Source organism: Dendrobates tinctorius, unplaced genomic scaffold, assembly GCF_039654945.1.
Source record: "Dendrobates tinctorius isolate UK_male_01 unplaced genomic scaffold, ASM3965494v1 ptg000121l, whole genome shotgun sequence".
In the NCBI taxonomy this organism is placed as follows: domain Eukaryota; kingdom Metazoa; phylum Chordata; class Amphibia; order Anura; family Dendrobatidae; genus Dendrobates; species Dendrobates tinctorius.
The window spans coordinates 3,353,846-3,498,024 of NW_027361789.1; the positions used below are offsets into that span (position 1 = coordinate 3,353,846).

Consider the following 144,179-nt stretch of genomic DNA (forward strand, 5'->3'; position numbering starts at 1 on the left):
GTTGGTGGTCAGACACCTTCTCCTTTCTCAATCCATCCAATTGGTTTAAGGGAATTGGGGGCTGGATAGCTGGGATCTTACAGAGCATGTTACATATTGCTGCCTGTATCCTTGTTGTATATGTGATACTAAAACTTGTTCTTTGGTGTATTTCTGTATGTATTAGGAAAGTCTGCACTAAGACAGCTAATGATGATACCAAAGGTGTCGTTGCCCCTGCTCTTCTCTGCACCGATCTCAAAAGGCTACTTGATGAAGATGTTGAAGCCAAGCACATGCCTACCTACAAAAGATCCCCACCACCATCATCAAAAATTGTTATTCGTGAACTGCAGTTTACAGGGGGACGGGTGCGCCGCGACAGCCATGACTGGCAACACGGCATCAGTCATGTGAAGACCAGTACCCCTCAAGCTGTTAGCTTGGGATAGCAGCTCTGATGCTGCATATGTGTTGAAAAATTTACCTAGGGGGATTGTGAAGGGTTAAAACTAAAATCAGAGCTGAAGTTTCACTTCACCATTTCTCTGAAGGTTTCGTTTCCTCATTTTTGCTGCTGTAAGATAAATTTTTGTAATTGGCATGGGCTGTCATGAAACCAGACTGTTCTCATCAGGTGCAAAGATAAGGGGCTCGGGGGGGTGTATTGCTCTGAATATGCCATTATACTACTTTCTACGCTATCTAGGTACGGACATATATGCAGTTCCGGTTTCCTTGCAATATTATTGGCTTATAAAGTGAAATGATTTTATTGGTAGTTGAGAACTTTGCATAATTAAGCAAATTATTATAAAAGAAGTGACTACAATAAACGGGTTACCGATCTCTTTGGATCGTCCCATACAGAGACACGTCTCTGTTCGGTCATTTGAGTTGCTAGCAACACTCTGTGGAATAATTTGGACATCACTGGCTCAACCGTGAAGGGTTAATTTAACTCTCTCCCTAACATTAGAATTGTACAATGAACTATAATAATCATAAAAGCATTTCAGTATTTCCTCAGTTGTAGAGGCCAAAGTACCATCGGAACTGCGAATCTGTAAGATTGTGTTAGTTGTATTATTCTGACGCACTAGGTAAGCCAAAAATTTGCTTGCCTGATTGTCGGGCAAAAAATAATTTACGCTTGGTTTTAGTGTCAATATGTTGAGTATATAACCTTTGAGCCGTCAACCACTCCACCCTACTATTACTTTTAGTTTGGTCAGATATGTAGGCGGCCTTCGAATCTTTCAAATGTCGCTCCATCTCGCCATCCTCCTCCGATGTCACTCGTTTAATGTAAGAGATCGTGGAGGATAAACAACCCCTCAGATAAGCTTTAAGAGTGTCCCAAAATAAATTAATATTTCGGGGTTCAGGGTGGGACAAGACAAAGCATCGTAACTGATCTATCGTTCTATCAGGCAGTTTTATCAATTTCAGCCAAAAAGGGTTCAGTTTCCATGTTATCCTATTGTTCAATGGTCCGTATTTAAGTTTAAGAACAACCGGACTGTGGTCTGAAATCCCCCTACTTCCATGTCCAATATCATCCACCCATGTCACTAGGCAGCTGGATCCAAAGATGTAATCTATGCGAGATAGGGAGCGTTTAGTGGAGGAATGGCAAGTGTATTCCCTTGTCTCAAGATGGCGTATTCTCCATAGATCCAGCCACCCACTACCCGCCATAAATTGTGACAGCTGGGATGTGCCCGGGGGGCACTCTGTACTCCATCACCCAATCTCAATTTATCCAGATGATTATTAATGACCAAATTAAAGTCTCCCATACAAATGACATGTGCATCTGGATAATTCAGGGCGAAACTCAGTGCCTTCTGGATAATTGACATAGTGGCCGGGGGGGTTATAAATACACCGAATAACATATTTCTGAGAGTTGATCAGTGCATGCACAAACACAAACCGTCGCTCAGGATCTTTCCGGGCCTCCCTGGTTTCCCACTGAACATCTTTATGTATTAACAGTGAAACCCCCCTTGAATAGCTGGTGTGAAAAGCGTGTATAAACCATTGTACCCACAGTTTTTGCACACACCGAACTGTATCTCTGGTCAGGTGTGTCTCAACCAGAGCCACAATATGAGGGCGATATTGTCTAATTTGTGAGAACACCTTAATTTTCTTCCGGGGGGTTTTTATGCCTCTTACATTCCAGGTCATACATATCAATTCAGAACCCATACCCGCCCATCCAAATATGTTGCATAATGGTGCCCTAACAAAATGCAGAGATATCACCTAGATAACAAAGTTGGCATCGGCTGCGGCATCTACCTAAATACGTATAAAAGCTAAAACTTTTGAAAAAGAAAAAACAGAACAAGAACCTAACAATATAGGAGCACAGTCTCACGCCCCCATCAAAAAATAAGCAAGGGGATACCATCACTGAGCACAGTGTCCGGTATTGTTGGTAACTGGATACCCGCAGACAAAGCTCCAATTAGACCTTTGATTGAAAGGATCCGAATTAACAGCCGTCACATTAGGATTCTTTCACAGGGGATCCCCTATGGGACCGCAGCCATTCAGTCGCCTCCACCGGATCCGTGAAGAACACGGAGGCATCTCCGTGGACAACCCGAAGACGGGCCAGATATATCATTGAGTACACAATGTTTCTTTCCCTGAGTCGTTTCTTGACTTCAATGAATTGTGCCCGCTGCTTCTGCAGTTCCATGGAAAAGTCCGGGATAATGGAGATCACAGCATTTTTTAACTTGATGGGACTTTTTAGTCTTGCAAGATGTAGAATGGTATCTCTGTCCTTCCAATTGAGGATGCGTGCCAGGAGAGGTCGAGGCGGGACCCCCGGAGGCAGGGGTTTTGTAGGGACCCTATGAGCCCTTTCAACAGCGAACACTGAAGAGAATTCATCTCCCAGGGAGGTCTTAAGCCAATCTTCCAGAAACTACTCAGGATGCTGACCTTCCGAGCGCTCAGGCAGACCAATGATGCGAATATTATTCTGACACATCCTGTTCTCCAAGTCATCCGCCTTCTGCTTCCAAGCATTCATGGAACCCGCCACTTTCGTTAATTTGGCTTCCATAGGTGAAATGGTGTCCTCTACCTAGGACACCCTCGTCTCCACCTCCGTAATGAGTCCCTTCATAGTCTGCATATCTTGACGAAGTCTCCCCACCTCCGTGTAAACATCCTCTATTTTCTCCATCAGAGATGTTCTGGTGAGGGAGATAGCCTGCATCAATTGCTCAGACACCTGTTTAAGGGTCAATTCCTCTTGCTCAGCCTCCTCCTCACCCCCCGAAGGACGATTTTTATGTTGAACTTGAGAGGAAGTATTCCTAAGAGGTCGTGCACTTTCAGAGGGATGGGGTCTTGCATACTCCTTTAGTTTTTCTGCCGCTCCTGACCCCTTAAATCTACTCATGGTTAGCTGCAGCATGATCTAGTGGGATAGCTGGAGGTATATGCTCCGGAAATGTCCACCGCAGGCAGTGAGCACAGCAGGACTAGTAATAAATAATTATAACTCAGGCCACAGAGATGGGGGGGCCACATGAAATTGTGAGGACAGTAACTCTCACTGTATAAATAAAGTTCCTTGCGGCCAGGGGAGGGAAAGTGTCCCCACTGAGACAGCAGCAGTGGGGGGAGGGTGTGAAGAGCCTCCCACAGTGATAGCGCTGGCTGGTGCAGTGGTTAAATGACGGAGGGGAAAGAGCACGCAGGGCCCAATCTTTCAGGGCACTCACCGCGTGTCTCCCCTGTTCTGCCAGCTGATGTCTTCACTGCCCGAGCAGCGGTGCAGCAGTATGAGCGACGCCGCGGCTCTCAGTAGCAGAGCCGCACATCCAAGATGGCCGCCGCCTCTTGGAGATGCAACCACCCTCTCCAGTCTCCCCGGTCTCCCGGTTGTAAAAAGCCGCTCACGTCCTCCTGTGGGGGTCCAGGGGGGGTCCTGCTGTCCAAAGGGGTCCAGGCAGCACCAAATAATCCAAGAAGAAAGGGTCCAGAGTCCAGGATAATTCAGAATATTGAGGAGCTCTCCCATCAAGCGACCCCTCACGCTCACTACATAGCCACGCCCCCTATCACTTTTTATGACAGAAGCAATGTACACTTTAAGACAGCACATACTGCATGTGTTGGGGGACACTCGCTTGGCAATGGGATGAAGTCACAAAGGCACGTTTTTCTCACAAAATAGTCTATTTGATTTATTTAGGTATCATAACCCGCACCGTAGGCCATATTACACTTCACAGACCTAACAGATAAGCCGTGAACTGTGATATGATATGGACTATCTCGCATTCACTAAACACGCCGGACTTCTCACTTTGTCCCATTACCGTGGGTGACCGCACGTCGAACAGTTTATTAATATCCACAGAACATAACAAGCACACTAACAATCTGTTCCAATGGTAGACACTTCTCTTCCGTTATTATAGCCCCCTTGTCTGGAGTTACCTTCCTGGAGCTCATGCTCCACAGGCTAACTCCTTGGCAGACCTCTCTCCTGGGGAAGCTGCCTTATAGGGATCATTGTCCTTGCGACCAGGGCACTCCTGACAGTCCAGACCCTCAGAAGGATGGTAGCTTCCCCCACTAAGTGCCATCCCAGACTCTGCATATATAGGAAGGAGAGAAGTCCGGCTTTCAGGATTGCGCTGTTCCAGTCCAAAGTTCACAAGGAGTTAATCCAAGGACCAAGCAGTAGAGTTGAGCGATACCGTCCGATACTTCAAAGTATCGTATCGGATGGTATCGGCCGATCTTTAAAAAAAAGTATCGGTATCGCCGATTCCGATACCGGAAGTCCCATTCAAGTCTATGGGACTTCCGGTATCGGAATAAGAAAAACCCTTTCCTGCCCTTGTACAGCCTCTCTGGGGTCTGTACGGGCCTTTCGGGGGGCTGTGCCGGCCTGCCAGGGGGTCTGTGCAGGCTCCGGTGGTCTGTGCCGGCCTGCCGGTGGTCTGTGCAGGCTCCGGGGGGCTGTGCCGGCCTGCCGGGGGGCTGTGCCGGCCTGCCGGGGGGCTGTGCAGGCTCCGGGGGTCTGTGCAGGCATCGTCCGATGGGACTACAAGTCCCATCGGGCGATGCCTGCTACCATGACAGTGATTGACACATTAGCCAATGATGGGACAGTAGTAGTCCCATCATCCGGCTAATGTGTTAAATGTAAAAAAAAAAAAAAAAATTACATGCTACATACATACAACATGCATACTACATACATGCTACATTCATACTACATACTACATACATGCTACATTCATACTACATATATACTACATGCTACATACTACATATATACTACATGCATGCTACATACATACTACATGCTACATACTACATACATACTACATGCTACATACTACATATATACTACATGCATGCTACATACATACTACATGCTACATACTTACTACATATATACTACATGCATGCTACATACATACTACATGCTACATACATACTACATATATACTACATACATACTACATACATACTACATGCATGCTACATGCATGCTACATACATACCACATACATAACACATATATACTACATGCATGCTACATACATACTACATGCTACATACATACCATATACATACTACATGCATGCTACATACATACTACATGCATGCTACATACATACTACATGCTACATACATACTACATATATACTACATGCATGCTACATACTACATGCTACATACATACTACATGCATGCTACATACATACTACATGCATGCTACATACATACTACATGCTACATACATACCACATACATACTACATATATACTACATGCTACATACATACTACATGCATGCTACATACATACTACATGCTACATACATACCACATACATACTACATATATACTACATGCATGCTACATACATACTGCATGCTACATGCATGCTACATACATACTACATACATACTACATGCTACATACATACCACATATATACTACATACATACAATACATTCATACAATACATACATAGACATACAGTACATATAACATAGAGTAACATACTTACCAATACTTGTCACATTGTTCCCCGAAGCCATTGTCTTTTCCGGAATAAATATTAACATAACAAACCACAAAAATACTCACCCACGATCCGAAGCAGTCCACGAGTGTGTCCCACGACGATCTTGGGTAGAGAACTGCAGCATCAGCTGTTGCTGCCGTTCTCTACGGGCTGCAGGAATCCAATGACGGAAGGTAGGTATCCTTCCGCACTGTATTCCTCCGCCACTTAAAAAAAAAAAAAGTCCCTAGTCTCACTTTATGCCATTGCTGTGTGGGAATTTCCCACGCAGCAATGGCATAAAGTGAGACTAGGGACTTTTTTTTTTTTAAGTGGCGGAGGAATACAGTGCGGAAGGATACCTACCTTCCGTCATTGGATTCCTGCAGCCCGTAGAGAACGGCAGCATCATCTGATGCTGCCGTTCTCTACCCAAGATCGTTGTGGGACACACTCGTGGACTGCTTCGGATCGTGGGTGAGTATTTTTGTGGTTTGTTATGTTAATATTTATTCCGGAAAAGACAATGGCTTCGGGGAACAATGTGACAAGTATTGGTAAGTATGTTACTCTATGTTATATGTACTGTATGTCTATGTATGTATTGTATGAATGTATTGTATGTATGTAGTATATATGTGGTATGTATGTAGCATGTAGTATGTATGTAGTATGTATGTAGCATGCATGTAGCATGTAGTATGCATGTAGTATATATGTAGTATGTATGTAGCATGCATGTAGTATATATGTAGTATGTATGTAGCATGCATGTAGTATATATGTAGTATGTATGTAGCATGTATGTAGTATGTATGTGGTATGTATGTAGCATGTAGTATGTATGTAGCATGCATGTAGTATATATGTAGTATGTATGTAGCATGTAGTATGTATGTAGTATGTATGTGGTATGTATGTGGCATGTAGTATGTATGTAGCATGCATGTAGTATGTATGTAGCATGCATGTAGTATGTATGTAGTATGTAGCATGTATGTAGTATGTATGTGGTATGTATGTAGCATGTAGTATGTATGTAGCATGCATGTAGTATATATGTAGTATGTATGTAGCATGTAGTATGTATGTAGTATGTATGTGATATGTATGTGGCATGTAGTATGTATGTAGCATGCATGTAGTATGTATGTAGCATGCATGTAGTATGTATGTAGTATGTATGTAGTATGTAGCATGTATGTAGTATGTATGTAGCATGCATGTAGTATGTATGTAGTATGTATGTAGTATGTAGCATGTATGTAGTATGTATGTGGTATGTATGTAGCATGTAGTATGTATGTAGCATGCATGTAGCATGCATGTAGTATGTATGTAGCATGCATGTAGTATGTATGTAGCATGCATGTAGTATGTATGTAGTATGTATGTAGTATGTATGTAGCATGTAGCATGTATGTAGTATGTATGAAGCATATATGTAGTATGTATGTAGTATATATGTAGTATGTATGTAGCATGTAGTATGTATGTAGCATGCATGTAGTATGTAGCATGTAGTATGTATGTAGCATGCATGTAGTATGTATGTAGCATGTATGTAGTATGTATGTAGTATATATGTAGTATGTATGTAGCATGTAGTATGTATGTAGCATGCATGTAGTATGTATGTAGTATTTTTTTTTTTTTAACATTTAACACATTAGCCGGATGATGGGACTACTACTGTCCCATCATTGGCTAATGTGTCAATCACTGTCATGGTAGCAGGCATCGCCCGATGGGACTTGTAGTCCCATCGGACGATGCTTGCACAGACCCCCGGACATCAGCACAGCCCCCCGGCAGGCCGGCACAGCCCCCCGGCAGGCCGGTACAGACCCCCACAGGGTGCACAGACCACCGGCAGGCCGGCACAGCCCCCCGGCAGGCCGGTACAGACCCCCACAGGGTGCACAGACCACCGGCAGGCCAGCACAGCCCCCCGGCAGGCCGGTACAGACCCCGGGCAGTCCACACAGCCCCCCGGCAGGCCGGCACAGCCCCCCGGCAGGCCGGCAGAGACCCCCGGAAGGCCCGAAATGACGGCGCATCATGATGCGCACACACCGCGCATCATGATGACGTCAGTCTGTCAATCAACTTTGAACTTCCGATTCCGATGCCGAATTCCGATATTGAAAAAATATCGGAAGTCGGTATCGGAATTCCGATACAGCAAGTATCGGCCGATACCCGATACTTGCGGTATCGGAATGCTCAACACTACCAAGCAGTGATTATAACTTTCTTTTTATTCCATAAACTCTACGCGTTTCGTGTACACACTGTACACTTCCTCAGGAGCACTTCTCTCCTTCCTATATATGCAATTCTAGTGACCGGCTGATTGCTGCAGTTCATCGGATTCTACCCATGTGTGCTTATGGTTGTTGTGTTCCACACAACTGAACCAGGTGAGTGGATCCATATCTGTGAAACGTTTATATCATTGGATAAGACCCTATTGTGCGCTTCTGTCTCCCCCTTTTTTTATCCCAGACTCTGCACATACACATGGCCTCTCCATGTGCTCTTCACGAAGTCCACTCCATGGACCTTCCAACACACAGGCCTGTCCTGTCTTGCAGAACCTTAGAACACAGACCATGTGTTAGGCGTCAGATTTCTGCGTTTACTCCGCAGGGATCCAGACTCTAACATTCTGCAGTCTCCTGCTGTTTATCTACTGCAGAGGAGATTGTAGAGGAGATTGCCTTGCAGCAAATCTCTCCTGAGGCTAAGTCCTTCTGTCCTCCTAGTGAACATGCTCATGGGACGATCTCCCATTGGAGATCGGGAGTCATGTGCTCAGGTCCTGCTCCAGATCTCATTGGTCCATCTCAGAGATCTGGAAGCGTGCGGAAGGTCCCGGCTGCTATAAAAGTCGCGCATGGCTATTCCGCCATGTGCTAGTATAGACTTACTTGCTGCTGTGTATATGAGGACGGATGTATGATTCTGGTGAATGACTCATTATAAAACCCCTTCCCTTTGATATTACGTATATGGTTAGGGACTGAGTTTAGAATCAGCGCCAGCGCTCCTCTGCTGCAACATCCACAGCTGCTAGCATCCGACATTGCGCTTTTAGCCTTGTCATTTAGCAGCAGTGTCCACGCTGCGCTGTAGTAGCAGCTCCTTTGCGTCCGCAGTTGCGACGCTGCGCACATGGTAGATCTAGACGGATGTAGTGTCGCCGTCTCGGGCTACTCCTGTGACCTGATACCGTGTGTGCGTTTTTACGGAGTACTGTGACTTCAACAGGCTCAGTCTTTTGTATTTGTACTTGTTTGGCATCTCTGTGAATTAACTGAGATTGCTCTGCGCACCTGGGTGAAGTTTAACCCTGTGCGCATTTCCACCATATTGCTCCTGCCACCACTTAGCAGCGGTTATATCACCTACTGCACAGTGGACCCCGAGCGGCAAACGCACTTTATTATTTTTTTATTTAGTGCGTTCCGCCGTCCCTAACATTATACTAGCGCAAGGGTCTGGCTAGTGATGGCAGAACAGCAGCAACTGTTACAGTGTATTCAGCAGCTTGAGGGCTGGTTGGCCTCTCTTGAGAGGGCTCTCTCAGCTGCACAATCCACCAAAGCTGCTGTAAAGGCAATCACAGACACGGTTTCCCGTATGTCCATGTCCTCCCTCGCGCTGACAGTTACCTGCCTTCCGTTGCCCGATAAATTTTCTGGCGATGGCACCTCCTGTAGGGATTTCATCAGTCAGTGCTCTATTCAGCTGGAGCTACTGGCTGCGCGATTCCCTACAGAATGGGCCAAGGTGAAGTTTATTGTTTCCCTTCTGTCGGGCAAGGCGTTGGAGTGGGCTACGCCATTATGGGAGCGTGGTGACCCAGAGGTTCGGATTGCTGCTCACTTTCTAACAGCTATTAAGCTGGTCTTCCTCGGCCCACGGGTCACGCACGACACCTCTCTTCAGCTTCTTGCTTTGACTCAGGGTTCTCTCTCGGTTAGTCAGTATGCCGTCCGTTTTCGGACACTGGCTTCCGAGCTGGCGTGGTCCGATAAAGCCCTCATCCCTGTGATTAGGAGAGGTTTGGCGGAGGATGTTAAAGTTGCTCTCTCTACCAGAGAGGTTCCTGCAAGTTTGGAAGAGCTGATTGCCATTTCCACCCGCATTGACCTCTGTTTTTCGGAGCGCGGTATGGAGCGTGCTCAATCCAAACGTAAAGTTACCTCGGCTCCCAATTTTTTTGAGCCTCTGGAACTACCCGAGCCAGAGTTTCCACCCCAGAGCCAATGGAGGTGTCTCGTGCCGTTCTCCAGGCGCATCCAGCACAAGATTCCAGTTGCGGTTATACTTGTCAACACGCTGTGTATCAGAACAACAGTGCCCCGCAATGGCCAAATTCTGTGCCACCGGGCAAGACCCTTGTTCCTCCCCGCCTTTGGCTGAAGGTGCTCACATGGGCACACACGTCCAGGAGGGGTGGTCACTGTGGCTATATGCAGACCACAAAACTCCTGGCAGGGTCTTACTGGTTACCGCACAGGGCTCGGGATGTTAAAAAATATATTCGAGCCTGCGCCTTTTGTGCTCGGAATAGCCTCTTTAAATGAAGGGTGGAGACACCTGCCGACACACGGTGGCGTTCCACTTTAACTTCTGCTCCCGTTGTCTCCCACGGGTCCCTTCTCAAACCTGGCGATCTTGCCGCCCCTGATGCCTTCCACTTGTCCCGGGTCTCTCTGTCACCTACCGGGACATCAGACTTGCCTTCGGACGAGTCTGAGGCCTATATCTCTGATGGGCACAAGTTGGTGGATCAGAAGGCTCAGGGAGGAGGGGGCCCTAGGAGGGGGGTAATGTTAGGCATCGGATTGCAGTCTCCTGCTGTTTATCTACTGCAGAGGAGATTGCCTTGCAGCAAATCTCTCCTGAGGCAAAGTCCTTCTGTCCTCCTACTGAGCATGCTCATGGGACGATCTCCCAATGGAGGTCGGGAGTCATGTGCTCAGGTCCCGCTCCAGATCTCATTGGTCCATCTCAGAGATTTGGAAGCGTGCGGAAGGTCCCAGCTGCTATAAAAGTCGCGCATGGCTGTTCCACCATGCGCTAGTATAGACTTACTGTTACGGCTGGAGGAACGCTCCAACTTATAAAATAGTAGTAGGTGAGTTCGCAGCCCGGGGTCCACCATGCAGAGGTGGTACGCTGCTGCTAGATAATGGCGGGAGACTTAAGCGGTGTGAAAACAGTCACACGTGGGTTACGTCACCCAATGTGAACAGTAGCGAACTCTGTTAACTCACAGAGCCGCACCACCGCTGAAAGTAAATGCCAGAGCCTGTTTAGCTCACAGAGCCTGGTCAAAAGAGCGCACCGTGAATGGCCACAGAGTTCTACCCCAAGGACACGGGGTTAGAGTCCCTCTAGGCACACTGAGCACGCGGCGTCGCTGCCACGAGCGCCACTAAAGACACTGGCTAGGGAATGTGGAGCACTCGCACTGAGGCATGCCGAGTCACTGGTGTGTACTAAAGCCTGATTCCAACTCTGACCTACCTACACTTAAGCCTGGGCGCTAGCAGGCTAGGCTGCACAACACATGAGGACCTAGTCCCTGGAGAATCTCGCTGCTGAGCAGCATGCATCCGACGCCTAACACTTGCTGCTGTGTGTATGAGGACGGATGTATGATTCTGGTGAATGACTCATTATAAAACCCCTTCCCTCTGCTATTACGTATGTGGTTAGGGACTGAGTTTAGAATCAGCGCCAGTGCTCCTCTGCTGCAACATTCACAGCTGCTAGCGTTTGCGTCTTAGCCTTGTCGTTTAGCGGCAGTGTCCACGCCGCACTGCAGTAGCAGCCCCGTTTGCGTCTGCAGCTGTGACGCCACACACACGGTAGGTCTAGACGGATGTAGTGCTGCCGTCTCGGGCTACTCCTGATACATGTGTGCGTTTTTACTGAGTACTGTGACTTCAACAGGCTCAGTCTTTTGTATTCGTACTTGTTTGGCATCTCTGTGAATTAACTGAGATTGCTCTGCGCACCTGGGTGAAGTTTAACCCTGTGTGCATTTCCGCCATATTGCTCCTGCCATCTCTAAGCAGCGGTTATATCACCTACTGCGCGGTGGCCCCCAAGCGGCGAACGCACTTTATTATTATTTTTATTTAGTGCGTTCCGCCTTCCCTAGCACCATGTGACCCAAACCCTGGCCATATTATGTAGCTGTAACCACCCCCATAAGTGAGCGGTGTATGTGTGGTTAGCCATTCCCACCCTCTAACCCCCCTTATAAGTAAACAAACACTTGACAGGCAATGAGGAACTGCCGTGCGTCAGGGTGTGATAAAAAGAATGTATCCTTTTTATCACACCTTGATTCATAACAGTTCCACATTGCCTTCTTCATGTCATTTCTTCATGTCATTTTGTATACTTAACAATATGCTTATCTTCCCATAACGAACAGCACAGCATGAATAAATTTTCATTGAATATCTCGTTCACACTGAGCACCTCTGGATAGTACACCTACTAGCCACCATTCATGTCTTCAAAACTCGTTGACAAGTTGTAATATATCATTTGTCATAATTTTTTGTATTTTCTGTCAATGTAGACATCAATTCATTTCCCATTTTCTATTGTTATGTATATTCTAGTAACAAGAATATTCTCATGAGGGTCCTGTATTGGGACTGAAAACGTTCATATACTTGTGTCTGGATGTACAAAGAATAAAAAGGAATTGATTTTTTTCACATATTGAGTGCCAAGATCATTATTTTCTTGATTGGATACCCGACTTGAGCACCAACATTCATATTAGCCTTGAGTGCCGTGTTACCTAAATCCAATCATGGAAGGTGCCATAAGAGATAAAAAAGTGAGGTGACACTGAGTAAATTAAAAAGCATTTTTTATTCATTGCCAAGTTAAAACAATGAATACAAATATTAAATAGACAGGGCAAAGGGGCCTCCAAATGAAAAGGGGAAGGAATGACCAGCAATGAACCAATGATTGTACCAAGATCCAAACAACAAATAAGGCCTTAGATTGATGGCACTTCCTACCAAATATCCAATTCAAAGGAGAAAACATGGAAGCTTATAGCCATGTAACAATAATATCAAAAAAGCTTTATTAAATCTGATACAAAACACACCAATATAAAAAGAGAGGAATATCCCATAAAACAAATACCACACCTGGCATATGCAATATGATGCTAGAAGAAAATTTGCATACATAAAATTTGCTGGAAAAAATACCATACATAATGATGCAACACATATCATGACAAAGTGTCCAAAAATGTATATATATGTATCATACCCATATTAATTCATTCATGTCAGGGTCCGTGTTGAAAAACATGGATCTGCAAACCATGAGTCCTCAGACAGCTATGAATAATGCAGAAATCTGCTGAGCCAAACAAGAAAGTTCAAGTGGCTATCTAACACTGAAATTTCAGAGGGACCTTGAGGACTTCAAAAATGGACAAATCTATAGGTGGCAATCAACAGCACGTGAAGGCATGGATACACCTAGATCATCTTCCATATCTTCTGCATCCTCTAGAGAGGATGTGGGTAGATCTAATAATCATATTATCAAATTTATAATTTTAAATAAATTCTTTTTTGTTTTTCTCTTTTGACCTTGTTGCAAGCCTTCAACAGGGGTTTTTGTTTATATTCTCTACCCTATCCAGCGGTTCAGGGTCCTGGATGAAGCACTGAATAGGGCTAGCAAATTGGATAGAGCTATTTGCTCAGCCATAATTAAAAACTGGCATGTTTTGAAAGCAGACAAGGATCTAAGTGAGATAATTATGCATAAACCGTTAGTCACATACAGATGTTGCCCTAATTTAAATTAATTTCTCTTTAAAGGGAATCTGTCACCCCTTTTTTGAGATATCATATAATGATAGCATTCAATTGTGTGTCACATAAGGATTCTCTTAGTACTTTTGCTTCCCCCTGACCCCGCACCTTTCATGCATAAATAACTTTTTTATATCGATTCAGATGTATGTAAACTGCCGCGGTCCGGTCCAATGGGTGGGGCTTATTCGCCTGTTCCCCCCCTCCCTGTCTTGCTCTACACAAGGAGAAATGCGTAGAGCAAGACAGGGAGGGGGAAAGCAGGTGAATAAGCCCCGCCCATCGGACAGTACTGCGGCAGTTTACATACATCTGAACCGATATAAAAAAGGTATTTATGCATGAAAGGTGTGGGGTCAGGGGGAAGCAAAAGTACTAACAGAATCCTTATGTGACACACAATTGAAAGATATCATTATATGATATCTCAAAAAAGGGGTGTTTCCCTTTAAATGCTTCCAATTCTTCCTTATTTTTGGGATTGTTACTGAGTGTGTGGTGAAAATTTCATTTAGCAAATCTTCCATGCTTCTTGGACATTTTTGCCCTTTAGAACATATAGCCATTGGACCTTCCCCACTCTCTTTCTAAGTGGATTAAAATCTTCCTTTCTGAAGTCCAGCCTTAAAGTCTGAGTCTTCTCTGTTCTTCTTCCTCTTGTAATCCAAAACTCAAGTATAGCTTGATACCTGTCTCATAAATTCCCAGTCACCTTTATTTCCTCAACCATTTCCTCCCTCTTGGTAAGAATGAGGTCCAAATAATATTATATTAATAAAGGTCCCATAAGGAAATGTATCACAAAATGTTTAACGGTAAGGGCTAGGTGGAAAATGGCTCAGAAAACTGCCCTAATATCCACAGAAAATATAGCTCAAATATAACAGTGAGCAAGGAAAAGTCTATACAGCAAGCCTAGATGTAGTATTACAAATCAAGGTGACCAAAATGTAAAAAAATGTATAAAGAAGGTATCCCTACATTACTTTGAGTGGAGGCGGTTCTGAACCATTTTGCACCTAGCCCTTACCGTTAAACATTTTGTTATACATTTCATTATGGGACCTTTATTAATATAGTATTATTTCGGAGGTGTTTTTTCCTTGTGCCTAGGATTCAACATTGCATCTATTTCAGACTAATTTAAGCCTACTATATTTATTTAGTGAGTTTTTTCCCACAAACTACTCTTTTATCTTTTATAGGCGTTTTTAACATTTATATGTAATTGGTCTGCTTTACCTTGAATGAGTGACTTTTTTGCATATTTTGCCCCTACTTTGCACATTTTGTAATGTAATTTTTATTATCGTTTCAATAAAATGCACTGTGCGAACATGATCATGTCTGACATGCACTCTGAGCTGTGAGGTCTTATATAGACAGGGGTGTGCCTTTCCAAATCATGTCCTATCAGTTTAATTAAACACAGCTGGACTCCAATGAAGGAGTAGAACCATCTCAAGGAGGATCACAGGTAATTGAAAAGCATATGACTTAAATATGAGTTTCTAAGAAAAGGGTCTCAATACCTATGACCATGTGATATTTCATTTTTTCATTTTTAATACATTTGCAAAAATTTCTACATTTCTGCTTTTTTCAGCCAAGATGGGGTGCATTAATGAGAAAAAAATGAACTTTTTTTGAATTTGCCAAATGGCTGCAATGAAACAAAGAATGAAAAATGTAAAGTTGGTCTGAATACTTAATGTACCCACTGTATATACATATTTTCAGAGTGATTGAAAGATTTGTTTTGCAGTATTGAAATTCATTGCAAAGTGATTCACTGCAAATCATATTTTGGGTAAATTCATTGGAACTGCTGAACTCGAATATCAAAATATTTGATCATCTCTTTAAGACAGATATTATGCTTTTATCCCAAAAATATAATGTTCAAAATGGTGTGCATCAAAAAATATGACTCGGGTAATATTCAATTTAAACACAGCCTAAATAAAGTAAGTGTCATGATCCAAGGTGGATCTGACAAGTAAATGGACAAAGTGAACTTTTTTTCTATGGCTTGGTGCCAAAGTGGGTTGATTGGGGCAATTAGAATTATTACACGTGGTGTCGTTTGTTCTAAGTTGCCCCGGTGGTGGTGAGTGGTATTACACTTTAGTTTTAATGTGCACGTATTACAAATCAGGTGTGAGGCTCTATAAAAGAGTTTCAGGTATGTTTGATGATCGTTGGTGATATTGATAGTTCGTCATTTGGCAATGAATGGAGCTGAATGAGAGCCCTGGGCAGCCCAGCCAGAGGGGTTGAGTCAGCTATGGAGTCTGCAAGGAGTGCTGGCATTTATTGGTGGAGTTCAGCGTTGGTGTCTGCAAGAAGGGCTGGCATGGTGTGGTGGAGTCGCAGTTTATGGTGTCAGCAGGAAGTGCTTGCATGGCTTGGTGGAGTGGCGACTATGGTGAGAGTTGCACTCAGCATGCTGGACTTGGTTGCTGAAAGCTGGACTCAAGCATGCTTGACTTCTTGGCAGAAAAGTTGGACTCGAGCATGCTGGACTTTTCAGCAGAAGCTGGACTCATCTTTGGGACTCTGTTTACTGGGCAGCTGCAACTGGTGGTGGACTCTGCTCCAAGGCTGCACTAGGGTGATGGATCCGGTTATGGTGATGGATCCGGTTGGAGGAGAAGATGCACGCAGGTGGTGGGCTCTGTTGCTAGGAGCATGCACAACAGAGCAAAGCTAAGTGGTGTTCCTCCTGTATTTTCATTTTCCCTTATGTGTGTTTAGTGCAGTGGTGGGATAAGTTTTCACACCGACCAATTCCCTACTGAGGGTTTGGGTGCAGGGCGAGTCAGGGTTTGAGGTATGCGTGTGTCGCCCAGTGCGGAACAGGCATAGGGAACGTTAGGAGTGCAGGGACACTGGCTCAGGGGAGTACAGGAGGTCTCCACATCCCTATTCCCTATCGCAGGGCCCACCATTGTTATTGTTACCCAGGTTTCCCCTTCATTATTTAAATTCGCCTTACTGGAGGCGGGGTTTCCAGACTACTGTATATATAACATGTATTACCTAAATTCGCCAGTTGGAGGCGGTGTATCCAGCTGCACGTTTTATTATTTAAATTCACCCTACTGGAGGCGGTGTATCCAGGGTCACGCCTGTCATGGGTTCGCCTTGCGGTACTCGCTGCGTCCAGACACACATGACCGTGACAGTAAGAGAATTTTGCTTGCGTGTAAATTAGTGTGTTAAAGGGTAGCCAGGATTTGTAACTAATACAGAGGTGAGCTAAGAAAGTGATACAATGACTGTACACAGAGCTCTGGAGAAATACATGATTAACATGGAATGTGTCGAAATGAGTGGTTAAACACTTGGACAATGGTCACAAAGCCTATTATCTGGAGATATATCTTGAAGAATCTGGTCTTTAATTAAAAATCTATGCCTGTACTCCATAATCTTTAATCTGCGATACAGCACTACTCTTCCTTATGTGGTAAAAAAATCTTTGCTCCGTTTCAGAACTCTAAAAGGAAATGTCATTGGTCAGCCATTGGTATGCTATAAAGTATTTCCTAATTGGGAAATAGAACATTCACCATCCACTGTTCATCATTATCTGTAAAACCATAAACCATTAAGCAGCTGATTTCTTGTTAGGGATTGTTAGAAGTAGGAATTGAGCCTAACTTGTCAAAGTTACAATAAATGGCCCAGGGGTAGGGCCAGTCAACAAATTCTACAAATACAGCATGGTCATCAGTTTGGTCACTTTTACTATGCTTCCGAATTTTCTAAAAGTGACATAATCATTGTAAGCATTTGTGTTTCAATGTCTGCATTATGAAAAATCAAAAACCATAGAATTTCTTATACAATAATTTATTTGTATCTTATTTATTTTATGTTAGGGACCTTTAATGATTGATTACAAAGTATATTGATTTTGTTTTAATCACAATCTAAGCTTGCTTTTAAATGTTAACTATTATGTTGCCTAAAATTTGACTAAATCTTATCTGACAATACTGAAATTATAAACTAAACAGTGCAGTAGATAGATTGTTAAACTTTTTCATGTCTCTGCTGCAAATGTAAAGGTCACTGGCACTGTTAAACTGTCAGAATTACAAGAATAAGTCCTGTAGACTAGCGCTTGAAAAGTAGCAATTAAAGAGTGATGTAGGGAAAAGGTTAAGAGTTCTCAAAATCATAATAATTTTTTCAACTCAGTAATATTAATGACAATATTTAACTCTGCTCTTAGAAAAATCCATTTTATTCAAGCAAATGACACCAATAAAAGATTTTTATCCTCCAAATATATAAAATATGCACTTACAAGGGCCTAAAATGAAAAGCAACATTTTGGCACTAGTTGAACATACGCTCTGCATTTCATTTTCTGAAATCATCCTGATTAGAAATGATTGGTTTGATCCATTGCAAATCAACTTTCAGTCAAATTTTATGACGTTCACTGGTTCTGGCCAATTTGAACAATTTGTGATTTGGTTGACTAGAGAAAAATGCTCGTCACCATTTCAGACATTGCCGAAGATCACATCTGTCAGGAAACATGCTCACTTTTCATCAGTCATGGCCACATGGGCTTCCCTGCAATGTTTACCAGCTATTACATCACATGGTCTAGCACAGCCATTCAGGGGGTTTATCATATCAATTATAAAAGATAATTCAGAGAATACACTGGCCATGTTAGGGTTTTACATTCCAGACATAGGAGGAGATAAGATCGCACAGCTCATTAAGAGGCCATGTTCACACATTCAGTATTTGGTCTGTATTTTACATCAGTAATATGTAAGCCAAAATCAGGAATGGAACAATCTAGGGAATAGTATAATAGAAACACCAGTGAGAGAGAGATTTTCTGGCTCCAGAACCCAAACTTCCACGGGTCTGTTCATCGCTATTTACAATTATTGATATCAAATAGTGAACAAATATGGAATGTGTGAGCATGGCCTTCCTTAGAGATAGGTTAAGAGAGGCCTAAAACAGAGTGTGGTTCCTACTGCATTGCTGAAGAGCATAAAATGGGAGTGGTAAGCTCAGTTAGTACATTATAAAACATATATTCAAGTGGTATGGAGTTTCAGCACATACAGAGTCATTGTGACTGTGAATTGATTGATCCATAATATACAGCAATTTATTAAATTGTTTTTTCTCTCTTGACACACTACAAACAAGGAGGGCAGTTAATTCCCTTCAGTCCTAACTTTCCTATTGAAGAAAAACATTACAGAAATTTAAATGCAATTATCCCTCTCACAAAATGTGCATGTTTTCAAAAAGTGTTGCATGTTTTTGAATACTTGTTTTAATAGTCAAATATTACATCTTTGCTTGCCACAGAAATACAGTAGTATGTTGTGGGTGCAAGCTTTTTTGACATGTATCTACCTAGCTTTTTTGTCTCGTCCTTTAAGGAAAAGTGGGGTGTTATCTTTTAAAAAAATCTTTAAAAATAAAAAATAAAATGCACATTTCACTTTTTTGCATGCATGTTTTACTAGTCCAATTTAGCAAGCATATATCCCACAACAAAGTTAGAGTAAGTTCAACTAGATTATTACACAGGATGGAAGGTTCCTCCTTTATTGAGAAGTTGGAACAGTTGTGCTTGTTTAGCTCAAGAAAAAATATGCCTTAGAAGAGACTTCATTTATATGTATAAATACTTGTGTGGATTGGCAAATTATTTATTATTTTCAAAACCTTACAATAGGGAATCCATTGAAAAAGCTATTAACCTGCAGGTATGTGGTTAATCTTCAGGTCAATAGCAGTATTAATATGCCAAACTCCCACACATAGCCGAATGCTGCTTGGAGAAAGTGAACTTTATTCCCTCCGGTAGCATTCTGATTTCAGTCTCGGGACAGTGCCAGCACGGGATCAGTCAATGCTCTGAGTTTACAGAGTGGTAGCTGTAACTGCACCCCATGTCTGACTGACAGTCGGCCTCAGTGCAGAGCCAGTGTCAGTCAGGCTACTCTGTATAATCGGGGCAGTGTCTGAACCTGCACCGGTGCCGCCCCAGTGACTGAAACGGGTAATAAATGTCATTTTCTCCCTGCTGTGTTCAGCTAAGTACTGGCTCTGGGCAGGTTAATGACATTATTAACCTACATTATTATTATTATTAACATATAAATTAACCTCATATCTGCAGGTTATTAATGTTTTTTCTGGTCTCAGGTTCCCTTTAATATTTTCTTGTGCCTGAAGCACTGCACTGAAGGTTCATCACTTCTTGAAGCAATTGATAATGTATATTACTGTCTAAGCTCTTTGAGATTGAGACAACTATATCTACAGAATAGAGGTCCTAGAAAATAATTTGTTGGAATGAAACCGGATGATTCAGGATGATAGATTGGGAGAATGCAAAAATTATACGCATGTGCAGAACAGTGAACTTTTCATGCCCTTCAATCACAGAAATACGTCACACAAAATAGTTAATAAGTAATATTTCCCACATGTCTACTTTACATTAGCACAATTATGGAATCAATTTTTTTTGTTAGGAAGCTATAAGGGTTAACAGTTGACCAGCGATCTTTCATTTTTACAACAAAATGTACAAATCCATTTTTTTAAGAACCACATCACATTTGAAGTCACTTTGAGGGGTCTATATGATCAAAGATACTCAAAAATGACAACCATTCTAAAAACTGCAACCTCAAGGTGTCCAAAAGCACATTCAAGAAGATTATTAACCCTGCATGTGCTTCTCAGTAATTTTTGGAATGTGGGTAAAAAAAAGAACATTTAACTTTTCCACCAAAAATTTACTTCAGATTCAATTTTTTTTATTTTGACATGGTTAGCAGGAAATAATGAAGCTCAAAATTTGTTTGGTAATTTCTCCTGAGTATGGCGATACCCCATATGAGGGAGAAAACCACTTTTTGGTCACATGTCAGGGCTTGGAAAGAGAGGCATGTCATTTGACTTTCTGAATGTAAAATTTCCTGGAATTATTAGTGGACATTATGTCCATTTGGAGATCCCCTGATGTGCCTAAACAGTGTAAATCCCCACAAGTGACCCAATTTTTGAAACTAGACCCCTCAAGGAATGAATTTAGATTTTTGATGAGCACCTTGAACCCCAGGTGTTTCACAAAAGTTTATAATATTGAGCCGTGAAAATAATAAAATCACATTTTCCTCACAAAAATGTTATTTTAGCCCCTAATTTGGCATTTTTGTTAGGAGTAACAGGAGAAATTGCACCATATAATTTGTTGTAAAATTTCTCCTCAGTACGCTGATACCCAATATGAGGACAAAAACTACTGTTTGGGTGTACAACAGGGCTCGAAAGGGTAGGAGCGTCATTTGACTTTTTTTTGACCGTAAAATTTTCTGTAATCATTAGTGGACGTCATGTCCCATTTGGAGAGCCTCTGATGTGCCTAAACAGTGGAAACCCCCAACAAGTGACCCCATTTTGAAAACTAGACCATTCAAGGAATGTATTTTGATGTGTGGTGAGCACCTTGAACCCCTATGTGTTTCAGAGAAGTTTATAACTTTGAGCCGTGAAAATAATAAAATCACATTTTCCCCACAAAAATGTTATTTTAGCCTCAAATTTTGAATTTTCATAAGGGTAACAGGAGAAATTGCACCATACAATTTGTTGTTCATTTTCTCCTGGGTATGCTGATTCCCCATATGTGGGAGAATGCTACTTTTCAGACACAATGCAAAGCTCAGAAGGGAAGAAGCTCCATATTGGAGTTCAGATTTTGCTGGAATGGTTTGAGGGTGCCATGTCACACTGGCAGAGCCCCTGAGGTGCAATAACAACATGAACCACTTATATGTGAACTCATTTTATAAACTACACTCCCCAATGAATTAATCTAGGGTGCAGTGAACATATTGACACCACATGTGCCTCACATAATTTTTTACCATTGAGCAGTGAAGAAAGAATAAATTACATTTTTACCACTAAAATGTTGTTTTAGCCCCAAGTTTAATTTTTCTAAGGGCTAATAGGAATTTGCAACAAACTGATGTTCATTTTCTCCTGAGGGTGCCAATGCACTACATGTAATGGGGAAATATTTTTCAGATGCAGTGCAAAGCTCAGAAGGCAGAGCGCCAGATTTTACTGTTATGGCTTGCAGGTGCTAGACCCACTAGGAGAGTCCATGAGGTGCCAGAATGGCAGAACCCCCCATAAGTGACCACAATTTACAAACTACATCTCTCAATGAATTCATCTAGGGATGCAGTGATCATATTGACACCACAGGTGTGTCACATAATTTTAAACTATGTTTTTATCACTCAAATTTTGTTTTAGCCTGACTTTACATTTTCACACAAGAAGTGGGTAAAAATGACACCATAATTTGTTCCAAAATTTCTACTGAATGTGGTAATACCCCATATGTGGCTGTACAGTACTACTTAGCCATACTGAAAGACTTGGGAGGAATGGAGCACTATTTGGCTCATGGAGCGCAGATTTTCCTAGAACAGTTTGCAGACTCAATATACAGAACCCCTAATTGCTAGAAAAGCAGAATCCCCCCTCAAGTGACCCCAGTTTGGAAACTGTACCCTTTGTGGAATTTATCTACAGGTGTAGTGACAATTTTGACTCCTTGGGTATTTTCCAGAAACAAGAAGCAATGAATGTTGCCGAGTGAAAATTGAAAACTGCTGTTGTAGTGACCAGTATGCTGTAATCACCAATGCGTTGCAGTAACCAGTATGTTATGCCCAGCCCGTACATCTGGTATCATGCACCCATAAGTTAGACGGGCTCTCATCACTTCAGAAATTCCAAGTGTGGATGCAATTTGTAGTTTAGGTACACTGTGGGGCTCAGAAGGGAGGGGGGCATTTGGATTTGAGCGCAGAGAATTTGCTCAATTTCTTTTGGCAGGTGAGGAGATATTTTGCTTTTCCAGAGCCTTTGTGCTACCAGTAACATGGAAGCCTCTTATATTTCCTTTAACAGATTACAGACCTGAGTGAGGGCTTACTTTTTTCTGGATTGAGTTGAAGCCTTTTATTGGGAACATTTTATATATCGTTAGGGATCACAGTTATTCAGCGTTCTTTGCTGACCACTTACTTTGGGGTGTCCATCGAAATCTTTGAGTGACGTGATTCAGATGAAACCCCCAAGGGATCCATTCACCATAATGATGTAGCAGAGTTACTCTGGAATTCGTCTTGCCTCTGTTCAGCGGTGTCCTTCATTGTTTTTTGCCTTGTTTTTTATTTATTTTTTATGTTGTTGGCTAAAGGGGTTAACTAGTGGGATAGTTTTATAGGTTGGGTAGTTGTGGACGCAGGGATACCAAATATGTGCAATTTTATTGTTTATATATTTTTTACACAAGTATTAATTTATAGATACAATATAGTTTCTTTTTTATTCTTATTTTTTATTTTTTTTTTAAATACTTTTACAACTATTTAAATTTTTTTTTTAACTTTTTTATAACTTTTTTACTTTGTCCTGCTATGGGACTATCAATTTTTCCAGGCTGATCGCTTGCACAGCTTGGCGATACAGCAGCATCCCCTTGCTGTATAAACTGTCAGTTCTGCATTGATGATCATGCACTGCGCTTGATCAGTAAGTTTAATAGTTCTGGTGACCGTTATGTTGTCATGATGACTTCTGGTCACCATGGCATCGATTGGAACTCCATGTCACACCATGGCATCGTCGATCCAAAGGCAGAAGGGCTGTTAGCCCTCTGCCAGCTCCAGGAACTCTGCAATTGTGTTCAATTGCAGCATTTCAGGAGTTAAAGTGCCAGGAGTGGTGTGTAATCGCTCCTGGTGTTTAGTGCCGGGTGTCAGCTGTCATAATCAGCTGACACACGGTGGCAATCTCCCGCACACCGTCCTTGGTCAAACACCTAAACCTTGGCTTGGCAACTTCACCCATGTTGGTGCTCTGGAAAAAATTTGCCTACTTGTGGCTCTGGCCACCCCTTTGCCTCTTGCTGCCTGTTGTTGTGCGCCCCCTGTGGGTTGATGTTCTTGCTCTGCATGTCACCTTCCCAGGATGGGTTAGTGATATCATCGTCCACCACCTTGTCTTTCACTTATGCACGTTGGTCCTCCTAACATAACAACACCACTTGCTGGCAATTGTGTTTCCTCATCATCCAGCTCTTGTGACAATAATTGCATTTTCCCACTGTCGCCTTTTTGTGAACATTGCTGTTCAAATATTTGTGCATTGCTACATGCGATCTACTCATGTCCTAGTTGGGAACGGCAGGGCAAGAGGCCATAATCTATAAATGTAAATGTGAACAGCTCTTCATAGTGTCCAAGTGTGGGATCACTTGACTTCAGGCAGTCAGCATGGTGGGAGGAAGGAGGATCAGGTTGCGGATTATGTGGTCCAAAACCACAGCGACTAAGACTGGACCATATGGTAGACAAAGTGGTGCTGTCAAAGTGACTAGAAGCATTATCTTACCTTGCCCACAACCTCGGCCTCTGTGCTCACTATCAGCATCACGTCCACTTTACCATCCCTTACGACGCACCTTGCCCATTTTAAATTACATATGATATATCCCTTTTGAGAAAACGTTGCAGTATTAGAATGACAGGAAAATTTTTGACTTCAGATGGACTTCTTAGATTGCAGTATCAATAAAGTGGTGCTATTTTGAACCAAACTATTTTTTTGTGTGTTTTGGGGTGGAATAATAGTATGATAAATGTGGTATAAAATTTCACAACTAAAAAAAATTACAGTATTACAATGCCAGCAAAATGTTTTTCACTTCAGATGGTCATCTTAGACTGCATTATCAATATAGCAATGCTATTTCTAACCAAAAAAAGTTTTTTGGGAATTTGAGACCCAACTGTAGCACGATAAATGCCATATAAAAATTAACTGCTCAAAAATATTGCAGAATTACAATGCTAGAAAAAATTGCCCAATTCAGATGCACCTTTAAGACTGAAGTCTCAATATAGCAATGCGATTTTTTTATAGCAAACAATTTTTTGGGGGGTTTGAACCCAATGGTAGCACGATAAATGCTGTATAAAATTTAAATGCTCAAAAAAATTGCAGTATTACAATGCCAGGCAAATCTGTACATGGACATATAAGACTGCAGTATCAATATAGCAATCCAATTGAGATTTAAAAAGTCTGGCTGTATGCCTTTTATGCACAACTACAAAACAGCAAAAATGGTGTATTATATTTCCCTGCTATTAACCCAGAGAAAGGGTTTTGGTATGAGCTGCCTGCTGCAGCATAAAGTATGTGCAATTCACTCTATACTGTTCTACACGATCACTTCAGCACAATCTCCCCCTAAGTACAGCTAACAACAGTGTTTCTATTTATTATTATTAGCCCTAAGAAGAGCTGATGTTGTACTTTAAAGAAATATAATTGTGGTTGAATCACAGGCTAATATACAACTACAATTCTGTCCCTCTATCACCAGCACCTCTATCTACTCTCTCTGTTTACGGGGTACAGTGTGACAAGCATAGCGTCATGGGGCTTATACACACGTGGTCAAAATTGGTGGTACCCCTTATGTAATAACAGAAAAACCCACAATAGTCACAGAAATAACTTGAATCTGACAAAAGTAATAATAAATCAAAAATCTATGAAACTGAACAAATGAAAGTCAGACATGGCTTTTAAGCCATGCTTCCACACAATTTAAAAAAAAATAAAACTCATGAAGTAGGCCTGGACAGAAATGATGGTACCACTGAAAATAATGTGACAAAATGGACATGTTAAATCAAGGTGTGTCCACTAATTAGCATCACATGTGTATGCAATCTTGGAATCAGTAAGTGGGACTGTATAGAGGGCTACAGATACTTACTGTGCTGTTTAGTGACATGGTGTGTATCACACTCAACATGGACTAGAGGAAGGGAAAGTAAGAGTTGTCTCAGGAGATTAGAAAGAAAATTATAGACAAACATGTTAAAGGTAAAAGTTACAAGACCACCTCCAAGCAGCTTGATGTTCCTGAGACAACAATTGCACATATTATTCTGAAATTAAGCTCCATGGGACTGTAGTCAACCACCCGCAGAAGAAAAATTGACAACAAATCAGAGAGACTGAAAATACGAATGGTAAAAAAAGAGCTGAGAAAAACTTCTAAACAGATTAAAGGTGAATTCAAGCTCAAGGAACATCATTGTCAGATCGCACCATCCGTCGTTTGATGAACCAAAGTGGACTTCATGGAAGACAACCAAGAAGGGACACCATTGTTGAAAAAAAAATCATAAAAAAGCCAGACTGGAATTTGCCAAACTACATGTTTACAAGTCCCAAAGCTTCTGGGAGAATGTCCTATAGACAGATGAGACAAAAATGGAACTTTTTGGCAAGACACATCAGCTCTATGTTCACGATGGAAAAATAAAGCATATCAAGAAAAGAACACTGTTCCCTACTGTGAAACATGGAGGAGGCTCTGCTATGTTTGGAGGCTGCTTTGCTGAATCTGACAGAGGGTGTCTAGAATCTGTGCAGGGTACAATGAAATCTCAAGATTATCAAGGGATTCTATAGAGAAATGTGCTGCCCAGTGTCAGAAAGCTTGGTCTCAGTCGCTGATCATGGGTCTTGCAACAGGATAATGACCCAAAACACACAACTAAAAACACCCAAGAATGGCTAAGAGGAAAACATTGGACTATTCTGAACTGGCCTTCTATGAACCCTTACCTAAATGTTATTGAGTATATTTGGAAAGAGCTGCCATCTGGTAAGGCAACCTTCAAACATGAGACAACTGGAGCAGTTTGCTCTTGAGGAGTGGGCCAAAATACCTGTCGAGAGGTGCAGAAGTCTCAGTGATAGTTACAGGAATTGTTTGATTGCAGTGATTGGCTCAAAAGGTTATGCAACAAAATTTTAAGTTAAGGGTACCATTATTTCTGTCCAGGCCTATTTCATGAGTTTTACTTTTTTAAAAAATCTGTGCAAGTATGGTTGAAAAGCAATGTCTGACTTTCATTTTTTTTCATAATTCACTAATGCTTCAGCGAGTGACGCTAGCTCATCACTAGTCTTCATGAATAACTTGTGAACAAAAATGATACAAATATAAGTCTAAGTCCAGGAAATGCTATATCAGAGTGTTGGGCAATCACATAAACAGTTTATGGGAGCAAAAATGATATATGGAAACAAGGCCAAATTACGAATCTATGCATTTAAATACAGGAACTGGGGAAAAGAAAAATGTCAGCAGGTGCTCTGGACTGATTACGATATTTTTCAGATTATAAGACACACTGTTTTTGCCAAAAAAATTGTGGAAAGATAGTTGTGTGTCTTATAATCTGAGTGGAGCTTACTGGCTGTGGTGGAGCTAGGTCCCAGGGTCTCTGTTGCATTAATTTGGTGGTGGCGACAGGAGTGGGGCGATGCTGTGAGTCCCAGGCTGGTAGGACTGGGTTTTCAGTGGTGCGGGGGCTTTTCACCACATTTAAAACAATGGGAAGTGCGGGGACTCCAGGATTTCACAAAGTGACAGAGGAGACCTTGCACCGCCAATCATCCCTACCAGCCTGGGCCCCACAGCTTCGCCTCGCTGCTGCTTCTGCCGAACACCCCTTTTACCAGCTTGGGGTATGCAGCATCACCACACTCCTACCTCCGCCGCCGCAGCTAGCTTCCTGCATCGGTAAACCTGGCTTCCTGTTGCCCCTCAGGTAAGGTACCATAAAAGCGGAATATAAGACGCACCACCATTTTAGAAAAAAAATGTTTTCCAATTTTCCTCCCCAAAATTTGGGGTGCATCTGAAAATCCGGTTGGTTTTATAATCCACAAAAATATGGTATTTAAAATTTGACTGTCTGTCTTTCAGTACATGAAGAGAAAGAAGGATTTTTTCAAGTCTATATCCACAAAAGATGCTTGTCCCAACTTACTGAGCTCCTTAAACCCCTTTTTGACATCAAGATAATATGCCGATGTCAGACACTCTCCCTTTGATTTGGACTCCGGCACTGAGCCCACATCTTTTCTGGCACATGTCAGCTGTTTTGAACAGCTAACATGTGCCTCTAACAACCACAGGTGGAAACGAGATCCACCCATGCCTGTTAACTAGCTAAATGCCACTGTCAATGTCTGACATTTAACATACGCTTCCGGCATGCACACCGGAAATCCCGCCCATCGGTGACCCCTGTCACATGATCATGGGTCACCGATAGGTTGGAACAACAACCAGAGGTCTCCAGCAGACTTCTATGGTTGTCACTGCTTGATTGCTTTGAGTGCCACCCGGTGGTTGGTGCTCATAGCAAGTCAACCATTCTGTTACATACAGGTGATCTGATCATCGCCTTTTTGTAGCAGAGGTGATCGGGTTATGGCAGTTTCTCCCATGGAGACTACTGAAGCATGCCAAAAGTAAAAAAAAATTAAAAATGTTTTTAAAAATAAAAAAAATTTAAAAGTTCAACTCACCTCTACTTTGAACAATTCAAAATGAAACAATACAGTAAAAAATCAAATATACACATATTTGGTATCGCCGCATTCAGAATCGCCCGATCAATATAAAGAATTAACCCGATCACTAAATGGTGTAACGAGAGAAAAGTTAAAATGACTTTTTAAGGCAAAGGGTGGTCACACAAAATATTGATTGTATCTAGATTTATCTTATGTTCATTCACATTGCAATTTGTTGATTGATAACTGACTTAAGCAAATCATTTTTTGTCATTCTTCTGATAACATTATTTGTTTTGGAGAAAATCAACATAAGTAGGACTTGGAAAAACATCCCAAAGTTAATTTACCTAAAGAAATGAAGAATGCCACAATTTTCATACCGTAATCCTGATGAATATATATCAGGCTATTAAAGAGGCACTTTGTAAACTCTGGACATGGTGTGCTGCCTTAACTCTTTTTGAAATTATATATATATAAACACACAGCTCTGGCAAAATTTAAGAGACCACTGCACAGTTTTATAGAAATTAGCTTCTCTACATGTCTGACAGACTTTCCATTCCAGTGTCAGTTGAATTCCAACCAGAGAACACCTCATTCTGCTTAATGTGCTTCTGATTAGGTGATAACCTGAACCAAATCTTATTTAATGAAGGAAAGTATAAAAAAAACCATGCTGTGGTGTTCACAATCCTCTTGCAATATGACAAGCTGGATGGCAAAACAAGTGCTAGTAATATCCCAAAAGTAATAGGAATGAAAAAATAACTTTTTACCATGCCAAAGGACTTGAAAAGAAAAGTCGTGAGTGAGAAAAAGAAGGGCTCAATTCTAGCTTTATTAGCAGAGGGATACAGTGAGCGTCATGTTGCCTCCATCCTTAAAATTTCTAAGATGGCAGTCCATTACAACAAGGTCAAACAGCAGACATTGGGGACAGCAAAGCTTCAGACTGGCAGAGAGCAAAAACGACTCTCCACTGACCGGGATGACCATCATTTCCTTCAAATGTCACTCAGCAACCGCAGGATGACATCAAGTGACCTACAAAAGGAATGGAAAATCACAGCTGGGGTGAAGTGCACGGCAAAAAACAGTTCGTAACAGGCTCCTAGAGGTAGGGCTCAAGTCATGTAAAGGTAGGAAAAAGCCTTCCATCAATGAGAAGCAAAGGAGAGCCAGGCTGAAATTTGTCAAAGACTGTAAGGATTGTACCATAGAGGACTGGAGTAAGGTAATCTTCTCTGATGAGTCTAATTTTCAGCTTTGCCCAACACCTGGTCATCTAATGGTTAGACGGAGACAAAGAGAAGCGTACAAGCCACAATGTCTTGCACCCATTGTGAAATTTGGTGGAGGATCGGTGATGATCTGGGGATGCTTCAGCGAGGCTGGAATTGGGCAGGTTAATCTTTTCGAGGATGTATGAATCAAGCCGTATACAAGATTATCCTGGAAAAACAGTTGATTCAATCTGATTGACTGACCATCACAGTGCCCTGAGTGTGGGTCCCCGTACCTCTTCCTGTGCCACTCAGCTGTCAATGACAATTGTCGGCATGAAATTGTCACTGCATGTTTACAGTCAGAGACAGTTTAAAGTCATGATGGACTTAACATTTTGCTCACAATGTGCTATGTCCAAATTCAGTGCTAAGGTCAAACATCTGATGCCTGAAATGTCCTTCAAGATAAATAATATGTATTTATATTTTAAACATACAACTTCATTTTACTCACTTTTGTATTGCCTGTGCAATCATAAATTTTTCAATAATCCTGCAACAAAACATAAGAACTATTCAATTTGGAGAATAATCACAAGACAAATGACACTATGAATCACGAAAGCATGACCACAGCAGGTATTCAAAAAAATCAACTGTGAGATGATATGTGATTAACACGCAGCGAAGCACGCCATACAAGTAACAGAGAACATGTTCAAAGATAGTGAGGTAAATACAAATAAAATTTCTATTAAGTATTCAAAATAAATCAGCCTAGTAAGCAAACAGCTTCAATGAAGAATCATCCAAAAAGAAAAAGAAGCCAAGCTTAAAAGTAACAAATTTTATTGGAGCATAATTAAAACCATGAATGTAAAAATCACAATAATGGTAAAGGTGGGGACACTACAAAAGACCACATTGAGGATAATAGGCACAAAAAGGATGTGGATGAAAGGACCCCGACGCGCGTTTCGCGACAGCTTTTTCGAGGGGTCCTTTCATCCACACCCTGAGGTAATATGCACTAATCATCTTTATCTCTTGCTTATTTGCACATGTTACACTTGTCTTTCTGGGTTTGCTGCTGCCTTACTTAGCATTTGCATATATTGGCTATGCAGCTTCCTATTTATTCACACCTGCCCATGCTAAGTAATTTGTTCATACTAACACATCTTCTTGCAATATTTAAGGGGATTTTATCTTTGATATGATTATTGCACTATGCTTCTAATACTTCATATGCATATTTACAAAGCTTTATATTGAGTAAGTAATGCACTGGCATTTATTTGAATACCTATTTCCTCTTTTATGCATTTATATTTGCCTCTTAGCATTGGTTTCAGCATTTGTTATACATATACTTAGCATCTTTTTGTGCCTATTATCCTCAATGTGGTCTTTTGTAGTGTCCCCACCTTTACCATTATTGTGATTTTTACATTCATGGTTTTAATTATGCTCCAATAAAATTTGTTACTTTTAAGCTTGGCTTCTTTTTCTTTTTGGAAAATTTCTATTAAGTCTGCACTAAAATGCATCTACAGTATAGTGTGATTATTAAAATGTTCTATATAGAAGTGGGAAATAAAGAGATACATGCCTGTTTCCCATCGTTGTTGGAAATATCTGATTTTAACAAGGATTGTGTGGTGTATACTGATTCCTTTATTACACAATTAGCAGAGATTTGGTCACAACGCCATAATATCGTGTGCTTTATTTAACCTCTACCAATCTTACGACTTACATGTACAGTGCTCTCATTAGCAGAGAGTGCGCTATTAGCATGTCACTTGTAACATACAGGTGAAACTCTGCTGCAATGGCCGGAATCAAAGATCTTGGCTGAGGTTGTTATCAAAAACAATTTTGTCATCCAAGTGGTTGACAGATAAAAAGATAAAATGGTCCACCTTGAACCGCTTAATAGTTGCACCCACCAAGCAAGCAAATTAAGCTCTAATGAGTATTCCTGCCAGCTGGAGCGCTTGGTCCTGGACAGCAGATTGGGAAAGGTGTAACACAGGGGAAGGGCCAGTGGTTTCACCCTCAGGCACATAATTTGTACCCAGTCTTTCTGCTCACCTACTGAGGTGTTGTGTATATTAGCACCATATGGTGTATGCTAACAGAGGTATTATGTCGAATTTCCCAATAAAAATGGATATGTGGCTTAGATTTTTGAACTAGCAGCATATATATAGAGCATGTTTCATTACTCATATTATTATTCTGTGTAAGGCTGACACCTGAAGAATTGTGTGAAGCATATTAATGCCTTGATGTTCCAATGTCCAAGTATAGACCCAAAAATTAACATCAGGCTCTCAGATACATGCTTAAAGAGAACATGAGAAGGGCAACACAATTAAAAAATATAGTATAATTCATAGAGATTGAGAGTAGAACTTTCACCATTGAACAATGTACAAAGGTTTTCAAAAATTACCCCAAGTGGTCTGTATCATACATGCTGAAAGAGACCGTGATGAGGACCTCACAATACATTTTGCAGTTATTACAATAGGTAGAGACAGGGAGTACAAGTTTCAACATTGTACACCTTTGCACAATGTGCAAAGTTTTCCAAAAATTACCCAAGGGGTCTATATCATACACGATGAAAGAGACCATGATAAGTACCTTACAATACATTTTGCAGTTACTGCAATAGGTCGAGATAGGGAGTACAGGTCTCACCACTGCACAATGTACAAAGTACTTAGTGGTCATCTATGTATACCCCATGTGGGTTCTGTTTTTTAATCTTTGGAAAACTTTGTACATTGTGCAGTGGTGAGACCTGTACTCCCTATCTCGACCTATTGCAGTAACTGTAAAATGTATTGTAAGGTACTTATCACGGTCTCTTTCATCGTGTATGAAGCAGTAGGAGTATGACATGATTTCCAAACAAAATGGGTTTGGACGGTAAGGCAAGGACGTTAAGACAACTTCCAAAAAAAAACATTTGGGCTACATTTACTTTACGTTGCTGTCATTCATAGGGCTTCTAAAGTTGGAGGAAATCCAGCCCTTGTTCAATTTTAGAAGAGTCAGCCTGTCTGCCTTTCCCGCTGACAGGGGTGTGCGCCTATCCTTTATGATTGCACCGGCCAAAGTAAAATCTTGCTTAGACAACACACTTGCATCAGGGCATGGCATCACCTCCAAGACGTACAAGTAGAGATAGGGTCAAGTGTGCAGGTTGGACAACCAATAGTTAAAGGGCACTGAAGTATCAGGAAGGACGCTGGTATCGTCACTTAAGTAGTCCTTCACCATCTTGGTCAACTTCCCCCTTCTCTTTATAGTTACACCCACAGATAGCTGACCACTAAAGTTGCACAATTTCTCCTGAGTACGCTGATAACCCATATGCGGGGGAAAACCACTGTTTGAGTGCATGCCAGGGCTCAGAGTGGAAAAAGCACCATTTTACTTTTTCACCGCAAAATTGAGAGTGGACACCATGTGACATTTGGAGAGACCCTGATGCACCTACACAGTGGAAACCCCCCACAAGTATCCCCATTTTGGAAATTAGAGTCCCCCAAGGAATTTATCTAAACATGTGGTGAGCACCTTGAACCCCAAGGTACTTCACAAAAAATTATAACAGTGATTTGTGAAAATTAGAAAAAAAATCCCACAAAAATTATGCTTTAGCCCAAATTTTTTTTAATTTTCACATGGGTAACAGAAGAAAATGGACCTGCAGATCTGTTGTGCAATTTCTCCTGAGTATGCTAATACTCCATATGCGGGGAAAATCCATCGTTTAGGCGCACGGCAGGGCTCAGAAGATAAGGAGTGACGTTTTGGAATGCAGACTTTGATGGACTGATCTTCAGTGTCATGTTGAACTCCTAATGTGCCTAAACAATGGAAACACTCCAATATAGACCCTATATTGAAATTGATCTAGTGTTTTCCTGGTGTGCATAGCCTTCATTGGTGTCTTTTCTTGTTTTGGTTCACTGCTTTTTCCCACTGCCATTTGCACCCGCTTTGTGTTCATTGTCATGTCAGCCATGTCTGTCATGTACGCCATGTCTGTTTTGCCTCATGACCCTGGGAGCGGTGTGCACGCGCATCTCATGTCTGCTTTCCTGCATGTTCCCTAGAGCAGTGTGCACACTTACCTCATGACTGTTGAGCTGCGGGATGTCTGCATTTCTGCTCTGCTTTCTGTGATCGTCTCCTCATGTCTAGAACCCCTGATCATTAGAGTTGAGCGACTTTTGGTTTTTTAGGGTCGCGTTTCGTTTCGTGAAACCCGACTTTTCCAAAAGTCGGGTCGAGCAAGATCGTCCGATTATAGGGAAAAGTCGGGGTCGTCCCGAAACACGAAACCCAATGTAAGTCAATGGGGAATAAAAGTCGGCAGTGAGAGGAGGACAGGAAACACACCTACAGTGCCCATTTGAATGCCAAAAGCATCAATTCTTCTTACTTAAGCTTGTCAACCTTAATTAACTTCATAATACAAGTTACGCACTGAAAAATGGGGGTTATTTGGCTAAAGTTGTGGGGGGGGAGGGCTGGCTGCAGGTTTTCATGTGCCCTGGGCGAAAGAGTGCCCCTTTAACACATACCACAACTCATCATGCTCCGATACGGCAGAGAAATAGCGGTATAGTACAATGAAAAATACCTCACTTTTTACATCTCATGACGAGGCCCATCTATTTCTCCATACAGAATCATTGGTCCCATATAATGTTTGAAACAGTATATGATGAGCTCCACAAAATGCTACAGTATATGTTGGTCCCCATGGATGAAGCTCCACTGTCTTATGGGCCCAAATAATGCTCCAAACATAATGGGCCCCATTTCTAATGCTCTAGTGTACAATGGGCCCTGTAAATGCTGCTCCAGTGTCTGATGTCCACCTTTGGAATGTTCCAGTGTATGGTGGGCCCCATCTATCTTTCTCCAGAGTATAGTGCTCCCCAAAAATTGCTGTCCCAACATTGAAAACAATCAAATAAGTCTCCTCGCTAGGGAATCCCTGTACTTGTCTGGATTCCTCGTCGTCCCCATCTTCCATCTCACTGCACAGTATTTCAACTTTGCAAGTGCTGTGATCCTGAGCAAGCAGGGGGGGCCCACTCGTTGGCGACGGCACTGGCACAGGGCCACTGATAGTACGGTGGTGTGTCTGATGGCGGGTGGGCCGAACTTGCACTTTCATCTGCAGCTTCCTCTTTGTCACCGTGTAAGATGGAACTGTATATGGGAAGGGTAACCTGAGTTTCATCAGGGTCAGATTCAGGTCCTGTAGCATGCGAGGGGAATGTAGTGGTCTGGGTCAATGTACCAGCAGATTCATCGAGCAGTGGCTGGGCATCAGTGCACTTGTGTCGCCCCCAGGAGTACGGTCGCCACAGTGGCATTACCTTCTTCCTAGGGAGTGTGATGTCATGCTTGGGAGCAACGAAGGATCTCTCTAGCAGGTTAACTGATTGGGCGGCGTTATTCCCACGAGTCATGACCCTCCAAACAGCGTTCATGAAGGCAAAGTGTTTGTTTTACGTGGGCAGTATGGTTGCAAAGCTGAACCTTAAAGGAATGTCCAGAAGGGCACCACCAGGAGTGGAGCCTACGGTTAAATTCGACTCCACCTGGGAAACCTCAACCATGCCAGCTACAGAACAGATGCACACATTGCAAGCTTAGTTCCGTTAATGAATGAGACTCCGTCATGCCCCGCGGTCCGAGTCCGGCTTACTAGAGGGACACGTGAGGCTCTGGCACATGAGATTGGCCAATAACTGGTGTGTCATGCCCTTACATGTCCGTGGCTGCATGTGCGCTACACTGAAAAGGCCAGCGTTTGTCGCTTACAGGTGCAGATAACCCGCTGAACAACGTTAGTGATGGGGATCACTGATTACAATTATTACCCGCGAACAATGATTTCCCAGTAAGTGCAGGTCAACCGCAGTTCCGGAATTAGGCCTAACCGTCATTCCTGAAAAAATGAAAAACTTACGTGTGCAAACCACAGGTGCTGTAGCTTGCTTAACAGCTCGCCAGCCGTTCTCACGCCCAGTATGGATTACACGTGATTGCACAAAGGTGAGAAAGGGTACCGTATCCCCAGATAACATGTATGGATAGCGTACACATTCAAAATATATGTCTCAGGAGGCAGGCTCAGACGGTGTTAGGCCCAGTATTGATTGCACGTGATTGCACAAAGGTTAGAAAGGGTACCGTATCCCCGGATAACATGTATGGATAGCGTACACATTCAAAATATATGTCTCAGGAGGCCGGCTCAGACGGTGTTAGGCCCAGTATGGATTGCACGTGATTGCACAAAGGTTAGAAAGGGTACCGTATCCCCGGATAACATGTATGGATAGCGTACACATTCAAAATATATGTCTCAGGAGGCAGGCTCAGACGGTGTTAGGCCCAGTATGGATTGCACGTGATTGCACAAAGGTTAGAAAGGGTACCGTATCCCCGGATAACATGTATGGATAGCGTACACATTCAAAATATATGTCTCAGGAGGCAGGCTCAGACGGTGTTAGGCCCAGTATGGATTGCACGTGATTGCACAAAGGTTAGAAAGGGTACCGTATCCCCGGATAACATGTATGGATAGCGTACACATTCAAAATATATGTCTCAGGAGGCAGGCTCAGACAGTGTTAGGCCCAGTATGGATTGCACGTGATTGCACAAAGGTTAGAAAGGGTACCGTTTCCCCGGATAACATGTATGGATAGCGTACACATTCAAAATATATGTCTCAGGAGGCAGGCTCAGACGGTGTCAGGCACAGTATGGATTTGACGGCCCAGACTACACAGCGGAGGAGCAGGGAGAGGTAAAGATTGCAAATGTTGGGACCCTGCCCAAGCAAGGGGGGCCCACTCGTGGGCGTCGGTACTGGCACTGGGCCCCTCATAGTACGGCGGTGTGTCTGACGGTGGGTGTGCACCACCACCGTTAGAGACACTTGATTGCACTATGAAGGACCCTGTACCAGTGCCCGCGCCCAAGAGTCGGCCTACCCACCTGTCCAGGGCAACGGCACTCGCACGGTGTCGTGCGCTAGGTGGTGACCCCGGCCATCGGGGGGGGAGGCAGCACAGTTAGGGAGTTTTAGAAAGTGGCATATGTTGATGTTGGACATTCAGCTGATGCAAAAGGTGAAATAGGTCAAGTCCCAGGAAGAGGTGGACCAAAGCAAGCCATTTTTCTGTCACCCTATGTGTCATCAGAGGAAGGTGGGACAAAATCCTTGGAAACCCATGCGTGGTTCATTTTAATGAAGGTTAGATCATCCACATTTTGGGTTGACAGACGGGTCCTTTTTTCTGTCAGGATTGATCCAGCTGCACTGAAGACTCTTTCCGATAGCACACTTGCAGCTGGGCAAGCGAGCTCCTGTAAGGCATATTGTGCCAATTCAGGCCAGGTATCCAGTTTAGCGGCCCAATAGTCAAAGGGGAATGACCTGTGTGGGAGAACATCGATATGGGAGGAAAAGTAGTTTGTAACCATAGTTGACAACTGCTGTCTCCTGTCACTTTCCATCGATGCAGTATTACCAGTTGTGTGAGCGGTACTTGAAAAATCAGTCCATAATCTGACATGTGGGCCAATGTTCCCGGTGTCAATGATGCACTGCGAGTGCTGGTTGGAGGAGCACTTTCTGGCAAATCCACATCCCTCCAGTCACGCACAAACCCTGTACCAGACCTTGCCACGCCAACATTTTCACTTGCCCCACGAGATGCATCCTCCTCCCCTAAGTAATCATCCCCATCATCCTCCTCCTCCTCCTTTTCTTCCTCCACCTCGTCCAGGAGAGGTCCCTGAGCAGACAATGGCTGAATGTCATCAAGGATTCCCTCCTCCTCTTCCTCCTCATCAACATTGGCTGCAGACGCCTGCTCCTTAAGGTGCGTCAAAGTTTGCATGAGCAGACGCATAAGTGGGATGCTCATGCTTAGGATGGCGTCGTCTGCGCTTACCAGCAGTGTGCATTCCTCAAAACACTGAAGGACTTTACAGAGGTCTTTCTGCTTCGACCACTGCACACCTGTCAACTCCATGTCTGCTCTCAAAGTGCCTGGCCGTGTATCCTCCCACAAATGCATTATGGCCTGCCTCTGCTCGCACAGCCGCTCCACCATGTGCAGGGTGGAGTTCCACCTTGTTGCAATGTCGATAATGAGGCGGTGGTTGGGAAGGTGGAGCAATCGCTGCAGCTTCTGCATACGAACGGAGTGTACAGGCGACCGGCGGATGTGCGCGCACAGTCTTCGCACCTTCTGGAGCAGGGCTGTTAACTCCGGATAGCACTGCACCACCAGGTTCAAGGTGTGAGCCAAGCAAGGTATATGGCTGAGTTTTGAAAGGGCTATGGCTGCCACAAAATTACGGCCGTTATCACTAACTACCTTGCCTGCCTCAAGATGTACACTGCCCAGCCATGACTCAGTTTGTCGCTTCAAGTACTCGGCCAGCACCTCGGCGGTGTGTCTGTTGCCCAAACACATCATCTGCAACACAGCCTGCTGACGCTTTCCACTAGCTGCTCGATAGGGGGACACATCGTGAACAACAGTGGCAGCTGCAGATGGAGTGCTCGTACGACTGCGCTCTGTGGACGAGCTTTCGCTTCTGGAGGAGGAGGAGGAGGAGGGTCGAACGCCTACAGCCAACTGTTTCCTATACCGTGGGCTAGGCAGCACTGTCCCACCACCGCTGTCCCCTGTGGACCCTGCATCCACCACATTAACCCAGTGCGCAGTGATGGACACGTAACGGCCCTGGCCATGCCGACTGGACCATGCATCAGTTGTGAGGTGCACCTTTCCGCTCACTGACTGCTGTCTTTCACATGATGGTGGAGGGCTGGGATGGCTTTGCGAGAGAAGAAGTGGCGACTGGGTAGGTCATAGCGTGGTACTGCATAGGCCATGAGTTCGCGGAGAGCTGTGCTTTCCACCAACCGAAAGGGCATCATCTCAAACGAGATTAGTTTGGCAATGTGGGCGTTCAAACCCAGTGTACGCGGATGAGAGACTGAGTACTTTCTTGACCTACTCATAGTGTCTGGGAGGGTGAGCTGGACTTGAGAGCTGCATATGGTGGAAGTAGCGGTGGACAGGGCGGACTGAGAGAGGATTGATGATGGTGATGGAGTTGGTGTTCTTTCTGATGGCCTAGAATCAGTCTTTCGTTGATATAACAGTGGGATTCCCTGACTGCTGTGGCCTTGCAACGACACCTCAACATTTGCTGCTGTGCTAACCGGTGGGCTTACAGTGGGGGAAACAATGTAGCGTTGCTGACTACCTTCGTTGTGATCAGTTGCACATGTGGCACTTGAGGTTTGGTGTTGTGTCCACGCTTGCAAGTGCATGCTGGTTAAATGTCTAAGCATGCAACTGGTATTCAAATTTTTCAGATTTTTCCCTCGGCTAAAGGTCTTTGCGCACTTCTTACAGATAACCTTGGCCTGATCATGAGGATTTTGTTCAAAAAAGTGCCACACTGCACTCTTCCTACTTTGGCAGACATTTTGCGGCCTAGCACGCTGTGATCTTTTGACCCTCTGGACAAGCTGTCCAGCAACTCTTTTGAAGTTTGGAACCTGTCTTTGGAGTGCTCCGGGCCTGCCAGATAACAGCTGTTGCGATGTTGATGTCTGCTGTGGATGCTCCTCATCTGAGCTATTGGAAGCAGCACCCTCTTCCACCAATGGATGCCAATCTGGGTCAACAACTGGGTCATCCATCACCTCCTCTTCTATGTCATGTGCACCTTCCTCTGTGTCACCGTGTATGGTGGTATAGTGTGCGGGAAGGGGCACCTGAGTCCCATCAGGGTCACAATCTGGCTCTGTACACTGCGAGGACAATGTAGTGCTCTGAGTGAATGTACCAGCAGAATCATCCATCAGCGGCTGTGCATCAGTGCACTCCATGTCAGATTCATCTTGGCCTGGGTAATTCACTATTTCACTTGATAATCCAGGCATGGTATGTGAAAACAGCTCCATGGAGTAATCAGTAGTATGGCCTGCGTCATCCTTCAATCTTGGTTGGGGTGAAGTACACAAGGAAAGGTGTGGTTCATGAACATGAGCCTCCAATGACGACTCAGTGCTTTTACTTTTTACAACTGAAGAAGAGGAGGCGATAGAGCTGGAGGCTGAGTCAGCAATGTAAGACAAAACTTTTTCCTGATGCTCTGGCTTTAAAAGCGGTTTGCCAACTCCTAGAAAACTAAGCGTTCGAGGCCTTATGTAGCCAGACGATGACGCAGGCTCAACACCTCTTGCATTCGGTCCTATTTTGCTCTTGCCACTACCATCAGATCCACCACCAACACCATCATTACCAGCTGCCAACCCCCGCCCAATTCCACGGCCTCTTCCACCAGCCTTCCTCATTTTTGGTAGAAATGTAGCCAAAATCCAACAAAATATATAGTAATGTAAAACAAGGTACAAGGTGTCTATAGGACAGGGGAGATTTTTAATTTCTGCACACACTTGTGGACACTGGACACTTTTGGTTGTGTGAGGCCCACTGATATCTGAGCGCTATGTGACAGGCTCGATGGCACAGCTGTGACCAAAGTGACTAGAGGATAAGGGAGATTTTGAATCTCTGCACACACTTTTGGACACTGGACACTTTTGGATTGTGTGAGGCCCAATGAATATCTGAGCCCTATGTGACAGGCTCGATGGCACAGCTGTGACAAAAGTGACTAGAGGATAAGGGAGATTTTGAATATCTGCACACACTTTTGGACACTGAACACTTTTGGATTGTGTGAGGCCCAATGAATATCTGAGCGCTATGTGACAGGCTCGATGGCACAGCTGTGACCAAAGTGACTAGAGGATAAGGGAGATTTTGAATCTCTGCACACACTTTTGGACACTGGACACTTTTGGATTGTGTGAGGCCCAATGAATATCTGAGCGCTATGTGACAGGTTCGATGGCATAGCTGTGACAAAAGTGACTAGAGGATAAGGGAGATTTTGAATCTCTGCACACACTTTTGGACACTGGACACTTTTGGATTGTGTGAGGCCCAATGAATATCTGAGCGCTATGTGACAGGCTCGATGGCACAGCTGTGACAAAAGTGACTAGAGGATAAGGGAGATTTTGAATCTCTGCACACACTTTTGGACACTGGACACTTTTGGATTGTGTGAGGCCCAATGAATATCTGAGCGCTATGTGACAGGCTCGATGGCACAGCTGTGACAAAAGTGACTAGAGGATAAGGGAGATTTTGAATCTCTGCACACACTTTTGGACAGTGGACACTTTTGGATTGTGTGAGGCCCAATGAATATCTGAGCGCTATGTGACAGGCTCGATGGCACAGCTGTGACAAAAGTGACTAGAGGATAAGGGAGATTTTTAATCTCTGCACACACTTTTGGACACTGGACACTTTTGGATTGTGTGAGGCCCAATGAATATCTGAGCGCTATGTGACAGGCTCGATGGCACAGCTGTGACAAAAGTGACTAGAGGATAAGGGAGATTTTGAATCTCTGCACACACTTTTGGACACTGGACACTTTTGGATTGTGTGAGGCCCAATGAATATCTGAGCGCTATGTGACAGGCTCGTTGGCACAGCTGTGACAAAAGTGACTAGAGGATAAGGGAGATTTTGAATCTCTGCACACACTTTTGGACACTGGACACTTTTGGATTGTGTGAGGCCCAATGAATATCTGAGCGCTATGTGACAGGCTCGATGGCACAGCTGTGACAAAAGTGACTAGAGGATAAGGGAGATTTTGAATCTCTGCACACACTTTTGGACACTGGACACTTTTGGATTGTGTGAGGCCCAATGAATATCTGAGCGCTATGTGACAGGCTCGATGGCACAGCTGTGACAAAAGTGACTAGAGGATAAGGGAGATTTTGAATCTCTGCACACACTTTTGGACACTGGACACTTTTGGATTGTGTGAGGCCCAATGAATATCTGAGCGCTATGTGACAGGCTCGATGGCACAGCTGTGACAAAAGTGACTAGAGGATAAGGGAGATTTTGAATCTCTGCACACACTTTTGGACAGTGGACACTTTTGGATTGTGTGAGGCCCAATGAATATCTGAGCGCTATGTGACAGGCTCGATGGCACAGCTGTGACAAAAGTGACTAGAGGATAAGGGAGATTTTGAATCTCTGCACACACTTTTGGACACTGGACACTTTTGGATTGTGTGAGGCCCAATGAATATCTGAGCGCTATGTGACAGGCTCGATGGCACAGCTGTGACAAAAGTGACTAGAGGATAAGGGAGATTTTGTGTCTCTGCACACACTTTTGGACACTGGACACTTTTGGATTGTGTGAGGCCCAATGAATATCTGAGCGCTATGTGACAGGCTCGATGGCACAGCTGTGACCAAAGTGACTAGAGGATAAGGGAGATTTTGAATCTCTGCACACACTTTTGGACACTGGACACTTTTGGATTGTGTGAGGCCCAATGAATATCTGAGCGCTATGTGACAGGCTCGATGGCACAGCTGTGACAAAAGTGACTAGAGGATAAGGGAGATTTTGAATCTCTGCACACACTTTTGGACACTGGACACTTTTGGATTGTGTGAGGCCCAATGAATATCTGAGCGCTATGTGACAGGCTCGATGGCACAGCTGTGACCAAAGTGACTAGAGGATAAGGGAGATTTTGAATCTCTGCACACACTTTTGGACACTGGACACTTTTGGATTGTGTGAGGCCCAATGAATAGCTGAGCGCTATGTGACAGGCTCGATGGCACAGCTGTGACAAAAGTGACTAGAGGATAAGGGAGATTTTGAATCTCTGCACACACTTTTGGACACTGGACACTTTTGGATTGTGTGAGGCCCAATGAATATCTGAGCGCTATGTGACAGGCTCGATGGCACAGCTGTGACAAAAGTGACTAGAGGATAAGGGAGATTTTGAATCTCTGCACACACTTTTGGACACCGGACACTTTTGGATTGTGTGAGGCCCAATGAATATCTGAGCGCTATGTCACAGGCTCGATGGCACAGCTGTGACAAAAGTGACTAGAGGATAAGGGAGATTTTGAATCTCTGCACACACTTTTGGACACTGGACACTTTTGGATTGTGTGAGGTCCAATGAATATCTGAGCGCTATGTGACAGGCTCGATGGCACAGCTGTGACAAAAGTGACTAGAGGATAAGGGAGATTTTGAATCTCTGCACACACTTTTGGACACTGGACACTTTTGGATTGTGTGAGGCCCAATGAATATCTGAGCGCTATGTGACAGGCTCGATGGCACAGCTGTGACAAAAGTGACTAGAGGATAAGGGAGATTGGATTGCTTTTAAAAAAGCAGTTTGCAGAGCAGTGGGTAAACAGCAATGCCAGCCTGTCAGGAAGCCTTAAAAGGCAGCCCAACAACCAACACCACTGATACACCACAATATAGCCTCCCCTTGCACTGCACACACAGTGACTGGTGTGTTGTGCAGGCCAAATTGCTAGCAGCAGAAGCAGTTTTTTTTTCTTCTTAGCAGGACAAAAAAAAAAAATTGGGATTGCTTTTAAAAAAGCAGTTTGCGGAGCAGTGGGTAAAGAGCAATGCAGGAATGTCAGGAAGCCTTAGAAGGCAGCCCAACAACCAACACCACTGATACACCACTATATAGCCTCCCCTTGCACTGCACACACAGTGACTGGTGTGTTGTGCAGGCCAAATCGCTAGCAGCAGAAGCAGTTTTTTTGTCTTCTTCCCTGCCTAATGCTCTCCCTACAGAATCAGCAGCAACCTCTCCCTATACTGAGATCGGCAGAAGTAAGATGGCGGTCGGCGTGCACGCCCTTTTATACCCCCTGTGACGCCCACCAAAGCAAGCCAATCACTTGCATGCCCTTCTGAAAGATGGTGGTGACCCCTGCCTATGTCATCACGTTGCCCACAGTGTCCGTGGATCCTGATTGGCTGAAAAAGAGCGCAAAACAAACTTTTGAAACGCGACTTTGGCGCGTAAGTCGCCGACCTCGTGGCCGACCTCATCCTAGGGTCGGGTTTCGTTTCATGAAACCCGACTTTGCCCAAAGTCGGCGACTTTTGAAATTTTTCGACCCGTTTCGCTCAACTCTACTGATCATGTGTCCTTCCTATGTTCCAGCAGAGGCTGGTTCTGCATTCATCTCTGCATGTCTGGAATCCTGATCATGTGACTGCTCCCTGTGATCCTGGAGGAACTGAACTGGAAGTTCTCCCCTGGTCCTGACCCGGAAGTGGAGGTGCTATGCCCTATATCAGACCTCCCCTTCCTATGCTCAGGGCCTGAGTATTGTGTTGCTTCCCTGCATGGCTGCTTGGTCTGCTGGGTCGCTTCCTCTATTCTGTGCTCTTGCACTTTGCTCTGTCGTGTGTCTCTGCACACGCTCCGTGCTCGTACTCCATCTCTTGTCTCGTGCTTTGTCTCGTGTTGTCCTTCGTGCTTTGTTTGTCCTCGTTATGCTTCCTTGTTATGTTTTGCTCTGCACCCTGTCCCTGATGTGTCTCTCTACACGTGCAAGCCTCCGTTCTGTACCCTGTCCCTGACGTGTCTCTCTACACGTGCAGGCCTCCGTTTTGTACTCTGTCCCTGGCGTGCCTCTCGGTACGCGCAGGTCTCGCCTTGTACTTCCCTGGCGTGTCCTCTACACGTGCAGGCCTCCGTCCCTGTACCTCTCCCTGGTGTGTCCGCTACACACGCAGTCCTCCGTCCTTGTACCTGTCCCTGGCGTGTCTCTTTGCACGCGCAGGCCACCGTCCCTGTACATGTCCCTGGCGTGTCCCCTACACGCGCAGGCCCTCATCCTGGAATCTGACCCTGGCGTGTCCGTTGACACGCATCATGTCGCTAACCTTGTCTTGTCTCCTTGCATGGAACCCTGGTTTACTTTCGGATGTCCGGATCCTGCCGATCGCCTTCAGAGCTACAGAGTCTGATGTCCCGGATGATCGTTGCCTGCTGTCTGGAGTCCGATGTCATCGTGCCCCTGCCTACCATCTGCACGTACCATGCCTTGGACCTCGGTGTGCCCTTGCACGCACCTTGCTACAGTATATGTACTCTGTGTGTTTACGTTGTGCACCTGTTGAACCCTGAAGTGTTCCTTAATGGTGAAGTTTCCTTGAACTAATGTCTTGTCTTGCCTTGTCTTGTTTTTCTGAGCCGGTCATCTGGTCCAGCTGCCGTGGTGGCTCACCCCCTTGGTCTTGCCCCTGACACTCCCTGTATAGGGGGTGGTTCCTCATTAGGTCAGCTCGCCCTAGGTGGGTGAGTGCCACGGCCCAGAGTGTCCACTCATTCAAGAAAAATGACTCAGCGTAAGCTGACGCTCGTCACATTCATATTGCATGTAATGTGTGGTGCGCCTGGTACCAATTATATAATTACTGTATATTCAGTATTTTCCTGGTATTTGTTTTTTTATTGTGATGGCATATCTGAGTTATGTAGTCTACGTCAGTTTGGCATACGTGAGTAGCGTAGAGTGCATCAGACTGGCGTATGAGTTGTGTTGTGTACATAAGGTTGGTATGTGTGAGTTGTGTAAGTTAGAAGTACATTTATTAGTCCATGGATAAGTGGTAGACTCTGAAACAGCCTTTTATTCACAGACCAGGTTTGTCAGGGCAGGTGTCACACTGATAAATGGTGTCCTTTCGTATCCCCCTTCTGTAACACATTTTGCACCTTTTTTATAATCTTCCTCTCTTTACAGTTTGAGGGACCTCAATATGGAAATGTTATCCTGGTACAACACAGGCACTTTCAGTTCCAGAAGTACTGGTGACCACTCCTTCCTGACTGTGAAATATTAGGGCCTTGATCACTACTTCCTGGAACTGAAGCAAGGTCTGGCCTGTAAATTGTGATAACACAAAAGCGTTGTACATTGCCACCTGTACAATGTACACGGTCAGATTTTTGTAGCACACCTTAAATTTTCTTATGGCACTGTACGGCTGGAGGACTTTATCGGAGAGATCAGAGTTCAATGACATCCCTCTTGTTCTTGTACTTGACCACCAGCATGTAAATATATTGGGTTCTGCTGTCAGCGTTTCTGAGCAGCTGCTCAATTAGTGTCTTAGAGAGGCCTCTCTGATTTTTACGGACAGTACCACAGGTTGCAGTAGGTCTTTCAGAGAGGGAGTTGAATAGTGGGATGCTTGCATAAAAGTTATCTACATAGAGATGATATCCTAGATCCAGGAGTGGGTGCACCAAATCCCACACAATTTTCCCTCTCACTCCCAGGACAGGGGGGCATTCAGGGGGTTGAGTCTGGGTGTCCTTCGCTTCATAAACTCTAAACCTCTGGGTGTACCCTGAGGTACTCTCACACAGCTTATAGCATTTAATTCTGTACCTGGCCCCATTGCTTGGCAGATATTACTGGAAATTCAGCCTCCCCTTGAAATGTATTAGGTACAGTATTCATCTATACAGATTTTCCTTTGAGGGTTTTACACCTCAGCAAACTTGTTGCTGAAGTGCTCAATGACCAGTCAAACTTTGAAAAGCCGGTCAAAGTTGGGATCATCTTGGGGAGGACATTGTGCATTATCACTTTATTTCAAGAATTTGTGTATGGCCACAAAGTGTGTCTAGGGTAATGCCATGTGGAACAGTAAAGTGTTAAACAAAACGTCAACACTCCAATATGGTCAAATTTGTGGCTTCTTTTGTGAAGAACCAGGCCCCAAAACGTTGTCATTTCCATTGCGTCTACAGGGGTCCAGTTGGCAAATAATGAAGTCGGACTTTGGGATAAAAATTGCTGTGCATACAAATTGGTCTGCGACACCATGAGATTTACAAAATCTTTATTGAAGAACACTTTGAAAAAGTCAATTTCTGTGAGGCTCGTGATATCAAATTGGATTCCTGATTGTGCCACAAAGTCAAGATTCTGTGGCTTATAGTCTTCAGGAGGTGAGGTCCATATGGGGTCAGTAACTGTGGGTGCTGGTTCATTTTCAGTACTGGAGCGTCTACGTGGCAGTTTGGTATCACTAGAAGAAGAGAAGGAGTCGGAAAAATAAAGGAATGTGGAATCCTCTCCCTCACTGTCAGTGTCGGAGGCAAGGAAAACATATGCCTCCTCGGCTGAATACTGAGTTTGGGACGAGATTTATGAAAATTTTTTGTGGTGTTTATGTGTGTGTACCAAATTTTATTCATGTGTTATTGTAAGTGAATAATGGAATATCACACTGGCGCTAATCCACGTGAACAGAGAGGGAAGGGCCAATATTCCCAGATGCAGCTGGTGAACAACAGGCTCTGTGCTGGTGCCTGTTTAAAAAAGCAAAAAGCAAAAGCTGATAGAAAAGAGAATACACCGTGCTATACTGGGAATTATAAAGCAAAAATAACAAATTACTCACTTGTAGATAAATGGAAAAATCACGTGGTAATAGGTATATAGCAGTGTCCTGAAGCTATCCACTTTGGCTTTGCCTTTTTAGAACTGCTGGTAGAAATAAGTAACAGAATTTAATGACAGGTACACCCCTTAATGGGTTAAAGAAGCAATCAGCTGAACTGAACTTACTCACACTGATGTATCAGAACCAAATGAGCAGCATACTGTGAATAAACCGTTGCTTAGATGTTGTTAGTGGAATGATGTATCCTGATTAGCATATGGATAGTAAGATACTGATTGAAACACAAATAATAAAAATTAATAAATAATAAAAAAATAAAAAATATATATATACCACAGAGGACGGTCAATAGGTAAGTCAAAAATGGGGACCAGGTGCTAACTGTCAGGAACACCACACTGCACTTGCTCACTGAGCCAGTGCACGTGTCCTGAGTACAAAGACTGTGCACAAAGATACGTGCGGAGCAGGGTCTCAGTGGTGACAATGCATGCTCCAAGCTCATAGTACCTGAAGCATGTGACTGCTGGGGGCGTGGCCTCAGCGCTACAGAGCCAGGAGCTGCAGGGAAACTCCTAGAAAGATAACTACTGGACAGTGTAACCAAGGGGCATAGACAGAGACAGAAACCAGATCAAGCCGGGTCAAAGCACAAGATAACAATACAGTACCAAAGGGTTAGACAGAATGGATAGTCAGGACGTAACAAAAGATCAGAAAACCAGAGCGGGCAATAGATGGTACAATAAGGAAAAACTGTAACGGAGTAACGATAGCCAAGCCAGAAGGTCAGAACCGGAAAAGACAATAGTGCCGAAATGAGAACCAGAGTACAGAGTGAGGGAGCGGACCGGGTCATACACGGGAAGCAAACAAGCAATGCAGAATACACGCAGACCAGGGGTCAGACACACCAGAACAACAGTATAGCTGACAGAGAACCCTGGTAAAGAGTGAGTATAAATACCCCTCCCAGATCCAGAAAGAGGCCACGAACACTTAACCCTGTGAATGCAGGGCAAGAACCCTGTTCAAACCATGACAGTACTCCCTCTCTTAATGGGGGGCCACTGGACCCCCAGACTTGTCTGGGTGTCTGGCGTGGAAAGCCCGCACCAGACGATCTGCATGCACCGAACTGGCCGGAACCCATGACCGATCCTCCAAAGAGAACCCCTCCTAGTGTATCAGATACTGGAGTCTCCGGCGCACCCACCGGGAGTCGACAATGCGCCCTACTTCATACTCCAGCTGCCCCTCTACCAGCACTGGTGGAGCATTTGATGAGGGATCCTCTCTCACCATCCCCACAGGCTTTAACAGGGACCTGTGGAAGACATCAGAAATTTTAAAGGAGGTGGGCAGCTGCAGTCGGTAGGCTACTGGGTTAACAACCTCCACAACTTTGTATGGGCCAATAAACTTGGGGCCCAGCTTTATAGATGGTATCTTAAGCTTGATATTGTGGGTGGATAGCCACACCTTCCCCCTACTGCAAATGCTGGACCTGACCCCCTCTTCCTGTCAGCAAACTGCTTATAGTTTTCCTGGGCCTTGGAAATATTCCTCAAACTCCCTCCAAAGAATTCTAAGACGTTGTGTTGCACCCTCAGCTCCAGGACAACCTGAATCCATGTGGGAAAACTCTCCAAAATGTGGGTTAAACCCATAGTTGAACTGAAAGGGAGACTTCCCAGTAGATTGACTCACACGACCGTTGAATGCAAACTCTACCATGGGCAATACCTTACACCAGTCCTCCTGCCTGGAAGAGGCCAAGCATCTCAGAATCTGCTCCAACGATTGGTTCATTCGCTCCGTCTGTCCATTAGACTCTGGGTGGTAGGCAGAGGAGAAGGACAACGAAATCCTCAGCTTTTTGCAAAAAGCCCTCCAGAACCTGGCTACAAACTGTACCCCCTGTCTGACACCACATTCATAGGCACTCCATGCAACTGAATTATATGCTGCATAAATAAGCGGGCCAGGGTTTCAGCAGATGGTAACGCGGGGAAAGGTACAAAGTGGGCTTGTTTTGAAAACCTATCCACCACCACCCATATCACCGAGTTGCCCCTGGAAGGAGGAAGATTTGTGATAAAATCTATGGACAAATGTGTCCATGGTCTATCCGGAATTGGCAAAGGCACCAACTCCCCGGCCGGCCGGACCTGAGAACTTTTAGAACGAGCACACACCCCACATGCAGTCACAAACTTTTTAATATCTGTTTCCATAGAGGGCCACCAGAAACCCCTCGCAATTGCCCCCCAGGTAGCTGCAGTCCCAGGGTGAGCACTCAACATAGAATCGTGAAATTCCTGCATAAGTCTGAGATGGAAACGTTCCGGTACAAACAATTTTTCCGGGGGTTTACCACCCGGAGCCCAAGCCCGCGCCTCCAAAATCTCTCTCTGTAACTCAGATGAGATTTTGGCCACCACTACTCCTGGCTGAAGAATGGAGGAGGGAGGTTCTGGAGGGGACACCGAATCAAAGCTTTGGGATAAGGCATCAGCCTTGATATTTTTAGATCCCGGGCGGAATGTGATGGTAAACTGAAATCGAGAAAAAAAAAGCGTCCACCGAGCCTGTCTGGGGGTCAATCTCTTGGCAGACTCGATATAGGCCAAATTTTTGTGATCAGTGATGACTGTAATGGGATGAATGGCCCCCTCCAGAAAATGCCTCCATTCTTCAAAAGTCAACTTTACCGCTAACAACTCTCTATTGCCGACATCGTAATTTCTCTCGGCAGAGGAAAATTATTTAGAGAAGAAGACGCAAGGCCTCAGATTAGTAAGGGTAGGAGGGCCCTGAGACAAAACTGCCCCCACCCCTACTTCCGAGGCGTCAACCTCCACGATAAAAGGTCTTGACGGGTCAGGTTGCACCAATACAGGGGCTGAAGAAAAGCACTTTTTTAATGTCATGAATGAATTTTTTGCAGCTACAGACCAATTTTTCAGCTCCCTTGAGAATGAGGTCCGTTAGAGGCTTTACCACCTGCTAGAAGCCCTTAATAAATTTCCTATAAAAGTTAGCAAAGCCTAAAAATCGCTGTAACCCTTTCAAGTCATGAGGCTGCACCCAATCTGTAACAGCCTGGATCTTCTTAGGATCCATGCGGAACCCCTCCCCTGACACAATCAACCCCAGAAAGGATACTTCTTGCATGAAAAATGAGCATTTTTCCAACTTGGCATTCAAATGATTCTCCCTCAGTCTCAGGAGAACCATCCGCAAATGGTGCAAGTGAGATTGACTGTCCACCGAGTACACCAGAATGTCATCCAAATAGATGACCACAAAACGACCAATTAAATCAGAGAAAATTACATTAATAAAATTCTGAAAAACAGCAGGAGCATTGGTGAGACCAAAGGGCATAACCAAGTTTTCGAACAGCCCTTCAGTCGTCAGGAATGCTGTTTTCCATTTGTCCCCTTCCCGGACTCTTATAAGGTTGTATGCCCCACGTAAATCCAGTTTAGAGAACCACTTGGCCCTGGTGAGTTGGTCACATAGATCAGGAATTAGGGAGAGAGGGTATGTATTTTTCACAGTAATTTTGTTTAATTCCCAAAATTCCCAACCTCCTTGGGCTCAGGACTAGATGCAGGGTCTCTCAGACTGGAGAATAAAGGGGTCTCCTGCAGCATAACCCCTCTTGCCCCCAGCCTACGGTCCATGCGGACAGCCTGGATCATAGTGCCCTCCAAAGAATCCGGTGGAGGATGAAGGGCTAGGGCATAATTCAAACGTTCGGACAGGCCTCTACAGAACAAACCCCAGAGGGCAGCATCATCCCAGGAGACCTCCGCTGCCCAGCGTCTGAACTCAGAGCAGAACCATTCAGCAGAGTGCCTCTCCTGTGTCACACTCATCAACATATCCTCTGCCAGATGCACTCTATCAGGCTCATCATAAATGTGCCCCAGAGCCTCAAATAACAAATTCACAGACATATGTTCAGGAGCAGAGGAAGAGAGAGAGAAAGCCCATGCCTGTGGAGCCCCCCGAAGTAGGGAAATGATGACCCCCACCCTCTGGAATTCATCCCCGGAGGAGCAGGGCCTCAGAGAAAAAAAAAGCTTGCATCCTTCTCTGAACGACCTGAACTCCCTTTTATCCCCTGAGAAAGGGTCTGGCAATTTGACCAGAGATTCAGGGGATGCCAATGACACATCTCTATCCCCAGCACTAGTAGCCCCTGCAGCGACAGCCCCCTGCACAGTATCCACCAACTGTTGCTGGGTATGGGCCATCGTGCGCTGTTCCACATTAAGTTTGTGGAACATTTGGGTCAGGTGCTTGACCTGATGAGCCAAAGCTTGTATGGGATCCTTGAGGATAACACACTTTTTTTCCTTCAGAGGAAAAAAACCTGAAATAGTCAGATATAATGTCAGGAACACCGCACTGCACTTTCTCACTGAGCAAGTGCGCGTGTCCTGAGTACAAAGACTGTGCACAAAGATACCTGTGGAGCGGGGTCTCAGTGGTGACAATGCATGCTCCAAGCTCACAGGACCTGAAGCATGTGACTGCTGGGGGCATGGCCTCAGTACTACAGAGCCAGGAGCTGCAGGGAAACTCCTAGAAAGGTAACTACTGGACAGAGTAACCAAGGGGCATAGACAGAGACAGAAACCAGATCAAGCCGGGTCAAAGCACGAGATAGCAATACAGTACCAAAGGGTTAGACAGAATGGATAGTCAGGACGTAGCAATAGATCAGAAAACCAGAACGGGCAATAGACAGTACAATAGGGACAAACTGTAATGGAGTAACGATAGCCAAGCTAGAAGGTCAGAACCGGAAAAGACAATAGTGCCGAAACGAGAAACGGAGTACAGAGTGAGGGAACAGACCGGGTCATACACGGGAAGCAAACAAGCAACGCAGAATACACGCACACCAGGGGTCAGACACACCAGAACAACAGCATAGCTGACAGAGAACCCTTGCAAAGAGTGAGTATAAATACCCCTCCCAGATCCAGAAAGAGGCCACAAACACTTTACCCTGTGAGTGCAGGGCAAGAACCCTGTTCAAACCATGACACTAACCTTGCTGGATACTAAATGCCCTCAGTATGGTTAAAAAACCTAGTCCTATGTAGATACACATGGAGGCACAGATCCTGCAAAGTAGGTAAACATCAGTGACAGCCTGTGCCCGCTATCAAGGTGCTGGAGTGTGAGGTACTTACTTTGACAGGCTGATGAAGAGAGCAGTTGTCTCTTGAAACGCGTCGGTTTTGTGCCACTTGCGAGCCACCGTCCTTCCCCTAGTGTGATGTCACGCTTACCCCGCCCCCACCACATGCCAATCTCAGCATTGCTCACGGCCGGAGCGCACGAGGTAGCGGTAGCTTTCACTGCTCCACGGATCAGCAGTTTCAGCTGTAACCCCCACACTAAGCACACGGGCCTGCTTCACCGGTCACTGGCCTGTCAAAGTAAGTGCCTCACACTCCAGCACCTTGATAGCGGGCACAAGCTGTCACTGATGTTTATCTACTTTGCAGGATCTGTGCCTCCATGTGTATCTACACAGGACTAGGTTTGTTAACCATACTGAGGGCATTTAGTATCCAGCAAGGTTAGCACCTGGTCCCCATTTTTGACTTACCTATTGACCATCCTCTGTGATATATATGTATTTTTTATATTTTTATTATTTATTAATTTTTATTATTTGTGTTTCAATCAGTATCTTACTATCCATATGCTAATCAGGATACATCAGTCCACTAACAACATCTAAGCAATGGTTTATTCACAGTATGCTACTCATTTGGTTCTGATACATCAGTGTGAGTAGGTTCAGTTCAGCTGATTGCTTCTTTAACCCATTAAGGGGTGTACCTGTCATTAAATTTTGTTACTTATTTCCACCAGCAGTTCTAAAAAGGCAAAGCCAAAGTGGATAGCCTCAGGACACTGCTATATACCTATTACCACGTGATTTTTCCATTTATCTACAAGTGAGTAATTTGTTATTTTTGCTTTATAATTCCCAGTATAGCGCGGTGTATTCTCTTTTCTGCTATTGTAAGTGCTTGATGTAAACTTCTTTTTTTATTTAGAGGCAAAAAAAGAATAGACTGTAGAAAGAAAGATATAAACATTTGGCATAATAAAAAGCAAACTTACTAAACGGACGTCAGCAAAAAACAAATGACTAAATACCCACAACATACACTAAACCTGGGAAACCTATAAATGTCCTCCAAACAAAACCTATAGTTTAAATACTCAATTTTATTTACACAGAAATTGATTAAATCAATTATAACTACAGAGATGCTAGACATACAGTAGTGTTCAAAAACATGAGTTAATCACAAACTCTTAATATTAGTTTTTATTTCAATGCATTGGGAACATTATGCACTGTTTTCTAATTCAAAGCATGAATAGAAATGTATACGATTTTTAATTACTTTACAGAACATAACAAAAAGTGAACATTGGGCTGTTCTAAAAAATAGTAGCATCTGCATTTGTCTTTACAAACTCACAATTTGTACTTTTTAAATTTAGCATTCTTGTGAATCATTAACATTAGATTTAGTTGCATACCCAGAGTTTTTAGAACTGCTTCACATCTATGTTGAGTCAAATAACTTTTGACACCTGTCAACTGTTATTCCAGTCCAGGATGCTTGAAATACAGCCCAACACTTTTTGGCATTTGTTGTCTTTGCCTTAGAAATAGCATTTTTAATTGGGCTGGTAACTCCATAACCTCAATTTTTCTTGGACTGTAACAAAGATTTTGCTCTTTTACTGGTGTGCTTAGGGTCATTGTTTTGTTGAAACACCCATTTCAAGGGCATACTCTCTTCAGCATAAGGCAATATGACCTCTTCAAGTATCTTAATATATGCAAACTGGTTCATGATCCCTAGTGTGCGGTAAGTAGGTCTGGCACCATAGTAAGAGAAACATACAAATATCATGATGCTTGTACAACCATGCTTCACTGTCTTCAAAGTGTACTGTGGCTTGAGTGTAAAGTTTGGGGGTCATCTGATGAACTGTCTGCAGCCCTGGGACCCAAAAATATCAATTTTACTTTCATCAGTGCACAAAATGTTTCTCCATTTCTCTTTAGGCCAGTTGATGTGTTCTTTTTGACAAATTATATCCACTTCAGTACATGTCTTTTTATAACAGTGTGACTTTGAGGGGACTTGTTGCAGTACTCACAGGTAACTTGAGATTGTCTTTGATCATCCTGGTGCTGATCATTGTCTGAGCCTTTGCCATTCTTTCTATTCTTCCATCGATTCGAATGATAGTCTTCAGTTTTCTTCCACGTCTCTCTGGTTTAGCTTTCCATTTTAAAGCATTGGAGATCATTTAAGCTGAATATCCTATCATTTTCTACACTTCTTTAGAATTTTTACCCTCTCAAATAAACTTTTGAATCAAAGTACGCTGTTTCTCTCAACAATGTCTCAAATGACCCATATTTCTCAGGCTTTCAAGGACAAATGCATGTACAACATGAAGAGGGTTAACCCTGTTCTCCCACAGAGACCAGAATAGGGGCAATTATCTTCCCCACAACGTCCAATATGGAAGGGTCTTCACCACTGCCACATTTTTAATGTCCCCACACAGTGTTGAAATCTTAACCTCCGCTGTCACGTACTCTCAGAGTTTCCCTTCTATGCACATCACCCCTACTTTAGTCCTGTGTCCCCGGCATCCAAAGACCCATGTGCCAGAGTCACTAAGCTCACCGAGTCCAAGAGAGCCTCTGTCTGGTACCCATTGATAAGAACCTGGCACAATTGGGGCTCTCTGCTGCCAATACCGGTAGTGGCAGTGCAGACTGGCTGGGCATACATAGATGTACGGAGAATATACCCACAGTCCATGGGTTCAGCTGTCAGGGGGCAGCAGGCAGCCACATGTCCGGGCCCTTGGTACCACCAACACTTTATAGCTGCTGTATGAGGGAACCTTGGGGCCAATTTAGGGAACACAGGTTAGATGTCACTCTCCTTTTGGGATACCCCTACAGTGCGGGCTCGGTCCGGATTGGCCCCAGGGGAGGGTCATTGATTTTTCCCACACTCCTGAGCTGTCGGAGCCTTATGTGACAGCCGAAGTGGAGCAGTGTCCCGTATAAAGTCCTAAGTGGCTGTATACCGCTCGATCAGTCCTACCACCTGGTCCAGAGTGCCCGGATTCCCTTGTCCCACCCAACGCTGTATGGCTGCTGGCAGAGCCCTCACCAGCTGGTTGACCACCACCCTCTCTACTATCTGGAGTGGGGTTTAAGTCTCAGGTTGGAGTCATTTTTTTACCAGCAGCAGTAAATCATATGCCTGAGACCTGGTGTGATGAGACTCCACAAAGGACCACTGGTACACCCACTGAGCTCAGACATAGGTATTAAATCCCAGTCTGGCAAGGATCTCACCTCTCAAATTCTCATAGTCCAAAGCATCATCCCGACTAAGGTCCAGTTAAGCCATCTGGACATCTCCTGTCAGGAAGAGGGCCACCACTTCCGCCCACTGGGACATCGGAAAACTCTTCCATTCCACAGTGCATTTGAAGACGGTGAGGAAGGCCTCAATATCATCCTCCGCACTCATGTTCCTCAGTGCTGACTGGACATTGTACTGGGTTTCCGAGCAGAACGTGGTAGCTGGTGGGGCCGCCTCTCGCAGAACCGCAATCTGCTGCATCAACAAGTTATTTGTCTGCTGCTGATGATGTTGCTGCTCCTGCTGCTACTGCTGACACTGCAGCTGCTGCTGGTGCTGCTTATATGGCCGCTGCTGAGTGAGGACCAACTGTTTCCACAACTCTTCCATCTTGTCAGTCAGCAGACTTGAGCTGTATTGTTGCCGGCTTAATTATTGACATGCAGCATGCTTTGGAGTATGCCTCAGTTCACACTGCTCCGCATTATCCAAATCATATGTAGTGCAGTCGTGTCCTCACTGCGCAATGATGAGGCAGTGAACCAGTAAAAGTTCAAAACAAAACTTGTTTAATGTCCAACTCACATAAGCTCAGCACATGATATCCTCCGGATCACAGCCGGGAAAAAGAAAAAAAACAGTCCGTGTCCAGTTGCCGTGGGCTACGGTACCACCGTGTACACTGAGGGTGCCAGGCCTCTTGGCTCTGCTCTGTCCTGTTGCCTCACAAAGACCATGCTCTGCAGAGATGTCTGCTCTGCTTGCTTACAAGACCAAGCTGACACACCCTTTACTGCAGGGCTTTTACAGAACCAACCTGTGGCCTTAGGTCACATGGAAAACCTGGGGCCATGAACGGAAGTGGACCACCCCACTATCATCCTGTAGTCCAGGGGTGGGGAACCTCAGGCCCCAGGGCCATTTACAGCCCTCGATGACCTTTAATCCGGCCCCCGGGCAGATTCTCAGGCACCACAGTGCCTTGGCAGGGAGTTATATTTTGATTGCCACCAGCTCATTAATTTCTTCTTCCTCAGTGTGCACACACACGCAGTGTTCACTACTGAACACTGAAGGGCATGCAATGAAAGATTACATCCTTACGCCAGAGTCAGGATGTACTTTGTGGGCGGAGTTTGTATGGCCCCCAAAGGATGGTATAAATATCCAAATGGCCCTTGGCAGAAAAAAGATTCCCCACCCCTGCTGTAGTCCATTTCAAAAATAAAAGCCCAGGACAGGTTCTCTTATACCTGCCCTGGACACATAGCATGCCCAAGACCAATACTCCCTTTTATTTTGCATTGCAATCACAGCTATGTTTGTGACTGCAATGCACTCCCACAGCCTCCATATGCTTTCTTGCACATCCTGGGGGACACATAGCGACCCTCGCATATCACTACTGTCACTGCCTCACAAAAGACACTGCTCCACTCCTCCACTTCCACTTCCACCTCCTGATTCAAGATTATGTTTTATTTTTTATCACATTATTTTAAGTCATTTTCCTATCTACATTTGATTGCAGGGAAATTGTCCTGCACTTACCACAATTTTGCTTCCTTTTGTAGTCCCCTAGCCCTTTCTACGACCATTTTACAGCACGAAAGTTTGGGTCCGGGGTCAAGTTCGGGTATACTTCTGGTACCCAAACCAAACTTTAGACTCAAGGTTGGCCGAACCCGAGGAACACGAACTTGCACGGGTTTGCTCATTTCTAAATATCATGTTTTAGAGCCTAACAGGGGTGATGAAAGAATAAGCAAATAAGAAACTGCTAGCGCTGTTTAGCGCTAACAACGATATTAGTCAAGATATAAAAAACATTCTTTGCAGAAAAATTTTGTAAAAAAAGGTGCATAAAATAGTAACATCAACCCATATGCAAAAAAGAATATAAAGAAGCAAATTTAGCTATTCAAATCTGGAGACAAGGAGGAGGTGGACAGAGAGGGCCAGAGATGCCAAATTTGGTATCTTCATAGTCATACTAGCAAGGAAAATAATATTACGTATAAATTAAAACATGTGACAACTCTTTACTTCAATTACAAATATTATTTGAAGGTGGATCAAACATACAATCCAGAAAAGAGATATACATGCAAAGTAATTTCACATACTGAAGGGGCACACTGCGTTGCGGGCAATGCGCTGACGGCATCCTTTACATACGCTATGTAACGGTTGCATTAACGCTGTCATTGCCCGCAATGACAGTAGCGCATCCTAACGCATGCCAAAATCGGCATGCATTAGCGATGATGCATTACTTCATGACGCACTCTCGAAAGCGGTCTGCAGCATTCGGGGGTGCGTCGGGTCTAGAACACAGCGAACGGACGTGTTCGCTGTGCATTGACCTGTATGGGCTAACTCATGGTAGCGCATGGTAACGAACTGCTACCAAGCATTAGCGCATACATTAGCACTATGGTCACAAATGATGTAAAAAAATGACATCTGATTTAGAGCATCCGTTTAATGGATCCGTTAAACAGATGCCCCTAACGCAATATGAACCTAGCCTACCTTGAAGAAGTGGGAGGCTGCCATAAAAACTTTACACTGGTTTTGCTGCAGTATTTCTGCATGCAAGATTTACTCTTATCGAACTACAGCAATGTTGAAATAAGGTAGCAGTGTACACCTATGTCAAATAACTTTTGTATATACAGTATATCTCTTAACTAAATTGTATTGAAGACAAGAAATAGAGCAGCACAAAAATACAAAAGAGAGTCCAGGTGCAAAGCTCCCAAAGGCATGTACCAAACCTTTATGATGCAAAAAATCCAAAAATCAGGAACAGCACACGGGTTTTTCAGGGTTAAATGAGATATGTTTATTTAGCCCATAAGTGCAACATTTCGGTTCAAGTGGTGAACCTTTTTCCAGCAGGTTTCTTGATTCATACATAACAAAAGAGAGCACAAGGCAGCTCTGACACACTGAATTGGACTTGCTGTTGTAGTTGCCTTTATCTGAAATTTAAGGAAAATCATATTGTGAGGTCATTTTAACCACACAATGTACGCTGTATAAACAATTTCCCAAAAACTATTTCAGAGTTGGGGTTTGGTTGGCAATTTCACCGCAGTTTAATTTTTTTCCCATTGTCCAGTACACTATGTGGTATGAAGAAATAGTGCAACTGAAAAATAAAACTGGTCCTCAAACAGTACATCTGTGTGGATAGGAAAAAAAAAGTTATGGCTCTTTAAAAAGGGGATGAAGAAAACTAAAATGCATAAACGGAAATTGGTCATTTCAGCAAGGTGTTAAATAAATGGTGGTACAATTGCCTGTTTTGTTTTTAAATTTCCTTAACTAAAAAAAGGTACCACATGACCTCATTATGTGTGTCTCTGTGACCAAACACTCTCAGAATGAAAAATCAGCAAACTGCTCACCTACACGACGCCATACACACAGTGTGCCGCCGTCCACCCTGTACAGTGAAAATGGGATTCATCCGTGAAGAGAATACTTTTCCAATGTGCCAGACACTAAAATATTTGCTATATGATATACATGTATGAATGCATATTTAATTTCAAGTTTTACTGTTAGATAATGCTACTACTTAATGTACAAAACAGATAAATTGTCCAAACATGCTGTCTTCAGCAACAGCAATAGCCATTCTAACTATTGCTACATGTGGACTTTTAATGCAGTGGTAAAGATGACAACGTTCAGGCTTAACACTTAATTTGGGGAAAAAGAATGGTTTGATGTAGAGAACCATTTTGGCAGTGATAAATATTACAGCAAGATGATTAATGTGCGCAATTATGTATCTGCCACTCATCCCATATATCACCTTAGTAAACCTGTGTAAAATGTGTCAGTATATTGAACAGATGCATGGTATGATAAAATAACTTTGTGTAACAATTATAATTAAAGGAGAGAAGGTAAAAAAAGCCAAAATGAAGTTAATTAATGAAAAAAGTTAAATAATATTAACCTTGCATAAGGTGTAGTAGGACTGACAGGCACAGCTCATACATTTTTGTTTCCTCCTCCTCTTCAAGGCGGCAGGGAATCTCGCCCCTCCCAGTAACTTCCTATCTTTAGGTCCTGCTTGAAAACCCACACAGTTTTATTACCATCCTTACAGAGAGCATGTGTGACCTCTGTGGCCTTTCAGGCTCATTGTACCTGAAGGTTCACACTTTTGAAGGTTCCTACTTTTTGGGTTTTTTTTTCATCACAATTGTTTATTTTGCTTGTTTTATGAATGAATATTGCAAAGTTTGTGGACATTTCGTAGAGATAATTAGGGTTGTTCCTACAAATAAGAGGGTTTCCCAAAAACATAATAATAATCTTCGCATCACACTTTGTCATGTTTCAGCAGTCACATAAATTGACTACATGCATGCCTTCTTAGAACGTTCAACCATTTGTAAGTGTTAAGTTAGTTATCTGCATCTGGATATCTTAGTACATCATGTTATAGGTGGCCAGTTAAAACTGCCATATTGGTATGTAAATAAATCACGCAATAGGTGGCAATTTGAGTAATTTGGGGCATCTTGAAATGTTGTATTCTACATTCACACTGTCAAGGCTTTCATACCTCTTCATCAGGACCAAACCACAATGATCATCTTTGAACCTTGGGTAGCACGGACTCTGAACCACCGTATTCCTCATTTATTGCAACATTCACTCAGTGCCTATTTTTGAGCAGCGTAAATTTTGTGTTTTACCCAATAACGTATCTATAATAATAAATGCCCTAAGCAGCTTCCGGTTGTAACAACTTCCGTCCAGTTGTAACCGGTGACGTCATCGCACACCTCTTTCCATGTTAACCCTCAACACACACACTCCACTCACCTTTCACCATCTCAACTCACGTCCACTCACTCTTTCACTCCACATACGACCCTTTCTCTCACTCCGTCTCACATACTCACGCCGTCATCGCCGCTGATCCACGATCCCCGACATCTTCTTCCGCCGGCGCCATCCTGGATCCAGACGTCCTCCATGCCGGCGACATGTTCTTGCGGCGACGCCATTTTGGATCGGTGAAATCCCGCGATAGTCAAGATGGCGTCGCCGCAAGAACATGTCGCCGGCGTGGAGGACATCGGGATCCAAAATGGCGTCGGCGAAATCTCGCGAGATTTCGCCGACGCCATTTTGGATCCCGACGGCATCCACGCCAGCGACATGTTCCTGCGGCGACGCTATTTTGGATCGGCGAAATCAGGCGATACTCAAGATGGCGTCGCCGCAAGAACATGTCGCCGGCGAGGACGACGTCGGGATCCAAAATGGCGTCGGCGAAAACTCGCGAGATTTCGCCGACGCCATTTTGGATCCAGACGTCGTCCACGCCGGCGACATGTTCTTCCAGCGACGCCATCTTGAGTATCGCGGGATTTCATGATACTCAAGATGGCGTCGCCGCAAGAACATGTCGTCGGCGTGGACAACGTCTGGATCCAGGATGGCGCCGGCGGAAGAAGATGTCGGGGATCGAGGAGCAGCGGCGATGACGGCGTGAGTATGAGAGACGGAGTGAGAGAAGGGGTCGTATGTGGAGTGAAAGAGTGAGTGGAGATGGTGAAAGGTGAGAGGAGTGTGTGTGTTGAGGGTTAACATGGCAAGAGGTGTGATGCTATCGCATCCTCCCGATGCGATAGCATCGGGCCATAATCTAGTTATAAATAAAAGGTCTGGCATTTTAATGGAAGTTGTACATTCACAATAGAACAAAATAGTCCATTGTAAAGTAATATTAACACCAGAACTTTAAAATCCTTGTTTGTTCAGCTGCTATGAATAATTTAAGAAAATGATATCTTTAAGTTGAATTTTCAGTATGGCTTTAAAGTTGGAAAGAATGTAATGAATATTGAAAGGAAGTGAATTCTAAAGTAATGGGCAATGTGAAAAAAAAAATAAATGAGAAGGTGACAGAAATAGGAAAAGGTATTAATGTGAAATACTGAATCTTTGGATTTAATTTGACTGTAATGCATACATTTGTACTTGGAGATGACATTGAATGTGGTGATAAAGTTGACATCTTAGTAGAAAAGTAATATAAAATGTTACAGTGGGAAAAATTAGTTACAGACTATTGTATATACAGGAACAAGAAAACCCTTACTACTAGAGTTGAGTGACTTTGGTCGGATCGGGTTTCATGAAACAAAATTTGTTTCAGATGAAACTGGTTCGACTAGGGCAAAAAAAGTCGGAGTTTCGTCCGAAACCCGACCCCAATGCAAGTCAATGGGAAATAAAAGTCGGCATTGAGTGGATGAATGTCATCCGCTCAATGCCGACTTTTATTTCCTATTGACTTGCATTGGGGTCTGGTTTCGGGCGAAACTCCGACTTTTTTTGCCCTAGTCGGACCAGTTTCATCTGAAACAAATTTTGTTTCATGAAACCCGATCCGACCAAAGTCGCTCAACTCTACTTACTACTTAGAAATAAAATGTAAAGCCAACCTGCATGGCAGTGCATGACTGCAGTACTTTTGTTTAGGAATTACGGACCCCTAGCCACTTCTTGTTCCTCTGGGAGGCAATATTTCCCTTGGGAAGCAAGGATTATAGAGGAGAATACCTAAGTCATAATTTATCTTCATAAAATCAGAAAACCACAATGAATAATATTGATCCATAGCATGACATGCTTTCTCTATTGCAGTTTTTGTGATACCTAAACCATGAGATAGTCATCCCCTTGACTAAGGACGTGTTTACACATTACAGAAATTCATGACAGAACTCTGGCCATGCAATTAACATGAAGCAATGCTATTTCATTTATGGAACACTTTGACTAAAAAATTCTGGTTCGAATTTACCACAACTAATCATGTTAAAATCGCTCAGACAGTGCTGCGAAAAAAAGTCAGAGCTGCTTTAACCAAGAGCAAACTTTTAACCTGAATCAGAACCCGGATAGCCAGGCCATTAATTTCAACTATTTGAGTGTCTCTATTGTTTGGCTACAATCAAAACTATAGTTATCAAGAAATCATTGTCTTTTTGTCCTGTCATTCTCTGTAATATTTCATAGGTATTTGGACCCAGGGAACACATTGCTATGCAGTGATGACATTGTGCCACCTACTGCAGGCCCTTGTTAACCCAGGACAGCTATACAATATCTATCCTGCTTACTCAGCCACACACCGACTTGTATCTAAATCTGTAAAAAGGATATATATATATATATATATATATATATATATATATATATATATATATATATACACATTCTAGCCATGCAGTCAAAAGGAAAAAAAGATTTTGGTACCATGTATATAATGTGTATGTATTTGGGTTTCTTCAGATACTTTGCTATAACATGCCTGATGAGTAGACCTAAGTAGTCTTGAAAGATTGATTTGTAACATGACGGAGAAGAGTGAGCGAAACAGCCCTGGGGTTTGGGAGGCATGGCATTTTATTCTTCTCCCCTCTGGTATTTTATTCTACTTTTGAGGTAATGTACCTGTTATTAAAAATAATATATATTCAGTATGCTGTTATTATGATTTTATTGCCGTACATACTACTCTTTAGGTACCCTTATGTACCTGTTACCAATGTATACATTCAGTAAGTTATTATGATAATATTGGAATATATAGAGAGTAATTACCTGTATAATACTGACTATTGCACTGCGCACTCTGTTGAGGCAACATATATGCAATTCGCTCTGATTTAGGCATATATGCAATTGGGTATTATTGATCACTATTGGAGTTGCCGATATTGGCTCCTAAATTTACGGTTAAAGGGCTTTCTCTATTTATTTATATTTTGCATATGCACTTTATTACTGATGTCCCTTATGAATATAGGATTACCTTAAGTAATTATTTTGTTATTTCTATATATTACCTTTAATTATACTGCTTTCAGCATAGCGATCAATAATGATTCCAATGCTTTATCTGACCAGATGTGATTTAGCCTTAATATATGCCTCCCTCTTTTTGGAGGTTGTTTCCTGCCCTGTTTTTCTATTTCTCTTTTATGTATAATTTTATTGGTTTTGAATTACTATTACATTTTAAATTTGGCTAGAATCTTTTTGATCCTGTGGTAACATATTCGAGCTGCTAGGGATTGTATGTATACGCTAATTACAAAGTGTCTAGTACTGAATTATTCTACTTGGCACATATGTGATTAACTTTGCTATACCATGCCTGATGATGAGACCTAAGTAGTCCTGAAAGCTTGTTTAGTAACATGATTTATGTATGTCACTCTGACTGCTTATGTCACTGTTAAAGATGATTGAATTGATAAGTGGAGGATTAACTTCAAGATGAATTTTCACCTGTTCTAATTTTTCTACTAAACTAAAATCCTAAAACCAAGGCTTGTATATCACAAAACGTGTACTTCCAGTATTATTTCACTATGCGGCACACATTGTTTTTTTCATAAAAATACAACTTAAAAATATTTAGAATCCAGAAATGTAAACCCAACTGTCTACCTCAAAGTTTCTTTGTTGTAAAATAGGTATAGTTTTTGCTCCCTTCATTGCAGCAGACCAATATTAGACCCATACTGTATTGTACTGGGTCTCATATTGTATTTGCTGCTTGCATTTGGGATGTGAACCTTAACCAGCTATTCTTTTACAGTCTTTTTTGTAAAGGGATGGAGTTTTATTATTCTTTTAATCTTTAATAGAAAGGCACATTGAATGAACTACAACAATGCTGCTGGCTGTTGGACCATCCATATAAACACAAAAATTGCATGTAATGTAATGTATACCCAAATGCTAACAAGTGTATCTTGTGCCATAAAAAATCTTATTGCTCAAGGTGCATAGTACGCTTCAAAGTAAAGAGAAGGAGGAAGGATGCATCCAAATTAAATGATAAATAATGGGTTGTCTACCTGGAGATCCAAAGACAAGGCGGCTCCCCACCCTTACCTAGCAATGTAGTTTTAAAATTACAGAAATTTTTGAGGAGGGGGAATATTTATAAAATGATGTTTAAAAAGTTACATTTTCGCACAACACCTTTGCTAGTCCAATTTAACAAGTATAAGCACCACAAAATTACTGTTGACTGTTGCTTCAAATTACTTTCCATGTGTGTACATATGCACCTAAGTGTGACCCAGTCTCGACATTTCAGCTTATGTGTCTTGCTTAGTGATCTTTGGGTATTTTCCTTCCTTACTTTGGAGATGTCTCTGAGCACTGTACACATACTTCTGGACACTCTAAGGAGGTTGCCATTCTGGAATATGACAGCACAAGAGAATTATGGGGTCCTGGTTTTCATTGATTCTCCCTTAATGTTTTGACAGATAAAATGTGTATTTTTTTCTCAATGTTTTTGCGACCCTGATGATTTTTTTAAACAAATTATTCAATGGTTTTGTGAAAAGCCACAATATCTTAGTTATTTTAAGAGTTCTGCATCCCTCTAAGATGTATAAATTGCCAAATATATAAATTTTATTGAATGCAATAGCATAATATACATTACTTAATGAAGAACACTAATAAAATAAGGACACTGCTATCCAAATAGGGAGCCTATATTGCACAATTGCCCAAAATAGCATATACTAATTGAATAAGTGCATAAAGAACATTATACATATGCTATATTAATAACACATATTGGGGTTACATCCAAAAAAATGCATCTGAACTGAAAAGAACTTTCCACAGTGGAAACAGGCATAACCAATCAACAAGTTCATATGGATCCTAGGTATACATATTGTACTACTCAGCTATTACTAAGTACCTCGACCATAGTGCATTAAAGTATGTACCCAAAAGAAGTATGTGAATAAAAGGATGTTTCCAAGAAGGCACCTACATGATTAAAGTGTATGGCGCTGGCTTCCCCGTCTCCCCAAATCACATCGGGGTCAAGCAAATCTTACACCTTAACTGACCTTGTGGCGCAACAGTAGCGCGTCTGACTCCAGATCAAAAGGTTGTGTGTTCAAAATATAGCATATGTATAATGTTCTTTATGCACTTATTCAATTAGTATATGCTATTTTGGGCAATTGTGCAATATAGGCTCCCTATTTGGATAGCAGTGTCCTTATTTTATTAGTGTTCTTCATTAAGTAATGTATATTATGCTATTGCATTCAATAAAATTTGTATATTTGGCAATTTATACTTATTTCTTGTGGTGTGTGAATTGAATTTTGAGCTTTTGCATTAATAATATTTATTGGGTTGTGTTGGTTATCCCTCTAAGATGTGTAGGAATTTGTGATTTTTTAAAATTAGATAAATCTTTTTTTAGGCCTATTTTGAGAATTTGGTCAATTATAAATCCGAATGCTACACCTTAGCATTGGGATATTTTAACATTGTATTAATAGGCTCATTTCTCTGTTTATAAAAAAATCACACTCTAAGAAAACTCTGATCAGAGCTTAAATGGACTGTGAGCATAGTGTGATACACCAAACTTTTTGAAATTCGAATTCGCCAACATCACTGAATTTCCCCCTACATTTTTATTTGTGGAGAATAAATTTGAATAGATTTCAATACTGTAAAGATTATAAAATACAAGTTGGTAAGAAGAGAGAGAGAGATCCTCACTGTGGAGACACAAGGGTCAGTGGGTGCTCTTGTCCACTGGCCTGGCTGTCTTTAGAAAGACCGCAAGGACCAGGACTCATCCCACTGAACACACATACTCCTTTCCTGTGGGCAGATCACTACTCAGACAACACAGGGTGAGGGTAACACAGTGTGGCAATACTTTATTGAACCACCGACAGATAATAACATATAGTACATTCCAAGCAATTACACAAGATGGCACAAATAACAAAGTGTTACCCTTCTGTTGGCTTTCCAGGAGCAAGAACATATGTGACTTTGGGGCTTCCCGGGCCAACTACCCCAACCAGTGGCACTCTGATTTTGGCGGACACCCAGAGAGAGGAGTTAGTGGTAAGCTTAGGAAACTGACAGAGTACATTGAGGTATGAGGCCAGGTAACCTGATTGTCGCAACCTGGGTTCTTCAAATGTCTTTGAGGGTTCAGTGATGATCAATAGAGCAGATCTGTATTCAGGCAGTTGGTGCCATGGTTCCTTGGTTGCTGTCCTCTAGAGATTATCTGGAAACAGAGGCAGATACCCCTTTTATAATTCATTGCTCTTATTCAGGTATTTTTCCACAGGAATGAGGGTAGATGGGAGGTGTAATCTCTAATTGTTTGATTTTTCAATTAATTTTCTTATTTTGTCCTGTAATGTTTGCAGAGCAACAAATGGCATGGACTGATACAATGGGTAATCAACATATTAGCAAGCATCGATTGTTCAGTTATCCTGCGCCTTTGTCTCTCAGGGATAGTAGAACAATAACCTGCAAGGACTGATGCAATAGGTAGTCAGCAACCATCATAAAAATCAGCGAACATCAATTCAACCTACAATAAGAGTCAATGTTCAGTTTCATAAGAACAATAGTTCATGTTCCTGGGCATACTGAATAATATGACTTGCACAGTTAAGAATAAACGTGGTGTTGTCATACTAACTATCCATAAGAACTTACACTTTACAGGCAAGAGGGAGAGCGGACCCCTTTGACCATAAAAGTTTACACATTACAGATGGGATAGAGAGAGGGCGTCACTTGCCATAAAAGCTTATAATGTACATGAAAGAATCAAACCTCATTGACCATAAGAGCTTCTGACATTGTACAGAAGAGCAGAATTTCTCCAGTGGTTCTAGAGATGGAAAATGCTGCATAAACTGTGCTCCACTGACAACTGCTGATCTGTGATGGCCCAGGTACTGACCACCACTGGACAAGGTATAGCAATGAGTATGATCTCACAGCTGTACTGCATTATGGGGAAGCTTGCTTAGCATTGCAAAATTATACAGGGTGGGCCATTTATATGGGTCCAACAAAAATTAAAGTCCAGCTCAAGGAATAAAATAGTAAATTTTTATTGAAAAATCCAGTAAAAAACAATGTAAAAAGCCTGCTATGTTCAAAAAGGGGTATACCCCCAAAAGGGATTACCTGGGAACTGATATGCAGAGCACCTGGACGCGTTTAAAACACTCAGTGTTCTTAAACTCAGGTTTGGTAGAGATGAGTCCATGCTTGGATTGAATATATATCTCATGGAAAACAGATGGGGGTGAGCTGAAATAACTTTTCCTGCACATTTATATGGGTGTCAGGTCCGAGCATTCCTACAAGGAATCTGACTCCCTTAGACTAGCATTTCTTCTGTAGTGTTGCTATCAGTGTGTCAAGAGTGGGAGAAGAGGGTTGCATTGACAATCCAACACAATGGGCAGCACTTTAAACACATTTTATAAGTGGTCTTAAACTTGTAAATATGGTAACTCATGAAAGAATTAAGTTACGTTAAAACCAAGCACACCATTGTTTTTCTTGTGAAATTCTCAATAAATTTGATGTGTCACATGACCCTCTTCCCATTGAAAAAAATAAAGTTGGATCCAAAATGACGGACTTCAAAATGGCCGCCATGGTCACCACCCATCTTGAAAAGTTTACCCCCTCCCATATATTAATGTGCCACAATCAGGAAATTGATATCACCAACAATTTCCATTTTATTTAGGTATATCCATGTAAATGGCCCACCCTATATTTTGATGCTTCAGCAGTGTGGGAAATGGAGCTGGGCAAGTTTTTCTTTGCATACCAAGAGTCGAATTTCAGAATGATTGAATTTGCATGAAACCATGCAATTTCAAGGGGTATGACTCAAACTCGGTCCTTCACAAATAAATCCACTCATCTCTAATCAGGGCATTGCATTGAAATATCAGCACATTAAAGATGGATATCTTTATGCTACTTGGTCTTTTACTATATAATTGTCCATCATTTATGAATGCATATTAATATAATGTAATGTTAAAAATTTAAATCAAACAATACAAAAGTAAGTAATTAAAAGTGTGAAAAGGTAAAACTATAACAATTTGATTTTGCCACTAAACTTATTTTATGCAGCAATTATCCTGATGTCATTATAGCTTTTATGACACCTCCAGACAGACTTTAGAGATGAGCACTTGATTTCATTATACAATAAGCCTATTTAATATTCTTCGAGCCTCCAATGTGTTTTAGGCACCAACAATTATTCTTTGTACTATCCTCTGTATAATTTAATGCTAATTATTTGACTGTACGCTAAACCAAGAATATAAAGAGTTTATCTATGTGCCCTTTATAAAATACCATTCCGTCACATGAGAAAACTAATGACAGTTATGGGTAATAAATTGTTTTTAACAAAAGAAGGATATATATTTTAAAAGGATGCACAATTCATCTTATTTGCAACAGACTCAGAACATTTTTTCCCCATTTTATATATTATTATTAATTTTATTCTTGCCAAACAAAGGTAATCTCTCTCCAAACGTAGGACCTCTGACTTTCTGGTGATTGCTAGTGGTATGGGTGCTGCTATCAGCTGTTATCACTGATGCGGTGGCTGCAGATAATTGCAAATTTCCTCTATAACAACGCTGTAGGGTAAAATTAAAATACACCGTATTTTTCGGACCATAAGACGCACCCCAATTTTCAGAAGGAAAATAGGGAAAAAAATAGTAATGTGTCAAATGGGGGTCCGCCTTACAGTCCGAATTCAGCTTACCTGGGAAGGGATCCGGCACAGGTGGAGGAGTGGTCACAGGGGTCATTCAGTGGTCCAGGATGATGCGGTGGCGGCAGCTCTGTGCTGAGGCAGGTTGGTTGTGCTGGGGCAGCTGGGCTAGGCTGGGGCAGCTGGGCTGGGCTGGGGCAGATGGGCTGGGGCAGCTGGGCTGGGGCAGCTGTGCTGGGGCAGGTGGGCTCTGCTGGGGCAGGTGTGCTGTGCTGGGGCAGGTGGGCTGGGGCAGCTGTGCTGGGCTGGGGCATGTTGGCTGGGCTGGGGTGAGGGTGGCGGCAGGCTGTGCTCCGGTGCAGGGGTGGCGGCTCTGCCGGCATTTCCTCAAAGCCCGGAGGCCCCCGCACATCCGTTGCTGGCTGCCGCCATGTTGCAGTGGCCTCCGGGAACATGGACGCCGGTCCAGGGACGGCGCATGCGCAGGTTCAGATCTCATCCCGAGATCCCGGGGGACGAGATCTCGTTGCCGAGATTTGAATCTCGTCTCCCGAGATCTCGGGATGAGATCTGAACCTGCGCATGCGCCGTCCCCGGACCGGCGGCCATCTTCCCAGCGTCCATGTTCCCGGAGGCCGCCACAACATGGCAGCAGCCAGCAACGCATGTGCAGGGGCCTCGAGGAAATGCCAGCAGAGCCCCCCACAGAGCACAGAGAGCCTCTACCCCTGCACCGGAGCACAGCCCGCTGCCACCACCGCACCACAGAGCCCCGCAGCACCCACACCAGCCACCAGTCATGGCCGCAAGTAAGTATATTGCGACCATAAGACACACCCCCCACTTTCCCCAAAAATTTTTGGGGAAAAAAGTGCATCTTATGGCCCGAAAAATACAATAGTGGTCAAAAATATCTGCTATTAAGGCTATGTTGACATGACTATTTTTGGTGGAAAAAAAGTGACAGTACATAGACCAATGTTACTCATTTTTGGCTGTTTAGATCACTGTTTTTTGGATTTTTTTTTACAAGGACTGAATGTCTACATGGAAAAAATTTGCAGTGCACAACGGTATCTTCCATATTTCAAATGAAACTTGCTCATTCACATCTATACGTGCAGAAAAAAATCAAATCATGAAATGTCTGTCAACGATTTTTGTTTCTACCAAGTGTAGTGATCATCAGAAAAAAAGTCAGCCATGATCTGCCAACTGGAAGTCGTTTATTTTCAAAACTGCCGTTGAAAACCATCAACATCTGAAAATTCATGTGATAATCTTATTTTTAAGAGTCTTCTACTTTCTTATTGTTTTTTTAACTTTGTTTCTTACTTTATCAGACCAAGCATTTTATGGTATTAACTGTATGTTTTCATTTATTCCAGGTTTGAAAAAGGATTACTCATTTTAGTTAGAAGTGTCTCATCTGCAAAGAACGTTTGACAGACGGCACCATAATGCAAGTTCTTGAGAAAGGTGCTGATGGCATGATAGCATAAATGCAGCAAGTATTCTGAGAGTTGACAGTGTTGTTGTCACTGCTCGCTGTATAAAGGAATGTGCAATGTCGAAAATGTCATGTGAACAAAAAAGATATTGGGTTGATGAAATGTAAGTCCAGTAAAGCAGAATTGAGGAAAAGTGAACGAGCGTCTGCTGGGCCTTTCATGGATAGGCATGATTGTCTTTTCTGTGGGACACTTGTTTCACTTGCTGACTACAGTTATATAAGGACATGTACATTTGTCAGGACAATCAAGGAGTGCTGCGAAAGTTATTCAAGTGACTGGTCATTGAAAATAAAAGGGAGTACTATGGTGGAGATTTTCATGCAGCTGTAGTGTAAATTTTTCCACTTGATATCTTCCCCCACACCAATTTCGGGATGTTTCATCTGGTTCTGGGGAAAAACGTAAGAAATGTGGGCATTCTAAAGATACTGTCCAAGAATGTGCGCTTATCTTGAAGCAAATTATGAAGACCATTTCAGACCTTTAAGAAACAATGAATGTTCTTTAATACTGACGGTTTATCTTCTCATAGCAGAATATATTTTAAAAAGCAGCTCATAGAACACTACAAAACTACAATCTTCATTGCTGAAGATTATGGTTTAAACAAAATTGTTACATTTAAAGAAATGATCTCAGATATACTTAGTTCATTTTACCAAGAATCACTAGTACAACGTGCTGAAGAAGCACAAAAGAAAGCCATAAGTAATACAGCAGCAAATCTGATTATGAGTGAAACTAAAGAGAAAGTTGTATATGTTATTAATTTATACCTAAAGGTACAGGATATGACACTTCACTCTACACTCAAATTCATTCTAGAAGCATGACAAAGCCTGTTGAACAAAATATTTGTGGGCAAGCCATCGTACAAGCAGCAAGATCGAGAGTCTTGACTGTGAAGCGATGGCCGGGGGCCACTACAATGCAGGGAGACTACGCTACACAAGTTGAGGTGCAAGTAACAAAGAGTTAATTTATTTACACGCAAGGAATGCAGTGTTAGGAAAGTGTAAACAGGGGTATGCAATGACATAAAACAATTTACAAAAGTGACATTCTCTAGCTGGGCTGTACAAATGGCACGGTGCACCAACTATTACAGATCAGTGTATTTCTCAAAAAAGCAAAACAATGCAATACAATACAGTATGCTGCTACTCTAACTCTAGCCTGACTAGTCGCTTCTACACCAGCCGCATGGCTACCATGCTCTGTCTATTGCAGCCTATCCTAAGCCCTAAACATGTGCGCACACGGGGTTAACACTCATGGTAAAGTGGTATCTAAGTTCCTTCCTGGAGGCCCCCTGCAGTTCTCTGCAAGATGATGCCACATCCTCCCTGGAAGCTCTGTGCAACGTGGTCTTGTCCTTGTGTGAAGATTCCAAGCCTGTTCCTTTCTTGTCTTTTCTTCGTGGCTTCTGGCAGCAAGGCAGGAAAGCCACCTTTTAATCGCCAAAATAGTTTACAAAGTCACAGTCTCAGGCTAAACGTTCTTTTTCCTCACAGCTCAGGCAGGCCCATCTGCTTCCTGCAGAAATCTCCTCTTCTCCACACAGAAAAGCAGCCCCTCCTGTTATGAATGGGTCACCAAGGAGGATAGCAGGCCCAGGCTAAGCCACAGAAAACCAGAGAGGTTGGTAACTAAGTGGATTGCAGACCCCTGATCCTGTCCACACAACTTGCAGTAGCCATGGGGTGTACCTACGATGATCCTAGACGCCTCGGCACAGCTGGAGAGCTAACTAAGCCTAAAGCAAGAAAGGGGAAATCTACACTGCCCCGGAGCAGACCCCAAAGGAATAGATAGCCCCCAAACATAAATTGTCGGTGAGACAAGATGAAAACACAAACGCAGGCAGAAAAATAGACTGAACAAATGATGGGGCCCACACTGAATAGACAGGACAGGAAAGGAAAGACACTGTCTGCAATCATGCAAAAAACCCTGCAAAAGTCCCAGACTTCTGATGCACAAAAACACTGAAGTCACACGACTTCGCCCCCACTATATCAGCACCCTGGTATATTCTGAAAGCAAAGCAAAAAGAGACCAATATAACAGGTGGCAAAACAAACTGGCACAAGCAGTAACATATGGGCGGTGATTCAGCACAGCCCCAGCCAGAGCTGACCCGCACAAAGCAGAGATAGACAAAACCAGATCAAATGCAAACAGAGTAGCAAATTAACCACTTAGCTGAACATACAGGGACAGAGCAGGAGACATCAGAGCTCAGGAGGCACAGGAAGTAAATCACCAGCAGGGATAGAGGGAGTCGGCTGCCTTAAATCCCAATCTGAAACCCCAGATGTCCAATCGTCTTCCTCATTATCAGGTGGCAAGCCTCTGTCAATCAGATCAGCTCCACTACCTCCAGTAACCACCTGAGGGAGCCCAAAAAGAGAACTCACAACCCCTCTGTCAATCTGACCAGCTCCATTACCTTCAGTAATCATCAGAGGGAAGCCAGAGAGAACTCACAACACCCTCCCCTCTGTAGTCAAGCAGATGAAACCAAAACAGCCTTTACAGCAGGGAAGTGCAGAATGTCCCACTGATCTAACCAAGGGGGTGCTGTCTCTTAAAGGGGCAGCTTGTCTCTACTGTCCATAGCAATGCCACCCCCTTACATGCCTCCATACTTAAAGATGGTCATCCTCCACCATCACAGCATCAAAGTTGCAGTGGAATAGAGACACTTGCAATGCGAAACAGCACCCATAGGGGAGAAAACACAAGTGGAGAAACAGACAGAGAACACTGTTCTATGTATCGGGCTGGTGGAACCCCTGCAGTAGACCTCTGGGATCTCCGGATGTCTTGACTATCCTCCAGAGGAATACTTGCTGCAGGAGTTGTAGTAGGCTCTTGTCTGGACTCATCGTCATGTGGCGGCAGTGGTACCTCAAGAAGGTTACCATCTCTGTCCGGCTGATGGCCCCCCACGGTGTCAGGGCCGATCCACCTGTCAGGAACACCGCACTGAACTTGCTCACTGAGCCAGTGCGCGTGTCCTGAGTAAAGCAAACTGTGCTCAAAGATACTTGTGGAGCGGGCAGCAGCCGAGTAGGTGTGTACTTCAGAACAGCAGGACCTGAAGCATGTGACTGCTGGGGGCGTGGCCTAAACTCCAGAGAGCTAGGAGCTGCAAGAGAACTCCTAGCAGGGTAATTGCGAGACAAAGTTACCAAGGGGCATAGACAGGGAGGATAGTCAGGACGTAGCCAAAGAGTCATACACAGAGATAGCTGCAAGGTACAAGAGGGGCGAGCAGAGAGTAGTCAGATCACAGGCAATGAGTCAAACACACAGATGGAAGTGCAGTACAGAATCAACAGGAAAACTCACAACGGGGAATAGAACCGGGTCAGAACCATATAAACAAGCTATAACAACGAACAGGCACACAGAGGTCACCACACTCGGCCAAGGGCAAAAGTATAACTGACAGGGATTGGAGCTTCCCAGGTGTTTAAGAAGCTCTCCCAGAACCAAAAAGAGGCCACAATCATTAACCCCAGGTGTGCAGGTCAAAACCTGCACTGAGCTCCAGACATTAACCCCTGACGTGCAGCTCAAAAAGCTGCACTGGGATCATGACAGTACCCCCCTCTCAACAGGGGGCCTTTGGACCCCCAGGCTTCCCCGGGTACTTGGCATGGAAACCCCGAACCAGGCAATCTTCATGTACAGAGCGAGCAGGGACCCACGAGTGATCCTCTGGTCCATATCCCTTCCAGTGGACCAGGTACTGCAAGGAGCACCCGCCGAGAGTCCACAATGTGTCCGACCTCATACTCCAATTGACCCTCCACCAGCACTGGAGGAACAACAGGCTCGGAGTCCTCTTTGACAGACCGTACGGATTTCAACAGAGATTTATGGAACACATTGGATATTTTTAAGGAGGCGGGGAGACGCAACCTGCCACTGGGTTGACTATCTCCATAATCTCGTACAGACCAATGAACTTTGGTCCCAACTTAGCTGATGGTACCTTTAAGTTGATGTTACGTGTGGAAAGCCAAACCTTCTCTCCCACCTGAAACATGTCTCCCGAGGCTCTCTTTTGTCAGCAAAATACTTGCACCTCCCCTGGGCCCGAGAGATATTACTCTGGACTTCAGCCCAGAGGTTTTTTAACTGTTGAACGGACCCCTCTACCCCTGGACAACCGGAATCCACCCGTGAAAACTCCCTAAAATGTGGATTAAACCCATAGTTAATCAGGAATGGGGACATGTTGATGGACTGACTCACCCGGTTGTTAAAAGCGAATTCCACCAACGGTAATGCATCACACCAATCCTCCTGTCTGGCGGAGGTCAGACACCTGAGAATTTGTTCCAGGGATTGATTGGTGCGTTCTGTTTGACCATTACTCTCCGGGTGATATGCCGATGAGAAAGAGAGTGAGATGCCCAATTTCATACAGAACTCCCTCCAAAATTTGACCACAAACTGCACACCTCTGTCAGACACAACATTCAGGGGTACCTCATGCAATTGGACCACATGCTGCACAAACAACCTTGACAATGTTTCTACTGAGGATAATGCTGCCAAGGGAATGAAATGGGCCTGTTTAGAAAACCTATCCACCACCACCCAGATCATGATATTGCCCCTGGAAGGTGGAAGGCCGGTAATAAAATTCATGGAAAGATGAGTCCATGGCGTATCATGAACCGGTAAAGGGATGAGTCCCCCAGCCGGCCGGTTATGCAAGCTTTTGGAATGGGCACACACGCCACAAGCAGAAACAAATTTCTTGACATCGGACCTTAGTGAAGGCCACCAAAAACCCCTGGCTACTGCCTCTCTAGTGGCCATGATACCTGGATGAGCACTCAGCCTAGACTCATGAAACTCCTGCAGAAGTCTAGGCCGCAATAAATCTGGAACAAACAATTTATCCCCTGGCCTGATTGCCAGAGCTAGGGCCGGAGCCCTTGGAATTTCTTGCTCCAACTCAGATGAGACACCCTCCACTACCACCCCTGGGGGAATAATGGAGGACGGCGTCTCGGTGGGAGACACTGGGTCAAAACTTCTGGACAGGGCATCCGCTTTAACATTTTTGGACCCCGGTCGAAAAGTAATGGAGAACTGAAATCATGAAAAAAGGTGACCAACGGGCTTGTCTAGGAGTATGCCTCTTAGCAGATTCAAGGTATGCCAATTTTTTGTAATCCATGACAACTGTGATAGGGTGAGCCGCCCCTTCCAAAAAGTGCCTTCATTCCTCAAACGCCAGCTTGACCGCAAGAAGTTCTCTATTGCCTACATCATAGTTTCTCTCAGCTGAAGAGAACTTCTTGGAGAAGAAGGCACAGGGTCTGAGATTGGTAAGGGTGGCCGGACCCTGGGACAGCACAGCCCCCACCCCCACTTCAGAAGCATCCACCTCCACAATGAATGGTTTGGACGGGTCAGGTTGTACCAACACCGGGGCGGACATGAAACATTTATTAATAGCTGAGAAGGACTCCTTAGGGAGTACAGACCAATTTTTTACATCAGCGCCCTTCTGGGTAAGATCTGTGAGTGGTTTAACCACTTGTGAGAAATCTTTAATGAATCTCCGATAATAGTTCGCAAATCCTAAGAAGCGCTGGAGCCCCTTGAGATCTCGAGGCTGAACCCAGTCAGCGATCTCCAGCACCTTCTTAGGATCCATACGAAACCCCTCACAGGACACAATCAACCCCAAAAAAGACAGTTCCTGTACAAAAAGTGAACATTTTTACAAATTTAGCGAACAATTGGTTCTCCCTGAGTCTCTGGAGAACTGTCTGTAGATGTTGCAAGTGAGATTGGCTGTCCAGGGAATACACCAATACGTCATCCAAATAAATAATAACAAAACGGCCTATCGGGTCAGAAAACACAACATTGATGAAATTCTGGAAAATAGCGGGTGCATTAGTTAACCCAAACGGCATAAACAGGTTTTCAAAGAGTCCTTCTGATGTGAGGAACACAGTTTTTCACTCGTTCCCTTCCCGAACCCTTATCAGATTGTAGGCCCCCCCAGAGATCTAACTTGGAGAACCATTGGGCCCCAGCTAACTGGTTACTTAGGTCTGGGATGAGGGGAAGCGGGTAAGTGTTCCTAACCATTATCTCGTTCAGTTCCCGAAAGTCGAGGCACGGCCGCAAACCACCATCTTTCTTCTTCACAAAGAAGAATCCTGCTGCCACAGGTGACACAGAAGGCCTGTTATGCCCTTTGTGGAGACTCTCAGCTATGTACTCCTTCATGGCTTGGCACTCAGGCCCAGACAAATTGAACAATCGAGCCTTAGGTAACTAGGCTCCGGGTACTAAATCAATGGCACAATCGTAGGGTCTATGTGGTGGAAGCGCCTCAGCCTCACTTTCAGAAAAAACGTCTTCGAAATCCTTCAGATACTTCGGAATACCTTCCAGACCGACAGACGACACAGATACGGATTTAACAGCGTGAACAAGATGTCCCAGGTTACCACATTTATCCTTGCATCCCCATTGAGTGATCTCCACTGTAACCCAATCAATGGTAGGATTATGGCGTTGAAGCCAAGGCATCCCCAGTACCAGTCCTGCAAGCAAGTTATCTAGCACAAGACAACTTAGTTTTTCCACATGAGTGGAACCCACTTTTAGAGAAAAAAGTTCAGACCTGCAACAGATACCGTCCTGGGTAAGAGGGGACGAGTCAATTGCCACAAGTTTAACAGGATCCTGAAGCCTGACTGTCCCTATCTTATTTAGAGTCATAATTTTGGTATCAATCAGGTTCACAGCAGAACCACAGTCAACAAAAGCAGTAGTCTGAACTTGACCATTACCAAGTTCCAGTTCCACCTGCAGCACCATTTTTGCACGTGAGGAAAATTGTACCTGAAGTTCTGGTTAGCCTCCTCGACTACTACCCAGACCTAGCTGTTTCCCGCCATCTTGGAGGATGATGGACAGGAGGGGTAGTCCTTCTTCCAGTGTCCAGATTCCCCACAATAGAAGCACAAATGCTTCTCCCGGCGGTGTTTTCTTTCCTTTTCCTCACAGGTGACAGCGCTCACCTCCATAGCCACAGGAAGAGTCTGGGTCTCAGCTCTACTGGAGAATAATGATGTTTCCAGTTGCATAATGCCTCTAGCCCGCAGTCTGCGATCATGCGAACTGCTTGGGTCATGGCATCCTCCAGGGAGTCAGGTGGAGGATGGAGTGCCAAGGCATCTTTCAGACGTTCACACAGGCCTCTATGGAACAGCCCCCGAAGGGCGGCATCACTCCGAGAAATCTTAGCTGCCAAACGTCTGAGTTCAGTACAGAACCACTCGGCCGAGTGCTCCCCCTGACAGACACTCATCACCTTGTCTTCAGCCAAACGCACTCTATCAGTGTGAAGCAACAACAAAAAAAGCGGTCTATAGGAGCGCTAAAGGAGAGGCAGAAACCAGAAAAAGGGTAAAAAAACCTCAGCTTTAATTATTCCTCCAATACCCACAACGCGCTTCTACGGTCACAGCCGTCTTCCTCCTGAGGAAGACGTGTTGTGAGTTCATTTTTCCCTTCACCGTTGAGGTCTGATGAACTCCCTCCTCTGGTGAAGGAAGGTAGTGAGGCTGATTACCAAACACCTTGGCAGTTAGATGATGACTGGGTGGCTGGAATTGAGGACTGGATATTAGGCAGCCGACGCCCTTCTGCCTTGCTGGTGATCCTGCTGGATTCTTGGAGACCAGTCTGATTCCTGCGTCTCAAAGCTAAGTTTTTCTGCTCCGCTTTGTACACTTCAGTTTTGTTTTTGTTTTGCCTTGTTTTTTGGGAGTTCTGCCATCCCCGGCCGGGGGTGAGCTGAATTCCATTTTTGTCTCTGATCTGTTGATCTTTTGCTCTGTCTTCAGAATATACCTGAGTGCTGATATAGTCTTTTGAAGCCTAGCGACTTCAGGGCCTGTTTTTCCTATCAGTCGGTTGGCACATTTTGGATAGGGTTTTTGCGGATGGCAGACAGCGACTTTCCTATCCTGTCCTGTTAAGTTAGCTTGGGCCCCATCATTTGCTCAACCTACCTTTCTATCTGTGTTAGTGTTTTCATCTTGCTTCACCGTCATTATATGTTGGGGGATGCCTATTGCTTTGGGTCTGCTCTGGGGAAGTTTAGATTTCCCCTTTCTGTCTTTAGGCTATGTAGTTCTCCGGCTGTGATCGAGGGGTCTAGGGCACCGTAGGAACCCCCCACGGCTACTGCTAGTTGTTGTGGATAGGTTCAGGGGTCTGCAATCCGATAGCTGCCAACCTCTCTGGTTTTTCTGGACTTAGCTAGTATTTTGTTTTTTCCTCCTTCGGTGACTCATCATAACAGAATCACCAGCCATACCGCAGATCCTAGGGTACTCAATAGCAGGAGAGAATTGTAGAAAGGAAAAAAGAAAAAAAAAAGAAAAAAAAAGTGTGTCAGAATTTTTTTTTTTTTATGCATATTTTTTCCTCTATACCTCTGAGGCCGAAGGGGGAATTTTTCTCTCAATGGAGATGAAGCAATTGTCTGATCGTGTGGAGCAGCTCGCTGCTAAAGTGCGGGGAATTTCCGCCTATCTTGCTCATTCACATGCTGTTGAACCAAAGATTCATACTCCTGATGTGTTTTTTGGGGATCGGTCTAAATTCTTGAATTTCAAGAATAATTGTAAATTATTTTTTGCCTTGAAGCCTAACTCGTCGGGAAACTCCGCGCAGCAGGTTAAAATTGTCATCTCTTTGCTGCGCTGCGATCCCCAGGATTGGGCGTTTTCTTTGAAACCTGATGATCCTATTCTGAATAATGTGAACGCATTTTTTCAAGCCTTGGGGTTGTTGTATGATGAACCTAATGCTATTGATCAGGCTGAAAAGACCCTGTTGGCATTAAGCCAGGGTTGGGATTCGGCAGAGTTGTACTGTCAAAAATTCCGAAAGTGGGCGGTCCTTACTACCTGGAATGATTGTGCCTTGGCAGCCCTCTTTCGGAAGGGTTTGTCAGAAACTGTAAAAGATACTATGGTGGGATTTCCTGTTCCCTCTGGTCTTGACGATTCTATGTCATTAGCCATTCAGGTGGATTGGCGTTTACGTGAACGCAAAACTACACGAGAGATCTTGCCACCCGTTGAACAAATGTCTGAACCTATGCAATGTGATAGAGTTTTGTCTAGGGCGCAACGTCAGGAGTTCAGAAGGCGTAATAAGCTGTGTTTTTTTGTGGAGATGCCTCGCATGTTATTTCTGTCTGCCCTAAACGAGAGAAACGTTGTGCACACACGTTTTCTGTGGGTGGTGTTCAACCTAAGTTTCTTCTGGCAATTACTCTGATCTGCTCCCTGTCCACATTTTCCGCCAAGGCTTTTGTGGATTCGGGAGCAGCTCTGAACCTGATGGACTTGGATTTTGCTAAACGTTGTGGATTTCCTATGACACCTCTGCGGACTCCTATCCCTTTGAGGGGTATTGATGCTACTCCTTTGGCAAAGAATAAACCTCAGTTTTGGACCCAGGTGGTAATGCGGGTCGCCCCAGACCATCAAGAAAATTGCAGATTTTTGGTGTTGCATAATTTGCATGATACCATTATTCTGGGGTTTCCCTGGTTGCAAATCCATAATCCAGTTCTGGATTGGAAATCTTTGTCTGTGGTGGGTTGGGGTTGTCAGTGTGCCCTTAGTGATGCTCCTGTTTTCTCCACCTCTCCCCAGTCGCATGATGTTCCTGACTATTTGGCTGACTTTTATGATGTATTTAGTGAGAATGAGTCTGCGTCTTTGCCTCCTCATAGGAGTTACGACTGTGCAATTGAGCTGAACCCGGGGTGTAAATTCCCCAAGGGTCGGCTTTTCAATTTATCTGTACCCGAGCACGAGGCTATGCGATCTATATTAAGGAGTCGTAGAAGAAGGGTCATATTAGACCATCCTCTTCACCCTTAGGTGCTGGGTTTTTTTTCGTGGCTAAAAAGGATGGTTCATTAAGGCCTTGTATTGACTATCGTGCCCTCAACAAAATTACTGTTAAATATCAGTATCCGTTACCCCTGATTTCTGATCTATTCTCCAGAGTTAAAGGTGCTTGCTGGTTTACCAAGCTTGACCTCAGGGGGGGCGTATAATCTTATTCACATTAAGCATGGGGATGAATGGAAAACGGCGTTTAATACTCCGGAGGGACATTTTGAGTACCTGGTGATGCCTTTTGGGCTCACTAATGCCCCTTCTGTCTTCCAGTGCTTCATGAACGATATATTCCGAGACTTTGTGGATAAATTTTTGATTATCTATCTGGATGATATTTTGATCTTCTCCAAGAATTGGGACTCTCATGTGGAACATGTTCGGACTGTGTTCCGGATTTTGAGGGAGAATTCCCTGTATGTCAAGGGATCAAAATGCCTTTTTGGGGTACAGAGGATTTCATTTTTGGGATTTATTTTGTCTCCGTCAACTATTGAAATGGACCCGGCCAAGGTACAGGCCATTTATGATTGGGTTCAGCCCACCTCTTTGAAGGCCCTCCAGATGTTTTTGGGTTTTGCTAATTTTTATCGGAAATTTATAGCTAATTTTTCTGGTATTGCCAAGCCATTGACTGATTTGACTAGGAAGGGTGCTGATGTGCTGAATTGGTCTCCGGAGGCTGTTTCTTCCTTTCAGGAGCTGAAGCAAAGATTCACTTCTTGTACCACTCCCTAAGTTGCCATCTTCCTCTGAGTTGGTGCCCTTGTTTTTGCAACAGGTGGTTCGCTTGCAAGGGATTCCTGAGAACATTGTATCTGACAGAGGAGTTCAGTTTGTGTCTAGATTTTGGAGGACTTCCTGTTACAAGTTGGGAATTCAGTTGTCCTTCTCCTCTGCGTTTCACCCTCAGGCCAATGGGCAGACGGAGAGAACAAACCAGACTTTGGAGTCGTATTTGAGATGTTTTATTTCTGCCGATCAGGATGATTGGGTTTCATTTTTGCCCTTGGCCGAATTTGCTTTAAATAATGGAGCTAGTTCTGCCACTTTGATGTCACTTTTTTTTGTAACTTTGGGTTTCACCCTCGATTTTCTTCAGGGGAGGTGGAGCCTTCTGCCTGCCAAGGTGTTGACACTGTGGTGGAGAGAATGCACCAGATCTGGGACCAAGTAGTGGATAAGTTGTCTCTCTCCCAGGAAAAGGCCCAGCGGTTTTCCAACCGGTGTAGGACCGTTGGTCCCCAGTTTAAGGGGATATGGTTTGGTTGTCATCAAAAAATATCGCTATGAAGGTGGCTTCTCCTAAGTTTAAGCCTAGATTTATTGGACCTTACAAGATTTTGGAGATTATTAATCCGGTATCTTTTCGGTTGGCTCTTCCTGTCACATTTAAAATTCATAATGTGTTTCATAAGTCCTTGTTGAAGAGGTTTGTTGAACCAGTAGTTCCTGTGGTGGCAGCTCCTGACCCTGTATTGGTTGAAGGTAACATGGAATATGAGGTAGAGAAGATACTGGATTCCCGTCTGGCTAGACGGAGACTCCAGTATTTGGGTAAGTGGAAGGGTTATGGTCAGGAGGATAATTCCTGGGTCTCTGCCTCTGATATTCATGCCAAAAGATTGGTGCGTGCATTTCATCGGGCTCACCCTGATCGCCCTGGTGGCGTGGTTGAAGGTTCGGTGACCCCCTCCTCAAGGGGGAGGTACTGTTGTGAGTTCATTTTTCCCTTCACCGTTGAGGTCTGATGAACTCCCTCCTCTGGTGAAGGAAGGTAGTGAGGCTGATTACCAAACACCTGGGCAGTTAGATGATGACTGGGTGGCTGGAATTGAGGACTGGATATAAGGCAGCCGACGCCCTTCTGCCTTGCTGGTGATCCTGCTGGATTCTTGGAGACCAGTCTGATTCCTGCGTCTCAAAGCTAAGTTTTCCTGCTCCGCTTTGTACACTTCAGTTTTGTTTTTGTTTTGCCTTGTTTTTTGGGAGTTCTGCCATCCCCGGCCGGGGGTGAGCTGAATTCCATTTTTGTCTCTGATCTGTTGATCTTTTGCTCTGTCTTCAGAATATACCTGAGTGCTGATATAGTCTTTTGAAGCCTAGCGACTTCAGGGCCTGTTTTTCCTATCAGTCGGTTGGCACATTTTGGATAGGGTTTTTGAGGATGGCAGACAGCGGCTTTCCTATCCTGTCCTATTTAGTTAGCTTGGGCCCCATCATTTGCTCAACCTACCTTTCTATCTGTGTTAGTGTTTTCATCTTGCTTCACCGTCATTATATGTTGGGGGTTGCCTATTGCTTTGGGGTCTGCTCCGGGGCAGTTTAGTTTTTCCCCTTTCTGTCTTTAGGCTATGTAGTTCTCCGGCTGTGATCGAGGGGTCTAGGGCACCGTAGGAACCCCCATGGCTACTGCTAGTTGTTGTGGATAGGTTCAGGGGTCTGCAATCCGATAGCTGCCAACCTCTCTGGTTTTTCTGGACTTAGCTAGTATTTTGTTTTTTCCTCCTTCGGTGACTCATCATAACAAAGACGGCTGTGACCGTAGAAACGCGTTGTGGGTATTGGAGGAATAGTTAAAGCTGAGTTTTTTTCTACCCTTTTTCTGGTTTCTGCCTCTCATTTAGCGCTCCTATAGACCGCTTTTTTTGTTGATGCTTCACATTGAATTTTCTTCTCTGAGGATCAGCGGCAGGAGCAGCTTGGAGGGCAGTTGCTTGTGGGAGAACCTGCATTTGCTGGGCGGTGCTGGGAAATTCCGGGATCCTTGGTGTTCACTTGCAGCTGGGATCGGTCTCAACTTCACATCCAGAAGCCGGTGAGAGATGGACTGACCAGGAGAGCGGAGGTTGCTGACAGCCACGTACAGTTCCCTTCTGGGTTGCGAGGACACGCTCCCCAACTACCATTCACGTTCACATCGTGGTTGTGCAAGGGTGGCACAACCCTGTAAGGTGAGCACCCTGTCGATTCAGTTAGGGAATTAATTTAAACACAGTTACACTCATTGCGCCTCTCTTTGCATTTTATTTTTCATGTTAATAAATGCACTCTATCAGGCTCATCATAAATAAGCCCTAAGGCTTCAAAAATACGCATCCACAGACATTCTCTCCGGGGCAGAAGAGGAAAGCGAAAATGCCCAGGCTTGTGGGGACCTTCTAAGCAGGGACATGACCACCCCCACCCTCTGTTTCTCATCCCCAGAGGAGCGGGGTCTCAAAGAGAAAAAGAGCTTACAGCCCTCCTTAAATGCTCTGAATTCATCTTTGTTACCAGCAAACGTATCTGGCAATTTAAGCGGGGATTCGGGTGGAACTAAAATGACATCTCTACTGAACCTGTTGAAAGCCTGCGGAAAGTACCCCCTGAACAAAGTCCTCAACTCGCCGTTGGGCCTGGGCCAGAGCTTGGTGTTCCAAACTAAACTTCTGCAGCGACTGAGTCAAGCATTTCACCTGCTCACATAAAGCACACATTGGATCCATGCTGCAGAAGTGAGGAGAGAAAAAAAAATTCAAGGTCAGTTATAATGTCAGGAACACCACACTGAACTTGCTCACTGAGCCAGTGCGCGTGTCCTGAGTAAAGCGAACTGTGCTCAAAGATACCTGTGGAGTGGGCAGCAGCCGAGTAGGTGCGTACTTCAGAACAGCAGGACCTGAAGCACGTGACTGCTGGGGGCGTAGCCTAAACTCCAAAGAGCTAGGAGCTGCAAGAGAACTCATAGCAGGGTAACTGTGAGACAAAGTTACCAAGGGGCATAGACAGGGAGGATAGTCAGGACGTAGCCAAAGAGTCATACACAGAGATAGCTGCAAGGTACAAGAGGGGCGAGCAGAGAGTAGTCAGATCACAGGCAATGAGTCAAACACAGAGAGGCAAGTGCAATACAGAATCAACAGGCAAACTCACAACGGGGAACAGAACCGGGTCAGAACCATATAAACAAGCTATAACAATGAACAGGCACAGGCACACAGAGGTCACCACACTCGGCCAAAGGAAAAAGTATAACTGACAGGGATTATAGCTTCCCAGGGGTTTAAGAAGCTCTCCCAGAACCAAAAAGTGGCCACAATCATTAACCCCAGGTGTGCAGGTCAAAACCTGCACTGAGCTCCAGACATTAACCCCTGACGTGCAGCTCAAAAACCTGCACTGGGATCATGACACCACCATTCATCATTGATTTCACCAGCAGGCAAGACAGATACAGGAGGTGGAGCATCACCCTCAAGCAGCACTGGTACAGGATGGGCCTTGGACCGGCGTGGCTGTAGCATATTCCTGTGGAGCACTCTAGGGGCCGACGCCCCATTCTCAACCTGCACCTTGTAGACCGGACTGTCAGCATACACTCGCTTGATGACCTTGTAAGGATGTACTTCCCATCTCTCGCTTAATTTACCCTTGGGGCATTTCTCTCTGACTAATACTTGGTCCCCGCGCCGGAGTGGTATCTCTTGAATTGGTTTACGGCCTGTATGTTCTTTCTTCTGTAGCTGCTGACCCACCAACCGCCGTATTGTTTGCAGTCGTTTCCGATGCTCTTTCACCCATGAAGTGATGTTTCGCTCCATGAGCTGCTCTGGCTGTACCAACTTCAAATCAATGATCTCTCGTCCAGCTCTTCCAAACAGCAGCAGATAGGGGGTGTAATCCGTGGTGGAATGGACCAGATTGTTGTAGGTCCAGACCAACTCTGGCAGGAAACCTGGCCAGCATGCTTTCTTGTCCTCTTCCAACATCCTCAGCATTTAAAGTAAGGTCCGGTTGAAGCGTTCACATGCTCCATTGCCTTAAGGATGGTAAGGGGTGGTCCAGGACCACTCGATGCCATACAAATGGTACAGTTCTTCCATCACCTTGCCTTGGAAACATGCATCTTGGTCAGAGTGGATGCGCTTTAGGCACTCATACACTCGGATGAAGTCTTAACAGATGGCCCATGCCGCCGACTTGGCAGTCTGAACTCTAGTCGGGGTGACTACTGCGAACTTGGAGAAATGTTCGGTCATCACCAAACAGTACTGTGGCCCCCGGGCTGAGTGTCCCACGAGGAGATAGTCGATCATCAAGACTTCTAGCGGTTTCTTAGTATTTTTGGTCTGGATGGGTGCCCTTTGTTCAGTACTCTTAATGAGGTCGCATACCCGACATTGCCGGCAAACCTCTTCTACCACGGACTCCAACCGGGGGCAGTACACGTGCCACTGTAACCACTGGTAGGTCTTTGTGGACCCGAAGTGGGCTCCAATTTCGTGGGCATCTTTAGCCACTTCTTGGGCCATTCTTTTTGGGATGACCACCTGCCACTTTACTTCAGTATCTTTTGGCTGTTGCCTCTTGCGATATAGCACCGATTCTCGCACCTCCAGCCTATCCCACTGGTTTAAGACACCCTTCATCTCAGCGTTCAGACTCTCTCTCTCTTGTTTGCCTGGCTTCCGCTTCTGCGCTACCCAGCATTTCTTCTGTCTCACCCCTACATCTTCATCTTGAATATTTCCCCATTCTTCATTGGTTCTCCCCAGAGATTGGGGTAGTGCACTACTCGACTGAACTGCAACCACTGGGGTCTTGAACTTACGGAAGTCTGGGGTTTTTTCCTCTTCGAGTTGTTCTTCGAGATCCCCCACTGGAGTTTCCACCCTCACTCGTGACAGGCCATCGGCATTTGCATTTTCATTAGCAGAGTGATAACGGATGGTAAAGTCAAACTTGGCCAGTCGAGCCACCCACCGTTGTTCTAAAGCCCCCAATTTAGCATTCTCGAGGTGGGCCAGGGGATTATTGTCCGTTTGAGCTTGAATCTTGGTCCCTGCCAGGAAGCCCACAAACTTCTCTGTCATGGCCCACTCGAGGGCCAGGAGCTCTAATCGGAAAGAGCTGTAATTATGGGGGTTTCTTTCACTGTCTCGCAGGGACCTACTGGTATACCCGATGACTCTCTCATGTCCATCCTATATTTGGGAAAGTACTGCACCGAGTCCATGAAGGCTACCATCTGTGTACAACAGGAACGGTTAATCGAAATCTGTGTAGGCCAAAATCGGGGCTGAAGTAAGAGCATTCTTTATAGCCTGGAAGGCCTCATCTTGCCTCTGGTCACAGGGGATGCACTGGGTCTTCGGCACTCCGGCGGTCCCCCTCAGCAGTTCATTCAGAGGACCCGCCACCTTTGCGAAATCTTTGACAAACCGTCGGTAGTACCCGGCGAGTCCAAGGAAGGCCTGGCGGTCCCGCATGGTGCGAGGGACTGGCCACTTCTGGATAGGAGCCACTTTTTCTGGTGAAGGCAGAACTCCGTCTTGTGACACTATGTGGACCAGGTACTCGATCTCTCTCTTGAAGAGGTGGCACTTGTTTGGCTTCACCTTCAGGTTATGAGCCCGCAATCTTCCGAGTACCTGTCCAAGCTGGGCAAGATGGTCTTCGAACGAGGCAGAGAACACAATGATGTCATCCAGGTAGATCAGGGTAGCCTCAAAGTTTAAGTCTCCCAAACACTTTTCCATCAGCCGTTGAAACGTGCCTGGAGCATTGGAGAGGCCGAAGGGCATCCGGTAAAACTCAAACAATCCCATAGGGAGGATGAAGGCAGTTTTTTCCTTGTCTTTCTTGGCCACGGCCACTTGCCAGTATCCGCTCGCTAGGTCCAAGGTGGAGAAGTACTTGGCTTTCCCTAACGCTGTCAAGGATTCCTCGATGCGGGGTAAAGGATATGAGTCTCGCACAGTGCAGGCATTGAGTTTCCTGTAATCTACACAGAACCGGATGGTCCCATCCTTCTTCTTGACGAGCACCACAGGTGCCGCCCAAGGGCTTCTTTCTTCTTCTCTGACTACTCTGCACTACTCCTGAATCCAGCATCTGTCTCAGTAATGTCTTCACTTCTTGGTACATCTTGGGTGGGATTTGCCATTATCGTTCTCGAATTAGACGAGCGTCCCCGGTCGGTATCTCATGTGTGACCACTTCGGTGCAGCCAAAATCTTCGGTGTGACGGGCGAATGCTGCCAGATTTTCACACAGCATAACTTCTATCGCCCGCACACGCTCAGGGCCAAGAGCCTTCACATCCACCTCCATTTGGTCAAGGATGTTTCGGCCATTCCACTCTGGGGATGGCTTCTCTTCAGGCCCCGCAGCGACTGCCAGGGTCCACCCTGCACCTTCGATCAGCAATAAAGACATCTCTTTCTGACTCACCACTTCGCCCTTGTGTAGGTACACCCGGGCCAGATCTGTCCCCTGTGGCAAGGTGACTTTCCCAGAGCCCATGTTCAAAGCTCTTATGGGGATGTGTCTTTGCTGGACCACAGCTATCATACAAGCTATCATGACTTCTTGGTCCGCTCCTCTGCCTACCACAGGCTGAGCTATCACCTCCAGCCTGTCAAGGTTGCGATGAGTCCCCACTGGAAGGTGTAATATACTTTCTCATTTGGGAGGCAGGATTACAGACTCCTTCCCAGGTGCCCTGATGACCCCTACTGCCTGATAAGATGGCACACTCTTCTGCGTCCCACAGACGTGGATCAATCGCTGAAGGGCTTCTTGAGTACGCTTGTGTGTGGCAGCCTTCCTCCAGTAACTGGGTCCCCATTTGGTGAACATTATCTGATCGAGTTCTCGTAGGCTATTCATTCCCAGTACTATAGGCACATCTTCTTTGATGGGCTCAGGGACTAGCAGGATCCCTTTCTTTCCTACTTCTTGTCCGCAGATTCGAATATTCATCCATACAACCCCTGTTACCGGGATCAGCTGTTGATTGGTAGCAAACAACCAGATCATTGTCTCCTTCTCTTGCTTAGCCAGGGCCTGAAAATACTGTTTGAAATATGATTCTGGCATTGTTATCACTTGTGAATCGGTATCTATCAAGCAATCCACTGGAACACCCTCAAATTCAGCACGCAGGATGGGACTCCCAGCAGTCAAGTGTTCATTATGATAAGGAGCGGCCTCTCTTCTTGCTTCCCCCACAGAGTGCCGCGTTACTGCGGGGGTTGGTAGTTTAATGGCGGCTGTTGCTGGCTTTGATCATAATTCCGGCAGTCTCTGGCAAGGTGCCCTTGTCCTCCACATTCCCAACATTGGATGCCTCCTCTTCACTGAGGGGCACCCCAAGCCTGTCTTCGTGCCTCTGATGCCTGGCGGGGGGAGCTTGCACCCACTGCCCCCTTAAAGGTCGGGCCGAAGGATGGTTATATGAGTGCATTGAGTCAGACTGTTGTTCTCCCATTCTTTGCTCCATCCGGGTTAATTTATCTTGCATACTGACAATAGACCACTGCAAGTCGTGCACTACCTGAACCAGCGCCTCCTGATGATTTGGGTCTCCTCTGGTATTTGCACCCTGGACACGCATCACACCAGACGGTTAACTGTCTTCCTTGCTTCGGGCCACTGCTTCTGCCAGGATTTGGTGGAATGAAAGAGTCGGATCTACATGGAACTGTTCTGATAGCACTCTCCTCAAGGATGTGCTATGCAGTCCCAGAATGAATTGTTCCCGGAGTTTCTTGTCTGTGGAGCCCATGCCACCAAGCCCATCCGTCTCTTTCCTTTGCACTTCTGCCAACACTTCTTGCAGTGCTGTCGCATACTGAGAGATCCCTTCTTCCTGCTGCAGTCTAGAGAAAAATTTGGTGCGGAGGTGTCCCACGCTAGCAGTCTCGCCGTAGATCTCTTCCAGGAATTTCACTAGCTCCTTCAGGGTACTACGAGTGAGTTCTGGCTGTAGACAGACGTTTTTATGGGCCTCTCCCTCCAAGGCAGTCAACGCAATGTGCACTTCAAGGTCTGTGCTGATGTTATAAATCTTCACGGTGCTTTGCAGCCGGGACACCCAATCAGACAGGGGCATATTATTGCCATCAAATTTCGGAAGCACACTAAATATGGTGCCCATAGGGAGTGTCCTTGCAGGGGTTCCACCAATGCCCACAGCATCCCCACTAACACTAGAATTCTTGCCGCCTTCTGCCTGCATCTTGTGATAGTGACCCTGCTCGCAGCGCCACTTGAAACGATGGCCGGGGGACACCACAATGCAGGGAGACTACGGTATACAAAATGAAGTGCAAGTAACAAAGAGTTAATTTATTTACAGGAAAGGAATGCAGTGTTAGGAAAGTGTAAACAGGGGTATGCAATGACATAAAACAATTTACAAAAGTGATATTCTCTAGCCTGGCCGTACAAATGGCACGGTGCACCAACTATTACAGATCAGTGTATTTCTCAAAAAAGCAAAACAATGCAATAAAATACAGTATGCTGCTATTCTAACTCTAGCCTGACTGGGCGGCTTCTACACCAGCCGCATGGTTACCGTGCTGTGTCTATTGCAGCCCATCCTAAGCCCTAAGCATGTGCGCACACTGGGTTAACACTCACGGTAAAGTTGGTATCTAAGTTCCTTCCTGGAGGCCCCCTGCAGTTCTCTGCAAGATGATGCTACGTCCTCCCTGGAAGCTCTGTGCAACGTGGTCTTGTGTGAAGATTCCAAGCCTGTTCCTTTTTTGTATTTTCTTTGTGGCTTCTGGCAGCAAGGCAGAAACTAATCCCCAGAATAGTTTACAAAGTCACAGTCTCAGGCTAAATGTTCTTTTTCCTCACAGCTCAGGCAGGCCCATCTGCTTCCTGCAGAAATCTCCTCTTCTCCACACAGAAAAGCACCCCCTTCTTTCTGTAATTAGGCAGATTAAACCAAAACAGCCTTTATAGCAGGGAAGTGCAGAATGTCCCACTGATCTAACCAAGGGAGTGCTGTCTCTTAAAGGGGCAGCTTGTTTCTACTGTCCATAGCAATGACACCCCCTTACAACTGCACCACTGCAGATTGGTTTAGCAGTACAAATGCACCACCACTATCAATCTACATTCCTCATCATATACTGATCTGCTTCGATTTGAAAAGAATGCCTCGAGCTGTGGCGCACGGCGCACCAGATTAATTATTTCGAAGATAATGAGAAATTTCGACTCTTCTTGTTTGTTTGCTGTGACTATGGAGATCACAATGCTATGAAAATAGACGGTAAAGGAACATTTCATGGGATGGGCATGATTGCTGCATTGACACGTGGAATAAAATGGACATACAGCTCTAGCAAAAAAATAAGAGACCACTGCAAAATTTTTAGTTTGTATAATTTTTCTATTTATAGTTATATTTTTGAGTAAAATGTAAATTGCTATTTTACTCTATAAACTACTGACAACATGTCTTTGAATTTCCAAGCAATAAATTTTGTATTTGTTTTCAGAAAATGAGAAATGGTCAAAATAACAAAAAAATGCAGTGCTTGCAGACCTCAAATAATGCTAAGAAAACAAGTTCATAACCATTTAGAAACAACAATACTAATGTTTTAACTCAGGAAGAGTTCAGAAATCAATATTTTATGGAATAACCATGATTTTTAATCACAGCTTTCATGCTTTTTGGCATACTTTCCACCAGTCTTTCACACTGTTTTTGGGTGACCTTATGCCACTCCTGGTGCAAAAATGTAAGTAGTTCTTTGTTTGATGGCTTTTGACTATCCATCTTCCTCTTGATTACATTCCAGAGGTTTTCAATGGGGTTCATGTCTGGAGATTGAGCTGGCCATGACAGGGATTTGATGTGGTGGTTCTTTATTCACACATTGGTTGACCAACCTGTGTGGCATGGTGCATTGTCCTGCTGTAAAAACCAGTCCTCAGAGTTGTAGAACATTGCCTGAGCAGAAGGAATCAACTGTTTTTCCAGGATAACATTGTATGCAATTTGATTCATACGTCCTTCACAAAGATTAACCTGCCCAATTACAGCCTTGTTGAAGCATCCCCAGATCATCACCGATCCTCCACCAAATCTCACAGTGGGTACAAGACACTGGCTTGTATGCCTCTCCAGGTCCTCGTCTAACCATGAGATGACCAGGTGTTGGGCGAAACTGAAAATTATACTCAGAGAAGATTACCTTACTCCAGTCCTCTAAGGTCCAATCCTTATGGTCTTTGGCAAACTTCAGCCTAGCTCTTCTTTGCTTCTCATTAATGAAAGGCTTTTTCTAGCATTACATGACTTGAGCCCTGCCTCTAGGATCCTGTTACGAACTGTTCTTTCCATGCACTTCACCCCAGCTGCCATTTGCCATTCCTTTTGTAGGTCACTTGATGTCATCCTGTGGTTGCTGAGTGACATTCGAATAAGATGACGGTCATCCAGGTCAGTGGAGAGTCGTTTACGCCCTCTGCTGGTCTGTAGCTTTGTTGTCTCCAATGTCTGCTGCTTGACCTGGTTGTAATGAACTGCCGTCTTAGAAATTTTAAGGATGAGGGCAACATGACTCTCACTGTATCCCTCTACCACTAAAGCCAGAATTGAGCCCTTCTTTTCCTCACTCACGACTTTTCTTTTCAACTCCTTTGGCATGGTTAAAAGTTATTTTTTCTTTCCTATTACTTTTGGGATATTACTAGCACTTGTTTTGCCAACAAGCTTGTCCTATTGCAAGAGGATTGTGAACACCACAGCAGGGTTTTTTTTATACTTTCCTTTGTTAAATAAGATTTGGTTCATGTGATCACCTAATCAGAAGCACATTAAGTAGAATGAGGTGTACTCTGGTTGAAATTCAACTGACACTGGAATGGAATGGCTGTCAGACATGTAGAGAAGCTGATTTTTATTAAACTGTGCAGTGGTCTCTTACTATTTGCCAGAGCTGTATATTGTGAATAGGTAAAATATTTCTGAACTCCATATAACAGAGATGACAAGTATTAATCTAGTAGAGTGCAATTTTGGCAAAAATGCATTATGGCTAGGGATGAGCGAGCATATTCGTGGCTATTCGGTACTCGGCGAGTGATGCGGTACTCACGGTACTCGAACCAAAGCGAGTATTTCACTATTCGCCTCGCTATTCGGTTCTCCCACCCAGCAGTTGCCAATGACAGTAATGCCACACCCTTCTTGGTTGTGGGCGGCATTACTTTGATCGGCTGGCCTCCCAGTTTCCTTTGAGTCATCATAGCTTGGCACTAAGCCCTACCGCCGCCATTTTCTGCACACTGCATGCAGAACACAGCTAGTGTAGGGAGAGTGTGAGCAGCTGCTAGGGAGAGTTGTGCTTTTTGGTTCAAATCAGCCAGAAATCCTCTGTGAAACCCAAAAGCTCTTTTCAGAGCTGAAATTATAAGGTCAGGGACTGAGTAGTGACCATTTTCCCAGCTTTTTTTTAGGCCACATTTACCCCTGCAGGGCAGGTTTTTTGTGCTGCTGCAGTGCTGCATTGACAGCGAATAGCACGCACGGTACTGCACAACTGACATGCAGCCAACACTGCTGTCTTGTGTTGTGTCTGGGGTGCGCATTCTTGCCTTAAACTTCAGGGCAGTTTTTTGTGCTGCTACCGTGCTGCGTTCACATAATAACAGCAAATAGTATGGATGCACGGTACTGCACAACTAACACGCAGGCAGCACCATTGTCTTGTGTGGTGTCTGGGCTGTGTATTCTTGCCTTAAACCTCCGGTCAATTTTTTAGTGGCAGCACCGCTGTCTTGTGTGGTGTCTGGGGTGCGTAATCTCACCTTAGACCTCAGGGCAATTTTTTTCTGCTGCTGCGGTGCTGTTTGTAAAACACAAAGCAGTACTAGGCTGTAGTGCTACCTTCCATAAAGCACTAGCTGCTCCTTGCTCCCCAATATCTGCATCTGAACATCTGCAACTATGGCAGAAAAATCCAAAATTCCTAAAAAGGCTGTTGTGAAGGGACAGGGACGTGGACGTGGGGTCGTTGTTGCTCAACAAGGCACAGAGTCTGGGAGATTGAAGAAGGTTGATGCATCTAGTTTCCTGGCAAAATTTCCCAGTCTGGAACATAAACAGGCCTGGAAGCCAGAAGAACAAGAGCAGATACTGTCTTGGATGGCTGACAAGGCGTCCACGAAATGTTCTAGCAGCACCCAATCATCCGTGACAAAACAGTCTACTGTCCATACAGATAACGCTGGGTCATCCTATTCTCAACCTGTTCCTAGTTCATCACCCGGTCAGGAGTCACAGGAAACATATGACCCCAACCTTGGTCACTCCAAGGATCTGTTTGGTCCATTTTCTTTAGTTGCCTCTGGCCTCTCACCGTGCGACATTGAAGAGGAACGTGAGGGGGTATCGTCTGTTGAATATGGCCAAATATTTGAAACCCCACGTCCAGAAGAAAGCCAATTTCATCCACGTGATATACCGGGTGAAGAGGTGGAGGCTGATGGTAATGACACACAGTTGCCATCTGTCCTGTCGCCAATATCAACACGGAAAGAGGATGACATGGATGATGAGGAGACCACTGATCTGACCTGGGCAGTTGGCACGCATAGCCAGCACAGCAGCACAGAGGATGAAGGTGGAAACGTAGTACCAACAAAGCCACCAAGGGCTTCTGGTTTGTGCGAAGTGTGTCAACTGTTGCCAAGAGCAATCCCTCTGTGCCCCAAGTCAAGGCAAGGGTGCATTCAGCCACTGTCTGGAATTTTTCCTATAGTCCTTCTGAACTAAATGTTGTCATCTGTAGCATCTGCCATAGGAAGCTGAGCAGAGGCCAGGGCAAAGGCAACCAAAGCACCACCACTATGCGGAAACACATGGCAGCCAAGCACCCTAGTCGGTGGGCTGAACAACAGGGTACCAAATCAGTGTCTGCGATTGCGGGTCAAAACACTGCCATGTCGCCTGTGATACGGCCTCACCAATTTGCTGGGCAGGAAGCAGGTGATCATCATACCTCTTGCTCACAAGCTGCGGTTGCACAGACACAGACCACAACAAGCTCATCCACTTGTTTGTCCCAGGAAAGCGTCCAATTGTCCGTGCCCCAGATGTATGAAAGGAGGTGTAAATACCAAGCCACGCACCCACAAGCACAAACACTGAACGGGCACATTGCCAAGTTGCTAGCAATGGAGATGTAGCCATTTAGGCTTGAGGGGACACAGTCTTTCCATGATCTTTTGGTTGTGGCTGCCCCACGATACTCGGTTCCCAGCCAGCACTATTATTCCTGCTGTGCTGTCCCCGTGTTACACCAGCACGTCTTAAACAATCTAAAGCGTGCTCTCACTAATGCCGTAACCAGGAAGGTTCATCTTACAACAGACACGTGAACAAGTACTTGTGGCCAGGGACGATACATCTCTGTCACGGCACACTGGCTGAACCTGGTGGAGGGTGGGACAAAGTCTCAAACTGGACCATCAACACATATCCTACCCACGCCACGAATAGTGGGCCCAACCTCAATCAGGGTTTCTGCCTCATCATATACATCCAGTCTCCCCTCTTCCTCCTCCTCCGCCTCGTCATCCTATCAGCATAACCATCCCTATGCTATGTCTGCTGAAAAAAATCACTGCAGAATCAAAAAATGAAATCTTTGCGTGCCCAGCAGCTGGGTATGGAGCAAGATTTCACAATGGATGATTATACCCAGCCCAGCCAATATCATCAGGTAACATTGGGGGATGAAGATGATGATGAAATTGAGGACAGGACTTCTTTTTCAGTGGTACCGAGGGGACACGTCATGCTACAGAGGTGAATCCAAACCCCAGCTTCATGTCTGTCCAGCATGGGTGGGCTGAAGAGGAGGAGGTGGAGGAGAAGAGTCAGTGTGAGGAGAGGATGGGTATTGTTCCTCCTTCAGGGGTCACAGAAAATTTGCCTCTATGCAGCTTGGCACACATGGCACACTTCATAACTGACTGTCTGTGCCAAGACCCTCGCGTAATCCACATTGTCAATAGCAACCTATACTGGTTGGCCACCTTTCTAGACACACGGTACAAGGACAAATTTCCTTCGCTACTGTTGCAGTCACCAAGGGGTTTCACAATGGAATCCTTCAAGAAGGCTGTTGTCGATAATTTGATGGCAACAGCACCCTCAGACACCACTGCTAGCAGAGATACCAGCTCTGTGCAACAGCATGCATTAATGGGGAGAGATACGCCAAGCAGGTCCAAAAGAGATGGTGTAAAATGTCCACAAACTGGGCCATCTTCAATAAACTGGCTCATCACCAAGGACTAGCTGCAACAGTAGCAATGTCAAGGAGGGAGAAGATGAATCATAGAATCATAGAATCGTAGAGTTGGAAGGGACCTCCTGGGCCATCTGGTCCAACCCCCTGCTCAAAGCAGGATTTGCTAAATCATCCCAGTCAGATGTCTGTCCAGCCTCTGTTTGAAGACTTCTATAGAAATCCTGCAACCTTTCCTCATAACACAGGGTTTGCAGACCGGTCACCATTCTGGTTGCTCTTTTCTGAACTTGCTCCAGTTTGTTGATGTCTTTTTTAAAATGTGGTGCCCAAAACTGGACACAATATTCCAGATGAGGTCTGACCAAAGAAGAGTAGAGGGAAATAATGACTTCACGTGATCTAGACTGTATGCTTCTGTTAATACATCCTAGAATTGCATTTGCTTTTTTTGCTGCTGTATCACACTGTTGACTCATATTCAGTCTGTGATCTATTAGTATACCCAAGTCTTTTTCACATGTGCTGTTGCTTAGGCCTATTCCTCCCATTCTGTATATGCTTTTTTCATTTTTATTGCCCAGATGTAGTACTTTGCATTTTTCCCTGTTAAAAACCATTCTGTTAGTTGCTGCCCACTTCTCCAGTTTATTTATATCTTTTTGAATCCTCTCTCTCTCTTCTCTAGTATTAGCTATCCCTCCTAGCTTTGTGTCATCAGCAAATTTAATCAGATTACCCTCAATTCCTTCATCTAAATCATTGATAAAGATGTTGAACAATACAGGGCCCAGGACAGAGCCCTGTGGTACCCCACTTGAGACATTCTTCCAACTGGATGTGCAGCCATTTACGACCACTCTTTGGGTCCGATCACTAAGCCAGTTATGAATCCACCTAACAGTTGCCTTGTCCATTCCATACTTAGTCATTTTTTCTATAAGGATTGTATGAGATACTTTGTCAAATGCTTTGCTGAAGTCAAGATATACTATATCTACAGCATTTCCTTGATCCACCCAATCAGAGATTCCGTCATAGAAGGAAATTAAGTTAGGCTACTTTCACACTTCAGGTTTTCGGCGTCAGGCGCGATCCGGCGTCATGCCGGAACGCCGGATCCGGCAAATGTTTAGTAAAACCGGATGTGACGGATCCGGTTTTCTGCTGGATCCGTCTTTTTCTTGACAGACAAAACCGGATCCGTCTCATCCGGTCCATCTGTTTTTCTATCCGTTTTTCGACGGATTACGCCGGATCCGGTTTTTAAAATTGACCCTTGTGGCCTTCCGAACGGGATTGGCTACTGGAAAACTATATATAGCATATACAGCCCTTCTTTGACAGGTTGTAGAGGAGAAAGTGCAGGTTGGAGAGAAGAGCAAGTTACTGGCGAAGATGGATGTTGTCATTGGAAATATTTTGAAGAATTTGGCGGATTTTATAGCGGAGGCGAATCGTTTGAGGGTGATTGTTCTGGAGAAGGAGAGAGCGAGACAGCAGCGCATCAGGCATCGTAGACGACGTTTGTGGATCCACCCCATCACAGCCAAGAGAATGACGCGTGGGGTCTATTCTACACTCTGCATGGACCTTCGATGAAACCCGGATAAATTTTTTGGATATGTTAGGATGAAAATGGAGAATTTTGATTACTTGGTGGAGCGCATTGCACACCTCATAAGAAAAGCGGACACCTATTGCCGCTTCTCTGTTTCACCCACAGAGCGTCTGATGGTGACTTTAAGGTAAGCCACATTTATTGGATGTGATCGCATCAGAGCACACTTTCACTGCAATCTTGTTGGTGGTAGTTTGTATCTCCAAGTGTTATAGCTCAGTTTTGGTATGTAATGCTGTGATTTAAAACTAATTTATTGTTTTTTAATTTCCCACAGATTTCTTGCAACTGGAGAATCCCTTTCGTCACTGCATTTCCAGTACAGACTTGGGATTTCCACCATATCTGGAATAGTGAAGTACATATGCCGTGCACTGTGGGACTCCTTAGCTGAAGAGTTTTTACCAGAGCCCACAACAGAGAGGTGGATTGAAATTGCTGACAAGTTTCAACAGATATGTCAGTTTCCCAACTGCTTGGGCGCTGTGGACGGGAAACATATCCGCATTGTAAAGCCAGCTGGATCGGGATCGGAATATTTCAATTACAAGAAATATTTTTCAATTGTCCTCATGGCCATCGCTGACGCGGAATACAAATTTATTGCGGTTGATATTGGGGCCTATGGCCGCTCCAATGACTCTCAAGTTTTCAAACTGTCTGCCATGGGGCGTAAACTGTATGGAAACACCTTCCAGTTCCCACCACCTAGACCGCTGCCGCAAACATCTGGTCCACCTATGCCATTTGTCTGTGTAGGGGATGAAGCCTTCCAGCTGTCAGAACACCTTTTGAAACCGTACTCTAGCAGAGGATTGACAAGACCAAAACGCATTTTTAATTACCGCCTCACAAGAGCAAGAAGAATGGTTGAATGTACCTTTGGTATTCTGACAGCCAAATGGTGGGTCCTATTGACTGCGATCAACCTCAAGACAGAAACTGTGGACGAGGTGATCAAAGCATGCGTGGTACTCCACAATTTTGTTTTCTGCAAGGAACCCATTTCCATTGAGGACACCTCTGAAGAAACCACCTTGCAAGATTACCATGACATTACCACTAGAAGTTCTGTGACGGTTTCAGTAATGAGGGACAATTTTGCACTATACTTTATGTCACCTCAAGGCAGAGTACACTGGCAGGATGACAGAGTGTGAAAGATTTGTGCCCTAACCAAACTTGTGTACCTTCTGTACCAACAGTATATACCTTTGCCAACCAAAGTTGGCTATCTTGTCATGGTCTCTATTTTTAGCTTTAGGCCACAGGTGTGTACCTGGTTGTGTTTTATGCAAAGTATTTCACCTTTTAACAAAAGTTGTGTACATTGTTATGAAATCACCAACAATAAACACAACTTTTTAGGTGAAATACTTTGCTTCAAACACAACCAGGAACACAACTGTGGCAAAAAGCTAAAATTTACCCACAGTTATATACCTAGTTTTGAATACCATTTCACCTTTTAAATACCCTGTATTTAACCTTTTTCGCCGCAGAAAGAAATGACAGACAACCAGTGTAAAATAATTTAACTTTTATTGAAAAATGTTTTTTTAGTAAACTTTTTTAAAATTTTAATAAACTTGTTTAATAAAGCTTTGAAACCATAAAACTGGTCATTTTTATTTAAATACACACATTATAAATCTGTGTAGTGTGTGGTGGAAATACTGCTGTAGGGGCTGCGGGACACTTCGACACTGGGAGTGTGGAGAGGACTGGGATCGTGGTGGGGAAGGAACAGTTAGAGGTGAAGGTGTGGAAAAAACTACTGAATGGGTGGACATGTGGGAAGCAGAAGAGGTGGTGGGTGGTGGAGTGGAGGGTTGGGCAGGGACTGTAGGAGCAGATGATGTTGATGGCAAGTTGTATGGGGAAGGAGTTTGGTATGGGGCAGGTTGCTGGAAGTGGGGAGAAGTCTGGTACGGGGCAGGTTGCTGGAAGTGGGGAGATGTCTGGTACGGGGCAGGTTGCTGGAAGTGGGGAGATGTCTGGTACGGGGCAGGTTGCTGGAAGTGGGGAGATGTCTGGTACTGGGGAGGTTGCTGGTACTGGGGAGTTTGCAGGTACTGGGGAGGTTGCTGGTACTGGGGAGGTTGCTGGTACTGGGGAGGTGGATGGTGCTGGGGAGGTGGATGGTGCTGGGGAGGTGGATGGTGCTGGGGAGGTGGATGGTATGTAATAGGAGGGGGAGGATGGAAAGTGGCTGGAGGGGGTGTAGATGTAATAGGAGGGGGAGGATGGAAAGTGGCTGGAGGGGGTGTAGATGTAATAGGAGGGGGAGGATGGAAAGTGGCTGGAGGGGGTGCAGGTGGAGGAACTACTGTGGTGGGAGGAGGAGGTTGGGAGGTAACTTGCTGGAGAGCAGCGTGGCATGAATGCATTACATGCATCTGCTGGGCAGGAGAGAGCGTTTCCATGCGCTCCACAACAGACCTGAAAAAGGTGTGGTTTGGCGAAGATCTTGCTTCTGAATGCATGGTTTGCAGAAGTGTCTTCACCTCCAGAATGCTGGAGTTGATCTGCTGATAGCCTGCGGAGATTTGCTCTGACAAGACTTTTAGACAGTTCTGGAAAGATGCATTCAGATGCAAGAACTCTGGCGCATAAGTCTTTTCCTGACCCCTCTGCCGCTGCCGCCCAGTACCCGCAGGTGTACTAGAGGTGGCAGGGGCAGAAGGGTGGGGTAAAGGGAAAGCGATCTCCTCACCAGCAGCTTCATGTAATGTAGGCGGCCACGATGCTCCTGTGCTGGTGGATGGGACAGATGGGTCGAATGTGTGGGAAGGCTGGGAAGGTGCAGATGTACCGGGGCGGTCGAAGTGTCCCTCGGTGCCGGTCTCAGGGATCGCCTAAGAAGGGTCCAATCGTGCAGGCTCCCGAGTGCTGCTCACCGTGCTGTGGAATAAAGAGAAAAAAAACAATTAAAATAGTGACATGGTATGGCCCTGGCTGAAAAAAAAAAGTTACATCTAGACATTTTTTTGTCACATGTGGTGTGTAATATTTACCTTCTGGTGAGCATTGTCTCCCGGAGGAACGACAGGGCTCGTGCGTACTTGTACTTGCTCCTGCGTCCTCCAGATCCACTCGGGGCCCGCATCTCTTTATTGAACTCCTTCTTGAAACGATCCCTCACAGACCGCCACCGCTTCACAATTCTCTCCCCTGAAACGAGAAAGGACAAAGTGGTTAGTATACAACATCAGTGTTTCCCAAACTCCAGTCCTCATGGTCCCCAGGGGTCATGTTTTCAGGATTTCCAAAGTAAATAGAAATCCTGAACACATGATCCGTGGGGACCACGAGGACTGGAGTTCGGGAAACACTGGTTTAAATCAAGCAACCGGTACTGTATATACTTACGCTCTTTAATCTGGGCCCGAGCTTCGAGGTCCTCCCAGCGGTCCACAAGGAGCGAACAGATTTCCTCCCAGAGTCGTCGGGTAACGATCAGGTCAGCGTGGCGTCGGTCAGCCATATTCCAGAGCGGCTCCCTTTCTCTGACGAGATCGATGAGGCGGTCCACATCAATCCCTCCATCCTCACCGTCAGAGTCGGGAGCACGCTGTGAAGGCTGTTAAAGAAAAAGACAAAAATAACATAATTAGCCTCCACAAAAGAAATGAAATAAAAAGTGCAAAAAAAACAAAGCAAAAATATTTATACTTACACGCTGGTGACCGCCGCGTTGCTGTCGCCGACGACCCTGGGAGGCACTGCGAGGACCTCTTGGCCGAGCACCAGATTGGGAAGACTAGAGAAGAAAGCAAAAAATGTTATGTCTTTGGATGTAGGCATTTGTTTGCTGTGTGTGGTCTGCAGAACATTGTTTTCTATGTGTTGTGTGTAGTGTGATGTTGTGTTTCTGCGTTTGATGCAAAAAACTTACCAATTGTGAGCCCACTCCAAGTGTCTGTCCGCCCCTTCCTTCTTCTGGGAGCTCCTCTTCATCTTGTGATTCCTGTTTTGAAATAAAAGGCAATGAATACACATATATTACAGAGATGATGGATTTTGGAAATAAAAACTTACCGTCAAACGCTGACGATGCGAGGGAGGGCTCCCTGAAGATGTGCTGTCTTCCTGGTGGCCAGACTCCATGGCTGTGGGTGGTGTTTCTGCTGCTGCCATTGCTGCTGCTGCTGCTGCATCTATTGGGCGGCTGTTGAATAAAGAGAAACAAAGGGCCAATGAATATCTTGATATTCCATAGCCCTAGTTTGGAGGAATGGGGGATTTGATAATTACCGTCTCTCATCTGCTGCTGGACTCCCCTCCCGCTGTTCAGCATGCTGCTCCATTTGGGGTGGTGCTGATGGTGCTGCTGCTGCAGATGTCTGCTGCCTTCTCCTGCTCCTGGTTCTTGGCTTGGGTGGCATGTTGGGTGTGGCTGAGGGTCCCATTGTCTTGCTTTTATATATGTCCTGTGGGCAGAGCTACTGAGCATGCTCAGACCAAAGAAACCGGATCCGGCCGGCGGATCCGGCTATTGCCGGATCCGGCGCATTGCGGCGCTCATAGGTTTTCATTGTATGAAAAAGCCGGACACGCCGGATCCGGCGTGTCCGCCTTTTTCGATGGATACAAAAAGCGTTACAGTCAACGTTTTTTCCAGACGCCGGATCGCGTCACATTGCCGGATCCGGCGAAAATCGGATGAAACGCATGGCCATCCGGCTCGATCCGGCTCTAATGCAAGTCAATGGGGGGGAAACCGGATCCGGCATTGCATTTCGACGGATCCGGTTTTAGTCAAAAGCGCCGGATCGCGCCTGAAGCAGAAAACCTGATGTGTGAAAGAGGCCTTAGTCTGTCATGACTTAATAGTTACAAACCCATGCTGACTCTCTTTAATCACTTAATTCGTCTCCAGGTACTGACATACATGTTGTTTAATAATTTGTTCAAAGATCTTTCCTGGTATAGAAGTCAGACTCACTGGCCTATAGTTGCCTGGGTCCACCTTCTTCCCCATTTTGAAGATAGGAACAACATTTGCTCTTCTCCAGTCTTCTGGGACTTCTCCTGTTCTCCAAGAATTTTCAAAGATTATGGAGAGGGGTTCAAAAATTTCTTCTGCTATCTCCTTCAGTACTCTGGGGTGTAATTCATCTGGACCTGGAGACTTGAATTCATTTAGGTTAGCTAAGTGTTTCCTCATTATCTTTCTGTTTATAGATATCCTGGATTCTTCTATTCCCTTAATAGGACAGTGAAGAACAGTTGATGTTACATTTCCTTTCTGAGAGAAAACAGATGCAAAATCGGAATTTAAAAGTTCGGCCTTCTCAACATCCTGTCTTACCATTTCATCATTTTCATCCTGTAAAAATCCTATAGCATCTTTGACTTTTCTTTTACTTTTGACATATCCCCAAAATCCTTTATTATTGCTTTTGACATCTCTTGACAAGATGGTCAACGACTATCTAAGTGACCATACCTGCGTCCTTCCTGACGCTTCTGTACCGTTTAATTACTGGGTATCCAAGCTGTATAGTTGGCCCGACCTCTCCTTCTATGCCTTGGAGGTGCTGGTCTGCCCTGCTGCTAGTATGATGTCAGAGCGTGTTTTCAGTGCCGCTGGTTCAATCATCACAGATACACGCACACGGTTGACTACAGAGAATGCAGACAGGCTGACTCTGATAAAATTTAACAAGGACTGGATTTCGCAACAGTATTTAAGCCCTCCAGATGACAGTATCCCAACCTAAAGTCACCCAACATTTTTTTTTTTAAATTGGTGATCACATCCACCCCATTCCCTTCCCATACAAGCCCCTTTTCTTCTTCTTTCACATGTTTTCAAAACCTGCTTCTGACACATGTACCTCATGGCCAATAAGCTAAAAACAATGTTACGTTAATTAATATTTCCCATCGGAGGCACTTGTTAGGCCCTTCATACCTGCCTTGCTTCCTTCATCAACCATGATACAGCCCCTAGGGCTAATGTTTGGAAGACACTAAATCTATGCCTACACATTGGGCAGTGGCACAACAAGGACAGTAGTCCAAGTTTTATAATTGTGAATCCCTTGTGATTATGATGATGATGATGATGATGGGTGGGTTCTTTCCACTTTAACCATAACACAGCCCCTACCCCTAGGGCAGATTGCTCTCCTTACACACTTAGGTGTCAGTAGATTGCCTCCATCATCACTTGCTCTTATGTTACTTCTTCTGATATATCACTGGCACTGCGTAAGTGGCATACGAGTCCCGCTCTTCCGGCAAAAAACCAAAGGACTTAAAATAGTGTTTGTACATTCTAGTGATGCAGTGGGATAAAAACAATCGTGCAGCCCCTGACCAGGTGCCCCCATGTTATTTACATTTGTTTACAGCATAAATTTTTAACATTTACACATCTTTTAGCCTTTTCCTCAGCCCCCAGCAGACAATTACTCGCATTTTCCATTGACTGTCATTGGACTCGCTATTCGTACTGAATAAGGTATACTCGGTACGAGTATAGCAAGTCCGAATACGTCAGTACTTGCTCATCCCTAATTACTGTATGACTAAGAAAGTTTAAGGGTCTTGCATGCTATCAAGATTGTAACATTACAACTGATACATATATATATATTTTGGCAACAAGCCATCTATAGAAACCATAACTAGGTATTTATCTCTGCACTAGTGTGTCCTCCTCAGGAGTTCATAGAAACCACAAAAAATGCGAAATGGCAAAAACCTTTATGTAATTAAGTATATTTGAATGAACACAAATAAAAACACTAACATAAAGGCTGTATATGTGCACAGTTCACTGAGTAGCAGGCTCTAGGATGGATAACAAATTAGGCTGCAATATTGATTAACCCCTTAGTGACGGGGCCACATTTTTAAAATCTGACCAGTGTCAATTTATGTGGTAATAACTCTGGAACGTTTCAATAAAATCAAGTGACTTTGAGAATGTTTTTTCATGATAGATTATACTTTATGATAGTGGTAAATTTAGGTTGATATTTTTTGTGTTTATTTATAAAAAAAAATCAGAAATTTAACAAAAATGTAAAAAAACCAGCAATTTTCAAACTTTGAATGATTATCCCATTAATACACAGTCATATCACAGCAAAACATTAATAAACAACATTTCCCACATGTTTGCTTTACATCAGCACCATTTGTAAAATGTTATTTTATTTTGTTAGCATTTTAGGAGGTTTAAAAATGTAGCAGTAATTTTTCATGGAAATTTACAAAATTTATTTTTTTTAGGGACCTCTCCAGGTTCGAAGTGACTTTAGGGGTCCTATATATTGGAGAACACCCAAAAGTGATACCATTTTAAAAACAGCACCCCTCGACATATTGAAAATTGCTGTCAGGTAGTTTATTAACCCTTCAGGTGCATTGTAGGAATTAATACAAAGTGATATCTCACCACCTAAATGTCGCTACCTTCTGAACAGGTCAGTGTAGCTGGCAGACTCTAAGGCCGCTATTTGCTCGTGAATTGCCACTACAAACATCAGGACCACATAATCACGATTTCAGGGTGCCGATGGGAATAAAGAGGGAGAAGCCATACTCTTTTAAACAATTATATGATATAGTCTTTATTGAGAGCAGCATCTAAGGGGTTAAACAGATATGACGGTGACAACACTGATCTTGGCTGATGCAGCAAGTTGTCAGCTATAGTGTACAGTCGACATCTGCTGGATTGTCACCTGTATGGAGATGCTATTCTCTTATATCTCAGGTCAGTTAAAAGACATATTGATGGTCATTAAGGGGTTAATACAAAATTTGCTGAATAAAATTCAGAAGTCAGCCTAATCTAGTTTAATCCACCCAGACACTTGGGTCTATGGGCTAATGAGTATCCAGTTGCACGTTAGAAAATTCAATAAAAATAGGGGACAACAATAAAAATTAACAATATAAATAGACAATATAGATTTCGCAGAGTAGGTAAGTATGCTATACAGTCCAGCAAAGTTCTAGTTGGTTAAAAAACACATATTGTAAATGGTAATACACATTACCAAAGTAGGTATTAGCCCTACTCACTGCTCTGTAGTTGGGAAAAGTTCTATATTGTACCCACTGGAGACGGAAGAACAGGAAGACATGCACTTGGCAGGTGTACGGATGTCCTTGAGAAGGAAAAAAATGAAGCACGACAAGCTGCAGTAGAGCTCATAAGCAACCCCAGCTGGTGGTGTGCCTGAACGCTAATGAACAAAGTAACACAGCCACAGGTAAAACAGCTTCTGAAGTCACACAGTCCACGCTCGCTTAGTTACCCGATATTTATCTTGGATACCAGCATCCTCGCTGGTAAGTCTGCCTGTTTGACAGGTCACCAGCGATCATGTAGCGAGGCACCTGCGATCCTGACAAGGTCGTATCATTGTCGGGATCACTGGTGCATCGTTTTGTGTGACGGGGCCTTAAGTGTATTTAAATTAAAGATCTATTTAGATTCCACCCTTGACATGCGTGCCATAAAATTGTCACTCCTCCAACCTCTAGTAATACTCTCCAGACCCAAGAGAGTTTAAAGAACAATTATGTTAAGTCAGAAAATGTCAGGAGTGGGAATGGCTATTATTATAGTGGTTTGAAAAAACCACTATATTGTAATCCGAACGCTGCTAACTTATTATAGTGGTTTGAAAAAACCACTATATTGTAATCCGAACGCTGCTAACTTCTTCTTCTTCTTCTTATTATTATTAAGTTGATTTCCGCAATTAATGCGGCCCGAACCGCTACACGCACAGACTCCGTTGAGGTGTCGTTTCGAAGCCAGCGTCCATGAGAGGTGTGCTAAGTATTTTTCGTGTCGATCGGATTTGTAGTTTTTGCGCAATTTGCGTTTGAAATTTTTTTTTCCCGTCATTGGAATGCACTGTCTCCAATGCTTTTCAATAGGAAATGGCAAAACGTGCCCTGAGGCGATTGAAATGGCAGTTGAGCTCATTGATATGCGCAGGCAGAACCAGTTACTATGCCAACGCCTACGAACTTCACTTGAACCCCAGCACAGAGCCTCTGCCACATAATATCAGCTCTTAAAGTGAAACCAACAGCACAAATGCAAATATAGCTTCATCACATGACACATGCCCCTGAGAGAGAATGTGTGCGCCAAAGTGGATTTAAAAGAAGCCCAGTGAGCCAAACTAGCTCTTAAAGGGCCAACGCGCCAAAGTGATTGTTAAAGGGCCAGCGCACCCAAATGAGTCTTAAAGGGCCGACACACCAAATCGGAGACTGAGCCACCCCGGCCTCCAAATCGGACGCTGAGCCACCCCGGCCTCCAAATCGGACGCTGAGCCACCCCGGCCTCCAAATCGGAGGCTTAGCTACCCCGGCCTCCAAATCGGAGGCTGAGCCACCCCGGCCTCCAAATCGGAGGCTGAGCCACCCCGGCCTCCAAATCGGAGGCTGAGCCACCTCGGCCTCCAAATCGGAGGCTGAGCCACCCCGGCCTCCAAATCGGACGCTGAGCCACCCCGGCCTCCAAATCGGACGCTGAGCCACCCCGGCCTCCAAATCGGACGCTGAGCCACCCCGGCCTCCAAATCGGAGGCTGATCCACCCCGGCCTCCAAATCGGAGGCTGATCCACCCCGGCCTCCAAATCGGAGGCTGATCCACCCCGGCCTCCAAATCGGAGGCTGATCCACCCCGGCCTCCAAATCGGAGGCTGATCGACCCAGGCCTCCAAATAGGAGGCTGAGCCACCCCGGCCTCCAAATAGGAGGCTGAGCCACCCCGGCCTCCAAATCGGAGGCTGAGTCACCCCGGCCTCCAAATCGGAGGCTGAGCCACCCCGGCCTCCAAATCGGAGGCTGAGCCACCCCGGCCTCCAAAACGGAGGCTGAGCCACCCCGGCCTCCAAATCGGAGGCTGAGCCACCCCGGCCTCCAAATCGGAGGCTGAGCCACCCCGGCCTCCAAATCGGAGGCTGAGCCACCCCGGCCTCCAAATCGGTGGCTGAGCCACCCCGGCTTCCAAATCGGAGGCTGAGCCACCTCGGCCTCCAAATCGGAGGCTGAGCCACCCCGGCCTCCAAATCGGTGGCTGAGCCACCCCGGCTTCCAAATCGGAGGCTGAGCCACCTCGGCCTCCAAATCGGAGGCTGAGCCACCCCGGCCTCCAAATCGGAGGCTGAGCCACCCCGGCCTCCAAATCGGAGGCTGAGCCACCCCGGCCTCCAAATCGGAGGCTGAGCCACCTCGGCCTCCAAATCGGAGGCTGATCCACCCCGGCCTCCAAATCGGAGGCTGAGCCAACCCGGCCTCCAAATCGGAGGCTGAGCCAACCCGGCCTCCAAATCGGAGGCTGAGCCACCCCGGCCTCCAAATCGGAGGCTGAGCCACCCCGGCCTCCAAATCGGAGGATGAGCCACCCCGGCCTCCAAATCGGAGGCTGAGCCACCCGGCCTCCAAATCGGAAGCTCATCGACCCCGGCCTTCAAATCGGAGGCTCTTTGACCTCGGCCTCCAAATCGGAGGCTCTTTGACCTCGGCCTCCAAATCGGAAGCTCAACGACCCCGGCCTCCAAATTGGAGGCTGAGCGACCCCAGCCTCCAAATCTTACCCAGAGTGGCCCCACCCACCAAATCGGACCCTGTGGGGCCCCGCTCACCAAATCGGACCCTGAGGCCCCGCCCACCAAATTGGACCCAGAGTGGTTCCGCCCACCAAATTGGACCCAGAGTGGTCCCGCCCACTAAATTGGACCCAGAGTGGTCCCGCCCACTAAATTGGACCCAGAGGGGCTCCGCCCACAAAATCAGACCCAGAGGGGCCCCTGCCACAAAATCAGACCCTGAGGGGCCGCGGCCACAAAATCGGACCCTGATAGGCCCCGGACACAAAATCGGACCCTGAGGGGCCCCAACCACAAAATCGGACCCTGAGGGGACCCAACCACAAAATCGGACCCTGAGGGGACCCAACCACAAAATCGGACCCTGAGAGGTCCCGCCCACCAAATTGGACCCAGAGTGGTCCCGCCCACCAAATTGGACTCAGAGGGGCCCCACCCACAAAATCGGACCAAGAGGGGCCCCTGCCACAAAATCGGACCCTGAGGGGCCGCGGCCACAAAATCAGACCCTGAGGGGCCGCGGCCACAAAATCGGACCCTGAGGGGCCCCAACCACAAAATTGGACCCTGAGGGGACCCAACCACAAAATCGGACCCTGAGGGGCCCCTGACACAAAATCGGACCCTGAGGGGCCCCGGCCACAAAATCGGACCCTGAGGGGCCCCGGCCACAAAATCGGACCCTGAGGGACCCAATCCACAAAATCGGACCCTGAGGGGCCCTGCCCACCAAATTGGACCCTGAGGGGGCCCCGCCCACCAAATCGGACCCTGAGAGGCCCCACCCACAAAATCGGACCCTGTCGGGCCCCAGCCACAAAATCGGACCCTGAGGGGCCCCAGCCACAAAATTGGACCCTGAGGGGTTCCGGCCACAAAAATCGGATCCTGAGTGGCCCGGCCACAAAATCAGACCCTGAGGGGCCCCAGCCACAAAATCGGACCTTGAGGGGCCCCACCCACCAAATCGGACCCTGAGGGGCCCCGGCCACCAAATCGGACCCTGAGGGGCCCCGGCCACCAAATCGGACCCTGAGTGGCCCCGGCCACAAAATCGGACCCTGAGGGGCCCCACCCACAAAATCAGGCCCTGAGGGGCCCCACCCACAAAATCAGACCCTGAAGCCAAAGTGGCCCCTGAGAGGCACCCACAGTTAAATCGTATCCTGAGTTGAAAGTCTTGCAGGGACAGCAGGAAAGTCTCTCTTAAAGGGGCAGCCCGGGCACCATTTCAAACCACTATCTGTACTTCCTTCAGGAAATACACATCTAGTTATAGTGGTTTGAAAAAACCACTATATTGTAATCCGAACGCTGCTAACTTATTCTTCTTCTTATTATTATTATTAAGTTGATTTCCGCAATTAATGCGGCCCGAACCGCTACACGCACAGACTCCGTTGAGGTGTCGTTTTGAAGCCAGCGTCCATGAGAGGTGTGCTAAGTATTTTTCGTGTCGATCGGATTTGTAGTTTTTGCGCAATTTGTGTTTGAAAATTTTTTTTCCCGTCATTGGAATGCACTGTCTCCAATGCTTTTCAATAGGAAATGGCAAAACATGCCCTGAGGCGATTGAAATGGCAGTTGAGCTCATTGATATGCGCAGGCACACCCAGTTACTATGCCAACGCCTACGAACTTCACTTGAACCCCAGCACAGAGCCTCTGCCACATAATATCAGCTCTTAAAGCGAAACCCACAGCACAAATGCAAATATAGCTTCATCACATGACACATGCCCCTTAGAGAGAATGTGTGCGCCAAAGTGGATTTAAAAGAAGCCCAGTGAGCCAAACTAGCTCTTAAAGGGCCAACGCGCCAAAGTGATTGTTAAAGTTCCAGCGCACCCTAATGAGTCTTAAAGGGCCGACACACCAAATCGGAGACTGAGCCACCCCGGCCTCCAAATCGGAGGCTGAGCCACCCCGGCCTCCAAATCAGAGGCTGATCCACCCCGGCCTCCAAATCGGAGTCTGATCCACCCCGGCCTCCAAATCGGAGGCTGATCCACCCCGACCTCCAAATCGGAGGCTGATCCACCCAGGCCTTCAAATCGGAGGCTGATCGACCCAGGCCTCCAAATCGGAGGCTGATCGACCCAGGCCTCCAAATAGGAGGCTGAGAAACCCCGGCCTCCAAATCGGAGGCTGAGCCACCCCGGCCTCCAAATAGGAGGCTGAGCCACCCCGGCCTCCAAATCGGAGGCTGAGCCACCCCGGCCTCCAAATCGGAGGCTGAGCCACCCCGGCCTCCAAATCGGAGGCTGATCGACCCCGGCCTCCAAATCGGAGGCTGATCGACCCCGGCCTCCAAATCAGAGGCTGAACCACCCCGGCCTCCAAATCGGAGGCTGAGCGACCCCGGCCTCCAAATCGGGGGCTGAGCGACCCCGGCCTCCAAATCGGGGGCTGAGCGACCCCGGCCTCCAAATCGGAGGCTGAGCCACATCGGCCTCCAAATCGGCTGATCGACCCCGGCCTCCAAATCAGAGGCTGAACCACCCCGGCCTCCAAATCGGAGGCTGAGCCACCCCGGCCTCCAAATCGGGGGCTGAGCGACCCCGGCCTCCAAATCGGGGGCTGAGCGACCCCGGCCTCCAAATCGGGGGCTGAGCCACATCAGCCTCCAAATCGGAGGCTGATCCACCCCGGCCTCCAAATCGGAGGCTGAGCCACCCCCGGCCTCCAAATCGGAGGCTGAGCCACCTCGGCCTCCAAATCGGAGGCTGAGCGACCCCGGCCTCCAAATCGGAGGCTGAGCCACCCCGGCCTCCAAATCGGAGGCTGATTGACCCCGGCCTCCAAATCGGAGGCTCTTTGACCTCGGCCTCCAAATCGGAAGCTCAACGACCCCGGCCTCCAAATTGGAGGCTGAGCGACCCCAGCCTCCAAATCTTACCCAGAGTGGCCCCACCCACCAAATCGGACCCTGTGGGGCCCCGCTCACCAAATCGGACCCTGAGGCCCCGCCCACCAAATTGGACCCAGAGTGGTTCCGCCCACCAAATTGGACCCAGAGTGGTCCCGCCCACTAAATTGGACCCAGAGTGGTCCCGCCCACTAAATTGGACCCAGAGGGGCTCCGCCCACAAAATCAGACCCAGAGGGGCCCCTGCCACAAAATCAGACCCTGAGGGGCCGCGGCCACAAAATCGGACCCTGATAGGCCCCGGACACAAAATCGGACCCTGAGGGGCCCCAACCACAAAATCGGACCCTGAGGGGCCCCAACCACAAAATCGGACCCTGAGGGGACCCAACCACAAAATCGGACCCTGAGGGGACCCAACCACAAAATCGGACCCTGAGAGGTCCCGCCCACCAAATTGGACCCAGAGTGGTCCCGCCCACCAAATTGGACTCAGAGGGGCCCCACCCACAAAATTGGACCAAGAGGGGCCCCTGCCACAAAATCGGACCCTGAGGGGCCGCGGCCACAAAATCAGACCCTGAGGGGCCGCGGCCACAAAATCAGACCCTGAGGGGCCCCAACCACAAAATTGGACCCTGAGGGGACCCAACCACAAAATCGGACCCTGAGGGGCCCCTGACACAAAATCGGACCCTGAGGGGCCCCGGCCACAAAATCGGACCCTGAGGGACCCAATCCACAAAATCGGACCCTGAGGGGCCCTGCCCACCAAATTGGACCCTGAGGGGGCCCCACCCACCAAATCGGACCCTGAGAGGCCCCACCCACAAAATCGGACACTGACGGGCCCCAGCCACAAAATCGGACCCTGAGGGGCCCCGCCCACAAAATTGGACCCTGAGGGGTTCCGGCCACAAAAATCGGATCCTGAGTGGCCCGGCCACAAAATCAGACCCTGAGGGGCCCCAGCCACAAAATCGGACCTTGAGGGGCCCCACCCACCAAATCAGACCCTGAGGGGCCCCGGCCACCAAATCGGACCCTGAGGGGCCCCGGCCACCAAATCGGACCCTGAGTGGCCCCGGCCACAAAATCGGACCCTGAGGGGCCCCACCCACAAAATCAGGCCCTGAGGGGCCCCACCCACAAAATCAGACCCTGAAGCCAAAGTGGCCCCTGAGAGGCACCCACAGTTAAATCGTATCCTGAGTTGAAAGTCTTGCAGGGACAGCAGGAAAGTCTCTCTTAAAGGGGCAGCCCGGGCACCATTTCAAACCACTATCTGTACTTCCTTCAGGAAATACACATCTAGTTCTTCTTCTTATTATTATTAAGTTGATTTCCGCAATTAATGCGGCCCGAACCGCTACACGCACAGACTCCGTTGAGGTGTCGTTTCGAAGCCAGCGTCCATGAGAGGTGTGCTAAGTATTTTTCGTGTCGATCGGATTTGTAGTTTTTGCGCAATTTGCGTTTGAAATTTTTTTTTCCCGCCATTGGAATGCACTTTCTCCAATGCATTTCAATGGGTAATGGCAAAACGTGCCCTGAGGCGATTGAAATGGCAGTTGAGCTCATTATTATGCGCAGGCAGACCCAGTTACTATGCCAACGCCTACGAACGTCACATGACAACCCCAGGAGAGAGCTTCTGCCACATAATATCAGCTCTTAAAGCGAAACCCACAGCACAAATGCAAATATAGCTTCATCACATGACGCATGCCCCTGAGAGAGAATGTGCGCCAAAGTGGATTTAGAAGCCCAGTGAGCCACCCTGGCTCTTAAAGGGCCGATGCGCCAAAGTGATTCTTAAAGAGCCGGCGCACCAAAATGAGTCTTAAAGGGTCGGCGCGCCAAATCGAAAGCTGAGTGACCCAAGGCTTCAAATCGGAGGCTGAGCCACCCCGGCCTCCAAATTGGACCCAGAGGGGCCCCGCCTACAAAATTGAACCCTGAGGGGCCCCAACCACAAAATCGGATCCTGAGGGGCCCCACCCACAAAATCGGATCCTGAGGGGCCCCAACCACAATATCGGACCCTGAGGGGCCCCACCCACAAAATCAGACCCTGAGGGCCCCGGTCACAAAATTGGATCCTGAGGGGCCCCAACCACAAAATCGAACCCTGAGGGGCCCCAACCACAAAATCGGACCCTGAGGGGCCCCACCCACAAAATTGGTCCCTGAGGGGCCCCACCCACAAAATTGGTCCCTGAGGGGCCCCACCCACAAAATTGGACCCTGAGGGGCCCCGGCCAAAGAACTGGACCCTGAGGGGCCCCACTCACAAAATTGGACCCTGAGGGGCCCCGGCCACAAAATCGGACCCTGAGAGGCTCCGGACACAAAATTGGACCCTGAGGGGCCCCAACCACAAAATCGGACCCTGAGAGGCACCGGCCACAAAATCGGACTCTGAGGGGCCCCGGACACAAAATCGGACCCTGAGGGGCCCCGGCCACAAAATCAGACTCAGTGTCCCCGCCCACCAAATCGGACCCTGAAGGGCCCTGCCCACCAAATCGGACCCAGAGTGGCCCCGCCCACCAAATCAGACCCAGAGTGGCCCCGCCCACCAAATCGGACCCTGAGGGGCCCCGCCCACCAAATCGGACCCTGAGGGGCCCCGCCCACCAAATCGGACCCTGAGGGGCCCCGCCGATGAAATCGGACCCTGAGGGGCCCCGCCCACCAAATCGGACCCAGAGAGGCCCTGCCCACCAAACCGGATCCTGAGGGGCCCCGCCAACCAAATCGGACCCTGTGGGGCCCCACCCACTAAATTGGACCCAGAGTGGTCCCGCCAACCAAATCGGACCCAGAGTGGCCCCGCCCACCAAATCGGACCCAGAGGGTCTCCGCCCACAAAATCAGACCCTAAGGGGCCCAACCCACAAAATCTGACCCTGAGGGGCCCCAACCACAAAATCAGACCCTGATTGGTCCCAACCACAAAATCAGACCCTGAGGGGCCCTGGCCACAAAATCGGACCCTGAGGGGCCCCGGTCACAAAATCGGACCCTGAGGGGCCCCGGCCACAAAATCGGACCCTGAGGGGCCCAACCCACATAATCGGACCCTGAGGGGCCACGGCCAGAAAATCGGACCCTGTGGGGATCCGGCCACAAAATCAGACCCTGAGGGGCCCCGGCCACAAAATCGGAACCTGAGGGGCCCCGCCTACAAAATTGAACCCTGAGGGGCCCCAACCACAAAATCGGATCCTGAGGGGCCCCACCCACAAAATCGGATCCTGAGGGGCCCCAACCACAATATCGGACCCTGAGGGGCCCCACCCACAAAATCAGACCCTGAGGGCCCCGGTCACAAAATTGGATCCTGAGGGGCCCCAACCACAAAATCGAACCCTGAGGGGCCCCAACCACAAAATCGGACCCTGAGGGGCCCCAACCACAAAATTGGTCCCTGAGGGGCCCCACCCACAAAATTGGTCCCTGAGGGGCCCCACCCACAAAATTGGACCCTGAGGGGCCCCGGCCAAAGAACTGGACCCTGAGGGGCCCCACTCACAAAATTGGACCCTGAGGGGCCCCGGCCACAAAATCGGACCCTGAGAGGCTCCGGACACAAAATTGGACCCTGAGGGGCCCCAACCACAAAATCGGACCCTGAGAGGCACCGGCCACAAAATCGGACTCTGAGGGGCCCCGGACACAAAATCGGACCCTGAGGGGTCCCGGCCACAAAATCAGACTCAGTGTCCCCGCCCACCAAATCGGACCCTGAAGTGCCCTGCCCACCAAATCGGACCCAGAGTGGCCCCGCCCACCAAATCAGACCCAGAGTGGCCCCGCCCACTAAATCAGACCCAGAGTGGCCCCGCCCACCAAATCGGACCCTGAGGGGCCCCGCCCACCAAATCGGACCCTGAGGGGCCCCGCCCACCAAATCGGACCCTGAGGGGCCCCGCCGATGAAATCGGACACTGAGGGGCCCCGCCCACCAAATCGGACCCAGAGAGGCCCTGCCCACCAAACCGGATCCTGAGGGGCCCCGCCAACCAAATCGGACCCTGTGGGGCCCCGCCCACTAAATTGGACCCAGAGTGGTCCCGCCAACCAAATCGGACCCAGAGTGGCCCCGCCCACCAAATCGGACCCAGAGGGTCTCCGCCCACAAAATCAGACCCTAAGGGGCCCAACCCACAAAATCTGACCCTGAGGGGCCCCAACCACAAAATCAGACCCTGATTGGTCCCAACCACAAAATCAGACCCTGAGGGGCCCTGGCCACAAAATCAGACCCTGAGGGGCCCCGGTCACAAAATCGGACCCTGAGGGGCCCCGGCCACAAAATCGGACCCTGAGGGGCCCAACCCACATAATCGGACCCTGAGGGGCCACGGCCAGAAAATCGGACCCTGTGGGGATCCGGCCACAAAATCAGACCCTGAGGGGCCCCGGCCACAAAATCGGAACCTGAGGGGCCTCACCCACAAAATCGGAACCTGAGGGGCCCCACCCACAAAATCGGACCCTGAGGGGCCACACCCACAAAATCGGAGCCTGAGAGATCCCCGCCAACAATTCAAGCCCTGAGGCGCCCAGGCCAAGGAATCGGATCCTGAGGGGCCCCACCCACCAAATCAGACCCTGAGGCCAAAGTGGCCTCTGAGAGGCACTCACAGTTAAAACAGATCCTGAGTTGAAAGTCTTGCAGGGGCAGCAGGCAAGTCTCTCTTAAAGGGGCAGCCCGGGCACCATTTCAAACCACTATCTGTACTTCCTTCAGGAAATACACATCTAGTTATAGTGGTTTGAAAAAACCACTATATTGTAATCCGAACGCTGCTAACTTATTCTTCTTCTTATTATTAAGTTGATTTCCGCAATTTATGCGGCCCGAACCTCTTCACGCACAGACTCCGTTGAGGTGTCGTTTCGAAGCCAGCGTCCATGAGAGGTGTGCTAAGTATTTTTCGTGTCGATCGGATTTGTAGTTTTTGCGCAATTTGCGTTTGAAATTTTTTTTTCCCGTCATTGGAATGCACTGTCTCCAATGCATTTCAATAGGAAATGGCAAAACGTGCCCTGAGGCGATTGAAATGACAGTTGAGCTCATTGATATGCGCAGGCAGACCCAGTTACTATGCCAATGCCTACGAACTTCACTTGAACCCCAGCACAGTGCTTCTGCCACATAATATCAGCTCTTAAAGCGAAACTCACAGAACAAATGCAAATCTAGCTTTATCACATGACACATGCCCCTGAGAGAGAATGTGTGCGCCAAAGTGGATTTAAAAGAAGCCCAGTGAGCCAAACTAGCTCTTAAAGGGCCAACGCTCCAAAGTGATTGTTAAAGGGCCAGCGCACCCAAATGAGTCTTAAAGGGCCGACACACCAAATCGGAGGCTGAGCCACCCCGGCCTCCATATCGGAGGCTGAGCCACCCCGGCCTCCAAATCGGAGGCTGAGCCACCACGGCCTCCAAATCGGAGGCTGATCGACCCCGGCCTCCAAATCGGAGGCTGATCGACCCTGGCCTCCAAATCGGAGGCTGAGCCACCCCGGCCTCCAAATCGGAGGCTGATCGACCCCGGCCTCCAAATCGGAGGCTGATCGACCCCGGCCTCCAAATCGGAGGCTGATCGACCTCGGCCTCCAAATCGGAGGCTGAGCCACCCCGGCCTCCAAATCGGAGCCTGAGCCACCCCGGCCTCCAAATCGGAGGCTGATCCACCCCGGCCTCCAAATCGGAGGCTGAGCCACCCCGGCCTCCAAATCGGAGGCTGAGCCACCCCGGCCTCCAAATCGGAGGCTGAGCCACCCCGGCCTCCAAATTGGAGGCTGATCCACCCCGGCCTCCAAATCGGAGGCTGATCCACCCCGGCCTCCAAATCGGAGGCTGATCCACTCCGGCCTCCAAATCGGAGGCTGATCGACCCAGGCCTCCAAATCGGAGGCTGAGCCACCCCGGCCTCCAAATCGGAGGCTGAGCCACCCCGGCCTCCAAATCGGAGGATGAGTCACCCCAGCCTCCAAATCGGAGGCTGAGCCACCCCGGCCTCCAAATCGGAGGCTGAGCCACCCCGGCCTCCAAATCGGAGGCTGATCGACCCCGGCCTCCAAATCGGAGGCTGATCGACCCCGGCCTCCAAATCGGAGGCTGATCCACCCCGGCCTCCAAATAGGAGGCTGAGCCACCCTGGCCTACAAATCGGAGGCTGATCGACCCCGGCCTCCAAATCGGAGGCTGATCGACCCCGGCCTCCAAATCGGAGGCTGATCCACCCCGGCCTCCAAATAGGAGGCTGAGCCACCCTGGCCTCCAAATCGGAGGCTGATCGACCCCGGCCTCCAAATCGGAGGCTGATCGACCCCGGCCTCCAAATCGGAGGCTGATCCACCCCGGCCTCCAAATCGGAGGCTGAGACACCCTGGCCTCCAAATCGGAGGCTGATCGACTCCGGCCTCCAAATCGGAGGCTGAGCCACCCCGGCCTCCAAATCGGAGGCTGATCGACCCAGGCCTCCAAATCGGAGGCTGAGCCACCCCGGCCTCCAAATCGGAGGCTGAGCCACCCCGGCCTCCAAATCGGAGGCTGATCCACCCCGGCCTCCAAATCGGAGGCTGATCCACCCCGGCCTCCAAATCGGAGGCTGATCCACCCCGGCCTCCAAATCGGAGGCTTATCGACCCCAGCCTCCAAATCAGAGGCTTATCGACCCCGGCCTCCAAATCGGAGGCTTATCGACCCCGGCCTCCAAATCGGAGGCTGATCCACCCCGGCCTCCAAATCGGAGGCTGAGCCACCCCGGCCTCCAAATCGGAGGCTGATCGACCCAGGCCTCCAAATCAGAGGCTGATCGACCCAGGCCTCCAAATCAGAGGCTGATCGACCCCGGCCTCCAAATCGGAGGCTGAGCCACCCCGGCCTCCAAATCGGAGGCTGATCCACCCCGGCCTCCAAATCGGAGGCTGAGCCACCCCGGCCTCCAAATCGGAGGCTGAGCCACCCCGGCCTCCAAATCGGAGGCTGACCCACCCCGGCCTCCAAATCGGAAGTTCATCGACCCCGGCTTCCAAATCAGAGGCTCTTTGACCTCGGCCTCCAAATCGGAAGCTCAACGACCCCGGCCTCCAAATTGGAGGCTGAGCGACCCCAGCCTCCAAATCTTACCCAGAGTTGCCCCGCCCACCAAATCGGACCCTGAGAGGCCCCGCCCACCAAATCGGACCCAGAGTGGTCCCACCCACCAAATTGGACCCAGAGTGGTCCCACCCACCAAATTGGACCCAGAGTGGTCCCGCCCACCAAATTGGACCCAGAGGGGCTCCGCCCACAAAATCAGACCCAGAGGGGCCCCTGCCACAAAATCAGACCCTGAGGGGCCCCTGCCACAAAATCAGACCCTGAGGGGCCGCGGCCACAAAATCGGACCCTGATGGGCCCCAGTCACAAAATTGGACCCTGATAGGCCCCGGCCACAAAATCGGATCCTGAGGGGCCCCAACCACAAAATCGGACCCTGCGTGGACCCAACCACAAAATCGAACCCTGAGAGGCCCCGCCCACCAAATTGGACCCAGAGTGGTCCCGCCCACGAAATTGGACCCAGAGGGGCCCCACCCACAAAATCGGACCCAGAGGGGCCCCTGCCACAAAATCGGACCCAGAGGGGCCCCGGCCACAAAATCGGACCCTGAGGGGCCGCGGCCACAAAATCGGACCCTGAGGGGACCAAACCACAAAATCGGACCCTGAGGGGACCCAACCACAAAATCGGACCCTGAGGGGCCCCACCCACAAAATCAGGCCCTGAGGGGCCCCACCCACAAAATCAGACCATGAGGCCAAAGTGGCCCCTGAGAGGCACCCACAGTTAAATCGTATCCTGAGTTGAAAGTCTTGCAGGGGCAGCAGGCAAGTCTCTCTTAAAGGGGCAGCCCGGGCACCATTTCAAACCACTATCTGTACTTCCTTCAGGAAATACACATCTAGTTCTTCTTCTTATTATTATTATTATTAAGTTGATTTCCGCAATTAATGCGGCCCGAACCGCTACACGCACAGACTCCGTTGAGGTGTCGTTTCGAAGCCAGCGTCCATGAGAGGTGTGCTAAGTATTTTTCGTGTCGATCGGATTTGTAGTTTTTGCGCAATTTGCGTTTGAAATTTTTTTTTCCCGCCATTGGAATGCACTTTCTCCAATGCATTTCAATGGGTAATGGCAAAACGTGCCCTGAGGCGATTGAAATGGCAGTTGAGCTCATTATTATGCGCAGGCAGACCCAGTTACTATGCCAACGCCTACGAACGTCACATGACAACCCCAGGAGAGAGCTTCTGCCACATAATATCAGCTCTTAAAGTGAAACCCACAGCACAAATGCAAATATAGCTTCATCACATGACGCATGCCCCTGAGAGAGAATGTGCGCCAAAGTGGATTTAGAAGCCCAGTGAGCCACCCTGGCTCTTAAAGGGCCGATGCGCCAAAGTGATTCTTAAAGAGCCGGCGCACCAAAATGAGTCTTAAAGGGTCGGCGCGCCAAATCGAAAGCTGAGTGACCCAAGGCTTCAAATCGGAGGCTGAGCCACCCCGGCCTCCAAATTGGACCCAGAGGGGCCCCGCCCACCAAATCGGACCCAGAGTGGCCCCGCCCACCAAATCAGACCCAGAGTGGCCCCACCCACCAAATTGGACCCTGAGGGGCCCCACCCACAAAATTGGACCCTGATGGGATCCGGCCACAAAATCAGACCCTGAGGGGCCCCGGCCACAACAACGGACCCTGAGGGGCCCCACTCACAAAATCGGACCCTGAGGGGCCCCACCCACAAAATCGGACCCTGAGGGGCCCGAACCACAAAATCGGACCCTGAGGGGCCCCGGCCACAAAATCGGACCCTCACGGGCCCCGGCCACAAAATCGGACCCTGAGGGGCCTCGGCCACAAAATCGGACCCTGAGGGGCCCCGCCTACAAAATTGAACCCTGAGGGGCCCCAACCACAAAATCGGATCCTGAGGGGCCCCACCCACAAAATCGGATCCTGAGGGGCCCCAACCACAATATCGGACCCTGAGGGGCCCCACCCACAAAATCAGACCCTGAGGGCCCCGGTCACAAAATTGGATCCTGAGGGGCCCCAACCACAAAATCGAACCCTGAGGGGCCCCAACCACAAAATCGGACCCTGAGGGGCCCCACCCACAAAATTGGTCCCTGAGGGGCCCCACCCACAAAATTGGACCCTGAGGGGCCCCGGCCAAAGAACTGGACCCTGAGGGGCCCCACTCACAAAATTGGACCCTGAGGGGCCCCGGCCACAAAATCGGACCCTGAGAGGCTCCGGACACAAAATTGGACCCTGAGGGGCCCCAACCACAAAATCGGACCCTGAGAGGCACCGGCCACAAAATCGGACTCTGAGGGGCCCCGGACACAAAATCGGACCCTGAGGGGCCCCGGCCACAAAATCAGACTCAGTGTCCCCGCCCACCAAATCGGACCCTGAAGTGCCCTGCCCACCAAATCGGACCCAGAGTGGCCCCGCCCACCAAATCAGACCCAGAGTGGCCCCGCCCACCAAATCAGACCCAGAGAGGCCCCGCCCACCAAATCGGACCCTGAGGGGCCCCGCCCACCAAATCGGACCCTGAGGGGCGCCGCCCACCAAATCGGACCCTGAGGGGCCCCGCCGACGAAATCGGACCCTGAGGGGCCCCGCCCACCAAATCGGACCCAGAGAGGCCCTGCCCACCAAACCGGATCCTGAGGGGCCCCGCCAACCAAATCGGACCCTGTGGGGCCCCGCCCACTAAATTGGACCCAGAGTGGTCCCACCAACCAAATCGGACCCAGAGTGGCCCCGCCCACCAAATCGGACCCAGAGGGTCTCCGCCCACAAAATCAGACCCTAAGGGGCCCAACCCACAAAATCTGACCCTGAGGGGCCCCAACCACAAAATCAGACCCTGATTGGTCCCAACCACAAAATCAGACCCTGAGGGGCCCTGGCCACAAAATCGGACCCTGAGGGGCCCCGGTCACAAAATCGGACCCTGAGGGGCCCCGGCCACAAAATCGGACCCTGAGGGGCCCAACCCACATAATCGGACCCTGAGGGGCCACGGCCAGAAAATCGGACCCTGTGGGGATCCGGCCACAAAATCAGACCCTGAGGGGCCCCGGCCACAAAATCGGAACCTGAGGGGCCCCACTCACAAAATCGGAACCTGAGGGGCCCCACCCATAAAATCGGACCCTGAGGGGCCACACCCACAAAATCGGAGCCTGAGAGATCCCCGCCAACAATTCAAGCCCTGAGGCGCCCAGGCCAAGGAATCGGATCCTGAGGGGCCCCACCCACCAAATCAGACCCTGAGGCCAAAGTGGCCTCTGAGAGGCACTCACAGTTAAAACGGATCCTGAGTTGAAAGTCTTGCAGGGGCAGCAGGCAAGTCTCTCTTAGAGGGGCAGCCCGGGCACCATTTCAAACCACTATCTGTACTTCCTTCAGGAAATACACATCTAGTTATAGTGGTTTGAAAAAACCACTATATTGTAATCCGAACGCTGCTAACTTATTCTTCTTATTATTATTAAGTTGATTTCCGCAATTAATGCGGCCCGAACCGCTTCACGCACAGACTCCGTTGAGGTGTCGTTTCGAAGCCAGCGTCCATGAGAGGTGTGCTAAGTATTTTTCGTGTCGATCGGATTTGTAGTTTTTGCGCAATTTGCGTTTGAAAATTTTTTTTCCCGTCATTGGAATGCACTGTCTCCAATGCATTTCAATAGGAAATGGCAAAACGTGCCCTGAGGCGATTGAAATGACAGTTGAGCTCATTGATATGCGCAGGCAGACCCAGTTACTATGCCAACGCCTACGAACTTCACTTGAACCCCAGCACAGTGCTTCTGCCACATAATATCAGCTCTTAAAGCGAAACTCACAGAACAAATGCAAATCTAGCTTTATCACATGACACATGCCCCTGAGAGAGAATGTGTGTGCCAAAGTGGATTTAAAAGAAGCCCAGTGAGCCAAACTAGCTCTTAAAGGGCCAACGCTCCAAAGTGATTGTTAAAGGGCCAGCGCACCCAAATGAGTCTTAAGGGCCGACACACCAAATCAGAGGCTGAGCCACCCTGGCCTCCAAATCGGAGGCTGAGCCACCCCGGCCTCCAAATCGGAGGCTGAGCCACCCCGGCCTCCAAATCGGAGGCTGAGCCACCCCGGCCTCCAAATCGGAGGCTGATCCACCCCGGCCTCCAAATCGGAGGCTGATCCACCCCGGCCTCCAAATCGGAGGCTGATCCACCCCGGCCTCCAAATCGGAGGCTGATCCACCCCGGCCTCCAAATCGGAGGCTGATCCACCCCGGCCTCCAAATCGGAGGCTGATCGACCCAGGCCTCCAAATCGGAGGCTGAGCCACCCCGGCCTCCAAATCGGAGGCTCAGCCACCCCGGCCTCCAAATCGGAGGATGAGTCACCCCAGCCTCCAAATCGGAGGCTGAGCCACCCCGGCCTCCAAATCGGAGGCTGAGCCACCCCGGCCTCCAAATCGGAGGCTGATCGACCCCGGCCTCCAAAGCGGAGGCTGATCGACCCCGGCCTCCAAATCGGAGGCTGATCGACCCCGGCCTCCAAATAGGAGGCTGATCCACCCCGGCCTCCAAATAGGAGGCTGAGCCACCCTGGCCTCCAAATCGGAGGCTGATGGACCCCGGCCTCCAAATCGGAGGCTGATCCACCCCGGCCTCCAAATCGGAGGCTGCGACACCCTGGCCTCCAAATCGGAGGCTGATCGACCCCGGCCTCCAAATCGGAGGCTGAGCCACCCCGGCCTCCAAATCGGAGGCTGATCGACCCAGGCCTCCAAATCGGAGGCTGAGCCACCCCGGCCTCCAAATCGGAGGCTGAGCCACCCCGGCCTCCAAATCGGAGGCTGATCCACCCCGGCCTCCAAATCGGAGGCTGATCCACCCCGGCCTCCAAATCGGAGGCTGATCCACCCCGGCCTCCAAATCGGAGGCTGATCCACCCCGGCCTCCAAATCGGAGGCTTATCGACCCCGGCCTCCAAATCGGAGGCTTATCGACCCCGGCCTCCAAATCGGAGGCTTTTCGACCCCGGCCTCCAAATCGGAGGCTGATCCACCCCGGCCTCCAAATCGGAGGCTGAGCCACCCCGGCCTCCAAATCGGAGGCTGATCGACCCAGGCCTCCAAATCAGAGGCTGATCGACCCAGGCCTCCAAATCAGAGGCTGATCGACCCCGGCCTCCAAATCGGAGGCTGAGCCACCCCGGCCTCCAAATCGGAGGCTGATCCACCCCGGCCTCCAAATCGGAGGCTGAGCCACCCCGGCCTCCAAATCGGAAGTTCATCGACCCTGGCTTCCAAATCAGAGGCTCTTTGACCTCGGCCTCCAAATCGGAAGCTCAATGACCCCGGCCTCCAAATTGGAGGCTGAGCGACCCCAGCCTCCAAATCTTACCCAGAGTTGCCCCGCCCACCAAATCGGACCCTGAGAGGCCCCGCCCACCAAATCGGACCCAGAGTGGTCCCACCCACCAAATTGGACCCAGAGTGGTCCCACCCACCAAATTGGACCCAGAGTGGTCCCGCCCACCAAATTGGACCCAGAGGGGCTCCGCTCACAAAATCAGACCCTGAGGGGCCCCTGCCACAAAATCAGACCCTGAGGGGCCGCGGCCACAAAATCGGACCCTGATGGGCCCCAGTCACAAAATTGGACCCTGATAGGCCCCGGCCACAAAATCGGATCCTGAGGGGCCCCAACCACAAAATCGGACCCTGAGGGGACCCAACCACAAAATCGGACCCTGAGAGGCCCCGCCCACCAAATTGGACCCAGAGTGGTCCCGCCCACGAAATTGGACCCAGAGGGGCCCCACCCACAAAATCGGACCCAGAGGGGCCCCTGCCACAAAATCGGACCCAGAGGGGCCCCGGCCACAAAATCGGACCCTGAGGGGCCGCGGCCACAAAATCGGACCCTGAGGGGACCCAACCACAAAATCGGACCCTGAGGGGACCCAACCACAAAATCGGACCCTGAGGGGCCCCACCCACAAAATCAGGCCCTGAGGGGCCCCACCCACAAAATCAGACCATGAGGCCAAAGTGGCCCCTGAGAGGCACCCACAGTTAAATCGTATCCTGAGTTGAAAGTCTTGCAGGGGCAGCAGGCAAGTCTCTCTTAAAGGGGCAGCCCGGGCACCATTTCAAACCACTATCTGTACTTCCTTCAGGAAATACACATCTAGTTCTTCTTATTATTATTATTATTAAGTTGATTTCCGCAATTAATGCGGCCCGAACCGCTACACGCACAGACTCCGTTGAGGTGTCGTTTCGAAGCCAGCGTCCATGAGAGGTGTGCTAAGTATTTTTCGTGTCGATCGGATTTGTAGTTTTTGCGCAATTTGCGTTTGAATTTTTTTTTTCCCGCCATTGGAATGCACTTTCTCCAATGCATTTCAATGGGTAATGGCAAAACGTGCCCTGAGGCGATTGAAATGGCAGTTGAGCTCATTATTATGCGCAGGCAGACCCAGTTACTATGCCAACGCCTACGAACGTCACATGACAACCCCAGGAGAGAGCTTCTGCCACATAATATCAGCTCTTAAAGCGAAACCCACAGCACAAATGCAAATATAGCTTCATCACATGACGCATGCCCCTGAGAGAGAATGTGCGCCAAAGTGGATTTAGAAGCCCAGTGAGCCACCCTGGCTCTTAAAGGGCCGATGCGCCAAAGTGATTCTTAAAGAGCCGGCGCACCAAAATGAGTCTTAAAGGGTCGGAGCGCCAAATCGAAAGCTGAGTGACCCAAGGCTCCAAATCGGAGGCTGAGCCACCCCGGCCTCCAAATTGGACCCAGAGTGGCCCCGCCCACCAAATCGGACCCAGAGTGGCCCCGCCCACCAAATCAGACCCAGAGTGGCCCCACCCACCAAATTGGACCCTGAGGGGCCCCACCCACAAAATTGGACCCTGATGGGATCCGGCCACAAAATCAGACCCTGAGGGGCCCCGGCCACAACAACGGACCCTGAGTGGCCCCACTCACAAAATCGGACCCTGAGGGGCCCCACCCACAAAATCGGACCCTGAGGGGCCCCGCCTACAAAATTGAACCCTGAGGGGCCCCAACCACAAAATCGGATCCTGAGGGGCCCCACCCACAAAATCGGATCCTGAGGGGCCCCAACCACAATATCGGACCCTGAGGGGCCCCACCCACAAAATCAGACCCTGAGGGCCCCGGTCACAAAATTGGATCCTGAGGGGCCCCAACCACAAAATCGAACCCTGAGGGGCCCCAACCACAAAATCGGACCCTGAGGGGCCCCACCCACAAAATTGGTCCCTGAGGGGCCCCACCCACAAAATTGGACCCTGAGGGGCCCCGGCCAAAGAACTGGACCCTGAGGGGCCCCACTCACAAAATTGGACCCTGAGGGGCCCCGGCCACAAAATCGGACCCTGAGAGGCTCCGGACACAAAATTGGACCCTGAGGGGCCCCAACCACAAAATCGGACCCTGAGAGGCACCGGCCACAAAATCGGACTCTGAGGGGCCCCGGACACAAAATCGGACCCTGAGGGGCCCCGGCCACAAAATCAGACTCAGTGTCCCCGCCCACCAAATCGGACCATGAAGTGCCCTGCCCACCAAATCGGACCCAGAGTGGCCCCGCCCACCAAATCAGACCCAGAGTGGCCCCGCCCACCAAATCAGACCCAGAGTGGCCCCGCCCACCAAATCGGACCCTGAGGGGCCCCACCCACCAAATCGGACCCTGAGGGGCCCCGCCCACCAAATCGGACCCTGAGGGGCCCCGCCGACGAAATCGGACCCTGAGGGGCCCCGCCCACCAAATCGGACCCAGAGGGTCTCCGCCCACAAAATCAGACCCTAAGGGGCCCAACCCACAAAATCTGACCCTGAGGGGCCCCAACCACAAAATCAGACCCTGATTGGTCCCAACCACAAAATCAGACCCTGAGGGGCCCTGGCCACAAAATCGGACCCTGAGGGGCCCCGGTCACAAAATCGGACCCTGAGGGGCCCCGGCCACAAAATCGGACCCTGAGGGGCCCAACCCACATAATCGGACCCTGAGGGGCCACGGCCAGAAAATCGGACCCTGTGGGGATCCGGCCACAAAATCAGACCCTGAGGGGCCCCGGCCACAAAATCGGAACCTGAGGGGCCCCACTCACAAAATCGGAACCTGAGGTGCCCCACCCACAAAATCGGAGCCTGAGAGATCCCCGCCAACAATTCAAGCCCTGAGGCACCCAGGCCAAGGAATCGGATCCTGAGGGGCCCCACCCACCAAATCAGACCGTGAGGCCAAAGTGGCCTCTGAGAGGCACTCACAGTTAAAACGGATCCTGAGTTGAAAGTCTTGCAGGGGCAGCAGGCAAGTCTCTCTTAAAGGGGCAGCCCGGGCACCATTTCAAACCACTATCTGTACTTCCTTCAGGAAATACACATCTAGTTATAGTGGTTTGAAAAAACCACTATATTGTAATCCGAACGCTGCTAACTTATTCTTCTTATTATTATTAAGTTGATTTCCGCAATTAATGCGGCCCGAACCGCTTCACGCACAGACTCTGTTGAGGTGTCGTTTCGAAGCCAGCGTCCATGAGAGGTGTGCTAAGTATTTTTCGTGTCGATCGGATTTGTAGTTTTTGCGCAATTTGCGTTTGAAAATTTTTTTTCCCATCATTGGAATGCACTGTCTCCAATGCATTTCAATAGGAAATGGCAAAACGTGCCCTGAGGCGATTGAAATGACAGTTGAGCTCATTGATATGCGCAGGCAGACCCAATTACTATGCCAACGCCTACGAACTTCACTTGAACCCCAGCACAGTGCTTCTGCCACATAATATCAGCTCTTAAAGCGAAACTCACAGAACAAATGCAAATCTAGCTTTATCACATGACACATGCCCCTGAGAGAGAATGTGTGCGCCAAAGTGGATTTAAAAGAAGCCCAGTGAGCCAAACTAGCTCTTAAAGGGCCAACACTCCAAAGTGATTGTTAAAGGGCCAGCGCACCCAAATGAGTCTTAAAGGGCCGACACACCAAATCGGAGGCTGAGCCACCCCGGCCTCCATATCGGAGGCTGAGCCACCCCGGCCTCCAAATCGGAGGCTGAGCCACCCCGGCCTCCAAATCGGACGCTGAGCCACCCCGGCCTCCAAATCGGAGGCTGATCGACCCCGGCCTCCAAATCGGAGGCTGATCGACCCCGGCCTCCAAATCGGAGGCTGAGCCACCCCGGCCTCCAAATCGGAGGCTGATCGACCCCGGCCTCCAAATCGGAGGCTGATCGACCCCGGCCTCCAAATCGGAGGCTGATCGACCTCGGCCTCCAAATCGGAGGCTGAGCCACCCCGGCCTCCAAATCGGAGCCTGAGCCACCCCGGCCTCCAAATCGGAGGCTGATCCACCCCGGCCTCCAAATCGGAGGCTGATCCACCCCGGCCTCCAAATCGGAGGCTTATCCACCCCGGCCTCCAAATCGGAGGCTGAGCCACCCCGGCCTCCAAATCGGAGGCTGAGCCACCCCGGCCTCCAAATCGGAGGCTGAGCCACCCCGGCCTCCAAATCGGAGGCTGAGCCACCCCGGCCTCCAAATCGGAGGCTGATCCACCCCGGCCTCCAAATCGGAGGCTGATCCACCCCGGCCTCCAAATCGGAGGCTGATCCACCCCGGCCTCCAAATCGGAGGCTGATCGACCCAGGCCTCCAAATCGGAGGCTGAGCCACCCCGGCCTCCAAATCGGAGGCTGAGCCACCCCGGCCTCCAAATCGGAGGATGAGTCACCCCGGCCTCCAAATCGGAGGCTGAGCCACCCCGGCCTCCAAATCGGAGGCTGAGCCACCCAGGCCTCCAAATCGGAGGCTGAGCCACCCCGGCCTCCAAATCGGAGGCTGATCGACCCCGGCCTCCAAATCGGAGGCTGATCCACCCCGGCCTCCAAATAGGAGGCTGATCCACCCCGGCCTCCAAATAGGAGGCTGAGCCACCCCGGCCTCCAAATCGGAGGCTGATCGACCCCGGCCTCCAAATCTGAGGCTGATCCACCCCGGCCTCCAAATCGGAGGCTGAGACACCCTGGCCTCCAAATCGGAGGCTGATCGACCCCGGCCTCCAAATCGGAGGCTGAGCCACCCCGGCCTCCAAATCGGAGGCTGATCGACCCAGGCCTCCAAATCGGAGGCTGAGCAACCCCAGCCTCCAAATCGGAGGCTGAGCCACCCCGGCCTCCAAATCGGAGGCTGATCCACCCCGGCCTCCAAATCGGAGGCTGATCCACCCCGGCCTCCAAATCGGAGGCTGATCCACCCCGGCCTCCAAATCGGAGGCTGATCCACCCCGGCCTCCAAATCGGAGGCTTATCGACCCCGGCCTCCAAATCGGAGGCTTATCGACCCCGGCCTCCAAATCGGAGGCTGATCCACCCCGGCCTCCAAATCGGAGGCTGAGCCACCCCGGCCTCCAAATCGGAGGCTGATCGACCCAGGCCTCCAAATCAGAGGCTGATCGACCCCGGCCTCCAAATCGGAGGCTGAGCCACCCCGGCCTCCAAATCGGAGGCTGATCCACCCCGGCCTCCAAATCGGAGGCTGAGCCACCCCGGCCTCCAAATCGGAGGCTGAGCCACCCCGGCCTCCAAATCGGAGGCTGAGCCACCCCGGCCTCCAAATCGGAGGCTGAGCCACCCCGGCCTCCAAATCGGAAGTTCATCGACCCCGGCTTCCAAATCAGAGGCTCTTTGACCTCGGCCTCCAAATCGGAAGCTCAACGACCCCGGCCTCCAAATTGGAGGCTGAGCGACCCCAGCCTCCAAATCTTACCCAGAGTTGCCCCGCCCACCAAATCGGACCCTGAGAGGCCCCGCCCACCAAATCGGACCCAGAGTGGTCCCACCCACCAAATTGGACCCAGAGTGGTCCCACCCACCAAATTGGACCCAGAGTGGTCCCGCCCACCAAATTGGACCCAGAGGGGCTCCGCCCACAAAATCAGACCCAGAGGGGCCTCTGCCACAAAATCAGACCCTGAGGGGCCCCTGCCACAAAATCAGACCCTGAGGGGCCGCGGCCACAAAATCGGACCCTGATGGGCCCCAGTCACAAAATTGGACCCTGATAGGCCCCGGCCACAAAATCAGATCCTGAGGGGCCCCAACCACAAAATCGGACCCTGAGGGGACCCAACCACAAAATCGGACCCTGAGAGGCCCCGCCCACCAAATTGGACCCAGAGTGGTCCCGCCCACGAAATTGGACCCAGAGGGGCCCCACCCACAAAATCGTACCCAGAGGGGCCCCTGCCACAAAATCGGACCCAGAGGGGCCCCGGCCACAAAATCGGACCCTGAGGGGCCGCGGCCACAAAATCGGACCCTGAGGGGACCCAACCACAAAATCGGACCCTGAGGGGACCCAACCACAAAATCGGACCCTGAGGGGCCCCACCCACAAAATCAGGCCCTGAGGGGCCCCACCCACAAAATCAGACCATGAGGCCAAAGTGGCCCCTGAGAGGCACCCACAGTTAAATCGTATCCTGAGTTGAAAGTCTTGCAGGGGCAGCAGGCAAGTCTCTCTTAAAGGGGCAGCCCGGGCACCATTTCAAACCACTATCTGTACTTCCTTCAGGAAATACACATCTATTTATTATTATTAAGTTGATTTCCGCAATTAATACAGCCCAAACCGCTACACGCACAGAAGCCGTTGAGGTGTTGTTTCGAAGCCAGCGTCCACGAGAGGTGTGCTAAGTATTTTTCGTGTCGATCGGATTTGTAGTTTTTGCACAATTTGCGTTTGAAATTTTTTTTTCCCGTCATTGGAATGCACTGTCTCCAATGCTTTTCAATGGGTAATGGCAAAACGTGCCCTGAGGCGATTGAAATGGCAGTTGAGCTCATTGATATGCGCAGGCACACCCAGTTACTATGCCAACGCCTACGAACGTCACTTGACATACCAAGGACAGAGCTTCTGCCACATAATATCAGCTCTTAAAGTGAAACCCACAGCACAAATGCAAATCTAGCTTCATCACATGACACATGCCCCTGAGAGAGAATGTGCGACAAAGTGGATTTAGAAGCCCAGTGAGCCACCCTGGCTCTTAAAGGGCCGACATGCCACAGTGATTCTTAAAGGGCCAGCGCACCGAAATGAGTCTTAAAGGGCCGGCGCGCCAAATCGAAAGCTGAGTGACTCCGGCCTCCAAATCGGAGGCTGAGCCACCCCGGCCTCCAAATCGGAGGCTGAACCACCCCGGCCTCCAAATCGGAGGCTGAGCCACCCTGGCCTCCAAATCGGACCCAGTGTGGCCCCGCTCAAAAAATCAGACCCAGAGTAGCACAGCCCACCAAATCGAATCCTGAGGGCCCCGCCCACCAAATCAGACTCTGAGTGGCCCCGCCCACCAAATCGGACCCTGAAGGGCCCCGTCCACCAAATCGGACCCTGAGGAGCCCCGCCCACAAAATCAGACCCTGAGAAGCCCCGCCCACCAAATCGGACCCAGAGTGACCCCGCCCACCAAATCTGACCCTGAAGGGCCCCACCCATCAAATCGGACCCAGAGTGGCCCCGCCCACCAAATCAGACCCTGAGGGGCCCCGCCCATCAAATCGGACCCAGAGTGACCCCGCCCACCAAATCGGACCCTGAAGGGCCCCGCCCATCAAATCGGACCCAGAGTGGCCCCGCCCACCACATTGGACCCTGAGGAGCCCCGCCCATCAAATCGGACCCTGAGGGGCCCCGCCCACCAAATCGGAACCTGAGGAGCCCCGCCCACCAAATCGGACCCAGATTGACCCCGCCCACCAAATCGGACCCAGAGGAGCCCCGCCCACCAAATTGGACCCAGATTGACCCCACCCACCATATCGGACCCTGAAGGGCCCCGCCCACCAAATCGGACCCAGAGGTGCCCCACCCACCAAATCGGACCCTGAAGGGCCCCACCCACCAAATCGGACCCATAGGGGCCCCAACCACCAAATCGGACCCAGGGGGCCCCGCCCACCAAATCGGACCATGAGGGGCCCCACCCACCAAATCGGACCATGAGGGGCACCGCCCACTAAATCGGACCCAGAGTGGCCCCGCCCACCAAAATGGACCCAGGGGGCTCCACATACAAAATCAGACCCTAAGGGGCCCCACCCACAAAATCGGAACCTGAGTGGGCTCGGCCACAAAATCAGACCCTGAGGGGCCCCAACCACAAAATCGGACCCTGAGAGACCCTGGCCACAAAATCGAACCTAGAGGGGCCCCAGTCACAAAATAGGACCCTCAGGGGCCCCAACCACAAAATCAGACCCTGAGGTGCCCCGGTCACAAAATCGGACCCTGAGGGGCCCCACCCACAAAATCAGACCCTGAGGGGCCCCACCCACAAAACCAGACCCTGAGGGGCCCCAGCCGCAAAATAAGACCCTGAGGGGCCCCACCCACAAAATCGGACCCTGAGAGACCCCGGCCACAAAATCGAACCCAGAGGGGCCCCAGTCACAAAATCAGACCCTAAGGGTCCCAGGTCACGAAATCGAACCCTGAGGGGCCCCACCCACAAAATCAGACCCTAAGGGGCCCCAGCCACAAAATCAGACCCTGAGGGGCCCCAGCCACAAAATCGGACTCTGAGGTGCCCCACCCACAAAATCGGACCCTGAGGGGCCCCACCCACAAATCCAGACCCTGAGGGGACCCGGACACAAAATTGGACCCTGAGAGACCCCGGCCACAAAATCGGACCCTGAGGGGCCCCAACCACAAAATCAGACCCTGAGGGGCCCCAGTCACAAAATCGGACCCTGAGGGGCCCCACCCACAAAATCAGACCCTGAGGGACCCCAGCCACAAAATCAGAACCTGAGGGGCCCCAACCACAAAATCAGAACCTGAGGGGCCCCACCCACAAAATCAGACCATGAGGGACCCCACCCACAAAATCGGACCCTGAGGGGCCCCGCCCACCAAATTAGACCCTGAGGGCCCCCACCCTCAAAATCGGTCGCTGAGGGGCCCCACCCACAAAATCAGACCCTGAGAGACCCCGGCCACAAAATCGAACCCAGAGGGGCCTCAGTCACAAAATCAGACCCTAAGGGGCCCCGGCCACAAAATCGGACCCTGAGGGGCCCCACCCACAAAATCAGACCCTGAGGGACCCCAGCTACAAAATCGGACCCTGAGGGGCCCCATCCACAAAATCAGACCCTGAGGGTCCCCGGTCACAAAATCGGACCCTGAGGGGCCCCACCCACAGAATCGGACCCTGATGGGCATCAACCACAAAATCAGACCCTGAGGTGCCCCGGTCACAAAATCGAACCTAGAGGGGCCCCAGTCACAAAATAGGACCCTCAGGGGCCCCGGCCACAAAATCAGACCCTGAGGTGCCCCGGTCACAAAATCGGACCCTGAGGGGCCCCAACCACAAAATCAGACCCTGAGGGGCCCCACCCACAAAACGAGACCCTGAGGGGCCCCAGCCGCAAAATAAGACCCTGAGGGGCCCCACCCACAAAATCGGACCCTGAGAGACCCCGGCCACAAAATCGAACCCAGAGGGGCCCCAATCACAAAATCAGACCCTAAGGGGCCCAGGTCACGAAATCGGACCCTGAGGGGCCCCAAGCACAAAATCAGACCCTGAGGGGCCCCGCCCACCAAATTAGACCCTGAGGGGCCCCACCCTCAAAATCAGACCCTGAGGGGCCCCACCCACAAAATCAGACCATGAGGGACCCCACCCACAAAATCGGACCCTGAGGGGCCCCGCCCACCAAATTAGACACTGAGGGGCCCCACCCTCAAAATCGGTCGCTGAGGGGCCCCACCCACAAAATCGGACCCTGAGAGACCCCGGCCACAAAATCGAACCCAGAGGGGCCTCAGTCACAAAATCAGACCCTAAGGGGCACCGGCCACAAAATCGGACCCTGAGGGGCCCCATCCACAAAATCAGACCCTGAGGGACCCCAGCCACAAAATCGGACCCTGAGGGACCCCACCCACAAAATCAGACCCTGAGGGTCCCCGGTCACAAAATCGGACCCTGAGGGGCCCCACCCTCAGAATCGGACCCTGATGGGCCCCACCCACAAAATCAGACCCTGAGGGGCCCCAGCCACAAAATCGGACCCTGAGGGGCCCCACCCACAAAATCGGACCCTGAGGGGCCCCACCCACAAAATCGGACCCTGAGGGGCCCCGCCCACCAAATTAGACCCTGAGGGGCCCCACCCTCAAAATCAGACCCTGAGGGGCCACAGCCACAAAATCAGACCATGAGGGGCCCCAGCCACAAAATCGGACCCTGAGGGGCCCCACCCACCAAATCGGACCCTAATGGGCCCCACCCACAAATCCAGACCCTGAGAGACCCCGGCCACAAAATCGGACCCTGAGGGGCCCCAACCACAAAATCAGACCCTGAGGGGCCCCGGTCACAAAATCGGACCCTGAGGGGACCCACCCACAAAATCAGACCCTGAGGGACTCCAGCCACAAAATCAGACCCTGAGGGGCCCCAGCCACAAAATCGGACCCTGAGGGGCCCCACCCACAAAATTAGACCCTGAGGGGCCCCACCCTCAAAATCGGTCCCTGAGGGGCCCCGGCCACAAAATCGGACCCTGAGGGGCCCCGGCCACAAAATCAGACCCTGAGGGGCCCCGGCCACAAAAGCGGACCCTGAGGGGCCCCACCTGCAAAATCGGACCTTAAGGGGCCCCGGCCACAAAATCGGACCCTGAGGGGCCCCACCCACAAAATTGGACCCTAAGGGGCCCCACCCGCAAAATCGGACCCTGAGGGGCCCCACCCGCAAAATCGGACCCTGAGGGGCTCCACCCACAAAATCGGACCCTGAGGGGCCCCGGCCCCAAAAATCGGACCCTGAGGGGCCCCAACCACAAAATTGGACCCTGAGAGGCACCGGCTACAAAATCGGACCCTGAGGGGCCCCGGACACAAAATCGGACCCTGAGGGGCCCCGGCCACAAAATCGGACGCTGAGGGGCCCAACCAACAAAATCAGACTCAGTGTCCCCGCCCACCAAATTGTACCCTGAAGGGCCCCGTCCACCAAATCGGACCCAAAGTGGCCCCGCCCACCAAATCAGACCCAGAGTGGCCCCGCACACCAAATCGGACCCTGAGGGGCTCCGCCCACCAAATGGGACCCTGAGGGGCCCTACCCACCAAATCGGACCCTGAGGGGCCCGGCCCACCAAATCGGACTCTGAGGGGCCCCACCCACCAAATCGGACCCTGAGGGGCCCCGCCCACTAAATCGGATTCTGAAAGGCCCCAACCACAAAATCGGACCCTGAGGGGCCCCATCCACAAAATCGGACCCTGAGGGTCCCCGCTGACCAAATTGAACTCTGAGGGGCCCCACCCACCAAATCGGACCCAGAGTGGCCCGCCCACCAAATCAGACCTAGAGTGGCCCCGCTCACCAAATCGGACCCCGAGGGGCCCCACCCACCAAATTGGACCCCGAGGGGCCCCGCCCACCAAATCGGACCCCGAGGGATCCCGCCCACCAAATCGGACCCTGAGGGTCCCCGCCAACCAAATTGGACCCTGAGGGGCCCCGCCCACCAAATCGGACTCTGATAGATCCTGCCCACCAAATCAGACCCAGAGTGGCCCCGCCCACCAAATCAAACCCAGAGTGGCCCCGCCCACCAAATTGTACCCAGAGTGGCCCCGCCCACCAAATTGTACCCTGAGGGGCCCCACCCACAAAATCGGACCCTAAGGGGCCCTACCCACAAAATTGGACCCTGAGGGGCCCCGGCCACAAAATTGGACCCTGAGGGGCCCCACCCACAAAATCGGACCCTGAGGGGATCCGGCCACAACATCGGACCCTGAGTGGCCCCACTCACAAAATCGGACCGAGGGGCCCTACCCACAAAATCGGACCCTGAGGGGCCCCAACCACAAAATCGGACCCTGACGGGCCCCAGCCACAAATCCAGACCCTGACGGGCCCCGGCCACAAAATCGGACCCTGAGGGACCCCACCTACAAAATTGAACCCTGAGGGGCCCCAACCACAAAATCGGATCCTGAGGGGCCCCACCCACAAAATTGGACCCTCAGGGGCCCCAGCCACAAAATCTGACCCTGAGGGACCCCGGCCACAAAATCAGATCCTGAGGGGCCCCAGCCACAAAATCGGACCCTAAGAGGCTCCGGCCGCAAAATCGGACCCTGAGGGGCCCCAACCACAAAATCGGACCCTGAGAGGCACCGGCCACAAAATCGGACCCTGAGGGGCCCCGGACACAAAATCGGACCCTGAGGGGCCCCGGCCACAAAATCGGACCCTGAGGGGCCCAACCCACAAAATCAGACCCTGAGGGGCCCCGCCCACCAAATTAGACCCTGAGGGGCCCCACCCTCAAAATCGGACCCTGAGGGGCCCCAGCCACAAAATCAGACCCTGAGGGGCCCCACCCACATAATCGGACCCTGAGGGGCCCCATCCACAAATCCAGACCCTGAGGGGACCCGGCCACAAAATCGGACCCTGAGGTGCCCCGCCGACCAAATCGGACCCTGAGGGGCCCCGCCCACTAAATCGGACCCTGAGTGGCCCGCCTACCAAATCGGACCCCGAGGGGCCCCGCTCACCAAATCGGACCCCGAGGGGCCCCACACACCAAATCGGACCCAGAGGGTCACCGCCCTCCAAATCGGACCCTGAGGGGCCCCACCCACCAAATCGGACCCTAAGGGGCCCCGGCCACAAAATCAGACCCTGAGGGGCCCCACCCACAAAATCGGACCCTGAGGGGCCCCGGCCACAAGATTGGACCCTGAGGGGCCCCAACCACCAAATCAGACCCGGAGGGGCCCCGGCCACAAAATCAGACTGATAGATCCCGCCCACCAAATCAGACCCTGAGGGGCCCTGCTCACCGAGTCGGACCCTGAGGGGCCCCGCTAACCAAATCGGACCCTGAGGGGCCCCACCCACCAAATCGGACCCTGATGGGCCCCGGCCACAAAATCAGACCCTGAGGGGCCCCACCCATATAATCGGACCCTGAGGGGCCCCGGCCACAAGATTGGACCCTGAGGGGCCCCAACCACCAAATCAGACCCTGAGGGGCCCCGGCCACAAAATCGGACCCTTAGGGGCCCCACCCACCAAATCAGCCCCTGAGGGGACCCGGCCACCAAATCGGACCCTGAGGGGCCCCACCCACCAAATCGGACCCTGAGGTGCCCCACCCACCAAATCGGACCCTGAGGGCCCCACCCACAAAATCGGACCCTGAGGCCAAATTGGCCCCTGAGAGGCACCCACAGTTAAAACGGATCCTGAGTTGAAAGTCTTGCAGGTACAGCAGGCAAGTCTCTCTTAAAGGGGCAGCCTGGGCAGCATTTCAAACCACTATAAGTACTTCCTTCAGGAAATACAAATCTAGTTATAGTGGTTTGAAAAAACCACTATATTGTAATCCGAACGCTGCTAACTTATTCTTCTTCTTATTATTATTATTAAGTTGATTTCCGCAATTAATGCGGCCCGAACCGCTACACGCACAGACTCCGTTGAGGTGTCGTTTCGAAGCCAGCGTCCATGAGAGGTGTGCTAAGTATTTTTCGTGTCGATCGGATTTGTAGTTTTTGCGCAATTTGCGTTTGAAAATTTTTTTTCCCATCATTGGAATGCACTGTCTCCAATGCATTTCAATAGGAAATGGCAAAACGTGACCTGAGGCGATTGAAATGACAGTTGAGCTCATTGATATGCGCAGGCAGACCCAATTACTATGCCAACGCCTACGAACTTCACTTGAACCCCAGCACAGTGCTTCTGCCACATAATATCAGCTCTTAAAGCGAAACTCACAGAACAAATGCAAATCTAGCTTTATCACATGACACATGCCCCTGAGAGAGAATGTGTGCGCCAAAGTGGATTTAAAAGAAGCCCAGTGAGCCAAACTAGCTCTTAAAGGGCCAACACTCCAAAGTGATTGTTAAAGGGCCAGCGCACCCAAATGAGTCTTAAAGGGCCGACACACCAAATCGGAGGCTGAGCCACCCCGGCCTCCATATCGGAGGCTGAGCCACCCCGGCCTCCAAATCGGAGGCTGAGCCACCCCGGCCTCCAAATCGGACGCTGAGCCACCCCGGCCTCCAAATCGGAGGCTGATCGACCCCGGCCTCCAAATCGGAGGCTGAGCCACCCCGGCCTCCAAATCGGAGGCTGATCGACCCCGGCCTCCAAATCGGAGGCTGATCGACCCCGGCCTCCAAATCGGAGGCTGATCGACCTCGGCCTCCAAATCGGAGGGTGAGCCACCCCGGCCTCCAAATCGGAGCCTGAGCCACCCCGGCCTCCAAATCGGAGGCTGATCCACCCCGGCCTCCAAATCGGAGGCTGATCCACCCCGGCCTCCAAATCGGAGGCTTATCCACCCCGGCCTCCAAATCGGAGGCTGAGCCACCCCGGCCTCCAAATCGGAGGCTGAGCCACCCCGGCCTCCAAATCGGAGGCTGAGCCACCCCGGCCTCCAAATCGGAGGCTGAGCCACCCCGGCCTCCAAATCGGAGGCTGATCCACCCCGGCCTCCAAATCGGAGGCTGATCCACCCCGGCCTCCAAATCGGAGGCTGATCCACCCCGGCCTCCAAATCGGAGGCTGATCGACCCAGGCCTCCAAATCGGAGGCTGAGCCACCCCGGCCTCCAAATCGGAGGCTGAGCCACCCCGGCCTCCAAATCGGAGGATGAGTCACCCCGGCCTCCAAATCGGAGGCTGAGCCACCCCGGCCTCCAAATCGGAGGCTGAGCCACCCAGGCCTCCAAATCGGAGGCTGAGCCACCCCGGCCTCCAAATCGGAGGCTGATCGACCCCGGCCTCCAAATCGGAGGCTGATCCACCCCGGCCTCCAAATAGGAGGCTGATCCACCCCGGCCTCCAAATAGGAGGCTGAGCCACCCCGGCCTCCAAATCGGAGGCTGATCGACCCCGGCCTCCAAATCGGAGGCTGATCCACCCCGGCCTCCAAATCGGAGGCTGAGACACCCTGGCCTCCAAATCGGAGGCTGATCGACCCCGGCCTCCAAATCGGAGGCTGAGCCACCCCGGCCTCCAAATCGGAGGCTGATCGACCCAGGCCTCCAAATCGGAGGCTGAGCCACCCCAGCCTCCAAATCGGAGGCTGAGCCACCCCGGCCTCCAAATCGGAGGCTGATCCACCCCGGCCTCCAAATCGGAGGCTGATCCACCCCGGCCTCCAAATCGGAGGCTGATCCACCCCGGCCTCCAAATCGGAGGCTGATCCACCCCGGCCTCCAAATCGGAGGCTTATCGACCCCGGCCTCCAAATCGGAGGCTTATCGACCCCGGCCTCCAAATCGGAGGCTGATCCACCCCGGCCTCCAAATCGGAGGCTGAGCCACCCCGGCCTCCAAATCGGAGGCTGATCGACCCAGGCCTCCAAATCAGAGGCTGATCGACCCCGGCCTCCAAATCGGAGGCTGAGCCACCCCGGCCTCCAAATCGGAGGCTGATCCACCCCGGCCTCCAAATCGTAGGCTGAGCCACCCCGGCCTCCAAATCGGAGGCTGAGCCACCCCGGCCTCCAAATCGGAGGCTGAGCCACCCCGGCCTCCAAATCGGAAGTTCATCGACCCCGGCTTCCAAATCAGAGGCTCTTTGACCTCGGCCTCCAAATCGGAAGCTCAACGACCCCGGCCTCCAAATTGGAGGCTGAGCGACCCCAGCCTCCAAATCTTACCCAGAGTTGCCCCGCCCACCAAATCGGACCCTAATGGGCCCCACCCACAAATCCAGACCCTGAGAGACCCCGGCCACAAAATCGGACCCTGAGGGGCCCCAACCACAAAATCAGACCCTGAGGGGCCCCGGTCACAAAATCGGACCCTGAGGGGACCCACCCACAAAATCAGACCCTGAGGGACTCCAGCCACAAAATCAGACCCTGAGGGGCCCCAGCCACAAAATCGGACCCTGAGGGGCCCCACCCACAAAATTAGACCCTGAGGGGCCCCACCCTCAAAATCGGTCCCTGAGGGGCCCCGGCCACAAAATCGGACCCTGAGGGGCCCCGGCCACAAAATCAGACCCTGAGGGGCCCCGGCCACAAAAGCGGACCCTGAGGGGCCCCACCTGCAAAATCGGACCTTAAGGGGCCCCGGCCACAAAATCGGACCCTGAGGGGCCCCACCCACAAAATTGGACCCTAAGGGGCCCCACCCGCAAAATCGGACCCTGAGGGGCCCCACCCGCAAAATCGGACCCTGAGGGGCTCCACCCACAAAATCGGACCCTGAGGGGCCCCGGCCCCAAAAATCGGACCCTGAGGGGCCCCAACCACAAAATTGGACCCTGAGAGGCACCGGCTACAAAATCGGACCCTGAGGGGCCCCGGACACAAAATCGGACCCTGAGGGGCCCCGGCCACAAAATCGGACGCTGAGGGGCCCAACCAACAAAATCAGACTCAGTGTCCCCGCCCACCAAATTGGACCCTGAAGGGCCCCGTCCACCAAATCGGACCCAAAGTGGCCCCGCCCACCAAATCAGACCCAGAGTGGCCCCGCACACCAAATCGGACCCTGAGGGGCTCCGCCCACCAAATGGGACCCTGAGGGGCCCTACCCACCAAATCGGACCCTGAGGGGCCCGGCCCACCAAATCGGACTCTGAGGGGCCCCACCCACCAAATCGGACCCTGAGGGGCCCCGCCCACTAAATCGGATTCTGAAAGGCCCCAACCACAAAATCGGACCCTGAGGGGCCCCATCCACAAAATCGGACCCTGAGGGTCCCCGCTGACCAAATTGAACTCTCAGGGGCCCCACCCACCAAATCGGACCCAGAGTGGCCCGCCCACCAAATCAGACCTAGAGTGGCCCCGCTCACCAAATCGGACCCCGAGGGGCCCCACCCACCAAATTGGACCCCGAGGGGCCCCGCCCACCAAATCGGACCCCGAGGGATCCCGCCCACCAAATCGGACCCTGAGGGTCCCCGCCAACCAAATTGGACCCTGAGGTGCCCCGCCCACCAAATCGGACTCTGATAGATCCTGCCCACCAAATCAGACCCAGAGTGGCCCCGCCCACCAAATCAAACCCAGAGTGGCCCCGCCCACCAAATTGTACCCAGAGTGGCCCCGCCCACCAAATTGTACCCTGAGGGGCCCCACCCACAAAATCGGACCCTAAGGGGCCCTACCCACAAAATTGGACCCTGAGGGGCCCCGGCCACAAAATTGGACCCTGAGGGGCCCCACCCACAAAATCGGACCCTGAGGGGATCCGGCCACAACATCGGACCCTGAGTGGCCCCACTCACAAAATCGGACCGAGGGGCCCTACCCACAAAATCGGACCCTGAGGGGCCCCAACCACAAAATCGGACCCTGACGGGCCCCAGCCACAAATCCAGACCCTGACGGGCCCTGGCCACAAAATCGGACCCTGAGGGACCCCACCTACAAAATTGAACCCTGAGGGGCCCCAACCACAAAATCGGATCCTGAGGGGCCCCACCCACAAAATTGGACCCTCAGGGGCCCCAGCCACAAAATCTGACCCTGAGGGACCCCGGCCACAAAATCAGATCCTGAGGGGCCCCAGCCACAAAATCGGACCCTAAGAGGCTCCGGCCGCAAAATCGGACCCTGAGGGGCCCCAACCACAAAATCGGACCCTGAGAGGCACCGGCCACAAAATCGGACCCTGAGGGGCCCCGGACACAAAATCGGACCCTGAGGGGCCCCGGCCACAAAATCGGACCCTGAGGGGCCCAACCCACAAAATCAGACCCTGAGGGGCCCCGCCCACCAAATTAGACCCTGAGGGGCCCCACCCTCAAAATCGGACCCTGAGGGGCCCCAGCCACAAAATCAGACCCTGAGGGGCCCCACCCACATAATCGGACCCTGAGGGGCCCCACCCACAAATCCAGACCCTGAGGGGACCCGGCCACAAAATCGGACCCTGAGGTGCCCCGCCGACCAAATCGGACCCTGAGGGGCCCCGCCCACTAAATCGGACCCTGAGTGGCCCGCCTACCAAATCGGACCCCGAGGGGCCCCGCTCACCAAATCGGACCCCGAGGGGCCCCACCCACCAAATCGGACCCAGAGGGTCACCGCCCTCCAAATCGGACCCTGAGGGGCCCCACCCACCAAATCGGACCCTAAGGGGCCCCGGCCACAAAATCAGACCCTGAGGGGCCCCACCCACAAAATCGGACCCTGAGGGGCCCTGGCCACAAGATTGGACCCTGAGGGGCCCCAACCACCAAATCAGACCCGGAGGGGCCCCGGCCACAAAATCAGACTGATAGATCCCGCCCACCAAATCAGACCCTGAGGGGCCCTGCTCACCGAGTCGGACCCTGAGGGGCCCCGCTCACCAAATCGGACCCTGAGGGGCCCCACCCACCAAATCGGACCCTGATGGGCCCCGGCCACAAAATCAGACCCTGAGGGGCCCCACCCATATAATCGGACCCTGAGGGGCCCCGGCCACAAGATTGGACCCTGAGGGGCCCCAACCACCAAATCAGACCCTGAGGGGCCCCGGCCACAAAATCGGACCCTTAGGGGCCCCACCCACCAAATCAGCCCCTGAGGGGACCCGGCCACCAAATCGGACCCTGAGGGGCCCCACCCACCAAATCGGACCCTGAGGTGCCCCACCCACCAAATCGGACCCTGAGGGCCCCACCCACAAAATCGGACCCTGAGGCCAAAGTGGCCCCTGAGAGGCACCCACAGTTAAAACGGATCCTGAGTTGAAAGTCTTGCAGGTACAGCAGGCAAGTCTCTCTTAAAGGGGCAGCCTGGGCAGCATTTCAAACCACTATAAGTACTTCCTTCAGGAAATACAAATCTAGTTATAGTGGTTTGAAAAAACCACTATATTGTAATCCGAACGCTGCTAACTTATTCTTCTTATTATTATTATTATTAAGTTGATTTCCGCAATTAATGCGGCCCGAACCGCTACACGCACAGACTCCGTTGAGGTGTCGTTTCGAAGCCAGCGTCCATGAGAGGTGTGCTAAGTATTTTTCGTGTCGATCGGATTTGTAGTTTTTGCGCAATTTGCGTTTGAAATTTTTTTTTCCCGTCATTGGAATGCACTGTCTCCAATGCATTTCAATGGGTAATGGCAAAACGTGCCCTGAGGCGATTGAAATGGCAGTTGAGCTCATTATTATGCGCAGGCAGACCCAGTTACTATGCCAATGCCTACGAACGTCACATGACAACCCCAGGAGAGAGCTTCTGCCACATAATATCAGCTCTTAAAGCGAAACCCACAGCACAAATGCAAATATAGCTTCATCACATGACGCATGCCCCTGAGAGAGAATGTGCGCCAAAGTGGATTTAGAAGCCCAGTGAGCCACCCTGGCTCTTAAGGGGCCGATGCGCCAAAGTGATTCTTAAAGAGCCGGCGCACCAAAATGAGTCTTAAAGGGTCGGCGCGCCAAATCGAAAGCTGAGTGACCCAAGGCTCCAAATCGGAGGCTGAGCCACCCCGGCCTCCAAATTGGACCCAGAGTGGCCCCGCCCACCAAATCGGACCCAGAGTGGCCCCGCCCACCAAATTGGACCCAGAGTGGCCCCACCCACCAAATTGGACCCTGAGGGGCCCCACCCACAAAATTGGACCCTGATGGGATCCGGCCACAAAATCAGACCCTGAGGGGCCCCGGCCACAACAACGGACCCTGAGGGGCCCCACTCACAAAATCGGACCCTGAGGGGCCCCACCCACAAAATCGGACCCTGAGGGGCCCGAACCACAAAATCGGACCCTGAGGGGCCCCGTCCACAAAATCGGACCCTCACGGGCCCCGGCCACAAAATCGGACCCTGAGGGGCCTCGGCCACAAAATCGGACCCTGAGGGGCCCCGCCTACAAAATTGAACCCTGAGGGGCCCCAACCACAAAATCGGATCCTGAGGGGCCCCACCCACAAAATCGGATCCTGAGGGGGCCCCAACCACAATATCGGACCCTGAGGGGCCCCACCCACAAAATCAGACCCTGAAGGCCCCGGTCACAAAATTGGATCCTGAGGGGCCCCAACCACAAAATCGAACCCTGAGGGGCCCCAACCACAAAATCGGACCCTGAGGGGCCCCACCCACAAAATTGGTCCCTGAGGGGCCCCACCCACAAAATTGGTCCCTGAGGGGCCCCACCCACAAAATTGGACCCTGAGGGGCCCCGGCCAAAAAACTGGACCCTGAGGGGCCCCACTCACAAAATTGGACCCTGAGGGGCCCCGGCCACAAAATCGGACCCTGAGAGGCTCCGGACACAAAATTGGACCCTGAGGGGCCCCAACCACAAAATCGGACCCTGAGAGGCACCGGCCACAAAATCGGACTCTGAGGGGCCCCGGACACAAAATCGGACCCTGAGGGGCCCCGGCCACAAAATCAGACTCAGTGTCCCCGCCCACCAAATCGGACCCTGAAGTGCCCTGCCCACCAAATCGGACCCAGAGTGGCCCCGCCCACCAAATCAGACCCAGAGTGGCCCCGCCCACCAAATCAGACCCAGAGTGGCCCCGCCCACCAAATCGGACCCTGAGGGGCCCCGCCCACCAAATCGGACCCTGAGGGGCCCCGCCCACCAAATCGGACCCTGAGGGGCCCCGCCGACGAAATCGGACCCTGAGGGGCCCCGCCCACCAAATCGGACCCATAGAGGCCCTGCCCACCAAACCGGACCCTGAGGGGCCCCACCAACCAAATCGGACCCTGTGGGGCCCCGCCCACTAAATTGGACCCAGAGTGGTCCCGCCAACCAAATCGGACCCAGAGTGGCCCCGCCCACCAAATCGGACCCAGAGGGTCTCCGCCCACAAAATCAGACCCTAAGGGGCCCAACCCACAAAATCTGACCCTGAGGGGCCCCAACCACAAAATCAGACCCTGATTGGTCCCAACCACAAAATCAGACCCTGAGGGGCCCTGGCCACAAAATCGGACCCTGAGGGGCCCCGGTCACAAAATCGGACCCTGAGGGGTCCCGGCCACAAAATCAGACCCTGAGGGGCCCAACCCACATAATCGGACCCTGAGGGGCCACGGCCAGAAAATCGGACCCTGTGGGGATCCGGCCACAAAATCAGACCCTGAGGGGCCCCGGCCACAAAATCGGAACCTGAGGGGCCCCACTCACAAAATCGGACCCTGAGGGGCCACACCCACAAAATCGGAGCCTGAGAG

At 48.4% G+C, this 144,179-nt stretch overlaps 1 long non-coding RNA gene across 1 annotated transcript; it reads right to left on the bottom strand.

Annotated features, from left to right (window-relative positions):
* Positions 1-29,239: 29,239 nt before the first annotated feature.
* LOC141046839 (uncharacterized) lies at positions 29,240-105,615 on the bottom strand. Its single transcript, XR_012219675.1, has 3 exons — positions 105,416-105,615; positions 30,161-30,199; positions 29,240-29,464 (listed from the first exon to the last, which is right to left on the bottom strand). It is a non-coding gene; the product is annotated as an uncharacterized lncRNA (long non-coding RNA).
* Between the last annotated feature and the right edge of the window lie 38,564 nt (positions 105,616-144,179).